Genomic DNA, 144,179 nt, shown 5'->3' with positions numbered 1-144,179 from the left:
TATTTCTGATATCTCAGATTTAAAAAAAAAAAAAACTACTCGAAAGAAGCAAGTAGATCTGAATTATTTTTCCCCAACTTGCGTGCTTTTGTCCAAAAGCACAAATGATTGTTAAGAACCCAGAAGCGCTTCTTGTAAAAGACTGAAAATATATATTCTTAAAGCAAGGATGCATTTGAAGCTTCTTGATTATGATTATAACAAGTTTAAACATAAAAGGAGGGTGTAATACTTTATGTAAAGTGCAAACAATGCAGTTAATTTATAAAGTAAACGTCGATATTCTTATTTTACAAGAAACTCAGGCGACTGCAAGTTGCACGGGAGGCTGAAGTTGAAAGGAACTTTTTTTTTAGTAACATGGACTCCGTGAGTACCGGTATTGCTTTTTCTCTACACATCTTCCCATCTCCTCCCGTGTTTTTAAAGAAATTGTTCCTGGATATATAGCTGTAATTGATTTTATATATAACCATCAGCGGATTTAAATTGTCAATGTTTATGCCCAAAGTGACAGCGCAGTCAGGACAGCCTTCTTTACTGAATCCTCCACTTTCCTTAACCATCTCACCTCCGATACCCTATTATGTTTAGGTGGTGATTTTAATTGTACCTTAGACCCTGTCAGAGATCGGAACAGCCCTGAACCTCACCCATCTCGTGCTCGACCTTTGCCCACTCTCTTGTTACAACATGATCTTGATGATGTTTGGCGACTACAGCATGGGAACGTTGAACAATTTACTTGGTGTCGTTGCCTGTTAAATAACATGTCACTTGCAAGGCTTGACAAATTTTACATTCGTCTCTCTTTAATAAACCTTGTAAGTTTGACTGATATCACTCCCTCTGGCTTTTCTGATCATTTTGTAATTAAAATGCGTCTTTCTTTTCCTAGTCCTCAGGGGAATACTTCTCATTGGTCTTTTAACACCTCTCTTTAAAATGATTCCTTTTTTAAATATTCTTTAAAAAAATATTAGCTTTGAATTCTATAATCACGGAACAATTTCACAAACCTTTGTCAATGGTGGGATTGCATAAAAGCACAAATCCGTGTCTTCTGTCAGCAATATAGGAATAACTTCACTCATGTAAAGCAAGCGAGGATAAGTATTTTAAAGAAAGAAATCCTTAATTCACAAGATAGCACGATTAATATTGACAAGGATGTACGATGCCAGCAGCTTTATGCGAAACAAGCCTGATTGAATTGTTTAATTAAAGAAGATACTCTCGGAGTGCGAACCAGACTTAGGGTTAAATAGTGATCTGTCGACTTCAGAAAGTTGCTGTAAAGACTTTTATAACTTTGAAAAAATTACAAAGTCTAATCATTTGCTGTTCAGCTTACGTTCAAGTGATGGACAAGTTATTGACGACAATGCTCAGTTAATTGTTTTATTCGTGATTTTTACAATAATATTTTTACCACAAGGAAAAGTAATGAACGAGCAATCTCTGATTTTACCCAAAATCTACCACAATTGGAAGAATCACAACAGTGCTCTTTAGAACAATATTTTACTGTAGATGAACTTGTAATAGCTATTAATGACCTCCATTATCATAAAGCACCTGGCTTTGATGGTTTATCTGTTGAAATTTATCAAACATTTTGGGATTTGCTCAGACCAACACTTTTAGATGTTTTTAAGTTTAGTTTATAAGATGGTTTATTACCTCTAAGTTGTTGCCATGCAGTCGTGTGCCTTATCCTGAAGAAAGGAGATCTCCAGACCTTGCAGAATTGGAGGCCTATTTCTCTGCTTTGTGCGGATTACAAAATCTTTTGCAAGGTCCTTGTAAATCGTATAAAGCCTTTTCTTAGCTTTTTAATTCATTTTGATCAATCTTTTTGGATTACAAACCGGTCTATTCATGATAATATTTTTTTTTTTTAACTCGGGACGTGGGATGTCTGTGATCTTCAAAAGCAGAATGCTGGCTTGTTTTTACTTGACCAAGAGAAAGCTTTCAATTATATTGGCCATTAATATGTTTTTCACACCTTAAACACTTTGCTTTTGGGGAAACTTTTATGTCCTATGTCTCATTGTTGTATAATCATGTTTTTAGCATCATTAAAGTTAATTATAGCTGATGAGCACCATTTTTTGTTGGAAGGGGAGTCTGCCAAGGGTGTCCATTATTGGGTATTCTCTACTCTCTCTGGGTTGAATTCGCCCTCATGCTAGTCTATCAGGGTTTCCTGTGATGCCAACTGAAAGGCCAATTGCCATCTCAGCACATGCTGATGATGTGTGTGTTGTGGTGCGTAATAGTGATCATGTCACCATGTTTTTAAATGACTTGGAAAAATTATCTTCGGCTTGCACAACTATAATAAATTGGAGTAAATGTAAAGCTCTATGGATTGGCCATACCCTGGCTGTTGGTTTGCCTATCTTCCCAGAAACTTGCAGTGGGAGAAGGAAGGCATCTGCTATCAAGTTGTGCACATTGGAACTCCAGCTTTTATGGCTAAGAATAATTAAATAGATTAACAAAATTGATAAAAGACAAGAGAAGAGGAGAGGAATATGACGAACCTTGTCATACAGAGGTTGTGCCCTCATGATCAATAATCTGTTGGCTTCCTTGTGGCAACAAAATGATTGCCTTGCACCCTCCTGAAGCACTGTTGCTGACAATCCAGAAACATCTGCTTGATTTTTTCTGGGGTGGCAAACATTGTGTCAAGCCTGAATTCCTTTACATTCAATTGGCAGATGGTGGCCATGTCTTTACGAACACTCGGTTTGTTCAACACTGTGAACACTCGGTTTGTTCAACACTGTGAACGTTTCCCAACTGATAATATGATTGCTGGAAGGGAGAGGCCATATATATATATATATATATATATATATATATATATATATATATATATATATATATATATATATATATATATATATATATATGCCTGGTGTTGGCTTAATGGTTAGGGTGGTGGGCTTAGGAACCGAGTATCCTGAGTTCAAATCCCACTCGGCTGTTGAATTAATACCAGGTGGGGTTGACTCTGCCTGTCATCCTTCCGAGGTCGGCAAAATGAGTGCCAGCATGCTGGTATCCTGTGTCGGAGTGGCGACCCGTCCAGGATTGTACCCAATAGCCAAGGAGACTGCTTCGGCAGCACCAACGCTCTGCACAGAGTATGGTCCCAGTGGATGGATATATATATATATATATATATATATATATATATATATATATATATATATATATATATATATATATATATATATATATATATATATATATACATATATATGGTCCCGATTTCTCAATTGTCACGCACAGTTGTCGTGCGACTGTTGCACGACATTTGCACCATAGTCGCACGAACGTCGTGTGACTGTCGCGTGACAGTTGCATGTGCCCATAAAATCTCAGTATTGTCACCTGAATGTCGCGCGAATGTCGTGCGACATGTATGCGAACTCCAGGCGAAGTTCATCCCAAATTTCGCTGGCAGTTCGTGGGACATTCGTGGGATATTCGTGAGACATACGCAAATGTGTTTTAGTATAAATTCAGTGTGATTACAAGTGAAAATTATTGCTGTTTTATCGCAATTTGGTGTCTCCAACTAGTCGTGAGCTGTCACAGCCCAGTGAGATACCGGCTTTTGAGCCAGCATTCACTATGCGAGACGCGGCTAAAAAAAAAAAACATAGATAAATATATAAATAAAGGTTTTGTCTTCACCAGAAGAAGAAGAAGAAGAAGAAGAAGAAGAAGAAGAAGAAGAAGAACAAAAACGCGGAGCTCTCTTCGAGCCAGCGTTCGCAACACGACGCGGCTAAAAACTTTAAAACACAAACATCTTGAGGAATTATACTTTTCAAAAAGCAGCTTTACAAGTACTTGACACAACATACTGAGTCATAATGACACTGTATGCTTTTTAGTTTTTCATAAGCCTGACATTTTTGTCACTCTTTTCGGTCATGACCTAGTCTGGTTGGTTGGCTCAGACCAGACAGAAGACATCTTAGATTCTGACATATTTGAGGAAGGCAACATTGTTTTCGAGCTTCACTACTGGACCTCAAGTTTTGATCAGTGCAGTTGGCTCTTCAGGAGGAGAAGGCGAGCTGCTTTCCAACAATGTCTTCACCACATTAATCTTTCAAACAGTGACTTCATTTTGCATGGGGTAGTTGGAGGCATGAAAATGCAAACTGATGGATGGAAGGAAGCAGTGTATATATGTTGATATCCAGGATATACACATTATGCAAAGACATGTCCCACATCTTACATGTACTGACAATTTGCACTTTGCTCTATATATCTCACAATGATGTCCACAAGGGTCTTATTGTGTCTGTTAACACCAAATATTTGTTCATATTTATCTACACCACCGAAAGTGAAGGCGGTTGTTTTCACCCTTCTCTCTCTGTCTTTCTGTCTGTCTGTCTTTGTGCAGGATATCTCAAAAAGTTGTAGATAGATTCGAATGATATTTAGGCAATTGTCTTGTTTTAGTTTTTTCGACAAACCTATTTTGATTCTGATGTAGAATGAAAACCTGTTATTGTTGGAGAAGGCTTGTGTCGATCTGTGTCGTTCGCTTGGTAAAACAATGGATTAAATCACCCAAATGTTGATCAAGTTTGCTCACTGCTGTGGGAAGCAAAAAGCTTCCATTTCAGGCATTGACCCTTCAAGCAGAAGGTAGAGATAGAATAGGGACTTGGGATTTTCAGGGTGCTGGAGATAACTCTACTACTCTTAGTTGAAAGACTTTGTGGGATCCTTAACATCCAACAATCAAATAATGCCGGCTTACTGGTCCAAAATTAACATCTTAACGAGTGATGGAAAACTCATTGAGGCTATGCTCTTCCTGAGAGAACAATTCCACTAGTTTGAAATTGGGCCAATAATCGATATCACCCATGACAATTGAAGGGTTTGTGTTGTCCCACTGCAACTTTCTGTGCCAGATCACTCTAATATTGCACTTTGACCCTTGATGAACCAAGTCTCCTCATCTGATCTCCAGTTGTTACACAAACTTCATTATCCAGACGCTTTTTTTTTGAAAATTTGGAGGGTGAATCCTCTTCCTGACATGTGGATATGTAATCAGATGTCTGTCTTTCTGTATGTCTGTCTGTCTGTTTGTCTGTCCATCCTTCCATCTGTTCGTCCATCATGCTATCTCCTCCTCGATGGTTGAGCAGAAAATCACCAAACTTGCGAATTATGATCAGCATATTGAAAGAAGGTGCAAAAGCAGTATTATTTTGGTTCTGCCCCATGGTATGATGAGTTGGGGTCAAAAGGTCAAATACCAAAAAATGCAATTACAGGAACATTTTAAAACATTTTTTTAATGGAACTTTGGATATGCAATCCAATTGGGAGAAACATTAAATATGTGAAAAAACATTTTATGGATTGGACCCCCGATTCCTGCCCCAGGGGGAGGCACTTTTGGTCTAAGGGGTCAAAAAAGAACTTTTTTTTTTGGTCACAACAAAATTTGATATTGGATCATTCCTGGTGGAACGTTTTGTCATCTTTAAACTTTGCATTATATGGGAAGTGTGGAGATTTGCGATGGTGTGCCATCAAATTTTCTCTCGTTGTTAACTTTTAAAATATTGAAAGTGATTCCATTACTGCTTGTTTTCAGGTTCTCCTATCAACAATTGTCCAAGTGCAGTCAAGTCACTGAAACAAAAATATGTTGTGGCATTTAGTTTTCCCCCACAAGTGGTGTTTTCTTTACTCTGGGCTCTTGTAAGTGATCCAAGGGTAAACTACAATACAACGGCCCGTTTGGGAACAATCATTATTGAATGCACTTTGACATCACCCCTTTGGGCTTTTTGTTCCTTGATCTACTTGATTATTTTGGCATTATTGTGCCTTGGTCTTGCTTCAAAGGCTCACAACAAGGATTCATCTTTAAACGAGGGAAAGTTTATAACTTACAACATGCTGTTTCTCTTAATGGTTGTGGTTGCTTTTATTCCAGCATATATGAGCACTCAAGGAAAACATACAATTATAACAGAAACGTTTGCAATCATTGCTGTCGCATTTGCATTTCTTGGCTGCAGTTTTGTCCCAAAATGTTATAAAATATTTCATTCCTAACATGTATGTTTTTCCACCAAGAAAACATTTTTTGCAAATTTTGCACAACGGAGACATTTCCATTGAACAAAATGAAAGCATTGTATTGCATTTTGTTTATCTAGCTAATAAATCAGATTAATCAAATGTCTGTCTGTCAGTTCACGTTTTTTGCAAGGAATGCTGGACTGCCAACCACCAAATTTGGCACACAGCCCAAGTCTGATGTGGGGGTTCTCCTCAGTGTATTTTATCCACCATTGCCCAATCACTCAAATGTGGGTTCAGCCCTTCATTCAAGCTCTCTGTGGATGTATCTCAGATCTTTATCAGTTAAAATCGTAGAAACTGCACTGCTTTCCACACTGAAACAAATGAAATCAAAGTGAAATTTTAAACACAGTGGGTAAAATGATTCATTTTAACAGTTCATATGCACCATGGAAGCACTTACTTAATGCCATTAATGGCTATTTAACAATTTTCGTTTGACACCTTAAATTGTATCAACATTCAGTCCATAATTTGCGATACATTTTCTCCACAACACAAAGCTCAACATTACATCCAATTGTTAATCATCCCTTCTAGTTTGCCTGGTATTTTCACATCATCACAGCCACCATCAACTTGAAGTTTTCTCTGAATATTTAATGAGGCATGCACTAAATAGCTTAGTGTATGTATTCATTTTTCCCTTTAAGTACAAACACAATGTGTTGTACATCACATAAATTTTCCTTTGCCTGTTGTTACATATATATGTACTACTACGGTCCCGTAGGTGCATAAACGATGACTGGATTGGGCCATTATTTCAATTAGATCCGACCAACCGTATCATAAATGGCCATAACTTGGGAAAAGCCTGGGAAACATATTCATGTCTCCAGCGTCAAATGTGACGTCATATCAAATGAAGAAGAATTGTGACGCCCCTCTCTCTCGCCCCCGTCGCTTCCGCTTAGTCTCGCTCCTCCTCTCTCCCCCTCCTCTCTCGCCCCTCTCTCTCGCCCCCACTCTCACATCTCTCACGCCCCCTCCTCTCTCCCCTCTCTTGAATTGTGATGCCCCTCTCTCTCACCCCCTCTTTCCCCCCTCTCTCCCACCCCTCTCTTGCCTCCTCTCTTCCCCCTCTCTTCCCCCTATCTCTCCCCCTCTCTCCCCTCTCTCCCCCTCTCTCACCCCTAGTCTCACCCCTCCTCAGTTCCTCCTCTCTCTCCCCCTCTTTCTCCCCTCTCTCTCTCCCCTCTCTCACCCCTCGTCTCGCCGCTCCTCTCTCCCCCTCCTCTCTCCTCCTCCTCTCTCGCCCCTCTCTCTCGCCCTTCTCCCTCACCCCTCTCTCTCGCCCCCACTCCCACCCCCTCTCTCACACCCCCTCTCACAACTCCTCTCCCATCCCCCTCTCTGGCTCTCTCTCATCCCCACTCCCACCCCCACTCTCCCCTAGTCTCGCCCTTCCTCTCTCCCCCTCCTCTCTCGCCCCTCTCTCTTGCCCCCACTCTCATCCCCCCCTCTCCCGTCCCCCTCTCTCGCAGATATTGGTCGACAGATAAATGGTCGTAACTTGGAAACTGCTCGTCCGATTAATATCAAACCTCGAAAAGGCACATCCGCGGGTCCCCAGCAATATTCCTGGCAAGATTCAATCAGATCGGACCGTCAATCGAGCAAAATTTTTTAATAAATAATAAATAAATAAATAAATAAATAAAAAATCATTGTGACGTCATAGCACCCTGTCCTGTCATTGGTTGACATATAAATGGCCGTAACTCGGGAACCGCTCGTCCGATTAATATCAAACCTCGAAAAGGCACAATGCGGGTCCCCGGCAATATTCCTTGCAAGTTTCAATCCGATCGGACTGGTGAGCGTCCGGTTATTAATAATTTTTGAAAAAATTGGCATGATAAGGTGAGAAGGTGGAACGACACATTCAGCTGCCATATATACACCTTTTTCAACACTGAAAAAGCAGTAAAATGGCCGTAACTTGGGAACCGCTCGTCCGATCGATATCAAATCTCGAAAAGGCACATCCGCGGGCCCCGGCAATATTCCTGGCAAGTTTCAATGAGATCGGACAGGCGGTCTCGAGAAACGGTGGCCGCAGACAGACAGACAAACAGACAGACAGATACACAGAGATTGCTGGAATTATATATAGATATACAGGGGGCTGCAAAAGTAGGTATACTTTTGTATACATATATTATATGTGATATGTTTATTATTGGTATGTTATTATTGATATGCTTATATAATCAATAAAATACATTTTGTTTTTCATTACTGCATTACTTTTACAGTTCCCTGTGTATGTATATATGTATATATATATATATATATATATATATATATATATATATATATATATATATATATATATATATATATATATATATATATATATATATATATATATATATATATAAACATATATATATATAAATATATTGTTACGGCAGTGGAAATTCTCAATACACCATAAATGGTCATTACATCACTTATGATGCTAAGTTTTTGTGCAGATAGTTCCCCACCGTTGTTTAAAGGGATTTTGTGTGATTCATCAGGCTGTGACTCTTTGAGATAGCCGTTTTTCTGTTCTATCGTTATTTTGGACTGTCCGAAGAATTCAAAACGAAGGCCCTGTGAAAGGCCTACAACAGCGCGCGAGTTTTCTCGCCTTTTTTGCGGCGCCGGGGCTGACGAGAGAGGCTGCGAGAGCTCGCTGGCGATTGGTGGATACGGGGTGTGAGGCGGCCGTGAGGAGGAAACGCTCCTTTTCGAGGAGCTTCTTGAAAGGGCTAGAGTAGAGGCGGAGCCAAAAAGGGAATGGAGCGAAGGGGCGGAGCCCCGCGCGATATAGGGCGGACCGCACGCTGGCTCGGCCTCTCTCTCCTCCCTGGATCATCGTGTTGGATTCTTTCTCTGTCTCCGTTGACGTCACTCTCTCCCTTGGTCGCCAAGGTCGATGTCACTCCCTCTGTCGGGGTCGAGTGCTTCTCTCTCTCTCCCTCTCTCCCTCTCTCCCTCTCTCCCTCTCTCCCTCTCTCCCTCTCTCCCTCTCTCCCTCTCTCCCTCTCTCCCTCTCTCCCTCTCTCCCCCCCCCCCCGCGGACAGGAGGCGCAGCAGTGCCGGCTGTCTGGTGGACCTGCGCGTCCGGACGAGGGGTGCCGGAGAGGGTTCGACGGCCGTGTGGGAGGCCGGAACCAGGCGCGACCACGCTGACGTTCGTGGGAGAGAGACTGAACGACCACTAAAGGGAGGTCTTTTCTTTTGTTTGTGGGTGTGTGTTTGGCACCGTGTCTGACAAGTAAACCTGTGTAAGTGACTGTTCATCATCGTAGTCGGTAGTACTACTTTGTTTGTCGCTTGTATATTGCATGATTCCTTGCTTGTGTTGTGTGTGCAATATGTGCTTGCTATAATAAATGTCCTTGTGTGAAATGTATCCCGTTCATCGTCACTTTCCCCATTGAAAGTGCCATCTTGAATCGCGGAATAAATTAGTAGTGGGTTTTAAACACCTGATAAATAATCTGAACCGTCGAGGTCTGCGATAACACCGCTCGGTTATCCTTGTAGCACGGAACGAACTGCTTAAGCGGTTCGTGTCCTAAGCCGACCTGCGGCGTGATGCAACCCCTCGGTAGGTTACCCACGCGGGTATTTAGGTATATCGACATTCGGCGATTCACCCTATTTCGCGCGGGTAGAATGCGGACTGGGTTGTGGTGAGGTTAAACCTCCACCCGTGACTGGCTCATGGCGGTAGTTCCAGGAGGGTCACGACTGAATTGTCTGTCCATTGGACGACATGGCTACCATTAGAGGTACGCAGCCAATCGCACGCCAGGCGGGCCAGAATTCGTATCAAAAAAAAATATATATATATATATATATATATATATATATATATATATATATATATATATATATATATATATATATATATATATATATATATATATATATATACAATGAGAATCCACCAGTCGTTGTTCCGGTTCTTTTTGAATGAATTTCATCTTCTGTACATCAGTCTGATGCGAGCCCAGTATCAGTTCCCTGTTGGGCCACAGCAGTCATAGCTTTAAGGGGTTGGTGATGTGGAAACCCCCCCCCCCCACCCCTGGCAGACGGGCCTCGCCAACTCGCCTATAACCTTCCCAGGGCCTGTCCCGACATTTTTTGTTGCAGAGGTTTCCTCCTATCTTTCACCGTTCAGGAGATTAGCGCATGAAGAGCCAAAGGGGGGTGTTGAGGGGGAAGCACCCCGCCCCCCTGCCAAGCGGCCTCACCACCTAGCCTATAACCTTCCTTCGACAGTGCCAGCACTTTTTGTTTCAGTGGTTTCCTCCTATGTTTCACCGTTAAGGAGATTAGCGCATGCAGACAAACAATCGAACAAACAAACAAACAAAAACTTCATATTACATATTAGATATACATACAAGGCCCGTCTAAAACGTAACGGGACTGAGCCTGCTGTGTGCTCCACTTACAGAACTTGAATGAACGGGATACGTCACAGTCTTTCGCAACACTCCAGCAATATATGTGATTGGTGATGGTTGACTGCGCTCATTGTGTGATTTTTTTTTTTACAGTTCGTGATTTATACGTTGTCTAATCTGAGTCGTCGCGCTATGAGTCGTGAGGAGAGTGCCAATCTGAAGTTTCTTGCCAAGCTTGGCAAAACACCTCCCGAAACCTTCGCAATGCTGCAGCAAGTCTACGGGGAAGAAACGATGTCATGTACACGTGCATTTGTATGGCGCAAGAGGTTCAAAGAGGGACGGGAGGAGGTTTAAGATGATCCACGGTCTCGAAGACCTTCAATGAGCAGAACGGCGGACAACATCGGGCATTTGAAGCAGATGATGTGCACAGATCGTCGACTCACGGTGCGGATGATTGTTGAGGAACTTTCCAACAACAAGGACCCTGTCTGGAGCATCATCACTGAAAATCTCAATGTGCAAGGTGTGCGCAAAGATGGTCCCCAAGCTGTTATCCAAGGACCAGAAACAGTAAAGAGTCACTGTCTGTCAATAAATTATCGAGTGCCTCAAGGACGATCCAGACCTGCTTGGGAGAGTCATTACTGACAATGAATCGTGCATATTTGAATACGATCCCGAGACCAAACGGCAGAGTCATCAGTGAAAAAGTCCGGTATCTCCAAGACAAAAGAAATCAAGGATGTCTAAGTCGAAGGTCAAGGTGATGCTCATCATGTTTTTTGACATCAAGGGCATAGTCCACTTGGAGTTTCTACCACAGGGTCAAACAGTGAATCAATACATGTACAAGGAGATCCTCTGGCGCCTCATGAGATCAGTCCAGGACAAGAGGAGGGATATGTGGGAGAACAACGCCTGGGTGCTCCACCATGACAACCATCCTGCTCACAGTGCCCTGAGCATCCGGCAGTTTCTGGCAGAGAGGAACGTGCCAACTCTGGAGCAACCACCATATTCACCAGACTTGGCCCCTTGTGATTTTTTCCTCTTCCCCAATCTCAAGGGGATGATCAAGGGGACCCAATTTCCTGATGTGGAGGCCATCAAAAGGGCCGTGATGACAGAGCTCCAGAGGATTCCAGAAGAAGCCTTCCGAGGATGCATCAAAGCATGGAAGAAGATTATGGACAAGTTTGTGAGACTGGAGGGAAAGTATTTTGAAGGGGACAAGCTGTGATTTCAATATATTTTTTGGAATAAAATTTCTGTGAATTCAGTCACATTACTTTTTAGACCGACCTCGTATGTATACTGAACAAAAATATAAACGCACCAACCTAAATATCTAAGTCAAGATTGCCATTATGGGAAAATGGTCAAACCGATGATATGTTTGAGCAATGGTTCCTTTGTTTTGCTCAAGACAGATGTTCCCATTGAAATTGACCACTCTGAGTGTGTGGACTCACACGTTGAGTAATCCTTCCCATGAGCACCATGGGGCTTGACAGAGTGATGGTCAATGAGCGTGACCAGGACACAAACACTCCCTATAGCTTGCCCTATAAAAGGCCTCCCCAAAATGTGGACTGGTGCCAAATGTCAACATGCCACAGATGTCACAAATGTTGAGGGAGCGCGCCATTGGCATGCTGAATGCTGGGACGTCAGTACGGGCCGTTGCAGCACACTTCAATGTCCACCACTCCACCATTAGCCGCCTGAGAACGCGCATCAGAGAGACTGGAAGCACCGTGAACCGCCCACATGCCCGGCGACCACGTGTGACCACCGCCGGTCAGGATCGTCACATGAGGCTGCAACATCTCCGGGATAGACTCTGACCGGTCACGAGGACTGCCGATGAAACTGTCGGGCTGCATAACAGGCGCATTTCAGCCCAGACGGTGCGTAACCGCTTGAGGGAGGCCAACCTCCGAGCCCGCCGACCACACCGGGGACTTGACCTCACTGCAGTCCGGCGTCAGACCTGACTGAACTGGGCCAATGTTCACTTGCGCTGGACCCTCGCACGATGGAGGAGAGTGCTGTTCACCGATGAGTCGCGGTTCCAGCTGTATCGGCTGATGGCAGACTCCGCGTCTGGCGTCGGGCTGGGGAGCGCTACACTGACGCCAATGTCCTTCGTCGGGTGTCACACGGTGGTGCCAGTGTTATGGTGTGGGCAGGCATATGCCATGGAGAGCGCACTCGGCTTCATTTCATTGAAGGCAACTGGAACGGGCAGCGGTACAGGGACGAGATACTCAGACCCATCGTCGTGCCGTTTGTGCGCCTTCACCATGTGACGTTTCAGCACGACAATGCTCATCCCCATGTTGCCAGGATCTGCATGGACTTCCTCGGTGAGGAGGACATTGATGTCCTCGACTGGCCTCCATGTCGCCCTTCGAGCACCTTTGGGACGTTCTTGATCGACGCGTACGACAACGTTACGCAGTCCCAGAGAACGTCCGCCAGCTCCGTGTGGCTCTCCAGGAGGAATGGGAAAACATCCCTCAGGCCACCATCGATAATCTGGTGATGTCCATGCGCCGGAGATGCACCGCTCTGCGCGATGCCAACGGTGGACACACCCGCTACTGACTGTGTGAACTCTGACAGTGACACCTCGGTTGTGTCGGCTGTTGTAGTGCAAAGACTGTCTACAGAATTCTCAAGGAACTCTTTGAAATTTAATGCTCAATTGTCATGGATTCTATAACCAAATTGTTGTGAAGATTTAGTATTAATGAGTTCGAGGTAAAATAGTAACAATCGCTTGGTGCGTTTATATTTTTGTTCAGTATATGTATGTATGTATGTATATATATATATATATATATATATATATATATATATATATATATATATATATATATATATATATATATATATATATACACTTATACAGTTGTTAAAATGTGTAGTATATCTGAGTAAAATGTATTTAAAATTATTAAAAGATCTTGGCTGTCCAAAACATGTAATACACCTATCAGACATCAGTTAGAAAATGAATCTGCCAAATTTGTGAGATGTAACAATCAAGCCTGTAAAACGCTTGACAGAACAAATTTTTGAAATTTGCAAATTGATGTTTCCATGGTAACTATTGTTCCTTTAGATTTCGCAAGTATTGTGCCATGAACAATATCTTTCCTGTTTTCTACTTTTGTAATTTACTTTTGAAATTCATCTTGTAACATTTATTTGTGCGTATCTTGGTGATGTAAAAACATGCATCAAAATGCTACAATTTAATCAATGTGAAGAGAGTTATGCAAAAGTGCACTTCCCACAATTACATTCACAATGGGGCCTACAATGGTTAATGGGGCTTACAATGGTATAATGGGGCTTCCAGCAGCATGTTCGATCTGTGCTTGAGTGTCTGTATTTTTTTTCCTCAGACCCGTTCACCCTGACGAATGCCATCTTGTTCAGCATCCAATATCTTCTTCTTCTTTCGGCTGCTCCCGTTCGGGGTCGCCACAGCGGATCATCCGTATGATCCGCATAGTGATTTGGCACATGTTTTACGCCGGATGCCCTTCCTGACGCAACCCTGGTCGCCTCTTACGACACAGGGATATGGTACACCTATTTTAACGGGGGTATACACCATCCCAGTGCACTGGTACTCATTTCGCCGACCTCGGAAGGATGACAGGCTGAGTCAACCCCCTGGTGTATTAATTCAGGGGCCCAACGGGGCTTGAACTCGGGACCTTTTGGATCCTAAGCCGCTGCCCTAACCACTGCGCCAACACCAGGCTATATATCCAATATCCAATATATACTCAGCATCCAATATATACTCTTAAATTCCCTTTATACTTTATATCCAACGATGTGATGTATTTGCCTTCAGCTTACAGTTTCGTCATGAAAGCAAGACCTTGTCTCATCGTGGGTATAAAATAAAATATGTGTGTGATCCCCAAGAGCACGTATTTTTAAAAAAATCGATTTTTTGTTAGAATTATTTAAGATTAATTATTTTCAAATGGATGATCATAAATGATCATTCAGAATGTTGTTTATATTTAATAATATCTAATTGATGGTGATGACACACCATTAACATAATTGCATTTTAAAATATTAAAACAACATTAATTTGGTTGTATTTACATTTGTGTATTCATTTTAAAATATTCCTCAAAGAAGGTTGCACAAATCACCTCAGAGATTATAAATATTATTGTTAGTTGTAGAAGAGGAAAGGGGTTCAGGACGAGCACATCGATGGCGAAACACATGGACGTATTGAAGCAATGGTGCAGTGTTGCTGGGAAAGGAGTTTGTTTTCAATATCGACATGAACTTGTATTCCATTTTATCATTTTGCTATTCATCCGAGCAGCAGGGGCTGAGGAAATAAAATGCAAGGATATGGCAATACCGGATTTGCAGAGTGTTGTGAAGCAGGGAGACGTCATGCTTGCTGGGTTTTTACTTGTTCATTCATCCAAACCAAGTTCTGTCTCCACATTCAGGGAATTACCCCAACAGCCGGATTGCTTCAAGTAAGTTTCTTCTTTTAATTTCTTTCAAAATATCGTGGATTTCTCTGCCAAAGCTAAACGGTTATTAATCTCATTTCAATACCCAATTTTTCCCCATATTTTGTGCATCACAATATTTTGTTCCTCGAGAAGATATTTTATGAAAACTGGCACAATTCCACTTCAGTTAACACTTTTAACCCTCAAAAAGTTGCAGTATTACCTTCATTAATTCATGAGTTGTCAGTATCCTTATATATCATGCCAATAATAATAGAATTGTCAGAGACAAAATAAGACAAACATGGAAAGGCCTTGATATAGTGTATTTTTTTATGAAAAGGCTTCCGTATCAAGTTTTGGAGATTCTGTCTTTTCTTTCATTTGTGTTCACTGCTTTGAACTCAATATATCTCTTATCTTTGATTCGAGATGTATGAGAGGATGATCATGTCTCTGTGCACTCTTCAAAAAAATACAATGAGTGATGTGAAAAAATTGTTCTAATTTTGATTTTACATTTTAACGGCTTTAACTGATTTAACTAATTAAATTTTTGGAAAGTGTTTTGTGTTGTAAGATTTATATGAAAAATCAGCCATCACAATTACTTTATTATTTTTGTTAAGCCTCGGACTTTATTGATCAAACACTGTTCAGCATAGGACAAAGTAGTTTCTTACAAAAGGGGCATTTTGAGCAAATTAATGTCTTTCACCAGTTTCTACCTCAGGACCTTCCGATGGCTTATGGCAATGATATTTGCAATTGTGGAAGTTAACGATGACCCTTTATTGCTTCCAAATGTAACTATTGGTTACATGATTTATGACACCTGTTTTAATGCTCACAAAGCAGTCAAAGCCACAGTAAGTTTCATTGGTTCAGAGATAATACCAAGACAAGAAAATATCTGCAAACCAAGAGCGATAATCGGAAGTGCAAGCTCTTCATTTTCGAGCATCATTGGCCGTTTCCTTGGACCATTCTCTATCCCACAGGTGATAATATCAGGTCCTTCGCTCTGTCACATTGATCTGCAATTGTCAGAAATTATTTCAAGTGACTGTTGTGTTATGAATTGGTTTAGTGTGATGTTAGCACTTGTATTCTTTTGTTTCAAAAAATGAACTAATTGTTTATTATATATAACTGTGATGTAAGTTTAGGTGAGATGTACTTTACAAAGTTGAGTACACTAAAATGGTGACAGAATATAAGATTGCATTTAGATTATATGCTGTGTGGAACAATTGAGAGAGTTTGGAAAAATTCTGGTCATGACTGGATATTGAACTAACTCGGGTGAAGGAAAATATTTGAACAGATTATAGTCAATGAAACACCGAGTAATTACGAGAACTTTGAATTTCAAGTTGCTTTCACAAATGCTCTTCATCTGTATATATGTAATTTGTGAAGCAGAATGACAGGATAGCAGACAAGAACAAGAAAAAGAGCAATCAGAGATTGCAGACCCTCACCAGGACTTGATGTTTGTTGTGTTTGAGAAAGGCTATGCTCCAACCTTTTCCATATTCAGTAAAACGATGGGTGGGATTTGCTGGTGTGTGTGTGTGTGACCTTACTTCTCTAAGTTCCCATGGTTAATCACACCAGAACTCTATAGAGTCACATTAAAGTCATTTACTTACAAATCATATCTGAGCCACCACCTGTCACCATCTCTGAGGTTGGTTTGCAAAAGCCCAAATGTATTCGGATTTAAGGCTGGACACCTATATAATTGGTAAGATGGTGAGCTCCATTCATCAAATATGGTGGCAGATACAAAAAAAAACTGTTACAACATTGGATAGGCGAAGAAGGAGCCATGTGACCACTGAATCGCTAATTATTCAAAAACCGAAATAGTACAAGTACAACCTAAACATCGCTTTAATGGTAGTTTTACTGCTTATCTCATGAGATAATTCTCAAGGGTGAAAGAAGAGTTTGTAGTTTGTTTATCTTTGATGGAAAAAAACATCCAATATTTTCGACCCAAAAGCTTTAGATTAATATGTTCAGTTATGTTGATGTTTCAGTTCAATATTTTGCAACATCATAAATTACAATGTTTGTTTCAAAAATATGTGCTTAATTGTAGTGGTGAAATAGATGCTTGTTAGAACCCAGGAGGAGGAATCGCCTATTCTGTCTGTCTGTTTATATGTCAATCGCCTTCAGGTCACAATTTTAAACTGATCTTCACTAAACATCACCATATGGTGGAGTTATTCATAAGCAAGAAGCCTATTGTTTTTGAGGTCAAAAAGTCAACATAGGCCAAAGGTCAACAACTTTGTCAATTTAAAAAATTCTCAATTTTCATCCGAATGACTTGAAATTTGAAGAGGATTTGTATATGAGGTCAAGGAATACAAATACCAATTGTTGTTGAGGTCAACAAAATCAAAGGTTCAAAAGAGGCCAAAAAATTTTAATTGTCAATTTTCATCTGATTGACCTGATATTTGAAGAGGATTTGCACATTTGGTCATATAATTCAACCACCAATTATTTTTCAGATCAACATGGGTCAACATAGTCCAAAGGTCACAACTTAGGTGGGAATTTCTGAAATCCTCAAATTTCATCCGATTGATGAGAAATTTGAACAGTATTTGCATATCAGGTCATTGAATTCTACTACATATTATTTTAACTCAACATTGGCCAAATTTCTAAAATTGTCAATTTTCATCCTCGACATAATAGTGACCGAAGCTTTTTATAAATTTTAATTTTGGTGATGATCAGAATCAGTATCGGATCCGAGAGTTATTTGAGTGATTCTTCACCATTGAGTGGTCACCTAACAGCTTGTGAAACCAAGGTTGGATGTATCAACCAACACGTCCAGAAACGGTAACGTGTTTGACGATTCCATCTCTGTGGTAAACTTCAGCGCTGGATGGAGAGTGTTGAGCCATGCCTGGAAATTGTCACATGCTGTCCAAGACTCAAACAAAGCAAAAATGTCATCAACATACCAATAGCATACGATGGAGGAATCGACCCCTTGCCAACCAGTAAGTTTCTGCATTTCATGATAGCCCACAAAGACGTTTGCAAGAGATGGGCCAAATGGAGAGCCCACAACTTTCAACGTTGAACATACAACATGATGTATGTTCAAATGGACGGTGTGGCAGTGGGTTGGCCATGGGCCCTATCTCTCAATGGCGAACTATCTCACTTGAAGAATTAAATAATTCTCATATCCATATCCGGATTCGGATCTTCACCAAAATTAAAGAACTTCTTTCATGTCACAGACCCAACGTGTCCACCAAGTTTCATCCAAATCCGTCCACAACTTTGTGAGCTATAGTGCTCTATATTAGTTTAGCCTGATCGCTCAATGGTGAAGAATCACTCAAAAAACTATCAGATACGGATCCTGATTATGATCGTCACCAAAATTTTACAATTTATTCCTTGTAAGACACCCAACATGTCCACCAAGATTCGTCCAAATCCATCCACAATTTTTTCAGATATCGTGCTATAAATAATTTTGCTCCTATCTCTCAATGATTAAGAATCACTTTAAACATTCTAAGAGTCGGATCTGGATCCGCATCTTCACCAAATCTAATCAGTTCATCATCGTCACACACACAAACTTCCCACCAAATTTCATTTGGTTACGTCATTAACTTTTTGAGATATCCTGCACACAAACAGACAGACAAGCAAACAAGAAAAATATGTCATGCAGATCATGAAAATTGGAAAATCAATGAAACAAATTTTACCTCAAAAATAACTGCTGATGGAATTCAATAACCAAATGAGCAACTCATTAAAATTTCAAGTGAATCGAATGAAAATTGACAATTTGAGAAATTCAGCCAAAGTTGACTTTTTGGAGAATGTGGGCCTCCAAAATAATTGTTGGCTGAATTCAGTGACCCAAAATATATATACTCTTCAAATTTCAAGTCATTCGGATGAAAATTTTAGATTTTTCAAATACCAGCTTGGTTGTTGACATTGGGCCGATGTTCACCATTTTGTCCAGGTTGATCTCAAAAATAATTGGCTCAGTGAATTAGTTGATCTGAAGTTTCAATATTCTTCAAATTTTAAGTCAATCAGGTGAAAATTGAGGATTTTAGAAACATCACCTTCATTGTTAACCTTGGGCCTATGAGTATCTTTTGGTCTACATTGCCTGAATAATTGGTTCTTTGAATTCATTGATAAGAAGTATAAATCCTCTTCAAATTTCAAGCTAATCAGATTAAAATTGAGCAATTAAGTAATCTCACCAATGTTGTTGACCTTTGGGCAATGTTGACCCTTTGAACTTTTGACCTCAAAAACAATAGGCTTCTTCCTTCTGACAAACTCTACCATGTGGATAACTTTCGTGAAGATCACTTTAAAATTGTGACTTGCAGGCGACAAACAGACAAACAGACAGATAAACAGACAGAATCAATAAACCAACATACTTTAAAAATCTTAGATTTTGCAAGTAATAATAAGATGTCACACAGAGAACGATACTTGCAAAATCCAAAAATCTAATTTGACATCATAAATAATTGCTTTGTGAATGAAATGACCAAATATGCAACTCCTCTTCAAATTTCAAGTCCATCAGATGAACATTGACAATTTTAGAAATTCGGCGTTGTTTCACCTTTTGGTCCATGTTTGTCTTGAAAATAAGAGGTTAGTTGAATTCTGTGACCTGAAATAGATATCCTCTTCAAATTTCAAGTCAATCGGATGAAAATTGAGGATTTTTGAAATACCAGCTTAGTTGTTGACCTTGGGCCGATGTTAACCTTTTCGTCGAGGCTGACTTCAAAAATAATGGGCTTCATGAATTCATTGAACTGAAATATATATATATATATATATATATATATATATATATATATATATATATATATATATATATATATATATATATATATATATATATATATCCTCTTTAAATTTCAAACCAATCGGAGGAAAATTGAGGATTTTAGAAATCTCACCAAAGTTGTTGACCTTTGGCCTATGTTGAACTTTTCACATTTTGACCTCAAAAACAAGAGACTTCTTCTTTATGACAAACTCCACCATGTGGTGATGTTTCGTGATGATCGTTTTAAAACTGTGACCTGTCGGCAATAAACACACAAGCAAACAGACAGACAAGCCGGTAGGTGACATGGGTGGTCGCTATATAAATGCATACTCGTCCTACAGTTTTTGACGGATCGGGCTGAAAATATTTGACAAAGAGGTTGAGTATAGTGCGCATAAAAGGGTGGAAGCCGATTTTTGATTTTGGGAAAAAAAGTTTTTCAAAATATTGTTTGGATTTTTTCAAAAATTTAAAAGTCCCGTTCCTAGGCAACGGTGGCGTCCATAGCAACGGTGCTCAAAAGCATACAACTACATCCTGGTATGAACCTACCAGTCAAGTTTCATCAAAATTGGTTAAATCCTCTGGCCTCCAGAGCTGTCCAATACATACATACAGACAGACGGAAAACCTGAGAATAACGGTAGTCCAGCGACCACCCAACAGACAAACAGACAGAACGAGAGGGGAAGCACTCAGGAGAGTGCAAAACCTCCGCCGCCAATACTGCTGGGTCACTCAAGTGAACCTTGTATCTTAGGGCCCTGCCACACCTTGACGTTTTAGGCAGCAATGGCAACGTACAAAAATGTATGTAAAACGCTGGCGTACGCTGAAATTTTGATGGTTTTTTTTGAAGTTTTTGGCGTATTCATAACGTGTTGATCGTTGGCATAACATATTAGTAACGGGCACAGAACGTTTCGTTGTGTTATACATAACTTTTACCAACGAATGCTTACCTTGTGGTCGGTTTTCAAAACCAATGACAAACGAGAGTTTAACTTACCCTTTACGTGCTATACGTATCGCCGGCGCACTCGTGGCGTAGCCAGTTAAGAACTTGCAGGACGCTGATTGAAATCAAAACTGCCTGAGAATTTGAAGTGTCAACATTGCAGTCACACCTTGACGATTTTGCCAGCATATGCCATTCTATGAAAAATGTGTTTACAACTCTAGGCACACGTCAGATACGTTAGAGGTAAGTTGTGTATACGTTTAGAGTATGCTGGAAATCATTGAAGTACGCTGGCATATTACCTAGTCTGTTTGGTACGTCGTGAAATTTCAAGCATGCTGAAAATTTTAAGACGTACTCGACGTAAGGCTCACACGTTTCGCATGCGTTGGCATCTGTTCCTAGCACGTTCCACGATCGTTTAAACACGGCGAACACACGTTACTTGTAGGTTACTCATAAGTCGAAGCACGTCAAGGTAATGGCCAACATACTTGAAACCAAATTTCTAATCGATGAGTAACGTGCTTTGAACAAATGAGTAGCGTCAGCTTAGCCTATGCTTAATGTGCTTGGAAACTATGAGTAACGTGTATTGAAACTATGTATAACTGGCCTTGAACCAATGACTGGCGTGCTATGAACATAAGAGTAACGTGCGTTTTCCCTATGAGTAGCATGATTTGAACCTAACTAAAACGTGCTTCTAACCTTTGAGTAACATGATATGAACCTATTTGTAACGTATATAAAACGCACATTGTCGTATGCCGACGAATTAAATTGACGTCTTCCGGACAACCATAGAACTTACTGAAAGTGTTTCTAACTTACTTCTACCATGTACTGGCGTATTGGCAGCATTTCGGGGAATTGGTATATACAAATGGGCTTCACAATAAAAACCCATCATTGTTCCAGACTCCATGGTGAGTAGTTGTGAACACCGGTAGTATCAATAGTAGCAGTACTATTACGAGTAGTAGGTGTACGTGGCAGTAATAATAGTAGTAGTAGTAGTCGTAGTGGTAGTAGCATTGGTATTAGCTGTATGTCTATGTCAGTAGTCGTATGTGAGCATGATGTGGAGGCTGTAGGGGATGATGGATCCTCGTTGCGTCAACCAATAGGAGAATACTTTGCACCATTGTTCGATGTTCTGAAAGGGCTAATTTTTTTCCACATTCCGAAGATTAAATAGTTCTTTGTTTTACTCTTGAAATTATTTTAAAAAAAGACTTTGACAAATGCGTAATGTACTAGTAATGAACACAGAACGCTTCGATAACTTATAGATTAGTTATACCAACGATTGCTTATCGTGTTTTAGGCGTCCACAGACTTTGCCCAACGATAGTCTAGACTCTAGCACATGCATAACGTGGGAGCGCATCGTTTAAGATTACGTGACGTTTGCTATCCATTGACTGCCACTACCTATTTTAATAAACGGCTGTCACTCGCCTATTGTTTTTTTAACGCTGGTGCAAGGCAATTCAAATCGTTTCCATTGAACCAGTTAACTTGCTGTCACTCGCCTATTGTTTTTTGACGCTGGTGCAAGGCAATTCAAATCGTTTCCATTGAACGAGTTAAATCGTTTCCACTGGACTATTGAAATGATTTCATAATAATGCTTGGTTATCCTTGGACCCACTCTTGCTGGCATCTCGTCGAACATCGCTGGAGGCATTCGCAGGAAGTTCTTGAAGGATGCATGGTCCTCGTTCCGGAGTTCCACCATGAGCTGGTCATATATGCCGTAATGGCGTAGCCTCCCGATCCATAGTCTGACCCATTTCCTTCTCCTCCGTTCACGTCTTCTTCTCCCGGCCCTATTGACAGCAACTGGTGCAGTGTCAACTCGATGAGGTCATGTTGATGTTCGAGGACAGGTAGGTATTGTCGTCTCAGCCTTGCCGTATCCTCCACTTCTCGGAATGACATCAACATGTACTCACCACAAAGTCTAAAAAAAGACGGGTTCCTCCTGCGAAGGCCCTTTTTATATACCAATTCCCCAAATCGTTGCGAATATGTCATTCTACATCAGCTGTTTGTTTTAAATGCGTTCAGTAAGTTCTGTGGTCGTCCTGAAGACGTCAAATACGTCTACATACGTATTTGTTCATAGGACATGATCTACAACTAATTCCCAAGCACGTTACTCGTAGATTATAAAAAAGTCACGGGTTCCCTAAACATTACTTTGATGTGTTTCGATGTATGAGAAACTTTCTAGTAGCGCGTTGCGAGCTGTGAACAACGTTCGTGTGGCGTGCTTATAAAATGTTACCTGGAGTTTATGAATAAGTTTCGGGTACGCAAATGTTACCTCAACGTGTTTCCACATATGAGTAACATATAAATAACGTGTGTCAACGATCGCATAACGTGCCTAAACCTTATGGCCAGCGTAGCAGAATGTGTGAGGCAAACGCCAAGGACGTCGTAAAATTTTAAGCATACGAAAAGTTGAGAAAAACCACAAAATTCAACGATTAAAGCCAGCGTACTATGACTTATGGCAGTGTTTTTCAGCGTGCTCTTGATGTATACAAAACATACCCATAACGTATTCGACGTGTGCCAGCGTATTAGGCAAATTTTTCATAAATCGGCATAGATTGGCTAAATCGTCAAGGTGTGTGACAGCCCCTTTATTCATTAAATATGTCAACAGTGCTGGACAGAGTTATAGTTTTCTCCAACATTTTTTTTTTGGGGGGGGGGGGGTAACAATTTTTGGGGGGTTGGAAATCACTTAAAAAATGTAAAACTGGAAAAAAAATTCTTTTTCTCAAACAATTTTTTTTGGGGGGGGGTTGGAAATTACTTAAAATATGTAGAAATGCAAAAAACAATTTTTTTCTCAAAAATTTTTTTTTTGGGGGGAGGGGGTTGGACATCACTTAAAACATGTAGAAATGCAAAAAAAAAAAATTTTTTTCTCTAACAATTTCTTTTGGGGGCGGGATAAAAAACAATTTTTTTTGGGGAGGGTTGGAAATCACTTAAAACATGTAGAAATGCAAAAAAAAAAATTTTTTTTTCTCTAACAATTTTTTTTTTTTGGGGGGGGGTTTAAATTTGTCCAAGTCCAAAATTTAATGGCATGATACTTGGACCATACCTAACCCTCCCACCAAGTTTTGTTGAAATCCGTCGATGAGTTTTTCGGTAATACTGTTCACAAACAAACAAACAAACAAACAGAAAGGGGTGAAAACAGTAACCTCCATCCATCTTCGAAGATGGCAGAGCTAAATAACAACATTGACTGACCAATATTCCTGAAAAATCTTCGATTTTGCAAGTAAAGAAACTAGAAGGGCACTCGGTGGAGCACATAACTCTGCCAGGTAATGCCTGATCCGCGAGAACATCTCGGACCCAATAAATTTTTGAAATATCACGTGAAATATCGTTTTTGGCCCAATCTCTCAATGGTGAAGAATCACTTTAAAAAGTGAATAATCCTTGTGTCCAGATCCAGAATCAGATCTTCACCAAAATTGAATCAATTATTCCTTGTCAAACACCCAACCTGTCGACCAAGTTTCATACAAGTCCTTCCAAAACTTTTTGAGATAACACGCTCTATCTCTCAATGGTGAATAATCACAAAAAATATTCCAGTCGTTGGATCCGGGTCTGGAATTTCACCAAAATCTAATTGGTACGTCCTTGTCACACACCCCACCTGAAGATGAAGCATGATGAGAGACCGTCTTTATTATTATTATTATTATTATTATTATTATTATTATTATTTTTATTATTGCTATTTTTGATAGAGATTGCATAAGATGAGGTGAAGGAAAAGTTGAAGAAAAGATTGTGAAGTGAATGGTGAATTTGGATCTGTAAACACAGAGGGTGGAAACAGATCATGTGGTTATTGGAGAACTACGTGGTTACGGGACGTGAAGACGTCAAGTAAATTTATCTATGATTATTATTTTTATTTTTATTTTAATAAGGATTGCATCATATTTGGGAAAGGAAGGGTTGAAGTAAAATTGTGGAGGTGTATGGTGAATTTGGATCAGTAAATGCAAACAGTGAAACAGATCACGTGGTATTGGGAGAAGCACCTGGCTATGGGAGGTGTTTAGACAAAAGTGAATTTATTTATTTTTATCCTGCCCCCCGGAGGGAGGGAGCGGGATATTGTAATCGTCCGCTTTGTTTGTCTGTTTGTTTGTTTGTCTGTCTGTCTGTTAGCAACTTTACGGCAAAACTAGTTTAGCAAACACTATCAAATTTAATCCACAGGTGGGCAATGAACCTTGGATGACCCTTTTACTTTTGGGTCCAATTGGATTAAAGGTCAAGGTCAAGGTCACAAAAATATCAAAATCGTTTTTTGCTCATAACTTCGTCAAAAATGATCTGATTTACTTCAAACTAAGTTAATAGTGAACCTTATTATATTTGTTACTTATAATCCTACCCATTCCTATAGTGAAAAATGCATATTTGTGAAGATCGGAAGAGTTCGAAGTTTTTGGGGTCATGGTCATCGGTCAAAATTACAAATTTTCCATTATAAATCAAAAAAGGTAAGGAATATGCATGTTTACTACGGAAGACATATATCAAGTCCTTTATTGGCTTTCATTTGACACCATGACCTTTGTCCTTGCGTGGCCTTGAAAGTTCAAAATCTTTTTACTGTTATCACTTCGTTAAAAATGGTTTAATTGACTTTAAACTGACTAAAATATTCCTTATTCTATTACTTATAATCAACATTCAGGTTAAGGATGTATCAAATTTAAATTTGATCCCTAAAATAACTTTATGCCTTAAATGGGCGGGATTTGTTGTGCCTGGCACCACTTGTTCTTATTCGTTTTTTAAAAAAAGATTTCGTAAGATTCGGAAAAGGAAAGGTTGAAGTAAAATTGTGGAGGGGTATTGTGAATTTGGAATGGAAAATGCAGAATGAAGCTGATGCATCAATGAAAAGTAACAGGAAGTGGGAAGAGGTGTATAGTTTCAGGAGGTGTATAGTTAAGAAGGATACAAGGAAAATTATTATTTTTTGATGGTTTTTGAAGATTAGATAAGATTGAAAAATGGAAGGTTGGAGGAAGAAATTGTGAAGGTAATGGTGAGAGTGGGTCAGCTCAAATAGAAGAAAGATGGTGTGCTGGCAATGGAGGAAGAAGACGAAGAAGAAGGATCGGTACTCGTGGGAATGCAGTGAGAAAGGTTGTTGTTTTTGTAATTTAAGACAAGAAACAGAGTGTGTTGTTGGGAGGGATACATGGTGGGCGATGGGGAAAGTGTGGAAAATAGCAATTTATGGTAATAGGGAGAGAATACAAGGAAAATGATCGTCACCGAGAGGGAAGGACGAGTAGGCCTCAAGGAGCCCGATAAGACAAGGTCGATGAAAACTCACAAAATATCACGATTTTTTGAAACAAAACTGAACTAGGAACACAACGTAAACTTGTACCTAAGAAAATAAACAGTTAAAACATGACAAATAATGACTAGAAACTTAACTTTGAGAAAGTCTGCAGAGACTCCGAGAGAACCAGCCATCTCTTCAAACCCATAACCGGAAGTCCCAACGACTTGAGGGTCTTACAGGGTCTCGGGCAGTGGTGTACCAAAGGTATGGCAGGTATGGCACATGCCCTGGGCGCCACTTGAAGGGGGGTGCACCACTGAGCAGGACTCGGTCCCTGTCAAGAATGGAATATTGAAGTTGAAAGACTTCAGAGACAAAATAAACAAATGGCTGATGAGGACTCGAGAAATGCTGTGTTAACAGCTAAGGAGGAACTGGAAAGAGTCATGAAGGGAACACTGGACCGTCTTCACAGAAAAATATATGAAAGGTTAGCTCCTTTGCACGGCACTGTGTTACGGCGCCGACAGTAACGACCAAAAAAAGAAGTGTGAAAATTTGGGCGAATTGTACAGCTCAGATGTTGATGGACAGCAGCTATATGAATAAATTTTGGATTTTAGAATGTTGCTATCAAGTCGGGCCAACATGAAAATATCAAGATCTGAAAAGCTTCTCGAATTTATTGTTCAGTCTGGAGATGAGAGCGCCTTCACCGATCTTCGCATTGCTATTCAATTAATGCTAGCCATCGCAGTTTCCTTCACCAACTGTGAGAGATCATTCAGCAAGTTAAAATGAATACTTTCATATTTGAGAGCCTCCATGGACCATGGGTCAAGACAGACTCTGTGATCTTGCTCTGCTGAGTGTAGAAAGAGAAGAAACTGAAAAAACTGACTTTGAACACATCATCAACCAATTTGCCTCAATTAAATCAAGGAAGGTGGAGTTGTAATTTTCATGTCGTGCCTTAATTTGTTAATTAAAAGATTAACGAGCTTGGATTGTATTTTTGAGCTGATATTATGGTAAAATTATCTAAAAGATGGGTGTCAGATGTTTGGACACGGGCGCTATTTTCCAGAGATACGCCCCTGGTCTCGGGGGTCATGAGTGTCCTCTAGGTCTTAAGGTTCTGAAAGGGTATTCGTGGTCCAAAAGGTCCTCGGGGTATTAAGTGTCTTTGGGGTATTAAGGGTCGGAGGAGTATTTAGGTTCTTCAGCTTACAAAGGTCTTTTGCGTTTTGTGTCATGAAGGATCTTAAGTGTCTTGGGGACTTTGAGGGTATTCAGGGTATTTGAAGGTTTAGGGGTGTTATGAGTTCCTAATGGTCTTTGGGGTCTTGAGGGCCTTGAGGGTCTTAAGATTCTTCAGGATATTATGGGTCTTAGAGAGTCTTAAAGGATCTTAGGCATCTTAAGGTTATTAGAGGTCTTCAGTTGTCTTAGGGGTTGTAAGGGTTTTAGTGTTCTTCGGGGTGTTTCAGTGTCTTTGGGTTCTAAAGAATCTTAACAATATTATGGGTCTTCATGAGTCTAAAGGGTTGGGTCTTAAATGGTCCTCAGGATCTTAAATTCGGTATTGGGGTTATAAAGTGTATAAATGGTCTTAATGGCCTAAAGGTTAATAGCTGCCTAAGGGGTCTAAAGTGTCTTTGTGGTCTTGTGGGTCTTAAAGGGTCATAAAGAATCTTCATGGTCTTAAAGGATCATAAAGGGTCTAAAGAGTTATATGAGTCTTCCATGGTCTTCAGGATCTTGAAGGGCTTTTTGGTTATAAATTGCCTAAAGGGTCAAAGGTGTCTTAAGGGTCTAAATGGGACTTAGAGTGTTAAAGGGTCTTTAGGGTGTAAGATGTCTATTGGTGTTAAGGGTCTTGGGGGTATTAAAGGGTCTTCGATATGTTAAGGATCTAAATGGTTTTATGGGATTAAGGGGTCTTCGGGATGTCAAGGGATCAAAAGATATATGGGAGCCTGGAACATTTACACATGGATGGACACATACACGGCTCTTTTAAGGTAAAGATACTCACGTGGGTTGACAAAGACCACGTCAATGGGGGTTCAATATCCCCCCATGTTTTTTCGAAATTGTGTAGACTTGTGGGGTGCGGCTCGCGACGCTCAACTCACCACATGTCACTGCAGAAGCACATGCTTGTTTTGACTGGTGATAATAAATGTACGTGAGTTGCTGTGTTGTCATGATTTACGCCAATCATAATATCGTACAATCATTTCTTTTGTACAAATTTATTTGTAATATTGTTGATACTATTTATTTGTAATTTATTTGTAATCTGAAAATTTACAAGTGGACCAAAGCCCGAAATGGTCAAGTGTCCGAGCTGTCTAATCTGTCTGAAGGGTGTAAGGGGTCTAATTGGTATTAAGGGACTTAAGGTATGTAAAGGTTTAAAGGGTGAAGTGATTTAAAGTTTTGAAAGGATCTTAAAGGTAAAAGGAGTCTTTGGGGGTCTTGGGATATTGGAGGTCTTCAAGGGTCTTGGTGGTCTTAAGGGGTCTTCAGTGTTGTCAAGGGTCTTATGTGTCTTAAGGGTCTTTAATATCTAAAATGGTATGTGTGGTCTTTGGGTCTTTGGAGTCTACGGAGTCGAAAGGTCCTTCGACATATATACGAGGTGTGTTCAAAAAGTATCCAACTTTAATTTTTTGTGCTTAAACAAATGAAGCTTGGGAGGTGTGGTTTGGTGCACGTATGTCGGCGATCCTAATTCGTATGCGTGAATATTTTCCCACCTGCAGAAGCTGTCAGTCACCGACAGACCGCCGATGAGTGAGGAAGTGTAAGTGAGCGCCGTCGGATTTTCGTTTTTGACAAAATGAAGGAAAAACTTGAACAAAGCGACTGCATCAAATTTTGTGTAAAGCTTGGCGATTCCCAAGTGGAAACGATCTGGAAGATTCAACAGGCCTTCGGGAAGGAAGCAATGGGCACCACACAGATAAAAGAGTGGTACAACTGCTTCAAAGATGGTCGCACATTAGTGGAAAGTGAAACACGTTCTGGTAGGCCCTCAACATCCCGAAATGAGATTGTCATTGACCAAGTGAGGACCCTGCTGATGCAGGATCATCGAAACACGATCAGAGAACTTGCAGACGAGGAGGGCGTCAGCATTGGATCCGTTCATTCCATTGTGACTGAGGATTTGGGCTTAAGGAGAATCTCAGCGAAGTTCGTGCCAAAGCTGCTAATGATCGAGCAGAAGCAACTCCGTTTGGAGATCGCACAGGACATGCTGGAGACTATGAACAGCGATCCCAACTTCTTCAACACAGTGATCACTGGCGATGAGACCACAGTGATCCGTAACTTTGTCAAAAACGAAAATCTGACTGCGCTCACTTACACTTCCTCCCTCATCGGCGGTCTGTCGGCAACTGACAGCTTCTGCAGGCGGGAAAATATTCATGCATACGAATAAGGATCGCCTACATACGTGCACCAAACCATGCCTCCCTAGCTTCATTTGTTTACGCACGAAAAATTAAGGTTGGATACTTTTTGAACACACCTGGTATATATATATATATATATATATATATATATATATATATATATATATATATATATATATATATATATATATATATATATATATATATATATATATATATATATATATATATATATATATATATATATATATATATATATATATATATATATATATATATATATATATATATATATATATATATATATATATATATATATATATATATATATATATATATGTATTTATATATATCTCTTCTTCTTCTTCTTCTTTCGGCTGCTCCCGTTAGGGGTCGCCACAGCAGATCATCCGTATGATCCGCATAGTGATTTGGCACATGTTTTACGCCGGATGCCCTTCCTGATGCAACCCTGGTCGCCTCTTACGACACACAGGGATATGGTACACCTATTTTTAACCGGGGTGTACACCGGCCCAGTATACTGATACTCATTTCGCCGACCTCGGAAGGATGACAGGCTGAGTCAACCCCCGGGTGTATTAATTCAGTGGCTCAACGGGGCTTGAACTCAGGACCTTTTGGATCCCAAGCCGGTGCCCTAACATCTGCGCCAACACACCAGGCATATATATATATATATATATATATATATATATATATATATATATATATATATATATATATATATATATATATATATATATATATATATATTTATATTGAATATTAAATAAATACAAATATCAAGTGAATCGGAGCAAATTTGACGATTAATGTTACCTTGACCTTTGACCTTTTGACTAATTGATCTAAAAACAATAGGCTTCCAGCTTGCTATGACCTCCACCAGGTGGTTAAGTTTCATGGAAATCACAATAAACATGTGACATGTACATGATTGGCATACAAACAGACAGAAAGACAGACAAGCAGACAGAATAACAGACCAGACCAACTAATGTACTTGTGGACCTTTGATTTTGAAAGTAACAAACAGACATAAAAACATGGGTGACTAGAACGGCACTCGGTGGAGCACATACTTCCACCAGGCTGAACAGTTTACATTTTGTTTCCCACTACATCCAGACCTTAAATTAAATCTAATTGGTTTGTTCTTGTCACCTCCCCACCTCATCCACTAAGTTTTGTCATACTCTCTTCACAACTTTTGAAATATCATGCTATACAAGATATCGGTTTTGGCCCCATCTTTAAATGGTGAAGAATCACTTAAAGAAGAACCTCAAGAAGATATTGTTGCGAATTCGCGCCCGCCGGCGTGCGGACGGCCGCTCGACTCGAATGGCGGCCGCCTCGCCGACCGGAAGGGACAATTCAGTCGTGACCCTCTCGGACCAACGCCGGGAGCTAGTCACGGGTGGGGGTTTAACCTCACCACGATCGTGCCAATTGCCCACCCGCGCAGGATAGGGTCACTCGCCAAATTCGATCTACCTAAGTACCTGCGCGAATGGTCGACCGGGCGATTGCACCACACCACAGGCCGACTCCGGACATTAACCACTTAAGCGGTCCATTCCGTGCTACAGTGATAACCGAGCGGTGTTATCGTCCACCTCGACAGTTCCGATAAATAATTATCGGGCGTATTAAGCCCACTACGAACCCTTTACGTGAAGAAGGATGGAGGGTCAATAAAATAAAAGACGAAGCGAAACGCGAAAACAGTTCACACAATGCACATTTATTACGCGACACACGGAAAGCACACATATGCAGCCAAACAGTCAAAATGCACATGTAGCAGTTAAAACAAAAGAAACAATGACGCAGTTACTACTGAACACGCGTACACATGGTAACACTTATACAGTTCTACTTTACAGACGGCGCCAACACACATTTACTCAAAAGCAAAGGAAAGCAGCCACCCTCATAGACAAGGGGGCAGACGGGCCTGTCGGCCAATATGCGCGCGTGACCTGAAGGAGCGGCCAGAACCGCGAGACCGGGTGGGTCCTACCGCGTCCTCGTGACACATTGGTGGACGAGCCGCAGATGTGGCCGCATTGCTGTGCCCCGACTCTGTGCTCCTTGGCGGGTTTCGTTGGCACGACATTTGGAGTGGGGTGGGAACGGGGCCCCCTTTATGCACTATCTCACCGCGGGGGAAAGGGGGAATTGTTGAAGCTCTGGGAGAGGAGAATGGCTGGCTGGCTTGGGTCCCGCGACGAGCGATCTCACACCGCGACCTCGTCGCCGACCGGCGTCCTTCTCGCCTCGGACCCGAGCTCCTTTTCCTCTTCCCGCAACTCTCCTCAGCCGACTGCAGAACCCAACTCGATGCCTTCGCCACCCGACTCCACTCTCTGCCACACCAATGACTCGACTCACTCTGCCCTGCTGACATACACTGCTACTGCCACACTCTGCGGCTGCCACACTCTGCTGCTGCCACACTCTGCCCTCCAACCAAAAACTGACTCTCCCACGATTTGCCTTGTGCTCGCCGTTTAATAGGCCGGCGAGACAAAACAATATGCAAATTTCCGGATCAGGATGACCTCGGGGGTGGAGCCACGCTCGCCCATTGGACGGAGGAAAAGTGGGCGTGAACCTCCCCTGATCCTAGAATTTGCATTTATCGATTTCACACCAACGCGCCTGGAGGCGGTGCCAAGCCGCTCCGTGCTTGCTAATTGGACGGATCAGAAGTGGGCGTGTAGCGTTCCTGATCCGGATTCTCCCTCGGAAAGGCCGCTATTTGCACGCGCGGCTCGGTGCATACCGCTGAACGAGCCCAAGACAGCCTGACGCTCAGTATTCACAGGTGGTGCGGGAATGGCCGTAGAAGGAGAGAGGTGAGGGTGGTGGAGGGTTTATCAGTGGTGGTTTGATGGTTATGGCGGTTGAGACGTGGTTGGTTCAAAATAAAGATAGAACAGAAAAACGGCTATCTCAAAGCGTCGCAGCCCGAATGAATCACATAAATTTCCTCTAAACAACGGGTTTGGGGCTAACTACACATGTACTTAGAGTTATCTCACCTATGGGCCCTGTATGGTGATTTACGAATTTCCACAGCCGTAACAATATTAAAAACCATCGCTTGGAATTGTAACTCAAACTAATTACAATTTGAAGCTGTCATGGTTCGGTGATGATCCTGAAGAGCCCTCGACACAAAACTTTGAGAACAAGAAAACTTCACAAAGATCTGCATTCTCACTTTGATATTTTCAATAAAAAAATTTGTTCATTGTACTTTTTATATTTGAATCTTATTTTCCAGATATTATGTTAAATGTTTTTTTTTATTACTATTTGCTCATATATTGTTTCTGTGGAGATTTTAAACAAAATTTATCGCATAGAAATGGAAATGTCGTTTTACTTTATTTATTCCAGATAAGCTATGCAGCAACATGTAAATGTCTAAGTGACAAGAAGGAATATCCATCTTTTTTTCGCACCATACCGAGTGATGCTTTCCAAGCCACAGCAATGGCTCGCATCGTGTCTCATTTCCATTGGGTTTTTCTGGGAGCATTGCAAGATGATTATGATTATGGAAAACAAGGAATCGCTCAATTTGCAAAGGAAGTGGAAAATAAAGGGCATTGTCTCGACTTTATCGAAACGATTCCAAATGTTGAGGAAGTGGACAAAATTAACCTTCTTGGTGAGGAGACTGTTCTCTATTCATAAAGATGATCACATGTATGATTTATTTTATTGTCATAATTTAATGACACTTGATGAAGAAGTATCTTCATTTTTAGTTTTAAGATTTGCATTCAAACAAAATGGAGTGTTTCTGGAATTCATGTTCGAGAATAATGAGACACCAATGAATATTTCCATTCGTATTTAAATATGTTGTACATAAATATCAGCAACTTCTTCGAACTCTAACTCTGTTTCAATACACAAAAAAAAAACACGCACACATTCACACACACACGTTGAAGAAGTCAGCACACAATCGCCTCGTTACCCCATCTCACTCACCGCTTTGGTCCATTGATGGGGACCCCAAACCCACGACTCTGGTGACAAGGAGAAGGAGAGAAAGGAGGTGCAGTGTTAGGGTGAAGGTTCGGGTTATGGCAAGGACATGGATACATCCTAATCGATACTAATAAAATTGTGTGTGTGTGTGTGTGTGTGTGTGTGTGTGTGTGTGTGTGTGTGTGTGTGTGTGTGTGTGTGTGTGTGTGTGTGTGTGTGTGTGTGTGTGTGTGTGTGTGTGTGAATTACTGTGTCACTGTGTCTCCTCCATAACCCCAAAACCATGAAACCGAGGGGCCCCAATCTTTGCATGCATACTAAAGGAACTCAAACGTAGTGCTGGAATAAAAATTGAGTTTGGGTGAGGTTAAGCATCCCTTTTGACGATAATTTATAGCCTTATTTAATTATCATTTATCAAGGCGTCATCCTTGGTCAGCTCTCAGTCAATTTTCTGGGGCATTAATTTGCCATTTTGTTTGGCCTATTCAAACATGCCTTTATTTGGATACACTATCTACTCTCACGGACTAATTCATGTGTCGACTGGTCATCAAAGTATTATATCTCATTTGAGAATCGGATCTTGTGGGCTAAATAATTGTCGAAATCTAGAGTGAAATCTGAAAATTTTCATAAATTTGTGATTTTTATAATGAAGTGTATTTATTGAACCAAAGCATTGAGCTTAATTTTTTTATCCTGTTTGGACGATTATATTTACCGAGGAGAGAATGAAGGAATGTGCAGAAAGTGTAACGTCATTGAGAACAACATTGTGCTCTGTAACCTACTTTTGCAATCCAATGCGATATAATCCATAGGGGTCATTTTTTTCCTGAATTTACTTATGCAGTTTGTTTTTTCACCATTTTGAGTGATCTGCTTTCATGCAAAAATATTTATATAAATATGCCAATAATCGCTGAAATATATTAATAGTCGGCAGTTGCTGGAAACGAAGAAATATGTAGATAGCACAAACTTTAAGACTGGGGTAGCCAACAAGGTGCCTGCGGGTACTTGGTCACTCGAGGGACCACGTGAGTTGCCCACAGGGCATGTTCTAGAAATAGCACTCATCCACATGGAGCTACGTCTAAAATTTGTATTTAATTGTGCTGCTGTTCTTTTTGAATCAAAAACACTTGCATTATTTTTTATTTTAAAATGACAATATTGAATATAAAATTTAAAAAACAAAAATGTTTCTTGTATAGATGAAATCTGACCCAGTCTGGGTTCAGAGTTAATTTTCCCGCGCAAGTCAAATCTCCATTTTTCTTTTCGCTAAGACAAGCTCGGGAGCAGCTACTATGGGGCGCAAGGTGCGGTTTTCACCCTAAACATGGCAGAAAAGTGAAAGAAAACTTACTATTTTCACAATGATTGGGAGGAAGAATTTTTTTTTTACAACAGTGAAAGAAAAGTGCGTACGTCACATTTGTGGGGCGACTGTGGTGATGGCAAAGCGGTACAATGTGGAGAGACACTTCAGTACGTGTCATAAAAGCTACCATACTAACTACCCACCTGGCAGCGCACTAAGGGCCCAAAAAGCCTGTGAGTTAAAGGCAACTTTGGGCAAGCAGCAGTCCTTTTTCACGAGGCCGGTGAAAAAGTCCCAAAAAACAACGGAAGCTTCATTTAGAGCTGCAATTTTTTTTTAATAAAGAACAAGAAAGCCTTTTCAGATAGAGAGGTCTTGAAATGTGCAATGATGGTTTTTGCAAATACTGTGTTCAAAGACGAGAAGAATGGTTCCGATGCCATCTCCACTCTCCCCGATGTCCAACTGGGTGCAAGTACGATGGTTAGAAGAGTGTCGGATATGTCAGGGAAGTTGACAGAGCAGCTGGACTGGGATCTGGCTAATTGCGGGTGGTTTAGCATCCAGTGTGACGAGTCCGTGGACAGAAGCAGTACACCGCAGCTGATGATGTTTATCCGAATGGTGTTTGACGATTTCTCCACAAAAGAAGAAATCCTGACACTACTGTCCCTGAAGACAACAATGAGGGGAGTTGACATTGAGATCGCGATGAAGAGTTTCTTCGTGGAGAAAAAGGTACCATAAGAAAAGCTGGTGTCGGTGACTACAGACATGGCTCCCGCTATGACGGGTCGACATGCAGGCCTCATTGCACAATGCAAAGGTGACACAGACTTCCCAAAATTTCTAGATTACCACTGCATCATTCACTAGCAGGCATTATGTGCAAAAGTGACCAGCTTTGATCATGTGATGACGCCTGTCGTGAAGATCATAAATGGCATCCGCTCCAAAGCCAAACAACACAGGACATTCAAAGTCCTGTTGGAGGAGCTGTCAGCAGAATATGGTGACCAGTTAGTACACACAGAAATCCGATGGCTCAGGAGAGAATGGTCTTTTGCATCTTTTGTGCTTTTTACTTTTTTTGTATAGCTGGTCGAGGCTCGTATGAGATCTAACACACAATGCACAGCTAAGGGGGCATGAGACAAGAGGGGCGGGAGTGGGAAGAACAAAACAGTGGGGACACAGTGACATGAGGAGATCTGTGGAAGGGAGATTGATGGGGTGGGGAGCATGAGGAATACAATATGGACAACACAGGGACTTTCAGGAAGGAAAACATGGAATTTGAAAGAGGTAGGCTTGGGGTGGATTAACGGGGGTAGAAAAGATCGAGGATTTGGGGGATGATAGTTGGTGGTGAACAGGTGTTTTGAAGGCCTGGAGGGAAGAATAGGATAGAATAGGTGAGGGAGTTTATTCCAAAGGCGGGAAAAAAGAGGAATGAAAGACTGAAGGTGAGCAGTGATTCGTGATTTTGGTAGTTTTACCAGAATCGGGTTATTGGCGGACGCTGAGCACCCTGCAGAAATATGGTGGGGACAAATCGCAGAGAGCAGGGGGGGGCGAGACTGGAGAGGAGACGGTAGAAGACAGAAAGACCACCGACCTGCCTGCGGTGAGAGAGTGAGAGGCCCAAAGACTCAGCCTCATCGCGGGAGATGCCAATGATCCAAAATGCCTTGATTTCCACAGCATGAAGCCAATAAATGTGAGAGGCAGGAGCACCAGTCCAGTGGGGAGAGCAGTACTCCATCAGGCTGCAGCTGAAAGCTTTGAAAGTTACCAGGAGCTCAGATCGGCTGAGGAAGGACTTTGCACGATGGAGGATTCCCAGTCGGCCACTGGCTTTGGAGGCCAGGTTGGAAATGTGGCTCTCCCAGGAAGGATCATGGTAGACCGTGAGACCCAGAATCTTTAAAGAAAGGACTTCTTCCAGAGGATTTTTGAGAAAGTGGATGGGGGAGGGTGTTATAAACGTTGCTTTCGGAGAGACATAGTGAGAGTGTGACGTTTGTCCAGATTGAAAGTCATGTTCCACGTGTTGGACCAGTTTGTGATTTTTCCCAGATCTGCATCGATCAAAGAAGCTGCTGCATGCCGGCCTTAGGATGACAGATGGTACGGCAGAGGGTGGAGTCATCAGCAAAGGGATAAAGAGGACTTTCTAAAGAGTCGGAGAAATCATTGATGAAAAGCAGAAAAAGAGCAGAGACCAGAATGCTTCCTTCAGGAACTCCAGCCTGGACAGAAACAAGGGATTAAATGACTCCATTTTGGCCACACGTTGACTGCGACAGGAGAGGAACTCTGCGATCCATAAGTGGAAATGGCCTTGGATAGGATTGATAGGAAGAGAGTTTGGTGAGCAGGGCAGGTTGCTAAAATGCATCAAAAGCACGCGATATGTCTGGGGATATGGCTCTGATTTCATGTCCGGCATTGAGCACCTCCATCCATTTTTGGGAGAGCAGAAGCAGCATATCCAGGGTAGAGTGACCTTGTCTGAAACCAAATTGATGATCGGAAATCAGTCCATTGGAGAATAGGAATGATTTAATGGCTGAATCAATCATGGATACCATAACCTTGCTCGTGATTTGGAGAAGGCTGATTCGTCTGTAGTTGCAGGGATCTGTTTTTCCACCTTTTTAATGCAGGAATTTTTTTTTAGGTCTTTGAGGTCATGAAGAACCTTGAAGACCCCGAAAGACCCTGAATACCCCAAAGACCAAAAATACCCCATAAAACAAAAAGACACCGAAGACCCAAAAAAACAAATATACCCAAAAGGCCATAAAGAACCAAAAGACACAAAAGAACCGAAGGACCCAAAATACCCGAGAGATCCCGAACAGCCAATGCATCAAAAAGAACCAGAGTATCCAAAAGACCCCAAGGTCCCCAAACACCCAAGAGTTCAACAGGACTTAAAAGACCCCAATGATCCAAATAGCCTTGAGCACCCAAAAGTCTGAGACAACCCAAAAAAACCAGACAACCCAAAATACTCTAAAGACCCATAGGATCCAAAAGACCTCGAGGACCCCGACTACCACAAGGACCCAAAATACCAGGAGGGGCCGAAAGATCCAATGGTCCTATAAGACCCATTGGGACTCACAAGGTCCCATGGAAATTCTGCATAATGTAAAATCGACTTCAGGTCCCCCAACACCCTATCCCGCCTCCGCCCCCCCCACACACACACACAATCCCAAGTCCTTAATCCCTCTTCCTACTCTGTGCCCTCTCTCTCCCCCTCCCCCAACCTAACTCTGTCTTGGGGGATTTCATTGCATCGACTGGACCTGATAGGGATGGTTATGAGACATGTGTTGGTCCCCAAGATTCAGGAAATATGAACCAGAATAGCACTAAGTTCCTTGACTTTGCAAGAAGTCATGGACTTAGGGTGGCTGGTTCATGGTTTCAGCACCCACAAGCTCATCGCTGGACTTGGTATTCCAACACTGGCGGTGTGGCAAAGGAGATTGACCATGTCCTCATTGTTGGTCGATGGAGGATGATCCAGAACTGCAAGGTCTACCGGAGTGCTCAGTTCCTCAACACTGACCACAGGCTTGTTGTAGCAACTCGAAAGCTGCACCTTAAATCCTGGAGAATGGTACCATCCCAGCCTAGGCTGGATGTTGGCAAGCTCAGGGATGAGAGAGTAGCTGAGGAGTTTGCGAACAGGCTGATTGGACACTCGGGGGGTTCTGGGTGCTTTGAGGGGTCCTGAAGAGTTGTGGAGTGCCTTCAAGACCACCGTTCTTGATGTTGCCGGTGGAAGTCTTGGAATTCACCGCAGGGCAAAGAAGAATTTTGTCTCTTAAGGGACACTGGATACCATTGACCAGAGTTGCAGGGCCAGGCTGAATGGCAGAGCTGAGCTGTTCAGGGAGCTGAGGCGTAAAACTGTACGTGCACTGAGGGTAGACAAGGAGGCCTATGTGCGAGGAATCTGTGAGGGGGTAGAGCATCATTGTCGTCCCACTGAAAGGGGAATTCGTGCATTGCGTTCATCCAATTTTATCCCTTGGAGCACTGCAGTTAGAGCAGAGAGTGGTAGGCTCTTGACAGAGGAGTCTGAAGTGAAGGCCCGCTGGGACAGTTACTTTGAGCATTTGTACCAGGCTGATCCCCCAGCTGTCGAGTTGGACGTGTCGAGATCAGGGTCTGCAATCAAGCAATGACTACACCAATGACTACACCAAACACAAAAAGATACATATATTTCCAACTAACTATGGTTCTTTATGAACAAGAATATAATTTTTATAAACAAGTAAGAATTAGCAAACAAGAATATAATTTCTATCAACAACAAGTAAGAATATATTTTTTGCTATATATCGTGTTCTTTATGAACCACCAAAAAGAATATCAGCAAACAAGAATATAATTTTTATAAACAAGTAAGAATATATATATATATATATATATATATATATATATATATATATATATTTTTTTTTGCTATATATCGTGTTCTTTTTGGTGGTTCATAAAGAACACGATATATAGCAAAAAATATATTCTTACTTGTTGTTGATAGAAATTATATTCTTGTTTGCTAATTCTTACTTGTTTATAAAAATTATATTCTTGTTCATAAAGAACCATAGTTAGTTGGAAATATATGTATCTTTTTGTGTGTGAAATAATTTTTGTGTGAGTTGGTTTTGAAAGGTAATTTTTGCTTCCTCATAACCTATATTCAAGTTATAATTGTTGAAATGCATCCACTATTCTATAGAGGGGTGGGGTATTGGTGGGCTGGTCAGGATGGTGGAGGGGGGGCTTTTCTATGAGGCTAGAAAGTGCAGGCGGAGCTTTCAGGACGTTATGGCCCACTTGGAGCTATTCATAAGGGTGGGCCACCTATAGAAAAGACTCCCGTCTACCACCTTACCGCTCCATCAAGATTCCATCTCTAAAAATTATTATAATTGTGGTGTTCCTTTTCCACTATGTTTCTAAGTAACAGAGGGGCAAATGTGGAGCTGTTGAACAGCTCCCAAGATGAAAGCAGCCATTTTAATAGGATTACCTTTTATTTATTTCCAACCGCGATTAAATAATTCCCAATTTAATTTGTGTTGTATGGACTCCTGGACTTGGAGATCACAATCAAGGCTCTATTCGGCACATCTGCCACAAATTTTCCCGTTGACTCGTTTTGGAGTCGTTAAAAAAAAACTCTCAAAGAGGAACACGACCCCCACCTTTACCCTTCAGGCAAGGCGCACACATTCCTCCACTTCACCATGGGGCATCCTTCCCTCTGTGGGTTATCATTCCCTCCCACCTTCCATTTCCACACATCGTTTTCACGAGCAGCCAAGCTTCGTCCGCTGTTCTTTCAGAACTTCGCTTTAAATTTTCAATTATTATCACATCAGAACTAATCTCAATTCCTGTTCTTTTAATGGATATTTTATCGATTTTGAGTTGGCTGCACTGTGACCTTCCCTTCCGCCTGTGTTTTTCGGCCACCTCCTCACCGGGAAGGCAAAAGTCGTGGCCAGCGACCTCGTACCTTCCAGGTTTGGACACAACCTCGACGGATTAAGGAAACCCTCAGATGGGTTACCTGGTATTCTCTCTTGATTTCCTCGCTCCGTGCACTGCAGATGCACGGGTGGGGCAAGGTGTTTTCTCAACTTATTCTTTTAATCTTAACACTTACAAGCTTTCTTTTTTGTTTTTCCAACATTATTTATTTGTCATGCTTCTTCCCTACACATCTTACAAGCTTCAAGTTTGGTTCGGGCTTATTCACAAATGCATATCTTAACGAATCTTATTCTAGGAATGCATATGGGTACTTTTGTATTCATTCATACCATGATGCTAATTGATCACATGACCTAGGTCCATAATTTCCGTTACATCTTTATTTTCCCACTTTCCCTGAATCATTTCTAGAGTATTCTTGGACTGGTCAGTGTTTTGCCTGGGGTGGTCTCGGGTTGGGTTGGGTGTCTTTCACACCTTTCCATGAACCCTCACACTCCCTTGCACACCTTCCACGCCTCAATCTCCCACAGAAATACCTTGTCTCTTGGAGATTTCTCAGATTACCCTCCCAGGGTTTGTACCTTGCAATCTCCCCTTTAGACATTGTTCTCCAGGGATTTCTTAGATGAGCCTGTAAGCATCACCTGCAACCCCCCCTGCGAACACTTAACCCCCCGGGGTACCCTTCTTTTTGATGCGCACAAAGCTCCCTCTTTTCTCGTTCTTTTAAGATAAGTACAGATCACAAAGAGCAGCGAACCTGTATGTCCTGGTGCGAGAAAAAGAGGCAGTTCTTACCTTATCTTTAAGCCGGCCAGCTGCTGTCCTCTTTTTGTCTCACCAAGCAAGAAGTTCCCCTCTTTTGCTCTGTTTTTACCCCTTGCCAACTATGCCAAAATGTCGAGATCAGGGTCTGCAATCAAGCAATGACTACACCAATCGTCATAGAGAAGAGCTTTTAATGCGCATCAAAAGTGTACACAAGAGTAGAAAGGCACAGAATACCTACAGTATACCAGCTCAGTCAAACTCTCGCCTGCAAGCAGTTTGGTTTACTTTATATATACTTTTCCTGCTCATCTGTTTTCATGATTTCCCCAACTTCCATCAGCTTTATATTTCCTTTCTAAGATATCGTTTTCTTTGAAAGTAACAACACCCCAGCAAATATTCTCTCCTGGCCTGACAAAGCAATTATCTTTTCACAAGCAAGAAGATCTGTTATTGATCAGGCAGATCTTTATCACAATATATATATATATATATATATATATATATATATATATATATATATATATATATATATATATATATATATATATATATATAATCGTCTCATTCTACTACAAGATGTTCCCTTTTGAACTATACCAAAACAGTGCTGATTTATGATTGGGCTTCTCCGAGCCCAAGGCTCAAAGAATGTTGTTACAAGGGCCAACAAGAAAGCCAGATGTTCAGCTGCACGACAAAGAGACAGAGACAGAGAGAGAGACAGAGAGACAGAGAGAGAGAGAGAGAGAGAGAGAGAGAGAGAGAGAGAGAGAGAGAGAGAGAGAGAGAGAGAGACAGAGAGAGAGAGAGAGAGACAGACAGAGACAGAGACAGAGACAGAGACAGAGACAGAGACAGAGACAGAGACAGAGACAGAGACAGAGACAGAGAGAGACAGAGATAGAGATAGAGATAGATAGCCGACTTGCTTTGATTACCAACAGTCAAAAATGGTAGCTTACTGAGAGCATCTTAAATGCTTTGGCTTCCTCAATTAAATGCTACATTCAATTTTAAGAAAAGGTAATCCTATTAAAATGGCTGCTTTCATCTTGGGAGCTGTTCAACAGCTCCACAGACGTCAAGGGTGTTACAATCCCTGTTGCTGACCCTCGAATCAACTGTGGTCCACCTTCACTTGTGGAAGCACGGGCTGCGGTGAACCAGTTGAAACGGGGCCAAGCTCCATGGATCTGTGGCATCCATGCTGAACATCTCAAGGCTGGTGGAAATGCTGCACTCGTGTCGTTGCATGCAGTTTAGTGCTCTGCCTGGAACACAGGCATCATCCCAACTGATTGGAAGAGGGGCCTTGTTGTTCCTCTCTGGAAAATGAAGGGTGATCGCCATGACTGCAACAACTACCGAGGGGTGACGCTGCTCTCAGTGCCGGGCAAGGTCTTTGCATGGATAATTATTGATCGGCTTCACCACCATCTGCTTGAGCATCAGCGTCCAGAGCAGTCAGGCTTTACACCAAAGAGGTCAACGATTGACTGTATCCTTGCTATTCGTGTCCTCACCGAACACAGACGAGAGTTTCGGCAGGGGCTGCTTGCAGCCTATGTTGATCTCTCTAAAGTGGTCGATTCAGTGAATCGGGATGTCCTCTGAAGGATTCTTGGTCTTCGTGGGTTACCACCAAAACTGATCGATCTGATGTCTGAACACTACTCTGGTACTGAGAGTGCTGTGAAGTGTGGTGGTACCATCTCTGACTTATTTCCAGTTGTTACTGGAGTTCGTCAGGGGTGTGTACTGGCGCTCACACTTTTCAGCACTTGTATTCACTGGATTTTAGGGAGGATGTCGGAGAGATTAAGCTGCGGTGCATCGTTTGGGAATGACAAGGTCTCAGACCTTGATTTTGCAGATGATGCAGTCATCTTTGCAGAGACTTTAGATATCCTTTTTGGGGGCCCTCGAGGTGCTGAATGAGGAGTCGGAGTCGCTGGGATTACGGGTTTCTTGCGTCAAAACTAAGATCCAGGCTTTCGGTGACATCTTGGATGCTGCTGTCCTGTCTGTGTCTGTTTGTGGTGAGGATGTTGAGGTCGTGGAGAGATTCACTTACCTTGGCAGTGATATTCATGTCTCTGCTGGCTGTGATTCAGAGGTCAACAGACGTTTGGGTCGGGCCTGGGGTGTCATGGATTCACTGGATCATGGGGTGTGGTGCTGCCGGTACCTGTGCGGGAGGGCGAATGTCCGAGTCTTCAGGTCCTTGGTATTTCCAGTCTTGCTCTATGGATGCGAGACTTGGACTCTGACCAGGGATCTGAGACGGAGACTTAATTCCTTTGGTGCCATGTCTCTTCGGAGAATCCTTGGCTATCGCTGGTCGGATTTTGTGTCCAACGAACGGTTGCTGATAGAGACTCGGATGAGATTTGTTACCTGCATAGTCCGTGAGCATCAGTTGAGGCTGTATGAACATGTGGCTCATTTTCCTGACGCTGATCCTGCTCACCAGATTCTCTCAGCGAGGGAGTCTCATGAGTGGAGTAAGCCAATGGGCCGACCACGTGCCTCGTGGTTGCAGCAGGTTGACCATCATCTCAAGGAGATGGGGATGGGCCTGACATCTGCCTGGGGGATGGCCAGACGGTGGCCCCTGGAGTACTGGCTGAAAGTGGACGCAGCGACGCGCTGTTCTGGCACATGCTCCCATACCTGACCTGTTTGAGTACAATGAGAAATATGATGTTTTTGGTGAAAAATGGGGGTGGTTAAAAGTGGTGAAATGAAAGTCGGTTTTTTGGTGAAAATATGGTGACAAAGCTTCGTTGGAAATGTCTCGAAAGTGGGGTCGAAAGTAAGTAAAATGAGGGGAATTGGGAGGATTTGGTATCAGTCAATAATTTCCGATAATTTTTCCCATTCTCTTGCATGCAATGTCCCAGAAATCCCATAACTCCTCCACTGACATGTTCAGAAAGGGTGTGCTCCATTAGCAATCAGCTTGGAGAGCGCTCGCCAAGTGTTTCGCTTGATTTTAAGCACTGAAGCAAGCACTCCAGCAAAAGGGTTAATGAGGAACAGCTGGCTTGACAAGCGATACCAAGCAGATTGGTTAGGGAACACTCCCCCAATGATGGGGTAAATGCTCCAACCAAGTTGTCTCTGCCAAAACTTTGGAAAGGAGTTCAAGATGGGTAAGTTTGGAGACATTTGATCATGAATGTCACCACAACTCGGCCACGACTTAATGGAACTGGATAACAGGTTTTAAAGCACTGATAGGTGTGTGAAGCAGTGACTGTTCGTCGATACTCCACCCATGAGTAAATATGTCAAATTTTTTCCAAATTTCCCTCTGGCGAGTATTGATCTATGCTAGCGAACCTTAGGAATATGTTTATGCATCAAATAAAGGCCACAATTCGGCCATAAGGGTGTCAGCAAAATCACACTTGAAACCATGACCAGGAGAAATCACGTGAGGCCCCAAGATAGGATATAAACAATCCATATGCAGGCCACATATAATCTTATCAATGCTAGAAAAAATGAACAGGCAATGGGATTCATCATTAACGTAGAAATGCTCATGTGCAAAGCAGCTTTGTTAGCGAAAGATTGTTGCTGCCTACCAATAAGCCGAGCAAGTCGAGATTACCACGTCCCCCTCAGATCAATGGATCTGAGCAAATACAGAATGCCTTAAACATGTTAACTCTCCTCTAAACTTCTTCAAGTTTAACAGCGACTGTATAAAATGTAATTTTACATAGGGACCAAATTGAATGAAATATTTGTGGTTGTAATAATTTTTATGTCCAGAAGGTCTGCACCATGAAAGCCATTATAACCTAGTATTCACCTCTACACAAAGATCATGCAAGGTGCAAATCCCCCTTGGGGATGGGGGTAAGTTAAATCGCTACAACCTCCTTCGTGTGACCCTTAATCCCTGCCAAGTTTGGTTAGGAATGGATAAGTAACGACTGAATGTATCATGGTCAAAAAACAGTCAGAGAGACAGACAGACACCAACTTGCGTTTTTTAATAAGATTGTTACCATAAGTTACTGTGCTTAATATTTGTTTTTTCTGTCTGTCTTTGTGTCTGGGATTTTGTTCCTCGTCATCCTGTTTAGTTTGGAATTTTTTTTTTCATGTGGCGATGTTGTGTGCCTGTTAATCCCTCCATTTTTCCACACAGGCAGAATGTGTTAATTTATTATCTCTGCAGGGCAAATTGGTAGCAATCCTGAGTTTAGTAAGTGGCCTGTTGAAATACATGAAGTCGAGGAATTTCATTCAACCACTTCGTTGTTGAGTCATACAAAATTTAAATTCCTCATTGAACTTTGGAGCTGGCCTCCAGTGAGGTCAGCACCCACTTTGCTTGTGAAAACAAACGTTTGCGTGGCTGCCCTCACATGACAACAAAAGGTTCCTCACCAACCTTATAAAATGTGTTTGACATGTGAGGTTTGTTTGAATGTATTGGTCTGTGCTTTTTCTAAAATTATCCAGAAGCACCATTTTCAACTATTGCTGATGCCTGTAAATAGTAACTTTTGCAATATTATACTTTAAATTATTACTGACTCTGTAGCATAATGGTTTGAGGTTCAACTCTGAGTCTTGGTGGTTTAAATCCTTTCTGAGTCACATTAAAACTTTAAGAATGGTACGTGCTGTTTCCTTACTTGATGCTGGGCATTTAAAAAAGGATACAGCATGGACAAGGAACCACAGGATGGCAATCATTGGGCAAGCTTTGATGGGCTTAACGGCCTCTTCCTGATGTGAAGTTCCTTGTCATGTAACTCGTATCATTACTCATGAGGAATTCACTTTCTCTTTAACTGCAGGTGAAATTGTTGAAAGAACTAAAGTGTCAGTGATTGTTGTTTTTAGTTCAGAAAGGATATTCAGTCCATTTGTTGAGGAACTTTGGAAAAGAAACATCACAGGAAAGATATGGATTGCAAGTGAAGATTGGGCAACTTTCCAACAATACACTTCTCAACGACTTGCTCACATTTTTAAAGGGACCATTGGTTTTGCTCTCCGACGTAGTTCAATTCCTGGTTTTTATGAATTTCTTGTCACTCTTCAGCCATTAGTCAAAAATGAACTTGATAAATGTAACAAAGATATCAACAAAAATAGATTTGAAAAACAATGGCAAAGAAGGAAAATAATTATTTTAAATACTGCAAGTGTAACAAAAACTAAATACAAATCTGGATCAATTTTCCCAAATGTTAAAAATGAATTCAACAAAAATCATACAATGGTTACAATGACTCGAAGTTACAAGACATTTTCACGTGATATTGTTTTAGATGGGGAAGATGCAAACAATTTTGAAACAAATGATATGAATGATGGTGTGTTATCCAGTGAAAATAACAAGTCCATTTCCTGGAAAGTAAATCAAACTAAATTTCAAAATGTTTGCTGCAATGTGGAATGTTTGGAAAATGTATTTCTTTTTGAATTCTGGGAAACAATGTTTAACTGCTCCTGGAACATTTCAACAAAACTAAGGACCTGCACTGGCCTTGAAGATCTACGTAATGTTGAGACGCAATTCACTGATGTGTCCCACATGAGAGACACCTACCACACATACATAGCTATATATGCTCTTGCTCATGCCTTACATGATTTGCAACAATGTGTTCCTGGTCAAGGCCCATGGGACAATGCTACTTGTGCTGTTATTACAAGCTTTCAATCATGGCAGGTAACAGGAATATCAATCATTATTCTGAATTCATTTCCATTCTTGCTCGCTGATATTAAGTATCTGTGGCCAAAAAATTTCCAATAACATATCCCGATATTATTCATTTATTTTGAGGTTTACATGTAGCTTGTTCTGTCACATTCTTGGATTTTGTTGTTTTGTTATTGTTGTTTTGTGGTCCCTTGCATGTTGAAAATAATGATCATTATGACAACGGATTGTTATTATATTAAAATATTATTATATTGTTATTCTATTCCCTCTTTAATAATGATTTCTTAAATTTCTTCTTCAATGAAAATTCCAGTTGTTGTACTATTTGAAAAAGGTCATTTTCAAAGTTAACAAAGAAGAAACGTTTTTCTTTGATAAAAATGGAGATCCTCCAGCAGTATATGAGATTTTGAACTGGCAGAAAAACACTGAAGGTGATTTGGATTTCAAAGTTGTTGGTATTTTTGATTCATCTTATCCACAAGAGAACCAGCTTCGTATTGATTCAAGTGAATTTGTGTGGAATGATGGCACACCGAAGGCAAGTGTAAATTTTATTAACATCAAGGAAACAGGTTTCCAGTTTTATAGTCCACCAGCATTTTACGAGGCATTGCCTGGTGCTTTTGTAATCCCGTTAGCATTTTGAATATAAATCAATTATTATTTTTTTACTGTTTTATGTGGGAGTCAAAAAGCACTTCCATACTCCCACTAAGGATTGAGGTTGGGGATTTTTTTTTTTTTTTTTTTTTTTTTTTTTTTTTTTGTATACCTTGGTCGAGGCTCGTATGAGAGCTAACACACAACTCACAGCAAGGAGGCATGAGACAAGAGGGGCGGGAGTGGAAGGGACAAAACAGTGGGGAACAGACACATTAGGTGAACTGTGGAAGGGAGAGGGATGGGGATGGGACGGGGAACATGGCGAAGAGAAGATGGACATTACAGGGACTTTCAGGAAGGAAAGCAGGAGAATTGAAGGAAGTGGGCTTGGGTGGATTATCGGGGGTAGAAAAGATCGAGGATTTGGATGGGGGAAGATAAGAGGTGGTGGTGAACAGCTGTTTTGAAAGCCTGGAGGGAAGAATGGGAAAGAATAGAGTGAGGAAGTTTATTCCAAAGGCGGGAAAAAAAGAGGAATGAAAGAGTGAAGATGAGCAGCGATTCGTGATTTTGGTTGTTTTACCAGAAGGGGTTGTTGGCGGACCTTGAGCGCCCTGTGGAAATGTGGTTGGGACAAATCGCAGAGAGAGCAGGGGGGCAAGGCTGGAGAGGAGTCGGTAGAAGACAGAAAGACCACCGACCAACCTGCGGTGATTGAGTGAGAGGCCCAAAGACTCAGCTTCATTGCGGGAGATGCCAATGATCTTAAAAGCCCTGGTTTCGACAGCGTGAAGCCGAGAAAGGTGGGAGGCAGGAGCACCAGCCCAGAGGGGAGAGCAGTACTCCATCAGGCTACGGACAAAAGCTTTGTAAGTAGTCAGGAGCTCAAGAGGGCCGAGGAAGGACTTTGCACGACGGAGGATTCCCAGTCGGCGACTGGCTTTTGAGGCAAGGTTGGAAATGTGACTTTCCCAGGAAAGGTCATGGCAGATAGTGAGACCCAGAAGCTTGAAAGAAAAGACTTCTTCCAGAGGATTGTTGAGAAAGTGGATGGGGGGTTTTCTAAACGGTCCTTTCGAAGAGACATAGTGAGAGTGTGAGATTTGTGTGGATTGAAAGACATGTTCCACGTGTTGGACCAGTTTGTGATTTTATCCAGATCTGCAGTGAGCGAAGAAGCTGCTGCTTGCCGGTCTGAGGGATGACAGATGGTACGGCAGAGGGTGGAGTCATCGGCAAAGAGAAATAGAGGATTTTCCAGAGAGTCCGAGAGATCATTAATGAAAACCAGAAAAAGAACAGGGCCCAGAACGCTACCTTGAGGAACTCCAGCCTGCACAGGAAGAGGGGATGAAAGAACTCCATTTAGGGCCACACGTTGACTGCGACAGGAGAGGAAGTCTGCGAGCCATGAGTGGAGATGGCCTTGAATACCATGGGAAGAGAGTTTGGTGAGTAGTGCAGGGTGCCAGACTGTGTCAAAAGCACGTGATATGTCCAGGGATACGGCTCGGATTTCCTGTCTGGCATTGAGGACCTCCATCCATTGATGGGAGAGCAGTAGCAGCATATCCAGGGTAGAGTGACCTGGTCTGAAACCAAATTGATGATTGGAAATCAAGCCATTGGAGAAGAGGAAGGATTTCATGTCTGAAGCGATGATGGATTCCATAACCTTGCTGATGATTGGGAGAAGGCTGATTGGTCTGTAGTTACAGGGATCTGTTTTTGCACCTTTTTTATGCAGGGCAGTGATGTTAGCAGATTTCCAAGTAGATGGCAGATGACCTTGGGAAAATGAGAGGGTGAATAGAACAGAGAGAGGGTGAGCAAGAGCAGAAGAGCAGGCTTTGAGGACACGTGGGCTGATGCCGTCTGGACCGGTTGCAGAATCTGACTCGAGGTTTGAAAGCAAGCTCTCCACCTTGTCAGGAGAAAAGGATACAGAGTCCAGGGACAGTTGGGTGCGACTGGGTAAAGTGGGTAGAGATAGTGATGGATTTGGGACACAAGATTTAGCTGCAAACACCGAGTTTAGACATTCAGCTTTATCACGTGTGGATCATTTAATTTCACCTTTCACAATAGCTGCAAATGCTTCGACATTATGAATTAATATATTTATGTATTCATTTTGGACTAAAGCACTCTCAGGCACGCATTGATGAAGCTATGGAAGTTTGACGAAGATCCATTTGGCCATCTCTGAGAAAAATGGCGACACGTCGACAGACAGACAAACAAATTTCTCTCTTCTTGTTTTGATACAATCCTTGAAAGTGACAAAAAGAGGAGTTGACACGAATTGTCCTTTAATAATGTCATATCAGATGGTTTGCCATCACAGAGCTGTGAAACAGAAATATAACACATCCATGAATGGCCAAAACAATTTAATATATTACTGTGTTCACAACTTAGCCTGCTAATGAAAGCACAGGGATCGTTCAAATGAAGCCAAACTTGGCAGTTGTTCACTTGCACATGGAGGCAGAAGGAGGAAATACTTTTCTTTTTAATGAAAATTGTTATTTGAAAAGAAAATAGGGATAAATATGGACACGGCACTGAATAAATAAACGGAACAAACCAAGTGATCGACGGTCAAACAGGGGTGAAAGACACACATGATATGTACAATGAAAATAAGTAACACACTATGGCAGTAAAATACCAGATTCACACAACAAATTGGAGCAGGTGAGGACTTCAGGCAGGCACAAGATCGTGTTGCTGTACCCTAATAGTATGCAGGTGGATATGACACAGAATGAAATTGCGGCTCAGTATTGCGATGAGAAGGGTTCATGATGAGGAGGCCACATGCTGCCAAATCTCTACAATGGTCCTTTCAATGGGGGAGATGAAACTGATGCAATGCAGATGCATACACAACAGTTTTTATCATCTCTTCAGATGGCCCATGGCTAATTCCTATTGGTAACTCCACAGGAGAGGGGCAGTTCTCAACCACAACACCCAGCTCACCCCCATCTGGGATCTCATTGCAGCAGATGAGGCCGCTTATCGCGTGGATTTTCTGATTCCTCAGCAGAACTGTCATACTTGCTCGTGGTGCATGCAGAGCATTCCTAATGTTCCATAAAGTGCATTTATAGCCCCACTTCGGTGCCTTTCTGTGGCCACAAGTCGATGCTCCATTAGTCCATGCCTGTTACATGGGGTGTTACACAATACAAGCATCCTCTCTTCTGGTTTAATGTTTACACTCATGGCTTCCTCAGCGCAAGTTTTTCAATATGACATGCACTTTGATGTTTTTTCTGATACAGGTGTAAATTCACCTGTTAAAGTCACCTAAGCTGTTAAATTCACCTGGTCATACAATTCTGAGCACAATCTATCTTTGGATGCCCCCTCCCATGTAACAATAATATTTCTTTTTAATCTTTATTTTCAATGAATTTTGTGTTTTAAGGTTCCGAGCTCTTTGTGCAGCAATTCCTGCCAACCTGGAACACGAAAGGCTACGCAGATTGGAAAGCCATTATGTTGTCATGATTGCATTGCTTGCCCACAAGTGCAATTCTCTAACGAGACAGGTAAAATAAACTTGGTGATCAATGGAATGTGAAAAAGCCAACATTTAAATTTTCATTTTAATAAGTTAATTAATGATGGCAAATTCGAGGTTATTTGTTTCATTTTGGACTCATTATAGCAGCAGATATTTTGACATTTTGTTGCATTATCTTCTCAATGCATTGCTGTATTTATTGTAGAATTGCATTTTTTTTTTACTTTTGCTTATGTAAATTGTAATATAAAAGCAGCAATTTATTTTCATCGTTTTGTTCTGAGTGCTCTTTTCAGGATCGTTACTGAGCCCTGGACAGATACCAACGTCAATTTGTTTGTTGTAATATTCCCATGGAATGTTATTAAGATATCCTTGAGGTTCTTTTGTATCATTTCCATTGCTGCAATAATTACGGGTACAATTTTTGCACTCTTCAGCTTCCAAGATGTTTTCACTTCTTTTTTGAAGTCTTGGTATTTTCTAATTTTCTTGATTTCTGCGTTATTTAGACCAAAATTGCTGTGTACAGAAACCTCATTTTGAAACGCCCTCTTTTACTTTTTTGTATCTAAGTACTATGTCTGGTAGCAATGATTTATTTTCTTTGTTCATGCTTGATGGGATCATTAGGTCATATGTGAGTATTACTTAATTGTTTTCATTGTTGCTTCTGGTTCATGTTTCCATGAGTTTTCTGGAATGAGGATCTTGAAATTTCTGCAGATATTTCAGTGGATTACTCAACATGCATTGTTGTGCCTTTGTGTGTGCAGCTCCACTGACATGAGTTTTTTTACATCCTGATAGGAGGTGGCTCATACTTTCTTTTTCCACCTTACAGAACCTACACCCGACCGACTGACTCAGTGCTGTCATCTTCTTTAAGCCATTGGTATAGTTTCCTCGGTCTTGGTTTGTTCTCCATCCCAGATGAGCTGACCTTTTCTTAGCCATTCCATTGAACCTTCTTTGTCCATGCCCAATCTGTCCAATTTTTTTTATAGATACATTCTTGCTCTTTTATGGTTTTCCCAGTTGTCAGTGTATCGTTCTTAATATTTAGCATCCTATTTTTCCTTTGTTTTTATCAGTCATTTGGCCTGTTTTGGTTGTGGTTTCACTCTCATGTGTGACATCTTCCATTCACACCTGTCTTCAGAAATTTTTTGCTAGATATGTTAGGAATACATTCTCTGATTTGTTATCTTCATGTTTGCAAACAAATTGAATTCAGCTGTCTGTTGAACATTTCACATACTTAACCACTCCTACTGTTGTCACTCTGTGCACTTGGCTGAGCTCCATCAGGCACAGCCTCCTCCTCTCGGCAGGTACATTCTCAGGATGCACTGACTTTTGTTGAATATTTTGTGGATGGTGAGGAGTTTCCTTGTATTGATATCTAGTTTATTGATTTCTGCTTGTGGCCAGTCTATTATTCTCCAGGTGTACTGGAATACTAATATTGTGAGTTAATTTATGGCTTTGATTTTGTTCCTTGTAGAAAGGTAAGTTTTCAGAATCAGCCTCGTTCTATGCAGGTATTTTTTGTTCATCGTTTTGTACATTTGTTTGTGACATTTGGTGGCCGTTTTCTACTTTGAGGTATTTGTATGATGCTTTTTGTCTAGCTCTTGTATTGTTATTTCAACGTCAATTTTAAGTTGTCCTTTTTTGTTTGTTTACCTTGTACAAATGTGCACTCAGCACACTTCTCCAGGACAAATTCAATTTCAATGTCTTCAGATTACTGTTTCACTAATTTCAGTTATTTTAATTTTTCGTCATTTGTTGCAAAGAGTTTTAGATCATCCACATACAGTAGACGTGTCACCTTCTCTGTCCGATTTGGACATTCTCTTATTTGATATTGGGGTGTATCCATGTCTTCGTTGATTCATGATGTTACTCAGTGGGTCCAGAGTCAGGCAAAGCAAGAGGGGGAATGGCTGTCACCTTGGAAGATCCCACGATATATCTTCACTCCTGGTATTTCAATTTTTACTTCCAAGTGCTGTAATATCAATGTGATATTTCTGAACTCCATTGCTTTCTCAAACAGTCCGATTGTTTTTGGGTTGATCTTGTATACCTGCATACATGTTATCATCCATGAATATGGGACACTATAAAAACCTTTTTATTCAGTCTATCCATGTTGTGGACAATTTGTTTCTTCTCGTTTTACAGTTTTTGAGTGTGGCCTTGTCCAGTAGTAGGTGGTCCATTGTTCCCTAGCATCCTCTCTTACATCCCTTCTGTTCTGCCTCTCAGCCTTGTTGTGTTAGATGGTGGAACACAATTTCTGTGCTTATTTCCTTTGGAATTTTATGTTGTTGGTGGACATGGTCTATATGTTTGAGATAGTTGGTTTTTTCAGATGTTGGCATGAGGAATGTGTTACCTTCTGTGAGACAATCATCCCTTCCTTTTTCTTCTTGGATAGATTTGTTGAATGCTCGAGCATCATGATTGAGGATGTAATCTAGTTGCTTTCACCAGTTTGGAATTCCATCCTGACCAGGGCTTTTAAACTTAGGAATTGTTGCAAGTTTTTCTTTTTTTTTCTTCATCAAATTTAACTGGTGGCTTCATCAAATATGACTGTGTGTGGGTATGTGTATAATTTAATAGGAATGGTCTTGGTTATCCCAATCCCACAGGAGGTAAATTCTGCAGGCTGCAAATCTGTAAGGGAGGGGAAACATGAGATTTGTTGAGACAGAAACTAATTTATCAACAACACAACATTTAAATGAATTGATAATTTGATGCAAATTTGTATGTACACCCACTGATTCCAAGAACATGCTAACTTAATTTTAATACACTGGAGGGGCAACTCGATAACGAACATAAGACACACATCAATAACACTAAACAGCTTGAATGAATACCAAACAAGGAGCTGACACTCGAGGTACCCCACCTTTTTGGTGGTATGAAGAAGAGACCTGTGTAATATGAAAACTAAATATTGAATGGTTTTGGAAATATCACATATTCAAGCCAAGTTACAGAGATGGTTGCCAGGGCAACATGATTCAGCCAATCAAAGCCATGATCTGATAAAGTTGAGATGATGTCATGTGGAACAGATATCTGCAATATGAAAGCTAAATGTTCAACGGTTTTTGAAATATTGCAACCACCATATGAAATATCACATACAGATGGTTTATACCATCTACAAATCCTGGTGTTGGCTTAGTGGTTCGGGTGGTGGCTTGGGATCCTAGGGTCGTGAGTTTAAGCCCCGTTTACCGCTGAATTAACACCAGGTGGTTGACTCAGCCTGTCATCCTTCCAAGGTCGGTGAAATGAGCACCAGTGTAGTGGTAATAGGGAAACTGTGTCAGTGGCAGAGCCGTGCCCCTCACTCATGATGTAACCAGCAGCCAAAAGGGCTGTACACAATGGGAACCATATCACAGGGTAAGCCATAAGCACCAGGAGTAATAACATATTACAGTAATAACAGCAATACATAATAACAGGAGTTATAAAAAATTACACAAATACAACAATTACAATACCTCTTCAGACATTGATTGCATCCGTATGTGATTTCCTCATCTTGTTTGTGTTTCTTCTCTCATGGTTACCATACCACTGCTTCCAGCCTCTCTTCGACTGTAAATTGACTGGTGTCTGCCATCTTGGTTTAATCTACTATTTGTATTACCTGAAAGAAAACGAAAACGGTACAAATACATTGTATTAACAAATCATGGAAAAGCAGTGAAAACCGTGCCCTGGGACTTATGGCTCACCCAGTAGATTCATGAATTACGTGCCGACTCTTTTTCGCCACCTATGCCAATGAACGTAGAGAAAATTTATTTTAAAGGAAAATACATTCATAAGTTACTTACCGGGCGTAGTGGCATGCACATGTAATCCTGCTACTCGGAGGCTTGTTTTGGAGGATTGCTTGAGGACGGATGCTCTGCGCTGTGCCGTGCTATGAGAGGGTGTAGTGCAGCCCAGAATCATGGCGAAACCCAATCCTTATCCCTGTGTCGTAAGAGGTGACCTGGGTTGCACGAGGAAGGGCATCCAGCATAAAACCTGTGCCAAATCAGTCTGTGGATCATAACAGATGATCTGCTGTGGCGACCACTAACGGGAGCAGCCAAAAGAAGAAGAAGAGGAAGATACATTCATAAGTTACCTCATTTTATCACCTCCTATGTGAATGAACATAGAGAAAAAAGAAAAAAAAGTATATCGATTCCTTGGCTACTCTTTTTCGCCACCTATACTATGCAGAACTTCGACATTGGATGAGGCCCGACTTCGAGCGGACGCTGCAAACATCAAAATTCAAAACACCACCCACTGTGTAATTCAAAAGATGCCATAAAGTTCAAAGCATCTCCCGCTGAATAAGTCAAACGTGTAATTCAAAATTTTCTCTCCAAAATACCTCTCATTGCATAACTCAAAGCACCTCACTGACCTGAGAACTGTAGAAGCAAGAATGCTGTACCATGAAACCCTGACATTTGCAGATTCAAAATTCGTGGCCCAAACCTGCTTCTCATGTTTTTTTTATGGGTGCATGAACCATTTCCCGCCCGTCACGCATAAAGCAGCTATGTGCACACATACACCACCTCCATGCATGCATATACCATCCTCTGCCACCATCCCCCACAAACAATGATCACTCTCGCCACCCCTCCTCCATCTACCTACATGGCTACTTATGTGCTGTGTTTCCTTGTTCTCATTCTTTCTTCTCGTCCCGCTGCCTTGACCTGCTGTGATTCCTCATGCTCGTGGACTTTTTGCGCTCATTATTCGATCATGGGCCCGAAGCACAAGAGTAGTGCAGGAGTTGCGTCTGCTCCCAAGAGGCAGAAAAAGAAAGGAGGCTGAACCAGAAAGTGGAGCTACTAGAACAGCTATCAAAAGGTGATAGCTGGACTTCTGTGGGCAGGCATTATGGTGTGAATGAGATGACTGTCTGTTACATTAAAAAAAAACGAGAAGGGGATTCGTGAATGTGTCATGGCTAACACAGTACCCAGCACCAAAGTGATTACGCAGGTCAGGGACGGTCATGTAGAAACAATGGAGAAGACATTGAAATTGTCCTCCTCTCCAGCCCCTCTTGTCTCCTGCCCCCATTGTTGTGCCTTGTGTGTTAGCTCTCATACGAGCCTCGACAATGTATACAAAATAAATATGTGCTTAGATGACAATGCCGAGGAAAACGTGCCTTTAAGTGGACCTCTGTTTCACGAAAAGGCAAAACACAAGAATGATCATCTGCTTGGTATGGGTGGTGCTGCAAACACAAGCAATGCAGGTGTGAGTGCCCCGAGTCCCTTCTCAGCTACCAGGTGATGGTTTGACCACTTCAAGAAGCGTTACGATCTCCACAATGTAAAGCTCACAGGCAAGGGTGCCTCAGCAGACCATGAGGCAGCTGAACCTTTCCCTGCTCAACTCATGCAGCTCAATGAGGAGAACCAGTAGGTATCAGAGCAGTTCTTCAATGCAGATGAAACTAGCCTGTTCTGCAAAAAAAATGCTCACGAGAACTTTTTTCTCGAAGTGAAAAAGGACAGCATTGTGATTCCGTCGTATCGCATCTTGGATGCCACACAGTCTGAACCCAAACTTACTGTTAGGAAATGTTTGACGGACCTCAACATAGTGCACTGCATCAGCGCAATCAAAGACTCGCTGGATGAAGTGAAAGCCTTCACCATTAACACTTCCTAGCAAAACCTATGGCTTCAAGCAGTCAACAACTTCAGAGATTTTGCCGACACCATGGAAGAGAGGCGGAAAATTGCTGGGTTGGCACAGGAGATTGGAGGGGAAGGTCTCTGATATTGAGCCTGAGGAATTGCAGGAGCTCATCACATCACATGGGGAGGAGCTGACTGAGAAGGAGTTGGAGGCCAGCATGAAGGTTTCCCAGGAAATGGAGGAGGAAGACAGTGAAGAGGAAGAAGAGGTGTTAAGGCCAAACATGACCGTCAAGTTCCTGCCTGAGGCGCTGCAGGATAAGAGGGCAGTCGCTGACAGGTTGTAAGATGCCGACCCTATGAGGAAAACCACCTCTTGTTCACGAGGAGTTTGGATGATGTTTCGCTTCCAGACAAATAGCTGCACATAAACCTACATCACTTAGCAAATCAGATGCTGATTCCCCATTTTTTTCGCCCCTGCCCATCCACCTCAACCTTGTCAGCAATCTCATCTGTGTCCCATTCAGAACCCTCACCTGCATCCCCTTCAGTGGAGTTCACTGGATTATAACTCATCATCATCATCATCATCATCATCATCATCATCATCATCATCATCATCATCACACCAAAAGTTACATCGTATCTTGAATAACAGTACCTGCTGCTGTTGTTTTTTTTATTTGTAAGCATTTTTAATGAAAGTGCAATCACGTGCTTTCATAAATTATTTTTTAATTTTTACCTTATGAATCACGAACCATTGGGGAACCTTTCCCCCTTCTTCCCACTTAAACTATCCCCAAACATTTGCGGATTCGACATTCATGGCCTTTTAAAGGAAAGTATCCCTCGTGAGTGTCGGTGTCTAAATTAAATGTAAAGGGTTAGGACTTGTAATACTATCTCTCACCAGGAGCAGAACTACAATAAACACAAATTTACATAGAGGTCTTGCATCCCCCTTTCCCCCAAGAACATGGACAAAGATAAAAACACCCACAGGCACCAATTTGGATCATGCTGATCCGATGTAGCAAGTCTGGATATAATCGGGCCAGAACTGTCAGAGGAGTAGTGACACACACACACACACACACACACACACACACACACACACACACACACACACACACACACACACACACACACACACACACACACACACACACAGAGCAGTCCGTGGATTACAATAAGGATTAACAAATATTAAAGACTCTTTGAAAAGCTTTGACTTTTTATCTTTCCAGAAAGATATTGTGATTGATGATAAAGCCCTGAAGTTCAAAAGTCTTCCTCTTTCAGTGGCTGTTCATGGAAATAGATACTTGGGTTCATTTGACAATTCTTCCAGAGCGACAGTATTGGAAGGTGGTATTTCCCATGGATGTATGACAGGCTCCAAGTGTTCGACCCGTTTCTGATCCTGACCAAGTCAGCAAAGTGTTAAACTACAAGGATGTGCTGTCCTTCAGCAAAATGTCATTGGGGAGAAAGAGTATCACGGATGATATTTATGTTTGAGGAGGAATAATGTGCCAAAGGCACTACACTGAGGCACTCCTCTCGGCAAGTAGGAAAGAGGTGGATTTAGAGAGATTAGAAGGAAAATTTTTCTTCACCATGTACAAGGGAGAGAATGTACTTCACTTGAGAGTAGATATTCACCTTGAGAGTAGAGAATGAGAAGAGAGTGGAGATTTAACTGGGAAGTTCAGACAATTGAAATTGCAGCCATCCTCAATGTCATGTCTGCTGGTAGTTGTTGAACCAATTGTGAAATTGGACTCGTGCTGAGTACAACTACAAGTACTACTAATCAGTATGCCCAGCTACGGAGGACAGCCGTCCCCGTTGGGGTTGACCTTTCTGCACTTTGTTCACTTGGCACAGCAGGAACCTGGGATTAGTTCAGGAACTTTTGGAATTTTTTGGCTATGGTGACGGTGATTACTCACCTACTCTTAGCAAAGGACACTGGGATATTTAATGTCCAGAAACTAATGCCAGCTGATGCGATGCTTGTGTGTTGTCCATTTGAGGGATGGCACAAACATTGAAGAATTACGCTGCCTGTGAAACATTGGGATGACAGTTTATAGCTGGGTCGACATTCAAACACAGGCAAAGCAGCTTCGATGTGTGTTTGTGTTCCACTTGGCTATAATGAAGGAAACCATTTATTTTTCAACAGAATAGGAAACACAATCTGTTGTTCTTGTATCTGACCTGTTCACTTGTTAATTAGCCAGCATACTTTGTGTGGGCTATTCAAAATGGTGGCCCTGTACTCAAGTAAGGTGCTACCACTCGTGCACGACTGTATAAAAAACCACTTCCTACATAGAACCACATTAGATCCTCTCAAACCTCAAGATAAAAACGTTTTATTCTCACTTTTTGACCAGGGCTCTGTTTGAACATTTCTTGAGGATCTTGTATTGAGTTAAAATTATCAGTGAAGTTGTTTCACTTGAAAATGAAAAATCATACTTTTGTTTTAGATTCTCAAGAATGCTTCCAATGCCCCAAATACTTTTGGCCAACTGAACATCGCAACGCTTGTGTACTTATGGCTGAAGAATTTCTACCTTTATATGATCCAGTGACAATCACTCTGTTGGTCCTTTCACTCATTGGGATATTATTGGTGTCTGTGGTTGTAGCGATGATGTACACACAACGCCCTTTGATGAATGATGAAAATTTAAAAGTGAATCTCCTTATCCTTGTGGCATTAGGAGGATCCTTTGGGAGTACTTTGGTTTTTATTGGGAAACCAACAGATAACGTGTGCCGCTTACGGGAAACGTTTCCCTGTGTCATGCTTTCATTGGCCATAACCTGCATGCTGGCTAAATGTACAAGAATTGTAGTTCCTCTTAAAGGTATTGTTTGAATGTTGGTTTTTTATTGAAACTGTATTATATAAAACCAATGTTTTGTTTTTCACAATTTCAGGATTATATTGACAAATGCTGATGATGTACATACAGGATAGGAGATTTTAAAAGAACTAACATCTATACAAACATACAGGGTGTCGTGGCCCAAAAGTACTGCCCCTAGGGTAATGGTAACGTAACTTTTTTTTTACACTTTTACAAATAATTCGGTTAAGAGTTTATTCATCCATTTTTTGCCTCTTTGAGTAACAAATGTAATAATTTTATCAATTGAATGGACAATTGACAATGTGTAATTGAAGGAGATTTTCAAACTGGGCTCTTTGCAATCAGATATTCTGCTTTTTCCTCCTGAATGAGGACCTGAACATGTCGCATGACTAATTCCACTTTTTCTTGTGGAGTGTACACTGTTTTGTTCCACCATTTGTAAAATATGCACTCAGTCATCCAGAAAATATAGGTAAGAGACAAGAGTGGAGCATGCTGCAGAGACAGAATTGACTCTCACTATTGTTTTGGGGATGGTTACATAATTGTGAGTTCAGAGTTCATGTGGGCCTGATGTTAGATTCTGGCATGTTTGAAGAAGGAAACGTTGTTTTCGAGCTTCACTGTCAGACCTCAAGTTCCAATCAGTGGAGTTGGCTCTTCAGGAGGAGAAGGCAAGCTGCTTTCTCGCAATGGCTTCACTCCATTGATCTTTCTAACAGTGACTTGATTTTGCACGGGATGGTTAGAGGCAAGAAAATGCAAACTGATGGAGGAAAGAAAGCAGTGTATATATTTTTATAGACTGGAAATTCACATAGATATGTCCAACATCTTACATGTACTGACATATTGCCTTTCGCTCTGTATATCTCATAATGATGTCAACAAGTGTCTTATTGTATCTGTTTCCACCAAATGTTTGTTCGTATTTGGGAATGAAACAGTATTTTTTGCAATTTGATAATTGTTGCAATGTTTATAGTTATTCATTTATGTTAGCCTGAGTGCAGAATAAGAAAGATCGTATTCAAAGACCAAGCACCTTCACACCTGAACTCACTTTTCAAGGTGGAGGGAGGATTTGGGCGGCCTGGGTGTTTTGGGGATCCTGAAGAGTTGTGGAGTGCCTTCAAGACTCCCATTTTTGATGTTGCTACTGTATGTCATGGAAGCAATCCTCCTGTGAAGAAGAACTTTGGTCAATAGTATCTAGTGTCCCTTTGGAGACAGTGTCACAGGGCCAGGCTTAATGGCATAAATGAGCTGTTCAGTGGGCTGAGGTGCAACTCTGTGCCTGCAGTGAGGGCAGAGAAGGAGGCCCATTTGTGAGAAATCTATGAAGGGGTGCAGCATCACTTGTGATCAAGTGATTCGCCTCCTGCTTACAGGGGAATTTGTGCATTGCATTACTCCATGCCTTTCCTTCTGTGTACTGCAGTTAGAGCAGAAGGTAATGAAATCTTGACAGAGGAGTCTGAAATGAAGGCCCGCTGGGACGTGTTACTTTGAGCGGCTGTACCAGACTGACCCTGCAGCTCTTGATTTGCATATCAGGGGTGTTACTACCCCCATTGCTGACCATCCACTCAACTATAAACCACCTCAGTTTGTGGAAACACAGGCTGCAGTGAGCCAGTTGAAAGGGCGTAAAGCTCCTGGGATCTGTGGCATCCAGAGCAAACTTTTCAAGGCTGGTGGACATGCTGAATCCATGTCGTTACGTGCAGTTTTGTTATCTGTTTGGAGCACAGGCATCCTCCCAACGTAATGGAAGAGGTTCCTTATTTTCATTTTCTGGAAAGGGAAGGGTGATCATCAGGACTGAAACAACCACTGACAAGGTATGGCACTGCTTTCAGTGATGGGCAAGGTCTTTGCTCGGAAAATTATTAGAAGGGTTTGCCACCATCTGTTTGAACACCAGCACCCAGAGCAGTCAGGCTTTACACCAAAGAGGTCAATGATTGACTGTGTCCTTACTCTTTGGGTACTCACCGATTGCGGATGAGAGTTTCAGCAGGGTCTGCTCACAGCCTATGTTGATCTCCACAAAGCATTTGATTCAGTGAATCAGGATGCCCTCTGGAAGATTCGCGGTCTTTATGGGGTGCCACCAAATCTGATAAATTTGATTTCTGAACTATACTCTGGCAGTGAGAGTGCTGTGACATGTGATGTTTCCATCTTCAACTTATTTCCGGTTGATTCTGGAATTCCTCAGGGGTGTGTTTTGGCCCCCACACTTTTCAGTGATTGTGTGGACTGGATTCTGAGGAGGATGTCAAAGAAAATAAACTGCGGTGCATCCTTTGGGATTGTCCGTTTCTCTGACCTTGTTTTCACAGATAATGCAGTTATCTTTGTTGAGATGCTGGATATCCTTATGTCGTGTTTTGATGCACTGAATGAGGAGTCAAAGCTGCTGATGTTCCATGTTTCCAGTGTCAAAATTGAGATCCAGGTTTTCATTGACAACTTAGATGCTGCTATATTGCCTGTATCTGTTTGTGGTGAGCATTTTGAGGTCAAAGATAGATTCATTACCGAAGCAGTGATATTCTTGTCTCCGCATGCTTTGAGTCAGAAGTCGATAGATATGTGGGTTGGTCCTGGGAAGTCATGGATTCACTGGATCATGGGGTGTGGCATTGTCTTTGCCTCTGCAGGAGGACGAAAGTCGGAATCTTTAAGTCCTTGGTTCTTCCAGTCTTGCTCTACAGATGTGAGACTTGGACTCTGACCAAGGATCTGAGATACAGACTTAACTTCTTTGGTACCAGGTGTCTTCAGAGATTCCTTGGCTATTGCTGGTCAGACTTTGTGTCCACCGAGCTTTTGCTGAAAGAGATTCAGATGAGAGTTCTAACCTGAAGAGGCCGTGAGCATCAACTGCAGCTGTATGGACCCAGATTCTCTCAGTGAGGGAGCCTCGTAAGTGGAGAAAGCCAACAGGATGACCGCGTACCTCGTGGTTGCAGCTGCTTGATCTGCAACTTGAGGAGATGTGGATGGGCCAAGCATCTGCCTTGAGATTGGCTAGACGGAGGCCCCTGGAGTACCGGCAGAAAGTGGACACAGTGACGTGCTGCTCCCGCGCATGCTTCCATATCAAACGTGACCTTTTCCAAAAAAGAAATCAGGGCGTGGTATTGTAATAGGTTCAGTCTGTGCCTGTCTCTGTCTGTATTTCCATCCTACTATCTGTCTGCCTGTCATGCCACCTCCTCTTAAACTGTTGAGCAGAAATTCACCAAACTTGGAAGTTATGATCAGAATAAGGAAAGAAGCTGTGAGAGCAGGATTGTTTTGGTCCAGTGCCCTCAGGCCTTGAGGTGGTGTAAAAATTTCAAACACAAAATAAATGCAATTTTGGGCACTTTATAAACATTTTTAATGCAACTTTGTATGTGCAATCAAATTGAGGGACGATTTAAATATGTAACGACTTTTTCAATTTGGCCCTTGGTTCATACCCCATTATGACTCATGGTCATCGTGGTCAACAGGGAAGATTATTTTCACATCAAAAGTTGATATTGGGTCATTCCTGGTGGAATATTTTGCCATCTTTAAACTTTGCTTTATGTGGGAAATGTGGGGATACGTGATTGCCTGCCTTCGACTTTGCTCTCATTGTTCAATGATTTTTTTTTTTTTTGAGCATGATTCCATTGATGATTATTTTCAGGTTCTCCTCTCAACAGTTTTCCAAGTGCAGTCAACTCACTCAAACAAAAATATGTTGTCGCATTTTGTTTTACCCCACAATTGGTGTTTTCTTTAGTTTGGGCTCTTGTCAGTGATCCGAGGGTAAACTACAACACAACGGCCCGTTTGGGAACAATCATTATTGAATGCACTCTGACTTCACCCCTTTGGGCTATTTGTTCTTTGACCTACTTGATTATTTTGGCAATATTGTGCCTTTGTCTTGCTTCAAAGGCTCACAGCAAGGATTCATCTTTAACCGAGGGAAAGTTCATAACTTACAACATGCTGTTTCTCTTTATGGTTGTGGTCGCTTTCATTCCCGCTTACATGAGCACACAAGGAAAACATACAATTATATCAGAAATGTTTGCAATCATTGCTGTGGCATTTGCATTTCTTTGCTGCAGTTTTGTCCCAAAATGTTATAAAATCTACAAAAAATAAAATATTGTGAGACTTTCATTCCTGAGTGTCTACTTTTCCACTAGCAAAACATTTTCTGCAAATTTTGTTCAACGGAGATATATTTATTCAATAAAATGAAAGCATTGTATTGTATTTTGTTTACTGAGCTCTATATAATTATCCATATCTCATGATGTGTATGTATGTTTCATTACTACCATTGGTTGGAGAACTGGCCTGATTCCTCCCACAAATTAGAATCTCCCAACCCTGAAAAAATAATCATGTATTAGCCATTTTCCTGTTCTGTTAGGTCCAATAAATATTCAGATGTTATAGTCACAATCACCATGACTTCCCCATAAGTTTTCTCCTTCATGTGAAAAAGACCAAAGCGATTGTTAAAATCATCATCCAATGCCCATAGTTTGAAACCCATTGGCTCCACGGGCGCTCTGAAGCACACAGTTTTTGTCGGCCTCATGCTTCATCCCTTGCGGCCGATATGGGATTATTCCTTCATGGCCCAGTGGAATTGGAATCTATTCAAGGTGTTTAAAAACAATGTATTGTATATGCATATCAGCAATAGCCATGTTTTGGCATCATTACATACCCCGAGTTCGTTTTTCCCAGGCATCCAAAAATCAAGCCAGCGTTCAGTGCCTATACACCAACCGTGTTTTAAAAAAAATATATATTTCGGAAGCGAACAAGGCTGTGCTTAGACACCGCCTGCGTTATTTCTTTTATTTCAGGAGATAGTAGTCTTTGCTTATACTTATACACCATATGATTGTACATTTCCCTCCAACTCCAGAAGCACATCAAATAAATCATGTCTACCTTTTTGACTCATTCATGTTGAAAATTCTGTTTGGAACTGTTCGCATTTCCCATATGCTTATTACAAATATTTTTCATGATTTTTATGTTCTTCTGAGGTAATGTTCCACAAAAGTCTCAGCTAATATTCTACTATGACATGTGCTCGTTTTTGGTCAAAGCTTTTTGAATCAGGCTTCTGATAAAGACCTCAACTCCGAAAGTTGATGGGATCCGCGAGTTCTAAATTTTTGATTTTTCCAGCAAGTCGGTAGATCGGCTTCGCCTTTATTCAAATTTTCGAGATACTTGTGAAACGAGTTTATTACCAGATAAAATTAGGGATCGAATCCCATTGAAGTTTTATTTCACTTTCACTGAGACCCTTTTACAATCCTTTTTCAATTATGGTGAATTTCTTAAAACTCGAAGATATCGGAAAGGACATTTTGGAAACTGACTGTGCATGTTTGCCTTCCCATTTTTTATACGGTCCTTGTGGACACGTAGTTTCTGGGATTTGATTATTATTAGTAATGGTGAAATTAGGGATCTGATGAAAATGGGAGCTAAATTTAGGGAACCAGTAACTCAACCTTGGAGCTGCATTAGGTCTTCAATTGTGGATTCTTTCACAAGTTTTGTTCACAAAATGTGCACCAAGTTTAAATTATCTGTAATCAGTTTCAATGCATGGTTTAACAGAGTTGTGGAAGTCCTGGATAATAGGATTAAGGTTTTTTTAGTAGTTGGGGCTTGCTTTCACTGGGTCGGTTTAAACCAGTGTTGAACAAGCCAAGCCATGTCTTTGCAAAGACATTCGGGATCAACATGAGAGTTACATAATAGCTCCAGCAGAAAAGGCTGCCAATATTTTTTGCTGTGATTTGGAAAGGTTTTATGTGGAAGTTTTATTAAGCGAAGCATTCATACGGTTACTTTCACTGGTATTGGAAATAGCACATATATTCCTTGTTGTGAGCCACTCCAAGATATTATCTCTGAGCATCAGGGAGTTTCAGTATTAAATGTAAAGAGGTAAATCTTTGGATTCCTTGGCTTTTCTGCAACCCAAAGCTTCATAAATATCCACACAAGGATAGATTTATAGCGGGTGCAGGGAAGTGTTCCACCAAACAGTTATCAGTTGCAGTTGACAAGCTTACAAGGTATTTGGGAACAGTTCAGGAAATATTGTTAAACAATTGAGAAAAAATATGGTATTAACACTTTCTGAAGTATTAATTCTACTTTAGAGTTTTAAGATATGATTAGGTGTCAACATCAAGTCAGTTGAAGTTTTTGAATCCTCAACTTAAAAAAAAAAAAACTTGAATTTAGTACTCGTGAGGGATTCGCTCTTCAAAATAATTGACAAGCTTGTTTTCAACACTTTTAATAAGTTTTTATGTGTCTGGTTTGATAGAGCAATCTTTTCGTAAAATAAATACTCAAGTTTTCATTGTTTTGATAAGCAGAAGTTGAATGATGGTGTTACTTTTATTTTATTTAAAACTTTTGTGTCTTTGTGTGGGATAAAGTTTCAACAGGTTAAGGGTATTCCCATGGGTGGGAATTGCAGTCCCCTACTAGCAGGCATTTTTCTTATTTTTTGTGAATTTTCATTTTGCAGAAACTGATGAAGGAGAAAAAAATTAGGATTAGCCAAAATATTATCTCATACATGTCGTTATATGGATGATATTTGTGTGGTTAACAACAATATTTTTGAGAGACAGCTTCACAAGATTTTTCCAGACAGCCTGATTGTAAACATGAGTGGTAATGATTGCACAGTTGTTGCAGATCTGGATGTGTTGGTTGGAGTTGGAGAGAATGGTTTTTGTACAAGTGTATATCATAAAGTTGATGATTTTAGTTTCCCTGTAGTGCTGTACACCTTTCCAGGTAGCAGTGTACCTATCAAAATTGGTCACAATGTCTTTTCATCTTAGCCACTTAGATTTGCAAGAATCTGTTCAGTAAAGGATGACTTTGTGGAATGTGCTGAGAAGGTTTATTTTTTTTTTTTCCACCAAGTTAAACAGAGGATATTTGCCTGATTGTTTGATCAGGTCTTGTGAGAATGTCTTTGGACTCCATCGTCACCTTTTATTTAAGTTTGGCTGGTTTTCATGTCAAAAAGTTCCGATTGCTCTGCATTTTATATCACAAGAATGAATTATTTTACTGAGATAAATTTTTTTAATTAATATCAATGATAAAACATATGTATATATATATATATATATATATATATATATATATATATATATATATATATATATATATATATATATATATATATATATATATATATATATATATATCCGAGATGTGTTCAAAAAGTATCCAACCTTAATTTTTCGTGCGTAAACAAATGAAGCTTGGGAGGCGGGGTTTGGTGCACGTATGTAGGTGATCCTACTCCATATGCATGAACATATTTCCCGCCTGCAGAAGCTGTCAGTCACCGACAGACTGCCCATGAGTGAGGAAGTGTAAATGAGCGCCGTCAGATTTTCGTTTTTGACAAAATGACAGATCACTGTGGTCTCATCGCCAGTGATCACTGGTGATAGGTCATATATATATATATATATATATATATATATATATATATATATATATATATATATATATATATATATATATATTTTTTTTTTTCCACCAACTTAAACAGAGGATATTTGCTTGATTGTTTGATCAGGTCTTGTGAGAATGTCTTTGGACTCCATCGTCACCTTTGTTGGGTGTCCATTAGACTTTTCTTCTTCATTGCTCACTCACTTTGTGCGAATTGCATGTGACCTCCCAATGTCACCCCCAACCCCTGGCTATAACCCGGGGCAGCCCCCCCCCCACCCCCTGCAACCGCCTTAGTACACCAGTGGGGCTATCTAAAATGGATAATAATGAAATGACTGCCTCGTCATCACTACATGTTGTATCCCATTGCCTGTGAGGAATGCCAGCTTTGCAGAACCGCAAAAATACTTTGTATCCAACTATGTGATATCCCGTAGTTGTATTCAGGTGAGAGGGCCATTATGAAAGAAAGACCTTTTCTTATCATGGGTATAAATTACAATGTAACTGTGTGAAACCCAAGAGCATGCTTTTTAAAATCTATCTTTGGAGAGAACTATTTTTAGAATAATTACATTTAAACGGATTAACCAAAGTGATCATTCAGAATGTTGTTTTTATTTAATTATATTTAATTGATGGTGATGGCACACCATAAACGTAATTACACTAAGAAATATTAAAAATGAAGATTAATTTGGTTGTATTTACATTTGTGGATTTATTTTGAAACATTCCCCAAAGACCGTTGTATAAATCAACTCAGAGTATATAAATATGACTGTTAGTTTCAGAAGAGAAAAGGTGTTCAGTTCCAGAACATCGATGGTGAAACACATGGATGTATTGAAGCAATGGTGCAGTGTTGCTGGGAAAGGATATTGTTTTCAATGTCGACATGAACTTGTATTCCGTTTTATTATTTTGTTATACATCCAAGCAGCAGGGGCTGAGGAAAGAAAATGCAAGGCTATAGCAATACCGGATTTGCCGATTGTTGTGAAGCAAGGAGACATCATGCTTGCTGGGTTTTTCCATGTTTATTCATCCAAACCAAGTTCTGTCTCCACATTCCGGGAATTACCCCAACAGCCGGATTGCTTCAAGTAAGTTTCTCCTTTTCCTATCTTTAAAAATATCATGGATTTCTCTGCCAAAGTTAAACGGTTATTAATGTCATTTTAATACCCAATTTTTTCCAATATTTTGTGCATCACAATATTTTGTTCCTCAGGAAGATATTTTGTGAAAACTGTCACAGCCCCACTAAAGTTAATGCTTTCACCCTTCAAAAAGTTGCAGTATTACCTTCATGAATTCATGAGTTGTTACTATCCTTTTTTTATCATGCCAATAATGATAGAATTGTCAGAGACAAAATAACACAAACATGGAAATGCCTTTATATCGTGTATTTTTTTATGAAAAGGCTTCCTTATCAAGTTTTGGAGATTCTGTCTGTTATTTCATTTATGTTCACTGCTTTCATCTCAATATATCTCTTATCTTTGATACGAGATGTATGAGAGGATGATCAGCTCCCTGTGCACTCTTCAAAAAAATGCAATGAGTGATGTGAAAAAAATTGTTCTAATTTTGATTTTACATTTTAATAGCTTTAACTGATTTAACTAATTAAATATTTTACAGTGTGTTGCAATGTAAGATTTACATGAAAAATCGGCCATCACAATTACTTTATTATTTTTGCTAAGCCTGGGATTTAATTGTCAAACACTGTTTAGCATAGGGCAAAGTTGTTTCTCACAAAAGGGACATTTTGATCAAATGAATGTCTTTCTCCAGTTTCTTCCTCAGGACCTTCCGCTGGCTTATGGCAATGATATTTGCAATTGTGGAAGTTAACGATGACCCTTTATTGCTTCCAAATGTAACTATTGGTTACATGATTTATGACACCTGTTTTAATACTCACAAGGCAGTTAAAGCCACAGTAAGTTTCATTGGTTCAGAGATAATACCAAGACAAGAAAATATCTGCAAACCAAGAACGATAATAGGAAGTGCAAGCTCCTCATTTTCTAGTATCATTGGTCGTTTCCTTGGACCATTCTATATCCCACAGGTGATAATATCACGTCATTTGCTCTGTCGCATTGATCTGCAATTGTCAGAATTTATTTACAAGTGACTGATGTGTGGGTGTTTTGGTTTAGTGTGTTGTTCACACTTGTTTTCTTTTGTTTCAAAAAGGAATGAATTATTTATTACATCTGACTGTGATGTATTAGGTGAGATGTTTTTCTAAAATTTCAGTGGAAAATAGGTGACAAGTTATAATGTTGTATTTGGACTTTGTGTTGGGTGGAACAATTGAGAGAGTTCGGAAAGTTTCCGGTAATTACTGGATATTGAAACAACTCATGTGGATAAGGAATTTTTAAGAGATTCTAGTCTCTGAAACACCGACTCATGATAAGTACTTTGAATTCCAAGGTGCTTCACAAATGTTCTTCATCTGCACACACATGTATTGACTCATTCATTTTTCTTAACTCATTAGTTCACTATTTTTATTTTATTTTACCAATATATCAAATAAAGCAAGCACGTGAACTCTTGTAGCCAATCAGTCACATCCTTCCAGAAAGCCAATCAATGTAGGGAATGCTGGAAGTTCATTACAAACGAGAGATCATCATCACAACATGTTAGAAGCTCGCACACCTTTATTTCTCAGCATTTTTCATCCTTATTCACAATTCACTCGACACGTGAATATTTATTAGTGACTTTTGTTTGACATTACCAAGACGATTGAGCGAAGTGGATTTCGTTTGTTTGGCTAAACAACCACGACGACAAGGAACGAATCCCTTCTGCTTGCTTCCATCGATGCCATTTTAAACTGCACCAGCTCAACAATAATAAATCCTTTCTTCTTCACCAACCTCTGGAGAGACTACGAAGGAGTAATTATCAGCCAAACTTCAATTTCATCACGTCATTGCATTTTATATGTGAGCGAGATTTATTTTGTTCTGGTTTTAGCATCATCATCTTCACCAGCACACCAAAAGGAATAATCACCACACATTTAATGTGTAAAGCAGAATGATAGGAGAGCAGATAAGAATAATGAGGCATCCTTTGCTTTGTTCTCTGCAGTTACATGCTGGTGTCCTTTGTTTATTGCATGGGTTTTATCTTTTAAATATATGCAAGGTTACATTACACCTGCCTATGGGTTGAACATCAATGGATTGAAGAAACTTTGGCAGCAATTTCACATGTTCAAAATGAATCTTTCCAAAATGCAGAATTTGCTCAGTCTGTCTGTCTGTCTGTCTTTTTTGACCGCGATACATTTGGTGGCTACTTAACCAATCACAATCAAACTTGGTTGGAGGAATAAGGGTCATTCGATGGAGGTTGTGGCGATTTAACCTCACCCCATCCCGTGGGTGGTGCAGGGTGAGGGGGGGAGAAGTGGGGGGGGCGTGCATCTTGCTCAAACCCCATGTCGAGGTGTTGAGGTTATCATGGCTTTTATGGGGAACATTTTCCGGACATAATTATTATAACAACCAAAATTTCAGTTAATTCAGCCAACATACAATTCCATTTTTAAATGGTCACCATTAAACTAAAATAAGTTTCTCGGAAACTTGACGTGATTAAGGCATTCTATACTTATATCACGTGCCCCTTAGATGAACGGATCAGAGCCGTCTCGCCTTGCTCAGCCTCGAGGTAGGCGGCAATGATGTTTAGAGAACAAAGCTGCTTACGTGAGTCTTCACATATGAATGATGAAGGGTGAATGGAGGATGTAGCGATTTAACACTGCCCCGCTCCCCAAGGGGGTGTTCTACCTGAGGGAAATCCATGTTTAGATGTACATCTGTGAAAAGATAGCTCACGGTGGCATTCTTCCAGGGGCGCTTCTCATAACAACAAGCTCAAATGAGCAAAGATCCTTGTCCTCTTAATAATGACATCATAAAAACGAATATGACGTCATTGTGATGTATCAGGTTTGCGACAAATTATCTGTGCTAATGCCCGGCTTGATTCCCACAAACAAATTTCAAACAGCTTGTCTAGTTTCGGAGATAATGGAATCGGCGATTTCCATTAGCGGTGATATTATGACGTCAACTTTTTTTTTCTAGGAAGAATTTTTAAAAAATCGGAAATGGTTACTGCCTGTGTGTGCGCTTTCTGCATATACATGGCAAGTTTCACGAAGATCTGATGAAAACTCTGGGTTGTGAAACAAAAAATGGCAAAAAAATAGGAATGACGTCATAAAAATTGATATGACATCATAACGATGTATCATATGTGATGTATCATATGACGTCATAGTGATGTAACATAATGTATCATTCATCTCTGCTTATGCCCTGTTCGATTCACTCAACCAGAATTCAAAAAGCTTGCCGAGTTTCGGCGATAATTTTTTAGGCAATTTCCATTGGCGGAGAAATTTTGACGTCATAACTTTTTTTCTCGGAGGAATTTTCAAAATTGGAGATGGTTACTGTCTGCGCAGGGTATTTTTACATATATACGCCAAGTTTCAGGAAGTTTCGATGAAAACTGTAGGCTGTGAAACAAAAAAGTCCACAAGAAGAAGCAGAAGAACAACAGCCTGAGTAAGACTTAGAGATCCTCCACGAGGATCGAAAAATGACAACAACACAAATGATTGTAATAGCATCGTTTCTGTCGTTCATCGACTCATGTTTGTGTGTGTGTTTGTTTGTTTGTTTGTTCTACTCCTCCTCCTTCAGTTCTGGCCCAAATATATCCATACTTGCTACATAGGATCAGCATGACCCCAATTAATGTGTCGAGGTGTTTTTATATTTGCCAGTGGTCTTGGGGAGGGGATGCAAATTCTCTGTGTAAATGTTTTTCGTGTAGCGCCACCTCCAGCTTGGGGGGGGGGGGGTATTACAAGTCCTCATTTGCAGTGCAGTATTCCTGTCCCCACGTTTTCCAGTACAGTGAGGTGTTTTGATTTACACAGCGGGAGGTGTTTTGAATTTCGATGTTTGCAGTGTCCGCTCTAAGTCTGACCTCTTCCTGCGTCGAAGCTCCGGGTAGCATTGGTGATCAACAACAGAAGGTAATTCATCGATCTCTTTTTTGTGCTCCGATCCATCCCAATGCCATATCCAGTTGATGCATGACATCATTACCGGCATCGTAGGGAGTACTCAGTTTTTACTCAGTTTGTTTCTTACTTGGCGAATCTTTTTTTTGCCAAGTATGTTGGTCTATAGTGTTTGTCTGTTTGTTTGTCACACGATTTTTGGCCAGTTTTCAAGCAATCGTTATGAAATTTTTTTGTGTCGAGGTGACCGGAAGTGTTCACATGACAGTGACCAAGTGATTTGGCTATAAAGAGTGTTTTTGATTTATTGATTTATCAATTAATCGATTATTACTCATTTTTTGATTATTCACTTAATATTGAAACTTACAGATTCGGATGAAAACAGCGTCTGTTTAGATATGTTATTCGGCAATTGATTGATAAATTATCTTTTGATCATTATTAATTGTTTTAATTTTTTCAATTAATTATTTTACACCCTATCACTCCCAATTCCGACTCGATGTGCTGCAAGGTGGAATTGCCGGGTGCCGAAGGTGCCCCAGCGATGTCGCGTGTTGGACGGTGTGTTATTTATTTATTTCGCATGGGGGTGGTGTACTTTGAATTAACTGGTACTAGTTAGTTTTTTTTCTCGATTTGCAAATCGTTCATAAGCATCGGCAGTGAATGAGAGAATCAATATCCTTTATTTGATTTTTTTTGGTTGTTGAAAATCGCTCATTAGTAAAGGCAGTGATCAAGAGGAGGTAAATAATGAATCGACACTTTATTTCTTCTTTTTACTCCATTTGCAGATCGTTCAAGATGAAGTAATTAATTTATATACTGTACATTTGGCTCCACCCCTCCCCTCTATTTATAGATCATTCATCATGCCACTCTAACCTCGCAAGCAAAATATTTCAGCAAGTAGGAGTGCCATGAAAAGATGCAAAGAAGTTATGCTCATTGAGACAAAAGAGCACAGGGCAGCAACATTCACTGACCAAAGACAACGGACTTATAATGCAACGTTGCATAAAAATGACGAGCACAAGCAAAAAGACTCACTTGCTGACCAAAGACAATGGACTCGTGATACAAGGCGACATGACAATGACAAGCAGAGAGCAGAAAGACTTGAGGACAAAAGGCATTAACTAATCACGCAAGACTGCATGAAACGATGAGCACAGTGCAGAAAGACTTGAGGACAAAAGACAATGGCTTCATCATGCAAGACTGCATGGAAATGATGATCACAGTGCAGAAAGACTTGAGGACAAAAGACATTGGATTAATGATGCAAGACTGCATGAAAAGGATGAGTACAGTGCATAAAGACTTGAGGAAAAAAGACAATGGATTCATGATACAAGACTGCATGAAAATGATGAGCACAGTGCAGAAAGTCTTGAGGACAAAAGGCAATGGACTCATGATCTAAGGCCACATGAAAATGACGAGCACAAAACAAAATGAGTCGCTGACAAAAGACAATGAACTTCTGATGCAATGATACATGAAAATTAAGAGCACAGGACAGAAAGACTCACTGACAAAAGACAATAGACTCATGATGCAAGACTTCATGGAAATGATGAGCACAGGGCAGAAAGACTAGCTATCCAAAGACAATGGACTCATGATGAACAGCGATATGAAAATGATGACAAAGGGCAGAAGGACTCACTGACAAAAGGCAATGGACTCATGACACAAGGCGACATGAAATGCTGAGCACAGTGCAGAAAGACGTGAGAACAGTAGGTAATGGACTCACGGTGCAAAGGAAAATGAAAATGATGACAACAGGGCAGAAAGACTCACTGACAAAAGACAATGGATTCATGATTCAAGGCTGCATGAAAATGTTGAGCACAGTGCAGAAAGACTCTAGGACAAATGAAAATGGACTCATGATGCAAGGCTACATGAAAATGTTGATCACAGGGCAGAAAGACTCACTGACCAAAGACAATAGACTCATGATGCAAGGCCACATGAAAATATCGAGCACAAAACAAAAAGAGTCGCTGACAAAAGACAATGGACTCATGATGCAAAGCAGCATGAAAATAATAAGCAGAGAGCAGAAATACTTGAGGACAATAGACAATGGACTCATGACACAAGGCTACATGAAAATGACGAGCACATTGCAGAAAGACGTGAGGACAATAATGAATGTACTCAGGAGGCAAGGGTGAATGAAAATGTTGAGAACATGGCAGTTTAGACTCACTGACAAAAGACAATGGAATCCTGATGCAAGGCTGCATGAAAATGACGAGCACAAAGCGGAAAGACTCACTGACAAAATTCAATGGACTCATGACACAAGGCGACATGAAAATAACGAGCACAAGGCAATGGACTCATGATGCAAGGCTGCATGAAAATGACAAGCAGAGAGCAGAAATATTTGACAAAAGACAACAGACTCGATGTAAGGGTGCATGAAACAGATGAGCAGAGGGCATGTAGAATTGGACAGCAGTGTCATCTACATGAGAGACAAACCATAGCCGCTATCAGATCAAAGACAAAAATGGTTGCTCTAAAAGATGTTGAATACTTCTTGGAAAATTATTTCTCATGCAAAGTCAAACATCATGAACTTCCCAGCCCCGACCATGCAGAAAATGCATGCACATCCTGCAATGCCAATCATTGGAAAGGAAGTGCGACCAGAATTTTGTTGTGAAAAGGGAAAGTTCAATTGTATGCCTTTCCAATTGCCGACCTGAAATGCAGCAGTTACCGTCGTAGCCAAAAATATTGGCACCATTTCACTTTTTTAATTAACTCACAATTTTCTCCTAAAATATGTTGAAATTGACAAAAGTATTTGGTCTCCACAATTCTTCATTTCACTGTTAATATTACAGAAGCATTTTTTTTTTTATTAAGAACTTAATATATCCTTTTAAATCAGAAAAAATAAAACGGCATTGATAAAATTATTGACACTGCAGACTTAACCTTTGGTAGCACAGCCTTTGGGCAAATTAACTGCAGCCAAGCACTTCCTATAGCCATGAATGAGCTTCCTAAACCTCTCGACTGGCAGTTTGTCCCACTCTTCTTGTGCAAACTGCTCCAGTTCTCCCAAATTTGAAGGGTGCCTTCTCCCAACTGCTGTTTTCAGATCTCCCCACAGGTCTTCAATGGGATTTCGATCTGGATTCATTGTTGGCCACGTCAGAACAGCCCAGCGTTTTGTCTTGAACCATTCCTGGGTGCTTTTTGAAGTGTACTTGGGGTCATTGAACTGCTGCAAGACCTATGACCTTAGATGGAGACCAAGCTTTCTGACACTGGGTTGAACAATGCGCTCCAAAATGCCTTGGTAATCACCTGATTTCATAATACCATGCACCCATTCAAGGCACCCAGTGCCCGAGATAGAACAGCAACCCCAAAACATCACTGAACCGCCTCCATGTTTGACTGAAGGGAAGGTGTTCTTTTCTTTGAAGGCTTCATTTTCTTTTCTGTAAACAGAGATGATGTTCTTTCCCAAAAAGCTTTAATTTTGTCCACACGGCATTCTCATAGAAGGATATTGGCTTGCTCAGGTATGTTTTGGCAAACTCCAATCGGGCTTTCTTATGTCTCGCTCTCTCTGCAGTGGGCTTCTCCTGGGTCTCATACCAGAGAATCCCTTTTCATTGAGTTGGTGACGGATGGTGTGAGTTGAAAATTTCGTACCTTATGTCTGAAGGTCAGCTGTAATCTGTTTGGCAGTTGATTGAGCTGCTTTTTCTATCATTCGAAAAATCCTTCGAAACAATCTTCGATCATGTTTTCTCTTGCAGCCAGGTCCAGGAGGTTGGCTACAGTGCAATGGGCCTTAAACTTCCAGATAACATAGCGTACGGTGGACATGAACATTAAGGTCTCTGGAGATGGACTTGTAGCCTTGAGATTATCCAGGCTTGGCTGCATTTATGTGTCTGACCTCCTCCGACAATTCTCTGGGTTTTTTTTCTTTTCTCTATGCTCATTGCTGTATGCACAGTGACAGAAAACAGCAGAATGACTCCTTTTCTCCATTCAAACTGGATGAATGTTTGATTTTTATATTGCAGGCATCTGCAACTAACCATCGGTGATGTCAATTCCAAAGTAAAAGGAGAATCACCTGCTTGAAATCTAATTATTATAAACAACTTCTAAAAGGTGCCAAGAATATTATCTAGGCCATTTCAAGATTTCTGTGTGGAATAAGCTAAGATTTAGAAATTTTTCAGGTTTTTTGTTTTGTTCCACTGTACCCCAAAGAAATATGTATGTATATATTATATATGTATATATAATATATATATATATATATATATATATATATATATATATATATATATATATATATACATATATATGTATATATATATATATATATATATATATATATATATATATATATATATATATATATATATATATATATATATATATATATCAAACTATTTTTTTAATTTCAACAATTTTCTGGAAGAAATGGTACATTATTTGAAAACGTTCAAGGTTGCCAATATTTTTGCCCATGACAGTATATGAAACTGGAGGTTCTGCATTGCTTGACAATTTGAGGGCATACACCAATACCTTTGCTATGGCTTCCACAGGATGTGATGAACCGGTCATGCATGGCTTTCATCCAACTTTCAAAATTTTGGGAAAAGTGCATCATATGATTGGATCACTGAGGCCAGGAAAAGGTGAACAACCAAAATTTACAGAGCTATACTTCCATGACACAAATCATGAGGCAGAAAACCGACTCAGGTATAATCCTTATTTCAACTTGATTTTACTCGTTACACTCCAGACCTTTTTGCACAGGGTCAATCCTTACATAGCCTCCTTAAAGGCTGCACTTGATTTTGCAGTTCAACACTCTGACATGAAAGTTATCAAAAGAGACCATCATATGATTATGCCAGACATAACGACCTCACCACAAGTGAGGTTGCATTTATCATGCCAGGTGAACACACAAATGACTTGGATGCAATCCTACAAACAAAAACACAGGTGACTTCCTAAGAATAAATGCACGGCACCTGAGCCATTGTTATATGTCTTGCTATTTCCTTATGGAACAGATGTACACACAGAAAGAATTGTACATGCCAATTGACGTGGTTATGTATCAGCTGCAGAATGCGATCACCATCACCAACAGATATGCACTACTAAGTCATATATTCTTTTGAAATCTCACAGACTCACACAGCAAGATGCTACTGATGCATTTGCCAAATTATAAGCCCAATAGCTCAGATTAGTAAAGTACCATCAGACTGAAATCCGAGATGAAAAGTACTAGAGATTGTTGGATACAGTTGATTATAATCAAGTGTTGCATGCAGGTACTAATGTGATGTTCCTTCCAGCATCTATGGTTCCCAAAGTTGGTACATTTAGGCTTTTCAAGATGCAATGGCTATAGTGAGGAAGTATTGCAAGCCCGACTATTTCATAACTTTCTCTTGTAACCCGAACTGTCCTGAAATCAAGGCATCTCTCTTTCAAAATTAAAATCCCAGCAATTGGCCAGATATTTGTGCCCGAGTTTTCCAAGTCAAGTTGCAATCACTAATTGATGATTTGACAAAAAAATAACAAATTATTGGCAAAGTTGTGGCCCACAAAGCAATGAAGGAAGACCAGAAGAGTGGCTTTCCCCATTCCCATCTCTTGCTCATCATGTCTGATGATAGCAAGCCTTGGCAACCATTGAACATTGACAAAGTAGTTTCACCGGAAATCACGGTTAGTGCAGCAAATCCTGAGCTGTACACCACAGTAACAAGGCACATGTTTCACATGTGCCCATGTGGTCCAGTCAACCCAACCAGTACGTGCCTGTTGTCCACTGGCCAAGCTGGTAAGACCTGTGATAAGCACTTCCCAAAGGAATTTTGGAAGGACACAGTAATGACAAATGGAATGTACCCAGAATGCAGGAGGAAATCATTGGAGGATGGGTGGCGCACTCACAAGATGAAAGTCAGGGTCCACGCTTCATGCTAGACAACCGGTGGATTGTTCCGTACAACCCATTGAGTATCAACATCATGGGTTAAAATGTGTGTTGAAAATCCCTTTTGACCTGAAAGAGTTCATGGTTTGTAAGCTTCTCCATAATCCAATACTTCTTAAACATGATATAATGAGTCTCGCTTGGCTTTCTTCCTTCAGAAGTAAATTTTTGTGAACGAAGTTTTGCATCGGAGATGTTTTTCTTTATCAGTTTATACAGATGATTTGTAATTATATTAATTAATATATGCCAATTCACCTTTTGAACCTTGAGTTCCTTGGACTTTTGGCTCCCCCACCTTGGGCTCCCTTGAGAACAATCACTGAAAAGTTGAAATTTGTTCTATTTTGGTTTTCTGTCTGTAAAAAAAAATGCTTCTTTAGCCCTGTAATTACAAAAAAATGATATTTTGAATCAAAGAAGGTCTTGCTTTCTTCTTTTTTGAGTTTATCGCCAATACTCTACTTTGTGGTGCCAATCAAAACAGCAGTTATTTCCCAGCTTTCCGATACACAATAATTCTTCACAGTAATTGCCCCAGTGTATTGTCATGTAACGTTTTGGAAAGTCCTTATCCTTTGCCCAAAGATTCCTTTGCTTTGCCCTAAGGTACTTCTTTCTGCACACAACACAACAATTATTGGTAGTCACATGTGGAGCCTTTTCTCCATCATGAAGAGCATCCCACTTCAGTCGTCGCTCATCATGAAACTCTGCTGAGCGTCCATTACCAAATGCTGCTCCAGTAGATTGAACATCTCCTCGAAGTTCCTGCCAGTTTCTCTATAAACAAATGGAAAGTGATTAGTCTCTTGGTTGGTGTAGCATGGGGCTTTAGGAAACCTTTCAGTGTGTATGCACTGTATGCAGCCCACATGATGAATTATATTACCAAGTGTCTTGGCCATTTATACTGGTGGCAGAACTTCTGCAATATATTAATTACTTCATTTTTGTTTGTCCCTCCATATAAGCAGGATAGGCCTTCACTGCTTTTGGGCAAGCAGGAGGAAGCTTTCTTATTTCAGTACCATCATATCGCTGAACATGTTTAGGAGGGGAATTGATGTAAAATATATGGGCCAATTGTCGTGCCACAAACTATAACCACAACAGTCCCATTGAAGAGAATTTTCCTTCTCCTTTTGCATTTCATTGTTTCTCCTAATAAGAGTCTTGGGAAATTACCTTCTGTTGGTCTAAGTAGTTTCACACATCCTTACCCTTGTTTTATGATCAAGCACTCAACCAGGTGAACTGAGGTGCAGAATCTGTCAGTGTACAGGGAATAATTTTGTCCTGAGAATTTTTCAGTCACTAGGACAACCAAGTTCCTTCAAAACTCAAGGTTATCGAAAGCTTCGACATCATCTCTTCTGCCAGTGTAAACCTCAGCATTACAAATATACTCATTTTCTCGATTACATCATGGAAAAGTTTTGATTCCCCAATGGATCGGCTTGTTCTGTATGTATTGTTTGAACGACAGTTTGTTTTTCGTGTTTATCATTCCCTCATCAAGTGAAAGTTCACAATCTGCAGCAAAGTAATGCTTGAATTTCTTAATGAAATAATTTAACACTGGGAGTGTCTTGTATATTATATCAGTCTTGTCAAGCTGAGGATCATCCTCATTTACACAACATAGGAGAGACCAGATTGCAAAGAACCAGTCTCTTCTCATGACCTTTGGAAAATCAGCCATGTAAGTTAGCGTAAATAAATTTGCAAAGAAAAGGGCTAGATCTGAACCCATGGGTATCCCCACTGTCTGTTGGAGTATTTTGTTTCCAAATGTAAATCGACTGTCATTTCGGAGAAATTCAACACTTTCTTTAACTTTATTTTTTAACAAACAACATAAATATTGATTTTCCTTCCTCCAACAGTTTGCTCTTTTTTGAAAGACATTAATGTATACTTTATTATCTCCTGCAAATGCTTTATTTACTGCTCTGTCCAAAGCGGTTACAAACTTGTTATGTGGAATGTTTGTGCATATAGTGGAGGAAAATCATAAATTGATGGAGATTTAGCCTTTCTCTTGTCAATAATGTTGTGGATACTGTCGATTATAGGTTTGGAATTATCAATGATCCAGAATTTTTTAATACCAGAATAAAACCTCACCTTTTAATGGTTGATTTTTAAGCATTTATAATGTAGTTTCATCGCCCCTGTAATACTCTTGACAATGGTTTCAAACATTGAAACAATTACACACACACACACACTTTATGGATGGCATAAAAGCATTCTCACTTTGAGATTTTTGAATAAAATGTTTTTCATTGTACTTTTTATATTTTCATTTTATTTTCCATATGTATAGTTAAATGTTTTTTTAATTATTATTATTTGTTCAAATTTTACTTCAGTTTAGTTTCTCAACAAAATTTCTCGTATAAAAATGTAAATGTCCATTCACTTTATTTATTTCAGATAAGCTACGCATCAACGTGCAAATGTCTGAGTGACAAGAAGGAATATCCATCTTTTCTTCGCACCATACCAAGTGATGCTTTCCAGGCCACGGCAATGGCTCGCATCGTGTCTCATTTCCATTGGGTTTTTCTGGGAGCATTGCAAGATGATTATGAATATGGAAAACAAGGAATCGCTCAATTTGTGAAGGAAGTGGAAAATAAAGGGCATTGTCTCGACTTCATCGAAACGATTCCAAATGTTGAGGAACTGGACAAAATTAATCTTCTTGGTGAGGAGACGGTTCTCTATTAAGAAAGATGATCACAAGTTTGCTTTATGTTTTTGTCATAATTAAAAGACATTTGATTTATACGAAGCTTCAGTTTTTATTTTCAAGAATTGTTAACACACAATTTGCATTCAAAGAAGATGGAGTGTTTCTTCAATTCAAGTTCGAGAATAATTAGACAACAATGGATATTTCCATTCCTATTTAAACATGTAGTTTATAAATATCAGCACCTTTACTAACTTTGTTTCAAAACACACACACATGTGTCAAAGAAGCCCACACATGATCGCCTCATCACTCCATGTTAATCACCGCTTGGGTCCATTGATGGTGACTGAACACACGACCCTCATGAATATGGGAAGGAGAGGAAGGCAGTACAGTGGAGAGAGGCCTGGGAATGTGAGTGGGATGGAGAGGGATATTAAGGAGTGGAGACAAGGCCCACGACAAGGCGAGTGTGGATCAGAGGCCCGCATCCCCCGATCAACGCTCGTAGCTCTCGAGGACTAGGTGGAGCCATGGGCATTGTTGATGGGAGATTCGAGAACGACTTGGCTGGGAATGTGAATGAGATGGAGATTATTATTAAGGAGAGGAAATGAGGCCTTCTTTAAGTTGCTTTTGGCTTAGAGGCCCACGTGCTCCCGAGGTGATGCTCTGCAGCTGCGCGTTTCCCCAGAGGATTCGAGTATTAATGGCTGGGAATGTGAGTGGGATGGAGAGGATGACTAAGGAGAGGAGACAAGGCCCGCCATGAGGCACGTGTCTGATTGAAGGCACACGTGTTTAAGGTAATGCTCCACAGCTATTCGCTTCTCCGGATAATTTGATGATGAGGTGGCTGGGGAGGAAATGCTCGGACAGGCAGGGAATATTGCTTCTCCTGAATATGCAAGAGGCCTGACGGCTAGCAACACAAAAGGAGGCTTCACAATAATTGGTTACATCTTAGATGCGCTGCATGCAGCATCAGATCATTATGCTGAGAAGCGATCGATGAACGAAATTTTGAGTCGCCAGCATGGGTATCCCCGAGCTAAGAAACTGCTGCTGATGTGCCATGGAAGGGTGCAGGAAGGGCCAGGGGAGAGAAAGTCTTCGATAAAGCTGGGAAGCTGAGCAACTGTTGCCTACACATCAGGAAAGGGAGGGAGAATGGCCGGAGACATTGATGGTAAGAGACTTTGATGAACAAAACTTTTGTTGGAAATATCGGAAAATGAAACGATTTATGAGATACAAACTCCTTAGACTCATTATGTGTGGATTCACCATACAGGAAGAATGAGGGTTGCAAATAATGAAGCCAGCATCTCCTGTGTTTAGAAGAAAGACATTATCACAAGGAGGCAGGGATATCCACCAATCAAAGAGGCTGTGGAGGTGCTTTCTGTCTCAAAAACGAAGCTCAGCAAGAGCGACCTAAACAACGAGTGTTGTAGCACATCAGAGAAGGAGAGACACAGGAGCTGGATTCATGAACCAGTAAAAGAAGACCAGATTGGCCACCAGAGCAGGGATGGTGCCATCCCACCGAAACGAAAAAGTTGTGTTAATTGCAAATAAATTCCTAAATATAACAGATAACAATGAAAGCCAGCAGACAAGTAGAAGAAGAGATGAGGAGGATGGGAGCCGAGGGCTTGCCAAGGGGTGGACAGAGCGATGGTGGGAAAGTGGCTGCAATGGCATGGCGAAGAGCCTTACAGTGAAGCCAGGGCTTGGAATGTGGATCTTCACTGGGTACCCAGCAGTGAAGATGAAGTGAGATAAAATTGGAGGAGAGACAGCACCACCCTGATGGTCAGGTGCAACAGACCTGACTTAGTCATTGACTGAGTGAAAGCACCAACACAGTTGAAGCGGATGAAAACACAAACAGCAGATGATAACAGGAAGAATGACTAAGTGAAATAGAGGGGTGGAGAATGGAAGAAAGATGATGAGGAACAGCAAAGATTGGAAGAGCTGGCAAACAAAATAGTGGAGGTGAGATTGACACCACCCACGGAGAAACCACAACTATACAAAAAAGAAAACAACAAATGGACAAAATACCAGTTTGGAGAACCAACAAAGCACACAAAATAATTATACCAAAATCATACAACTTAAAGGTCCCCAACGCCATAAGATTTGCAACGGCACTGTTCATACAAGGAAAAGTAACATGAAAACAATAGCGCAAGAAGACAAAACCAGCCCCGACAGACAGAGAAAGGGCACCACCATGGAACCAGGGGCGAGAGACACAAAGGGAGCAACTGAGAAAGGGAAAGGGACAAATGAAACAATTAATAAGGGGAAATCGAAGTCAAAAGCTAATGACAAGAATCCAAAACTAAAAAAAAAAAACAGAATCAAAATTGGAAATAAAGACCTTGAGGTAAAGTTATCCAAGGGGAGAAGGTCTTGGATGAGTGTCTCACAGAAATATAATAACTGCTTTCTTCATCCCAAAATCTAAAGAAACCCAACTTCCTCACAAGTATACACCAATAACATGTTCACCAGCAACATACAAACTTCTGGCAGGAATCATCACATGATGTACCATCACCTAACACTGGAAGGAGGGCTGGAGGAAGAATACAAGGGATGTAAGAGGGGATTCTAGGGAACAATAGACCACCTAGTACTGAACAAGGTCATACTCACAAACTGTAAAAGGAGAAGAAATAAATTGTCAAAAAGCATGGATAGATTTTTTTAAAGGTTTTTTATAGTGTCCCACATTCATGGATGATAAAATGTTTGCAGGTAAACAAGATAAACCTCCAAACAATCAAACTGATTGTGAAAGCAATGGAGCTCAGGAATAGCACATTGATGTTACAGCAACCGGAAGGAAAAATCTAAATAAAAATCAAAAATAATACAACAAATGATGAAAAATTAACAGAATAACTCAAATTAGTGAAACGGTACTCTGATGATATTGAAATTAAATTTGGCCGAGAGAAGTGCGCCAAGTGCACATTTATTCGAGGTAAACTAACAAAAAGGACAACATAAGTCAACCCAAATACAACATTATAGGAGCTAGACAACAAAGCATCAAACAAATACCTTGGAGTAGAAAAGGGCCCCAGGCAAAAATTCGTTTCCTATAGTAATTCTCTGCAGACTACTGGAGTAGGATCTGTTACCAACTGTAGTATATGAGAGTACAACTCTCATATACTATAGTTCTAACTACCATTTTTGCCTGGGCCATCAAATGTGTCACAAACAAATGCACAAAACAATTAACAAAGATTTTTCACGATGTTTTGGTGGAAAATGCACTGTACTGTTGCTTCGATATTTATGTTTCTTATGTATGCACTTGATTCTTGTGTATTGAGTCGCTGCCTGGATGCAACTGAGGTTGCGGATCTACTGAAGTGGATCCATGACCAAGGTTGTGAATCCTACGTTTGGAGAGTTTCTGGGATGGAAGGATCGAAACCTCAATGAATAATGGTGCCCATCCCATCTGATGATCCATGTGGTCGAGAAAGTGATTGTGTGTGTGTGTGTGTGTGTGTGTGTGTGTGTGTGTGTGTGTGTGTGTGTGTGTGTGTGTGTGTGTGTGTGTGTGTGTGTGTGTGTGTGTGTGTGTGTGTGTGTGATATAATTTTTCGGAATAGTTGTGTGTGCAAAAACGAGATGTGTGTGATGATTGACATTTCTTTTGGTGAGGCTTTTCCTGCTGATTTGTCATAATGTTTTGGTGGAAAATCCACAGAACTGCTTCTTTGATACTTATGTTTCTTATGTTTGAATTTGATTATTGTGTATTGACAAATAGCGGGAGAAGCCTCACCTGCAAGATTGCGTGGACGCAACTGAAATTGTGGCTCTACAGATGTAGGTAATCTACTGTTGTGGATCTATGACCAAGGTTGTGGATCTGCCGTTTGGAGAGGCACTTGGCTAAATGGATCAAAACATTGATGAAGAAAGGAGCCCTGTTGAAAATCCATGGGGTCAGGAAAGTGTTTGTTTGAGTGTGCTTGTTTCGTTTGTGTATTTGGGTGTGTGTGATTGTTTTTTGCGTGTGTGCGATTGTGTGTCTATGTGTGTGTGTGTGTGTGTGTGTGTGTGTATGTGTGTGTGTGTTTGTGTGTGTGCTTTATTTATTTATTTTTTGTTTTTATTTTTATTAATTTATTTTCATTATTCTATTGGAGTGTGTGTGTGTGTGTGTGTGTGTGTGTGTGTGTGTGTGTGTGTGTGTGTGTGTGTGTGTGTGTGTGTGTGTGTGTGTGTGTGTGTGTGTTTGTTTGTTTTTCTGTGTGTGATATAATTGTTCGGAATAGTTGTGTGTGCAAAAACGAGATGTGTGTGATGATTGACATTTCTTTTGGTGAGGCTTATCCCGCTGATTTGTCGTTTTGGTTTGGTGGAAAATCCGCAGAACTGTTTTGTCGATACATATATGTTTCTTATGAATTTATTTTTGTAATGTCAGCCATGGCATTTGATGGTTAGTAAAGATGTACAATGGCATTAATGTTCTGAGCGGATATTGCAGCCGGAGCTTGTAGTGAAGGTTCTGGCCGCAGCTCAGAAAGGATGTAAATGCATTCTTGGAAGCTAAAAGCTTCGGCTCCCTGTGAAGCTAACAACTGCTGCAATGTTATATCGCTATGCAAAGCTCACATCGTGTTGTAAAGCATACACTGCCTTGCGAGGTTCATTTCGAGCCACGAGGCCATCGGTGTGACCAGGTCCATTATACGTTTTATCAACATGCAAGTGTTATCTCGTAAAGGATGATTAAAGATGTCAGTATATATCTCTCTATGGAGCTAATTGTAAGACTTCATGTAGTAAGAAAGATTGGAATGAATTTTTTAAGCATTCTCATGTAAACACATTGCACGTCAAGTACATTCGTGACGTTTGCATAATGTATTTAGATGCCATTTCAGGTCTGTCTCCTTTTCATTTGATTTATTATATTTGGTTTATAGTGTAGCTGAAATGCATTTCTGAAGTATTGTTGACACAAAGCAACATTATTCCTTTACAGTTTCACGGAGCTTTGTGGAGCTTCTTTGGGAATGAATAAACGGCCAAAGGCTTCTTTATTTAACACAACTCCTTGTTTGTATATGTGCGTATTACATCCAACAAATCTGCGACACTACGATTACCAAACCCCAAACGGCAGAAGAGCGTTTGCTGTGGCCTGTTTGCTGTGGCTTGTTTGCTGTGGCTTGTTTGCTGTGGCTTGTTTGCTGTGGCTTGTTTGCTGTGGCTTGTTTGCTGTTGCTTGTTTGCTGTGGCTTGTTTGCTGTGGCTTGCTTGCTGTGGCTTGTTTGCTGTGGCTTGTTTGCTGTGGCTTGTTTGCTGTGGCTTGTTTGCTGTGGCTTGCTTGCTGTGGCTTGTTTGCTGTGGCTTGTTTGCTGTGGCTTGCTTGCTGAGGCTTGCTTGCTGTGGCTTGTTTGCTGTGGCTTGTTTGTTGTGGCTTGTTTGCTGTGGCTTGTTTGATGTGGCTTGCTTGCTATGGCTTGTTTGCTGTGGCTTGCTTGCTGTGGCTTGCTTGCTGTGGCTTGTTTGTTGTGGCTTGTTTGCTGTGGCTTGTTTGCTGTGGCTTGTTTGTTGTGGCTTGTTTGCTGTGGCTTGTTTGCTGTGGCTTGTTTGTTGTGGCTTGTTTGCTGTGGCTTGTTTGCTGTGGCTTGTTTGCTGTGGCTTGCTTGCTGTGGCTTCCTTGCTGTGGCTTGTTTGCTGTGGCTTGCTTGCTGTGGCTTGCTTGCTGTGGCTTGTTTGCTGTGGCTTGTTTGCTGTGGCTTGTTTGCTGTGGCTTGCTTCTTGCTGTGGCTTGCTTGCTATGGCTTGTTTGCTGTGGCTTGCTGTGGCTTGTTTGCTGTGGCTTGTTTGCTGTGGCTTGTTTGCTGTGGCTTGTTTGCTGTGGCTTGTTTGCTGTGGCTTGCTTCTTGCTGTGGCTTGCTTGCTATGGCTTGTTTGCTGTGGCTTGCTGTGGCTTGTTTGCTGTGGCTTGCTTGCTGTGGCTTGCTGTGGCTTGCTGTGGCTTGTTTGCTGTGGCTTGCTGTGGCTTGCTGTGGCTTGCTGTGGCTGTGGCTTGTTTGATGCATTGATGGGTTGAATGACTGCCTTGACACAACTGAGGTTGCGGATCTACCGATGCAGGTAATCTGCTGATGTTGATCTGTGATTAAGGTTGTGGATCCGCCGTTTGGAGAGTTCTGGGCTGAAAGGATCAAAAGCTCAATGAAGAACGGTTACCCAGCTGATGATCCATGTGGTCGAGAAAGTGTTTGTGTGTGTTTTATTTCTTTGGTTTTGTGTTTTTGACTGTTTGTATGAGTGTGTGTTTGTATATATATATATATATATATATATATATATATATATATATATATATATATATATATATATATATATATATATATATATATATATGTTGGTGTCGGTGTCTTTGTTTTTGTTTGTGCATCTGTGTGTGTGTGTGTGTGTATGTGTTTGCATCTTTGTTTTTTGTTTTGGGTGTGTGTTTTTGTTTGAGTGTCTGTATGTGTTTGTGTTTGTTTTTTATTTTTATTTTTATTTTTGTTTGTTTATTTATGTGTGTGTGTGTGTGTGTGTGTGTGTGTGTGTGTGTGTGTGTGTGTGTGTGTGTGTGTGTGTGTGTGTGTGTGTGTGTGTGTGTGTGTGTGTGTGTGTGTGGGTGTGTGTATGTCAGTGTGTCAATGTGTCTTTTACTGAACTCCAAAACGATGAAACTTTGTGGCCTGAAACTTTGCATGCATACTGACAATGAATATTGGTTAATTTAAACTTTGAGTTAATTTAAACACCCCTTTTGAAGATAATTAGCAGCCTTATTCGTGGGGTGGCTTAGCTGATAAATTGTGCACTTTCCCTTAAAAGCATGAAACTTGGCACATGGTTGGAGTACTACAACACAAAGATTTTTAGTCCAGAGGCCACCGGAAATTCCACCCCGTATGGTGGCCATCTTGGATTTCAAAATGGCCTCCAGTGTGGACCTGTTTTGTTGAATATCTCATAACTCGTACAGATATTGAGACAGTTGGACTGCCTATACCTACATTTTACGGCTCTAGGAAGCCAATGGTGACATAAAATGTTTGAAAATTGTGGCTGCCATCTTGAAATCCAAGATAGCCGCAATTGATAAACTATTTTGCTCAATATCTCATTAAGTAGGAAAGATATCAATACAGTATTTATGCTTATACCACATTTGAGCGGTCTAGGAATCCAATGATGACATAAAATGTTTGAAAATTGTGGCTCTCATCTTGAAATCCAAGATGGCTGCCATTGACAAGCTTTTTTGCTCAATATCTCATTAAGTACTAAAGATATCAATACAGTTTTAACTCTTATACCTATGTTTTAGGGGTCTAGGAATCCAATGGTGAGATTGAATATGTGGCAGCTATCTTATAATCCAAGATAGCTACCATCCAAAGGCGAACATATACTATCATCAGTTAGCACAATATGTGAAGGAATGAACGATCAAGAAAACATCACAAGCAGTTGGCAAAAAACCACAGTTACCGTCACTTGACTTTTCTAGTCTCTGTTGCATTCCCCATCACAAGAATAAAGTGACGTGTATGGAAGTGCAAACTTTTTACACCTGCAGCGATTATGCATCCTTTTGTGCATCCACACCGGATAAGTTCATTGCATATCTTTGTGGCTTCCGCTAGTGTTGTCCAAATCTGTTTAAATTGACCGTCGGATGTTTTTCCCAACCCCACTCACTTGGACATGGGAGCTCAGGCTGTGCATGTAATGCCTGGCCCCAGCATAATGCTCCTTGGTGCACTGCACGCCTAACATGCTGCACCATAGCATAGTGTTTAGGCGGATTGATTCCAGAGGTCTGCCTTTCTTTGCAAACAGTTTCTTTCATGCTGTATTGATGTCACTACAGTTACTTGTGCGATCATACATCAAAATGACAAATCTTGCAATAATGCTCTTACAGGACTCAGTTATATCTATCTATTTGTTCATAGTTGACTTCAAATAGTGCATCTCTGAGCTCTGGGAACGACTCCCATACAGCTCATGCAGTTCGCTTTCCACGCCCAGCAAACGCTGACACAGTCACATCCTGTCAGTACATGAAACATGGGGAGGGCCTTAGTCTTCTCAGGGCCGAGAGCAGTGGCTATGTCATGTGCAGGGAGGAATCGCAACCTCTTCCCTGTTCCAAAGGCTAACCATATCTTTACAGAAAGTCTCTGAGTTGCCATAACTGCAAGTACAACAACATCTTTATCAACGGTTCGTATTAGGATCCTGTCATTCCCTCTCTGTGCCACATCAGCTGCATGGAGGAACATGCGGCCATCTTCCTCTCCTTGGCTGCATGGAGCAAGTGATTCTAGATCCATGCGTGGTGGAGCAGTAAGAACCTCTGTTTCCAGTGTGACTACTAACTCTTTGCTCTGGTCTTCAACTGACTTGATTATTTAATTGGACAGGAAACTGAAAAGTTCTGTCTAGTTTTGGTCGACAAAAAAAAATCTGCCATTGTCCAGGAACTGCAACTGAAGTACCCACACGTCAACGAACTCCCCTGCCATGCTTTTATCTGGTCATGCTCTTCAGACTTTCAGGCAGGTAACGGTTCCACACCAGGTCAAGTCGGGTTGCAGATTTGTACTGGGAGAGAACAAATGGGATGAATACCTCTTTGGCATATTCCCCAAAGGTCTTCGCTGTTCCAGGCTTTAGCATTTGAACAATCGCTGCCCCATCAAGTATTACACATGTAACCTCTGGAGCCTGTGTAATTGCCAGTGCAATTTCCTCAAAGCATTGCAAAAGATAATTCTTTGTTCCAGTTCGAAGCTTTCCTGCCTGGGACAGGGATGGAGGGAAAGGCTAATTTTCATGACGGAAATAATGATCAAGGTTTCCCTCACATGTCTGACAAGCAATAATAAGGCGGGAAAACAATTGCGCATCGCTCTTTAATGAGGCTACCTTCTGTTTGTCTTTAGGCTGGGCTTTTCCTGATGAGCTGCCAAAGAATGGCAACTTGTTGCGGGAGAGGACATCATTGAGAGGCTTTTTACGCTCAATGAGCCTTTCTTGCACAAATGATTCCGTATGCGGCTTTCCTGCTTGATTCCTAGTTGGTCCAGCCTTTAGGAATACAGGTTTTATAGATCAGCTAGCTTAAATACAGGGGCAATGGTGGCATCCTCCAAACGGGTTTCCTCACTATATGTCTCAAGTTCTGCAAATGCTATGCTGCAAAGCATGTTATCGAGATTATCGGTGCCTTCTTGCTCCGTTTGGACCATGGATGCATGATAATAGCGAGAGGCGAAGCACTTTGCATGGTATTTTGCTTCAAGAGCAACCATATCTCCACCACTGAGACGTCTCAGCAAGTCATCGTCTTCTCGAAGTGCAGCACACTCTCTAACACGTTTGTCTGTTTTGAAAGTAGAAACCTCATCAAGTTTCTCTTTTCCGGATGACCGCCCACAGAAGAAGCAGAGATCTTGAGAAATTGATGATGCAGAACTTGACCGAGTGTGCTTAGAAACACCAGATGTACCTTCACCTGCATCATCAGCCGCTATATCTTTAGAACGCTTCCTTGCACGTTCCAGTTTTGTATTGTTGTACGCAAGCCTGCACGACCTATGCCAACGTGCATTATGAGTAATGAAAGCTGCGTCGACACCATGACCTTTGTCCAATTTGTCAATGTTTATCGTTCTGGGCAGCAGACTTATTTTATTAAACTCGAGGAGATTATTACCAGCAAATGTTTTGTACCCTGCGAGTGATGCTTCACCTTGTTCACATTTTTGTTGACTGGGAAACTGAACCTTTTCAGTGGTTTTCTGTTGACAAAAATGCAGAGTTCCCACTGAGTAACTCGACCCATTTTCAGCATCTGGCTTAGATGGATCCACAAGTTTGATGTGCTTTGCCATCTCCAGTTGCAGTTGAATGGGCCTATGTAGGGTTGATCACTTGTGCAGTCACCATAACATTGGAAGATGTCCCCGAAATGAGTAGATGCATAACTACTACCAGTTTCATAGTTTAATCAATATTTTAAGCATCAAAAATTTATTTGTCTCTGAAACGTGAGCATAGACCTTTCGAGCAAAATAGCTGTGGATGGCGGGATTTCAAGATGGCAGCCACAATTTTCAAACATTTAATGTCACCATTGCATTCATCGAGCCCTAAAATGTAGTTATAGGCATTTCAACTGTCTCAATATCTGTACTAGTTAAGGAGATATTAAAAAAAATATCTCCACATTGGTGGCTCTTTCTGAAATCCAAGATGGCCACCATATGGGGTGCAATTTCTGGTGGCCCCTGGACTAAAAATCATTGTATGGTGTTACTCTAACCATGTACCAAGTTTCATGCTTTGAAGGGAAAGTGCACAATCGACCTGTTTTTTGGAGCTAATCCACGCCACTATATTTAATTATTCATTAACAACACATCATCCTTTGTCAGTCCCTAAGTCAGTCCTCTGTCAACTTGTTTGGGTCTTAATTCACCATTTTTGGGGGCCTGATCAACAATTCCTCAATTTCAAACAGGCCACAATTGTTTTTTTAAGATAAAGTGCTCAATTTTTTTTTTCACTTTCCTCACTAATATCAAATTCCTCATCTTCATATCTACAAATCACTGGATATATCACAATGCTTATAAATGCCTCGAGACACCAGTTTTCATGCTTTTGTGTCATTTCTGCACATGTTTCCGATCGCTAATCACTTGCCGGGGATAACTGGAGTGCAAATCAATATTGGAATTGCACAAACGAACATTTTTTTTTTATTTTTAGCAGTTACAACTGCTGCTGAGATCAATTGCACATTTTAAATTTTGAAATTCGGTTCAGGTTTAGAGATTCTATAGCTCATTGCATTTCAGCTTTAATGCTTACGAAGGTCCAGAGAGTTGTAGTCGCACATTATGTGATATTCATGACATGTCCAGATGGTGGATATCTCCGGACACGTCTGGACAGCGGTTATGTACAGACGTGTCTGGAAAGTGTTTGCCTCTGGGCATATCTGGATTGTGGTTGCCGCCGGACATGTCCAGGTGTTAGACGTCTCTGGACTATAGTTATCTCCAGACGTGTCCAGAGGGTGGTTATCTCCGCACATAACCAGATGATGTTTATTTCTGGATGGTAGTTATCTCTACATGTGTCTGGACAGTGGTTATGTCCAGATGGAACTTCCCCTCACACTGCCTTACCTTGTCCTCCCCTCATGCTGCTTTACATTACCCTCCCATTATGCTGCCTTCCCCTCCCCTACTCACACTACTATCCCCTCCATGCTGCCTGCCCTTCCCCCACCCTCCTCTCTTACTCTCTCCACACTCCCCCCTCCTTCCTTGCCCCCCCACTCCTCCTCGGTTTGCCTACATCCTCGCTCCTCCACCCCTCTCTCTCCACCCCCGTATTTTTCTCCCACCTCGACCCCCCCTTTCCCCACCAACTTAGTATACCCGTCTTCCGGATAGTTGTCATCTGTGGATGTGTTGGAACAGTGGTTATGTCCAGACGGACACTCCCTTAACACAGCCTTCCCTTTCCCTCCTCCCACGCTGCCTTCCCGTGGGTTCCCTCATACAGCCTTCCCTTGCCCTTCCCTCATGCTGCCTTCTCTTCCCTCAGCCCTCCTCGCTCCCTAAACCCTCCTTTCTCCCTAACCCCACCATGCTCCCTAACCCCTATTCATCACTCCCACACATCTCCCCACTCCCCCTTCCTTCCTCACTCCTCTCTCCTTCCTCGCTCCCCACCCCTCCTCACTCCCCCTTCCTTCCTCGCTCCCCACCCCTTCTCAATCTCCCTCCCTCCTTGTTCCCCCTCCCTCCTCTCCCTCCACTCTACCTCCCATCCTCCTTCCTCACCCACACCTTAATATTCTTGCCAGCAAAGCAACAGGTTGTATTTGCCCATCCTTACTATAATTCACAGACTGGTGTTTGTGTGTTTGTTTGTTTGTCACGCTACTCCCACAGTTCTGGGTCAATTGCATCCAGATTTTATTGAGAGGAACTGCGTGACCCCAATTAATGTGTCGGGGGTGTTTTTCTCTTTGCCACTGGTTTGAGAGGATATGGGAGAGACGCAAATTCTCGATGTAATTGTGTATCGTGTATTGCCACCTCCAGGTTTTCCCTGGTATTCCAAGTCCCCACTATTTACAGTGCAGTAATCCTGTTCCCAACAACAAATATAGAAGACCTTGTCTTGCCCATTTTCCATCCATCAGGATGTGTGAGGAAGGGCTTGGACCGTTGTAGCCCCTTGATTGCTTGGACTCCTGGGTCAGTGATATGTCTCCTGAGCCCAGGGAGGAGAGTTCCCCTGGACCATGATGAGTGAACAACTCAGTGCCAGGTGACCCCACCTCCTGTGCTGATTGGCCTGAGTGGGAATTTGAGTGTTTTGATGCCTGTGTTCTTGCCTTGTGAACATGACCCTTGAACTCTCCTGTCATCTCCTGCCAAGGAGCTCCACGCTTCCACTCTTCACGTGGCACTGACTTTTTGGACTCTGTCTACCCGCACTTGTTGTAGTAACACATACATGTGCGACAGATTGGGGCTTGCACCCCATATTCTTTATCCTCCAACTTGACCAGTTTCTGTTTGTGTGGCTTTTTATGTGTGCCTAATATTTATCTTTCTCTTCTTCATTTAGTTTACTTGAAACACCCACTCCTTACTGGAGTGACTGAGGGTGGGTGGGTGGGGAGGAGGGGGGGAGCGGTGGGAGGTTGCTCAACAAGAGAAATGGGATCATGTATACATGCACAGTATGTGCTGCATTGTATGGAGGAAGTTTGACCCAGCCCAAGTCTCTCACGAACTGCCTGGACAGGCCTGACGTTTGACTAAGGTTAAGGCAGGAATTTGTAATTTGTTCAGTGTGCTGCCGATATTTCACCTACGGACAGCATGGGATCTTTAAAGTCCACCAACTAATGCTGGCAGAAGGGACACCAGTTTAACATCTATCCAAGAAATGGCACAAAACAGTGAATCACCCTGCCTGTGAAACACTGGGATGACAGCTGGGTTGGGATTTAAACCCAGGCTAGATAGCTTAGAGGAGAATATGCATACAGTAGCTCGATGCCTTTCTGCCAGGCCCGTTTTAGTATTATTATAATTATGCCATTATAAGGAGATGGAATTGACCGATTTAATTTGTGGTTAGAATAATTTTGAACGAAAGTATACCTTGGATGACATTGAGGCTTTAGTGAGGATTGGAGGAAGATGTATCAGCAATGTTTGGTATGCTGATAATACCACTCAGTGAAGAGGGAAAGCGAAAAGGCTGTTCTTTATTTCAACCTAAAAAATATTAAAATATTGTCAACTGAGAAGATCCACATGTGTAGAAAGGGTGTATCCCATTACTAATCAGCTTGTAGAATGCTCGCCAAGTAGTTCATTGATTTTAAGCACTTAAGCAAGCACTCAAACAAAAGAGTTGATAAGGAACGGCTGGCTTGGCAAGCAATAGCAAGCTGATTGGTAATGGAACACCCCCCACTCCCCATCCCCAAAAATGGAGTGAAGGCTTCAACCAAACTGGCCCTGCCAGAGCTTTAGAATGCAGTGCAGGGTCGTGATGTTTGGAGACATTTGATAATGAATGTCACCAGAAATCGGCCACGACTTAACAAAACTGGATAACTAGTTTTAATAGCACCAATAGGTGCGTGGAGCAGTGACTGTTCGCCGATACACGACCCATGCTTAAGTACATCAAATTTTCTCCAAATTTCCCTCTGACGAGGATTAAACAATGCTAACAAACCTTAGTAATATGTTTATGCGTCAAATAAAGTCACAATTGGGCCATAAGTATGTCAGTGGCAAAATCACACTAGAAATAATGGCTGGGAGAAATCAAACATGATGCCCTAAGGTAGGTTAAAAACAATCCATATACAGTCCATATGATCATTGCTGGAAAAATTGAATGGCAATGGGATTCATCATTCATGCGTAAAGACCCATGCAAGCAACTTTAGAAGCTAAAGATCGTTGCCGCTTACCTTGGAGCCAAGAAAGTCGAGACTGCCTTCCCTTGCCCCCCCTTCATCTATTGACTGTTTAAAAATGTAATTGTACGTTGGACAGGACTGAAACGTTTGTGGCTTTAATAATTTTTGTCTGAAAGGTGTGCCTCATGAAGGACATGATAACCTATTGTACGCCTTAACACGGAGTTAATGAAAGGTGCAAACCCCCTTGGGGAAGGCGAGAAGTTAAATCGCTACATCCACCATTTTGTGACCCGAAGTCCTCCTGCCAAGTTTGGTTGTGATTGGATAAGTATCCACCGAATGTTTCCCAGTCAAAACACAGTAAGTCAGTGAGTCAGACAGAGAGACAGACACCAAACTCATATTTTAGTAAGATTGTTATCATTAGTTACCGTGCTTAATATATATATATATATATATATATATATATATATATATATATATATATATATATATATATATATATATATATATTGTCTCTGTTTGGGTCTGGGATTTTGTTCCTCATCCTTCTGTGTGCGCTTTTTTTTCATGTGGAGATGGCGTGTGCCTCTTAGTCCTTCCATTTTTCCACTCCAACAGAGTGGGTTAATTTATTATCCCTACAGGGCTAAAAGGGTGGCAATCCTGAGTATAGCAACTGGCATGTTAGAATGCATGAAGTAGATGAATGCCATTCAAACACTCAGGTGTCAAGTTGTACAAAATATAGATTGCTTGTTAATCTTTGGATCTAGGCTCCAATGAGTTCAGTACCTACTTTGCTTGTGAAAAAAAATGTGTCGGTGCTGTCCTCCATGTGACAATAAAAGGTTCCTCGCCAACCTGATAAAACTAGCGATACCCATGCACATGCACGGGATAGCAGTACAACATAGCTGGTAGCAGACGACAGAGCGTACATGGGGAATGACAAAAATACGCATTGTGCAAAATGCAAGTGGTACTATGGAACGCCAAGACTTCCCAAACATTGTCGGCATGTCCGCTAAATGCCACAGCAATTTCCTAGTGATCGTGTGACGGCGAGCCGAGTTTTTAGTGTGCATGCTTGGTTTTATAATAGAGATGTGTTGGCCGAGCTGGTTCAGTTGTCTGACATGCTTGGCTTGTTTGAATGTAGGAGTGTGTTTTTTCAGAAATTAACCAGAAGCACCATTTTCAACTCTTGCTGATGCCTGTAAATAGGAACTATTGCAATATTATACTTTAAATTAATGCTTACTCGTTGGCGTAATTGTTTGAGTTTCAACTCTGAGTCCTGGTTTTTTAAATCCTCCATGAGTCATACGAAAACTTTAAGAATTGGTACGTACTGTGTCCTTGATTGATGCTGGATACTAAAACAGGATACAGCAAGCACAAATAACCCCAAGATGGCAATCATTGTGCAGGCTCAAATGGGCTTCAGTGCCTCCTCTTGTGATGTTCCTTGGCATGTAACTCATATTATTATTCATGAGGAAATTGACTTTCTCTTTAACTGCAGGTGAAATTATTGAAAGAACCAAAGTATCAGTGATTGTTGTTTTCAGTGCAGAAAGAATATTCAGTCCTTTTGTTGAGGAACTTTGGAAAAGTAACATTACAGGAAAGATATGGATTGCAAGTGAAGATTGGGGAACTTTCCAACCATATACATCTCAACGACTTGCTCACATATTTCAAGGGACCATTGGTTTTGCTCTCCGGCGTAGTTCAATTCCTGGTTTTTATGAATTTCTTGTCACTCTCCAGCCATTATTCAAAAATGAACTTGACAAATGTCACAAAGATATCCATCAAAATGGATTTGAAACACAAAGGCATAAAAACAAAACAATTATTTTTAATACTGCAAGTGCAACAAGAAGGAAATGCAAATCTATATCTAGTTTCCCAAATGTTAAACAGGAATTCAACAAAAATCAAACAATGGTTCCTTTGACTCCAAGTAACAGGACATTCTCACATGATATTGCTTTTGACACTGAATGTGATGGGGAAGATACAAATAATTTTGAAACAAATTATATGAATGATGGTGTTTCATCTAGTGAAAATACCAAGTCTATTACTTGGAAAGTAAATCAAACTAAATTTCAAAATGATTGCTGCAATGTGGAATGTTTGGAAAATGTATTTCTTTTTGAATTCTGGGAAACGATGTTCAACTGCTCCTGGAACATTTCAACAAAACTAAGGACCTGCACTGGGCTTGAAGATCTACGTAATGTTGAGACGCAATTCACTGACGTGTCCCACATGAGAGACACCTACCACACATACATAGCTATATATGCTCTTGCTCATGCCTTACATGATTTGCAACAATGTGTTCCTGGTCAAGGCCCATGGGGCAATGCTACCTGTGCTGTAATTACGAGCTTTCAATCATGGCAGGTATCAGGAATACCAAACATTCTTCTGAATTAATTTCCATTCTTTCTCCTTGATTTTAAGCAATTGTGGCTTAAAGAAGTCCCAATAACATATCTCTTCCCAACAACATATATGTTAAAATATTATTACATTGTTATTCTATTCCCTCTTTAATAATGATTTCTTAAATTTCTTCTTCAATGAAAATTCCAGTTGTTGTACTATTTGAAAAAGGTCATTTTCAAAGTTAACGAAGAAGACACATTTTTCTTTGATAAAAATGGAGATCCTCCAGCAGTATATGAGATTGTGAACTGGCAGAAAAACAATGAAGGTGATTTGGATTTCAAAGTTGTTGGTATTTTTGATTCAACTTATCCACAAGAGAACCAGCTTCATATTGATTCAAGTGAATTTGTGTGGAATGATGGCACACGAAAGGCAAGCGTAAATTTTCTAAAAAAGCAAGGAAACTTAAGTTTACAGTTTTATATTCTACCATCAGTTGTACCAGGCATTGCCTAGTGCTGTTGTAATCATGTTAGCATTTTGAATATATATATATATATATATATATATATATATATATATATATATATATGTATATGTGTATATATATATATATATATATATATATATATATATATATATATATATATATATATATATATATATATATATATATATATATATATATATATATATATATATATATATATATATATATATATATATATATATATATATATATGTGTATATATATATATATATATATATATATATATATATATATATATATATATATATATATATATGTATATATATATATATATATATATATATATATATATATATATATATATATATATATATATATATATATATATATATATATATATATATATATATATATATATATATATATATATATATATATATATATATATATATATATATATATATATATATATATATATATATATATATATATATATATATATATATATATATATATATATATATATATATATATATAAATGTATATATATATATATATATATATATATATATATATATATATATATATATATATATATATATGTGTATATATATATATATATATATATATATATATATATATATATATATATATATATATATATATATATATATATGTATATATATATATATATATATATATATATATATATATATATATATATATATATATATATATATATATATATATATATTATAAACAATTTTGTTATAGGAGTCCAAAACACTTCCCTACTCCCACTAAGGAATGAGGTCGGGGATTATTTAATATTGCCATTGACATCACTACAAATGCTTAAGGCCCGGTCACACCTTGACGTTTTAGCCAACGTATGCCGATTTTTGAATTTTTTTTCTAAAACGCTGGCACACGTTGAATACGTTATGGGTAAGTTTTGATAACATTGAGAGCACGCTGAAAAACACTGCCATACGTCGTTGTACGCTGGCTTTAAACGTTGTACTTTTCGGTTTTCCTCAAATTTTTTCATGCTTGAAATTTCACGACATATGCCGGCGTATGACTCACACGTTCCTCTACGCTGGCCACAAGTTGTATGCACGGTCTGCGATCGTTGACAGACGTCAACACATGCTACTTGTAAGTTAATCATAAGTTGAGACACGCCGAGGTAATGTTTAGCGTACCCGAAACTTATTTCTAACCTATGATTAACGTGTTGTTGGCACGTTACGCGATCGTTGCCACACATCGACAGACGTTACTTTTAAGTTACTCATAGGCTGAAAGACATCGGTATAGTGGATCGTCCTTGCGTCAGCGTCCACGGCCACGGCCAGGACACTTATTTGCAGCATTCTTCAAACTTTTCTTCGGCATGACGAGGATGTTCACACTTCGATGTCTAGCTTGGCTTTGATTCAAATTGTCTATCTGCAGCATCTATTTAAAATAGTCGAGTTTGAGCGTTTTAACACGTTCAGAAGAAACGCTTCAAATTTCAAAACCCCAGCGTCAAAAAACAAAGGTGAGTGACAGCAATTTAAATCGTTCATTGTAAACAATGAAAATAGCTGAGTGGTACCGTTTAAAAGTCTTTGAGTGTAAAAAAAATCCAATTGTTGAGCGCAAGCGTCTACTTTCAATAGTGGGGTTTGAGCGATTTAACACGTTCAATAGAAACGATTAAAATTTCCAAGCGCCAGCGTCAAAAAACAAAGGCGAGTGACAGCAATTTAAATCGTTCATTGTAAACAATGAAAATGGCTGAGTGGTACCGTTTAAAAGTCGTTGAGTGTAAAAAAAATCCAATTGTTGAGGCAAGCGTCTACTTTCAATAGTGGAGATGCAGCCATTTAAATCGTTGAGTGGCAGCCTATGAACCTACCCGTGGACACGCGGACGCAAGGACGAACCATCATAACCCACACCCTCCCCCTCACACTCAACTACTACTGCCAACATGAACAAACTACTACTAATACTAATACTAATACTAATACTGATACTAATACTGATACTGATACTGATACTGATACTGTTACTGCTGACATGAACATCGACTCAAAAAGGACTCGAAAACACTGTTGGGTTCCCCTTTTATGAGCAGCATTTTTATATACCAATTCCCAAAACCGCTGGGAACACGTCTTTATATGGCAGTTGTAACCTAGAAACACGTTAATTTTTTTTTTTTTTGTCGACCGGAAGACGTCATTGGAATACATCTACATACGTCGATGTGTGTTGGGACTATGTAAATAATGGGTTCAAAGCACGTCAAACATAAATTAGAAATAAGTTTTGCGTAAAAAAGACATTACCGCGACGTGTTTCGACTTATGAGTAGCTTATAAGTAGCCTTTGTGGACGTGTGTAAGCGTCCACACATCGTGTGTAAAACTTATCCCCATCGCATGCGGAACGTGTGTCATACGCCAAGTACGTCGTAAAATTTTGAACATGTTTAAAATTTCTTGACGTACTCTACTTACTACGACGTATGATAGCATACTTTAGCGTTCTCCTCACGTATACCAAACTTACTCGTACCGTATTTGACGTGCCCCAACGTTTTAGACACATTTTTCTTAGGTCGGCATACGCTGGCAAGATCGCCAAGGTGTGACCGCGATGTTGACACTTCCATTTCTACGGCAGTTATGATTCGAATCGTTGTGCGTCAGCCTTTTAATAGGCTACGTCACGACATCGTCGGCGATGCGTGCAACGCGCTATGCCTAAGTTAGACTATCGTTGGGCATCGGTTGTGTAGGCCGACAACAGCTTTAGCATTCGTTGGTATAAGTTATCTATAACACAACGAAACGTTCTGTGTCCATTACTAATATGTTATGCATACGACCAACTCGTTATGAATACGTCCGAATCTTAAAAAAAAAAACATCAAAAGTTCAACGTCAGCCAGCGTTTTACATACATTTTAATACGTTGCCATCGCTGGCTAAAACGTCTTTTTAAAACGGCTAAAACGTCAAGGTGTGACCGGGCCTTTAGGCACAGATAGAGTGATTAAAGATATCAATAATAATAATAATAATAATAATAATAATAATAATAATAATAATAATAATCCCTAAAATCCAACTTATTTTTTCAAAATGTTCAAGCGTTTCTTTTTTTTAACCAAAAACACTCTTTGGCACTCAGTGGTGAATCTCTGAAAGTTTGTCGAAGATCCATTTGGCCATCTCTTCGAAAATGGCAACAAATCAACCGACAGACAGACAAACATCTCTCTTCTTGTATAGATAGGAGGAGGAGGAGGAGGAGGAGGAGGAGGAGGAGATTGGGACCACACTCTGTGCAGAGCGTTGGTGCTGCTTAAGCAGTCTCCTTGGCTATTGAGCACAATGGGTCGCCACTCCGACACAGTATAGCAGCATGCTGGCACTCATTTTGCTGACCTCGGAGTGTAGATACAATCCTTAAAAGTAACAAAACGAGGAGGTGACACTGAAATCCTTGATTAAAATTATTGAAAGAGGCATGAGCTGGTGTTGCTGCACCACAATGGTATGCAGTTGGGTATGACACACAATGAAATGCATGTCAGTATGGTGATGAGAAGGGGTCATCATGAGGAGGCCACATGCTGTCCTATCTCTAATGCGGTCCTTTCTATGGGGGAGATGAAACTGACGTAATGCAGATGCACAAACAACAGTTCTTATCATCCTTTCAGACTGCCCATGACTGGTCCCGATTGGTCACTCCACAGGAGAGAGGCAGTTCTCGACCACAGCTTCCACATCACCCCCATTTGGGATTTCATTGCAGCACACGAGGCCACTTATCACGTGGTCTTTTGTGATTCCTCAGCTGAACTGTCATACCTACTCGTGGTGCAATCAGAGCATTCATAACGTCGATTAAAGCGCATTTATAGCCCTACTTTGCTGCCTTTCTGTGGCCACAAGACCGAGCTCCATCTGGCCATCCCTTTTAAATGAGGCTTTAAACAATACAAGCATCCCCTATTTTGGTTTAATGTTTACACTCACTACCTCCTCAGCACACGTCTTACAATATAACGTACACTTTGATGGTTTTTCTGATCCAGGTGTAAATCTAAGCGATTAAATTCACCTGGTCCATACTATTCTGAGAATAATCTATCAATGGATGCTCCCTCCCACTTGACAATAATATTTATTTTTAATGTTTGTTACTCTCTGTTGGACTGAGTCTGAAACAGGGGCTTATGGATTTGGTCTCAATTTTCGTATTCGGGCATGCGTGCATCTGCAACCATATCTCGGACATGTATGGACCGATTTTCTTCATACTTGGAAGAAGGACAACACCTGATGTTGTACATATGCACATCATTTTGTTTCAGGATGTGGTCAAAGATCGCCGACTGGCAGCATGGTTATTTGCAAAAAAACACAAATATAACTGTAGTGTCGAACACATCCTCAACCATTTCTCAAACATGCATTTACTGATGTTGTTCAATCTTGGCACATGGATAACACTGAACAACAAATTTCAAAAATTTTTTTTTTACTGGAGATGTGTAAAGTGATTTAGACTAATTTGGGTACGCTGATTTCAAAAATCATAACCGTTTTGCTGTATCACGTCAGGATTTTCAGGAACAGAAATATTCCCATTGCCTAGAAGTCAGGATTTCAATGAAATTTACATATGTCTTTAACATGTCTATTTCGTACAATTGTTGTTAACTTGTGTTATATTTCTTTCTTTCAGATAAAGATGAGTAGGCGTTCCTGTACCAATCATCCTGACAACTTCTGTTATGTCTGTGGTCGGTATACCAAAAAAGATCAACAGCGAAGTATATCTACAGCAGTGAAAATGAAGGCCGCCTACTTTCACTACTTCGGGTGTAAGGTGGGGGACCAAGAACAGAGCTGGGCACCACACATCTGCTGCACAAGCTGTCACACAACCTTGACTCAGTGGTTGGTGGGCAAGCGCGCGAGCATGCCATTTGCGGTGCCCATGATATGGCGTGAGCCGCAGAATCATCATGATGATTGTTATTTCTGCTGCACAAGCATCGCCGGCTTCAACAAGAAGAATAAAGGTCACATAAAGTACGCTGACTGCGTCTCTGCTCGTAAACCTGTGCCTCATGATGACGAGAACCCCGTTCCAACACCTCCAGCTGATCAGAACATAGCTGTAAGCAGTGGTGAAGAGGATGGTGATGATGAACCTTTTGAACCCGACACTCAAGAATCACACCTTCTGAACCAGGGAGACTTAAATGATCTTGTAAGAGATCTCTCGCTGTCAAAGGCGAAGGCAGAGCTGCTTGGATCAAGGCTGCAGCAGTGGAATCTACTTGAACCTAACACCAAGATATCCTTGTTCAGAGCACGTCACAGAGACATGGCTGAGTTATTTGAGATGGAAGACACGATGACATTCTGCAGTGACATCAACGGTCTGTTGAAAGAACTTGGGTGTGATCACGATCCTGCAGACTGGCGCCTCTTCATCGACTCGGGGAAGAACAGCTTGAAGGCTGTTTTGCTCCACAATGGCAACAAGAAACCATCAGTCCCACTGGCTCACGCGTTCGGCATGACAGAGACCTATGAGACTATGCGGCAGCTGCTTGATTCCATCAAGTACAATGACTTCAACTGGCACATCTGCGGAGACTTGAAAGTGGTGGCGCTGTTGTTAGGGCTGCAGTCAGGCTACACGAAATACATGTGCTTCCTTTGTCTTTGGGATAGCAGAGACGACAAGAATCACTGGACGAAGAAAGATTGGGAAGAGCGAAAAGATCATGTACCTGGTCGACACAACGTGAAGCATGTCGCCCTTGTCGACCCAGCCAAGGTTTTCCTTCCACCACTCCACATAAAGCTCGGCTTGATGAAAAGTTTTGTACGGGCAATGGATCTGAATGGGCGTGGGTTTTTACCTCAAGGAAAAGTTTGGCAACACCTTGTCGGAGGCCAAGATCACGGCTGGTGTCTTTGTTGGACCGCAAATCCGACAGATTATGAAGGACGAAACTTTTCCGACAACTCTAAACCCCAAAGAGCTGGTAGTGTGGAGGAGCTTCAAAGCTGTGACGGACAACTTCTTGGGGAACGAGCGCGCGGACAACTATGAAGAAATAGTGCAGCAGCTGCTGGAGTCCTTCAGGAAACTTGGCTTCAGGATGTCCCTGAAAATCCATTTCCTACACCAGCACCTGAACTTCTTCCCTGACAACTTGGGAGCAGTCTCGGACGAGCACGGCGAGCGATTCCACCAAGAGATTTCACTCATGGAGACGCGTTACCAAGGGCGGCACAACCCGAACATGATGGGCGATTTCTGCTGGTTCCTGCATCGTGAAACTGACACAGAGCAGCACAAACGCAAAGCCAAATGCCTAAAGCATTTTTAATTACATTCTAGTGGAGTTTTTCTGTAATTTCTATAATTTTGAAGCATTCATGATGAAATAAATGAATAAATGAATTTTTGTAAATTTCATTTAAATCCTGACTTCTAGGCAATGGGAATATTTCTGTTACTGAAAATCCTGACGTGATACAGCAAAACGGTTATGATTTTTGAAATCAGCGTACCCAAATTAGTCTAAATCACTTTACACATCTCCAGTAAAAAAAATGTTGTTGTTCAGTGTAATGAATGATAGCTTACATATGCACGTCATTTTATTTGAAGTTCAAATGCAATATGGCCGACTGGTGACCATTTTGTGACTTAAACATGTCTCCAACCATTTATCTGATATGCCTGGTCCCAGTTTATTCATACTTCACAAAAGCACAGTCGACAATTGCATGCACTTGCACCTAACTTTATTTTGTGATCTGATCAAAGATGGCCAACTGGAAGACGTGGCCATTTTACTTGTCTATAAATATTTCCTGGCCTATTATCTCTGCAAGGCAAAATTACTTAAACAACAGGGGCTATGACCTTTTATTTCTTTTTTACTTGTTTTCAATGAATTTTGTGTTTTTCAGGTTCCGAGCTCTTTGTGCAGCAATTCCTGCCAACCTGGAACACGGAAGGCTACCCAGATTGGAAAGGCATTATGTTGTCATGATTGCATTGCTTGCCCACAAGTGCAATTCTCCAATGAGACAGGTAAAAGAAAAAGAATGATCAAAATAATTTTAAAAAGCCAATATTTAAATTTTACTTTTCAAAATGTATGTAATGATAGCATATTAAGGTGTTTGTTCCATTTTGCACTAATTACTGCAACAAATGTTTGGACATTTTGTTACTTTATCTTCTCACTGCCTTGCTGCGTTTCTTGTAGAATTGCATTTTTTTAACTTTAGCTCATGTGAATTGTAATATAAAAGCAGTAATTTATTTTTATTGAGCCATGTGGAAATGTGTGTAACAGAACTGCATTATTCCCATTGGTTTCTTTCTGTGAGATCTGCATTGCGTTTCAGCATATCAAGGGCAAGTGTGTGTGTGTGTGTGTGTGTGTGTGTGTGTGTGTGTGTGTGTGTGTGTGTGTGTGTGTGTGTGTGTGTGTGTGTTTTTGTGTGTCGTGTGTCGTGTGTGAGTGTGTGTGTGTGTGTGTGTGTGTGTGTGTGTGTGTGTGTGTGTGTGTGTGTGTGTGTGTGTGTGTGTGGGGGTGTGTGTGCGCACTTGCATGTTTGTGCATATCGTTTGTTACCTCGATAGGGTTTCAGAAGGTGTAGAGGAGTCCTCCTGTGGAAGTAAAATATTTAATCTCATCTTGTGAAATGTGCTAAACAAAAATGTTTGGACAAATATGGTGATAGAAAGCTCTGTGGATCACATGACTATTGCAAAGCATTGGTGTTTCTGCATTGATCATGCTGAAACATTTTCATTTTTGGATAAGTAGTCAGTAAACAAATTATTTACCCATTTCTCTTTATTTGTTTTCAACTGCTTTAAAAAAAATATGGAAGTATGGATTCTGTTTTAAAGTAATGGCTAATGTCACTTTGTCACCATATAAGGAATGGTTCGCCAGGAAATATTGTCCACATAAGTGAATTAACAGACTTGAGATAAGGATTTAAAAAGCCTGTAGCTTAAAACATACTTAATAGGTCTCTCACAATGACAAAGTTAGAACTCATTACATTTGCAGATTGGACTGCCTGTGAGTTTCTTTATTACAATGTCTGCCTGACTTTGCTGCTCCTGTTTCCCAACACTGGATGGAGGTGCTCAATGCCAGACATGAGATCAAAGCCATCTCCCGAGACATGTCGTGTGCCTTCGGGATGGTCTGGCACCCTGCCCGATCACCAGACTCTCTTCCTATGGTATCCAAGGCAAACTGCACTCATGGCTCACAGACTTCCTCTCCTGTCACAGTCAATGTGTGGCCCATAATGGAATTCTCCCATCCCCTCTTCCTGTCCAGGCTGGAGTTCCTCACGGCAGCATTCTGGACCCTGTGCTTTTTCTAGTTTTCATCAAGGATCTCTCTGACTCCCTGGAAAATCCTCTTTATCTTTTTGCTGATGACTCCACTGCAAAGGGGGGAGACATCAGCAAAGTCACCATCTGTCATCCCTCAAATTGGCAAGCAGCAGCCTCTTCACTCTCTGCAGATCTTGTTAAAATCAAAAGCTGTTGTCATTCCAAAAGGACTGTCTGGAATCCCCCTCCCATCTACTTTCTCAACAATCCTCTTGTTGTCCCTTCATTCAAGCTTTTGGGCCTCACTATCTGCCATGATCTTTCCTGGGAAAGCCACATTTCCAAGCTTGCCTCCAAAGCAAGTCGCTGTCTGGGCATCCTCTGTCGTACAAAGTCCTTCCTTGGCACACCTGAGCTCCTGACCATGTACATTGCTTTCAACTGCAGCCTGATGGAGTACTGCTCTTCCATCTGGACTGCTGCTCCTGCCTCTCACCTTTCTCATCTTTACACTATAAAACCAAGGCATTTAGGATCATTGGTATCTCCCGAGATGAAGCTGTCTTTGGGCCTCTCACTATCCCTCCGCAGGCAGGTGTTTGGACTTTTTGTCTTCCACTGTCTCCTCTCCGGCCTCGCTCCCTCTTCTCAGTATGAAATCTACCCCCCCCCACCCCCTATTTCTGCAGGGAGCTCAAGGTCCGCCAGCATCCCACTTCTGGTAAAACTACCAAAATCAAGAATCACTGCTCACCTTCATTCTTTCATTTTGAAATTTCCCACCTTTGGAACAACTCCTACACTCTCTTCAATCCCACTCTTCCTTCCAGGTCTTCCAAACAGCTGTTCAACACCATCTCTTATCTCTCCTCATCCAAAACCATGATATTTTCGACTCTTGTTAATCCACCCAAAACACACCGCCTTAAAATTCCCTGCTTTCCTTCCTAAAAGTCCCTGAAATGTCCATCTTTTTGACCCGATGTACCCTAACCCATCCCTCTGCCTTCCACAGATCTCCTACTATCTCTGTTCCCCACTGTTTTGTGCTTCCCTATCCCACCCCTCTTGTCTCCTGCTCTTCTTTTTAGGGGAGCGGTTGTATGAATGCAAACACTACCTCCTGACACACGTGAACAATCTCTCGCCAGCCATGCATGAAGCAACTCTATGTGCGTAGAAACCACCTTCAGCCACGCATGAACCTTCCCTCGCCAGCCACACATAGAGCAGCTCTACATGTGTATAAACAACCTCCAGCCATACATAAACTATCTTTCACCACCTACATGCATAAAGCAGCTTAAAAACCATCTCATACAAACAATGATCACAGTACCCACAATCTCCTCCATTTACCCACAACCCCCTGCATGGCTACTTATGTGCAACATGTCCTAGGTCTCATTCTTTCTTCTCGACCCGCTGCCTTTACCTGCTCTGATTGCTCGTACTTGTGGACTTTTTGCTCTCAATCATGGCTTTTTGCTCAATCATGGGTCCGAAGCACAAGAGATGCATCTGCTCCAAAGAGGCAGAAAACGTCATGAGCCTGAGCAAGAAATTGGAGCTCCTCGACCAGCTGTCAAGAGATGATAGTGCAGCCTCTATGGCCAGGCATGATGTTATTATTGAATGAACTGTCCATTACATTAAAAAAAAATGAGAAGGAGATTCGTGAATGTGTCTCGCTAACGCAGTGCCCAGCACCAAAGTGATTACCCTGTTCAGGGATGAATGCGCAGAAACAATGGTGAGACATTGAAATTGTGATTCGAGGACAAAGTCCAGAAAAAACTTGCCTTTAAGTGGATCACTGATTCATGAAAAAGCAAAGTACATGCACGATCATCTGGTTGCTCTGGGTGGTGCCGCAAACATGAGTTATTCGGGTAAGATCAAAGCTATACATGATGCCTGTATGAGTGATGCAGGTAAGAGTGGCCCCAGTCACTTCCCAGCTACCAGAGGATGGTTTGACCACTTCAAGATCTGATACAGCCTCCACAATGTGAATCTCACAAGTGAGGGTGCCTCAGCGGCTCACGAGGCAGCTGAAACTTTCCCTGCTCAACTCAAGCAACTCATTTAGGGGAACAGGTTATGCACCAGAGTACTTCTTCAATGCAGATGAGACCGTCCTCTTCTGGAAAATAATGGCCACGCGAACTTTCATCTTGAAGTGAGAGAGTACAGCATCACGATTCAAGTCTGCAAAAAAATGGGAATTTCTTCTCCTCTGCGCCAATGCCAAAATGTACTGCATCATCAAACCGATCATCCTGTACCCTTCCCTACACACACCTGCTCCAAAGAGCAAAAATAAGTACACTCATTCTTATTTTGGGGGGACCAACAGAGAGGCATGGGTAACAGCTGCCATCTTAATGTATTGCTTCTACAAGTGTTTCGTCCCTCAAGTGGAGAGGGACCTGGTAGTAATAAACCGCTCCTTCAAGGTCCTCATGCTGTTGAACAATGCTCTTGGATACCCCGAGTTGCTGAAGATGGCCCATCTCAATGTCCAGCTCATCATTATGCAAGGCAACACCACCTCCCTGTTCAAACCACTCGACAAAGAGGTAATTTTGACTTTCAAAACATATTACACCCGCTGCACCTTCCAATGCATCTTGGATGCTCTGGAACTTACCATCGGGAAATATTGGAAAGACAAACATAGCACACTGCATCAGCACAATCAAAGACTCACTGGACAAAGTGAAAGCCTCCACCATCAATGCTTGCTGTCAAAAACCTATGGCCACAGGAAGCCAACAACTTCAGAGGTTTTCCCGACACCATGGAAGAGAGGCAGAAAATCGCTGCTTTGGCACGGGAGATAGAGGGGAAGTTCTCACCGATATTGAGCCTTGGAATTGGAGGAGCTGATCACCTTGAATGTGGATGAGCTGACTGAGGAGGAGATGGAGGAGCAGGGCAGTGAAAAGGAGGAAGAGGTCATGAGGCCCATCCTGACCATCAAGTTCCTGGTTGAGATGCTACAGGCCAAAAGGGAAGTCGCTGACAGGTTCCAAGATGCTGGCCGAGTGAAGGAGCGGTAACTCAAGTTAAAGAGGAGGTTGGAGGATGTTTTGCTCCCATACAAGGAGCCACACATGAACCTGCAGCAATTTACAAAACAGCTGTCGATTACCCATTTTTTTGCACCTGCCACATCCATTGAAACATTTTCAGCAATCTCACCTGCATCCTCTTCAGTGCACGACTCATCAGCTCCCTCACCTGTGTCCTCATTAAAGGAGTTTACTAGATTCTAACTCATCATCATCATCATCATCATCATAATCATCATTGTCAGGGGTGGGAGTGGAGGTGGTACATGCACCTTTGGTGTTTCCTTCCCTTTAGTGTACGTATGTTGTCCTTGGTGCCAAACCCAGCGCGTTCTCTATCGACTCCAATCCAAGGTTATGAATGATCGTACCAGTCGGCTCCCACTCAAATTGATCTTTGTCAGTTGGTGTCTATGACTTCGGAGTAGCATTACAATGACCACTTCAACAGCAGACGTTTTTGAAACTTGTATTTCAAATAAACAGATACAAAGTCAAATGAAGTGGTTCACCATTACATGCAATGTCAAACTCCAATTATCGTATTAGATTGTTTCTCTCGCCCAGTGTCCAAGTCCTGCCAGCACAACTCATGCATGTTCATCTCGTCCTTCGGGGCTGTCAAACCTTCAATTCCCGTTGCGATGTTCACTCTCAAATGGTGGCCCATCCAGGATTATTTCAAGAGCTCAAAGGAATTACTGTATTTCCTGATACACAATCCTGATGAGTTTCCATCAACCTGATTATAATTGGCTCCACAAGTTAACAACCGCTCTGGACATTAACACCTCGTTCACGCGTCAGAGTTAAATCGAGCACGGGGAGAATCAAAACGCAGTTCTTGTCACATGTCACCCATTTCTATACATCTCCCTTTGGCAGGTTTATATGGTATCACAGAACAATCCCGTGCTTTCCAGCAAATGCGATTCCAGTCCATACTGGAAGTTTCTTCTGAGAATGTTCCAGCATCTACACAAATATCACCTGGCAGTTTACAATATAATACTCGGCTACAGTCAAAATTAGCTCATTGCATCAAGTTACCGATATAAATACTGTATATTACAATTTACTGAACCATGCTAAACAAAACTTATAACATATAACCGTCAATTTTAATTGTTCATTTAGAGGCATTTACTGAAACATACAACATCTAGCTTTTAACTGACAAATAAGCCCCACCTTTAGAAAAACATGATTGCAAATACATTTTTTTACAACAGTCAGTTACAATTAGAGGGTGTTAAAAAAAACCCAAAATAAACAATCACAGTCGACTCATACATTCAGCTCACACTTTCTTGGATCCCTTAACGGCTTGAATTCAGAAGTACCTCCTTGGGCTGCCAAAATCATATCCAAGGCTATCCTATTTTCCATGGTCTCTGTGTGCAGGGCTGCCACCTCAGCATTGACTTTCTCAAAGCCATCAGCAGTTTCATTCCCCAATTCATCCAAAGAGGCTGCCATTTCAGAAAGCTCTCTCCTTGCTTTCCATGTCCCATATCAGGGAAAAATTGTCATTGCTGTGACTTCCCCTTCCGAAATGCTCCTCTTACATCATATAATACCTTTCAACAGCAGGCTAGTGATTAGACGTAAATGTGGCACCACATACCCCAAGTAACAGGATCCAGTCCAATGAAGTGGCAACCAGGGATAGGCTATAAACCCTCATATAAAATATGTGTCGTTTGTCGCTACTTTACCAAACTTTCCATTATCGGCATTCCGGTCATCTGCCATGTCGTTTACCTCAATTGATGAATCACAGGTAGATTTGCATGCATAAAATTTGCTGCTCGAATTCATCCAAGTTAAGCAAAGGAACCCAGCACATTTGTACACAATCCTGAAGTATGTGGATTTCTTCTCGAAGCTGTAAGGAGTGTCACACCCTCCCACAAATCTCGTACATGACTCATTGCTTGTTCTATTCAAGGCATAGTTCTGCTACCATCTTGTTCCGCAATAATCAATTTCTTCAAATGGGATCACCGCCAATGGCAATCCTGTTCTTGAAGAGTGCATGAGATGGGCAGATACCCAATACTTCGCCTTATATGCCTTCATTGCATAATTGTGCACCAGGGTCAGAAAGGTTTTCATACCATACATGCCTTTCTCAAGTTATTGGTCCCGATGCTTATCTCCTTATTCCCTTCTTACTCTGTCATGACCTATTCCTTGTTTCCCCTGCTCCGAACCGACTGAACATTCTGCTCTCCCTGGCATTCCAATATTACTCTCACTGTCTGTTATCACAATAATGCACATGCTGATTAGAAGCACTGCTTCACATTTCATAAACCCTTGGTAACACTTCTCCAACCTGTGGCATTCTTTTATTCTCCTTATGACTTCCTGTATGATCTTTTGCAATGAGATGCGTGAGTCCATGATGGCTTACCTTAACACTTAACAGCTGTTTGGGTAACTCATAGTACCTGCTGAGGTCTGGTGCAACGTGCCGTCAGTGCGTTCTTCCATTCAAACACCTTGATGTACACCCAGTCGCCAGGCTGGATGTCGTGGTGCTCCTCAGCAGCTCATTCCATTAGCGCTTGTTTAACCTGTGAGTGGAATTCCTTGATAACCTTTGTTAGAGCAACACAAAAATTAATCATTGTGTCATCCATCATGTGTAATGGAGTTGTTACTGGCACTTGTATCAGTCTCCCCATCAGTATTTCATGTGGGGATCGTCTGCCAGACCTGTTTACCATTGCCTCATTGACATCAGTGCCAGCGGAATAGCCTCCGACCATTTCAAACCTGTTTCATCACAAATTTTAGCAAGTTTATTCTTAAGTATGCCATTCTGATGCTACACTTCACCTGCACACGCAGTATGGCATGGACAGTGAAAATGTTGTTTTATTTGCAAAGCTTTGCAGAGTTCCTTATTAATATCCAATGTGATGAGCTCTTTCCGGTTGTTTAAACACATTACCAACATTGTGGTGTTGACAATACACACAGCTTCTACAAAAAATTTCTGTCACAGCCATAAACCTCAGAGCATGCCATATACAAAGCACCTCCATCTGCATCCCCTGTTTTCTCATTTGGCCAATTCCGTGAGCCAAACGACCAAGCCTTGGCACAAATGCCTTTGGTGCAACTATTTTACCTTCTTTTTGAAACCAGAGTTGTTTCCACATTATAGTGGCATCCTGTTTTCTCCCACTTGGTTCTTTCGCTTGCCTCATTTTCCTACTGTGGTGCTGCATTGTCATCAGGAGTCGGTGCTCATTCTTCCCTTTCCTCTTTTGAGGGTGTTTTTACCCTTTAAAACCATATACATCGGTTTTGCATGTGCTCGGCATTACATTTGCAGATGAAATGCTTCTAATAGCATTACAGGTGTGCAGAAATAAAACAGCCAATGTTTGGAGCAGAATAGAGATGAGGAAAGTGATAGATTGCACAAGCTGCATGACTGGGCAGACATGGGCCCATCGTTATGTTATGTACACTGTTACAAATGTTAAAAAACCCAGTTGTCTATTCACGAGTGTAAATGCTTGGCCAACCAATGCTGGAATTCTTATCAATGGACCTGACTTCAACAAGCACCTCCACAAAGTTGAAGGAACTCTAACGTGAAACCCACAAGTTCAAACAGTGCTATTTAAGATACTGTGGTAAAAGTTCCTTTTAAACAAACTCATTAAAACACACATGATCGACTTCAAATGTTCCACAAGACCTCGGATCGCCGGTCTATGTCTCCCTCTGCTCTCCTTCCCTCACACAATCGGCATTATCATCCAACACCTTGCGATTCCAACAAAATTGTCCTAAAAACCTGCTCTTATGCTCTTGCTCACCCTCTCTCTCTCTTCTATTCACCGTCTCATTTGCTCAAGGTCATCTGCCAACTGCTTGGAAATCAGCAAACATCACTGCCCTGCATAAAAACGGTGCAACAACAGATCCCTGCAACCACAGACCAATCAACCTTCTCCCAATCATCAGCAAGGTTATGGAATCCATCATCGCTTCGGACATTAAATCCTTCCTGTTCTCCAATGGCTTGATTTCCGATCATCAATTTGCTTTCACACAAGGTCACTCTACTCTGGACATGCTGCTTCTGCTCTCCCAACAATGGATGGAAACCCTCAATGCCAGACAGGAAATCCGAGCCGTATCCCTGAATATATCACGTGCTTTTGACACAGTTTGGCATCCTGCCCTACTCACCAAACTCTGTTCCTATGGAGAGATATGGGTGAACAAAGGTGATCTGAGTGATCATGCCTTCACATGATTCCCTTCACAAAAGCAAAGGGTAGCCTTTCCAGGTCAGATGGCAGTTGAACATGTCAGGGTGATGCTGACGTGTCATCCAACATACGGTGGTCTCCTGTGGTTAACCTAACACGGTCCCTTCAGGTGGGTGCCTGGAATATCATATCGCTAAACCACATCAAAGGCCATCTCCACTCATGGCTCGCAGACTTCCTCTCCAGTCACAGTCAACGTTCTTTCATCAATGTGGCCCGAAATGGAGTTCTTTCATCCCCTCTTCCTGTCCAGGCTGGAGTTCCTCAAGGTAGCGTTCTGGGCCCTGTTCTTTTTCTGGTTTTCATCAACGATCTCTTCGACTCTCTGGAAAATCCTCTATACTCTTTGCTGATGATTCCATCCTCTGCTTTACCATCGGTCATCCCTCAGACCGGCAAGCAGCAGCTTCTTCGCTCACCAGATCTGGATAAAATCACAAACTGGTCCAATACGTGGAACATGTCTTTCAATCCGGACAAATCTCACACTCTCATTATGTCTCTCCGAAGGGAACCGTTGGAAACCCCCCCCCTCCCCATCCACTTTCTCAGCAATCTTCTGGAAGAACTCCTTTCTTTCAAGCTTCTGGGTCTCACTATCTGCCATGACCTTTCCTGGGAAAGCCACATTTCAAACCTCGCCTGCAAAGCCAGTTGCCGACTGGGAATCCTCCATCATGCAAATTCCTCCCTCGGCCCACCTGAGATCCTGAACACTTACAAAGCTTTTGTCTGCAGCCTGATGGAGTACTGCTCTTCCCTCTGGGCTGGTGCTCCTGCCTCTCACCTTTCTCAGCTTCACGCTGTGGAAACCAAGGCTTTTCGGATCATTGGCATCTCGCGCAATGAGGCTGAGCATTTGGGCCTCTAACTTTCTCACCGCAGGCTGGTCGTTGGTCTTTCTGTCTTCTACCGTCTCCTCTCCAGCCTCGCCCCCCTGCTCTCTCTGCGATTTGTCCCCACCACATTTCCGCAGGGCGCTCAAGGTCCGCCAACAACCCCCTTCTGGTAAAAATACCAAAATCACGAATCACTGCTCACCTTCACTCTTTGATTCCTCTTTTTTCCCACCTTTGGAATAAACTCCTTCACTTTATTCATTCCCATTCTTCCCCCCAAGCCTTCAAAACAGCTGTTCACCACCTTTTCTACCCCCGATAATCCACCGAAGCCCACCTCCTTCAAATTCGCTGCTTTCCTTCCTGAAAGTCCTGTAATGTCCATCTTCTATTCCCCATGTTCCCCATCCCATCCCTCTACCTTCCACAGATCTCCTAATGTTCTCCACTGTTTTGTTCTTCCCACTCTCGCCCCTCTTGTCTCATGCCCCTTGCTGTGCGTTGTGTGTTTGTTCTCTCACGAGCCTCGAAAAGGTATACAAAAAAAAAAAAAACGCTTCACGGAGCCTGCATACAATTAATTTTCACATCATGCCCATGATAGCTCACCTACTCTTTCCAAAGGACATCAAGAGATCTTTAACATTCAAAAACTAATGCTAGCAGATGGGGCATCCAATCAACGTCAATCTGACGGACAGAACATACATTTATGCTTCGCCTGCTTGCCTCTATAACAGCATGAACAGCGATGTCCATTTATATATAATGTATGTAATTTTTGAATGCTCACATCACACCATCACCTCCGCTACTGAAGGTGGACAAAAGGCCTGAGACGATTTCATCATGGTCGAACTCACCCCTTCCTTTATCACACAGTTACATGGCTGGTCAGCCGAACCACTGCATGTGCATCAGTGCACCAACCAAAGCCCATCTGAACAAAACCTTCCCCAAATGTGAAAGGAACCAGGTTTGATTCAGGACTCATGTCCTTTTGAAGCCCTGCACCAAAAACTCATGAGACACACATATGGTCTGCTGCCAAATCCCCGACCACACTCTGCTTGCACACCCATTCGCAAACCTCTCCCTGGCAGCAACATCCTCCACCTCCTTTCCCGTTTATTATACTTATTTCCAATTGCATGACATTTATATTACCTCTCTATCCAGTCCTGAAATATTCTTTGCCGTTTCAGCTCTTATCAAACGAAGCAAATACATATTTTCTCCCTCGATTGCGATTTATTTTAAAGGACCCCTTTCTTGACCAATTAACCACAAAGAGTGGATGTTTTAAAATGCACTGGCCTGAACACAAAACCTCCCATACAACAATAACACCAGCAGCTCCACAATCATCAACCACATGGCCTGCCAACCAACATGGCGGTCAAGCAAAATAATCCCACATTCAAACGTGTCATGGTAACCATGGTGACGAGATACCTCGACTCATGGTTCAAAAAGTCGTCATGCACATGGCTGGAATTCATCGGCTCCACACCCCCAGAGCTTTTCCACAACGAGCGATTTATATCTCCCAATGTCACCACCCATCCCAACCACCTGCACAAATTCCCCTCCTGACCAAACTACTGGAGGAGTGTTGCATATCTCTTGGCCATCATGAATGAAACCAATTTTTCAACAGAATGTGACGTGTAATCTTTCGTTTTTGTGCCTGACCAGCTCATTTGTTAATCAGCCAGCATACTTTGTGTTACCCACTATTCCCACTATGGTGGCAGGTCAGGGCTATTCAAATGGTGGCCTTGTACTCAGGTGCTGCCACTCGTGCACAACTGTTAAAAAAAACAACGCTTTCCATGTAGGACCCCAATAGATCCTCACAAATCTCATGTTAAAAGCCTTTCATTCTCACTTTTGACCAGGACTCTGTTTGAACATTTCTTGAGGATCTTATAGTAAGTTAAAATTATCAGTGAACATCTCATTTGAAAATGAAACCACATGCTTTTGTTTTAGATTCTCAAGAATGCTTCCAATGCCCCAAATACTTTTGGCCAACTAAACATCAGGACGGTTGTGTACTTATGGCTGAAGAATTTCTGCCTTTATATGATCCGGTGACAATCACTCTGTTGGTCCTTTCACTCATTGGAATGATGTTGGTGTCTGTGGTTGTAGCTATGATGTACACACAACGTGAACTCCCTTTGATGGATGATGAAAATTTTGAAGTGAATCTCCTTCTCCTTATGGCATTAGGAGGATGCTTTGCCAGTGCTTTGGTTTTTATTGGGAAACCAACAGATAACGTTTGCAGATTACGGGAAACGTTTCCCTGTATCATGCTTTCATTGGCCATAACCTGCATGCTCGCTAAATGTGCAAGAATTGTCTTTGTTTTTAAAGGTATTGTTTTGAATGTTGTTTTTTATTGAAACTGAAATCAATGTTTTTGGAAAACTTATCACAATTTCAGGATTATATTGAAAAATGCTGATGATATGCATGCAGAAAAGGAGATTTTAAAATGAACAAGCATCGGTAAAACAAATATACAGTGTGTGGTGGCAAAAAAAAGTCCTGCGCATTGGGAAACAGTTATGTAAAAAATAGGACCACTGGAACTGCAGCTTATCTGGGCTCTGGTCTGATGCTGTAACCCAAATTTGTGAGAATTCTGACTGATGAGTTTGGTGAGGAAGATGTTTGAAGGAATTTACACGACTTTCCAAATATTTTACCAAGTCTGCCATTTTGCCACATTTATTTTCAAGTAATTGGCATGACCTCCACAATTTAACATCACGACCCTTTCCTAATATTGCAACCCAAATTTGGTAGCATTCTGACTGTTGGATCTGCAGAAGAAGATTTTGAAATAAATTAATGTGATTTTCTCAAAAGTTGAGAAATATATTTTGACACACTTGTGGTCACGCGATCCACATGAATTCCACCATATAATTCACATCTTTACTCTACCATAATGTTGTTACCCAAATTTGTTAGCATTTTGACTGGTGCGTCTCGAGAGGAAGATTTTGTAAGGAATTTACATGACCGCCATTTTGACACACTTCTGATCTCGTGATCAGCATGGCCTCCACAAATTAACATCAGAACCCTATCCTAACGTTGTAACCCAAATTTGGGAGCATTCTCACTGCTGGTTCTGGAGAAGAAGATTTTGTAAGGAATTTGCAGGACCGCCATTTTGACACACTTCCGTTCATGTGATTGGCATGGCCTACGCAATTTAACATCAGGTCCCTATCCTAATGTTGTCTCCCAAATTTGGTAGCATTCTATCTGGTAGGTCTGGAGAAGAAGACTTTTGAAGGAATTTTCACGATTTTCCCTAAAATTGACTTATTCGGCCATTTTGACAGACTTCCGTTCATGGGATTGGCACAACTTCAGCAATTCGACATCCATACCCTGGCCTAATATTGTCCCAAATTTGGTAGCATTCTGATTGGTGGATCAGGAGAAGAAGATTTTGGAAGAAATTTGCAGGACTGCCATTTTGACATGCTTCTGGTCATGTGATTCACATGGCCTCTGCAATTTAATATCAAGACTATGCCTTAATGTTGTAACCCAAATTTGGTAGCATTCTGATTGGTGGGTCTGGTGAAGAAGATTTTTAAAGGAATTTACACTATTTTCCCAAAAATTGACCTCGTCAGCCATTTTGACACGTTTCCGGTCATGTGATTGGCATGTCTTTTGCAATGTAACATCTCTGCCCTGGCTTAATGTTGTAACCCACATTTGGTTGGATTCTGACTGGTGGGTACAGAGAAGAAGATTTTGGAAGGAATTTGCAGGACTAACATTTTGACATGCTTCTGGTCATGTGATTCACATGGCCTCTGCAATTTAATATCACGACTATGCCTTAATGTTGTAACCCAAATTTGGTAGCATTTTGAGTGGTGGGTCTGGTGAAGAAGATTTTTAAAGGAATTTACACTATTTTCCCAAAAATTGACCTCATTGGCCATTTTGACACGTTTCCGGTCACGAGATTGGCATGTCTTTTGCAATGTAACATCTCTGCCCTGGCATAATGTTGTAACCCAAATTTGGTTGCATTATGACTGGTGGGTACGGAGAAGAAGATTTTGGAAGGAATTTGCATGACTAACATTTTGACATCTTCTGGTTATGTGATTGGCATGGCCTCTGCAACAAAATATCAAGACTATGCCCTAATGTTGTAACCCAAATTTGGTAGCATTCTGAGTGGTGGGTCTGGCGAAGAAGATTTTTGAAGGAATTTACACTATTTCCCCAAAAATTGACCTCATCGGAAATTTTAACACGTTTCCTGTCATGTGATTGGCATGTCTTTTGCAATGTAACATCTCTGCTGTGGCTGAATGTTGTCACCCAAATTTGGTAGCATTCTGACTGGTGGGTCCGGAGAAGAAGATTTTTGAAGACACTTTCTATGTCGTCCATTTTGACACACTCAAAGTCAAATGAGTGGAAATTTTATTGTCAGGTCAGGCGAGATTAGATCTGTGACTTGCTAAAGGTACCATTTAAATATGTCCTAACCTGTTCCTTGGTCAAGTTGTCGGTGACGAAAACGTTTCCCCCACCAGGTTTCCTGGTGAAAATGGTGTTTGATATGGACACCCAGCAGGATTAAAAAACAACACCTGTCAAAGGGTGGAGGAGCACCATGTGAGCGAAGGACCATCCATATCTCGTGCCGAGCTGTGCCTGTGGATCTCCTCCTGCAGATGGGTTACTTTTTTCAGCAGGTTGGTGGTAGGATTTGCTCTCTGGCCACTGTAAAACCACACACTCTTCAAAACACAAAAACGCAAGTAAATCTGAAAACCCATTCTGTGGGAGTACCTCCTGTGTTGCTGCCTTCCGCAGGGCATTTTAGCAGATGATGGGATTGGGGCAAATCCTTCGGGAGCCTCAATTTTTAATGACAGGAGGAAAACCACTGGGTAGCCTTCCCGGGTCAGATGGCAGTTGTACGTGTTCGGGTGATGCTGACGTGTCATCCAACATACGGTGAACTCCTTTGGTTAACCTGAGACGGTCTCTTCAGGTGGGTGCCTGGAATATCCTCTCGCTAAGAGAGGATGATCACCTGTCTCTGTTGTGATCTGAGATTAAGCATTTTGACATCGGTATTGTAACACTCTCTGAGGTTCAGAGACCGGATTGCGGCGAGTTCAAGGCTGGTGATTACACCTACTATTGTTCTGGTCACTCTGATGGTTACCATGCCGAAGGAGTTGCCCTGGCTGTGTTGAATATGCTCACACCAATGACAACTGAGGTAACACCAATCAAAGAGTGAATTATGAGACAAAGGATTTGTCACTCCTTGGGTGTCATTTCCCTGATATCTGTATACTCTCCAACTGAGTCGAGTCATCTCACAGTGAATGATGCATTATATGCCATGCTGGAGTTTAGTGGTTCATCTTTGCCCCAGATGAGATACTCTTCTGGTCTTGGAGAATTTTAATGCATCAACTGGAACTGATGGGTATAGTTATGAGACATGTGTTGGTCCCCATGGGTCTGGAACTGTGAACCAGAATAGCTCTAAGTTTCTTAATTTTGCAAGAAGTCATGGACTTAGTGTGGCTGGTTCATGGTTTCCCTGCCCACAAGCTCATCGCTGGAATTGGTATTCCAATGCTGGCAGTGTGACGAAGGAGATTGACCATGTGTGTGATTGACCAGCGTGATTCAGTAAACACGCTGAGTGGGGAGTTTTTTTTGGGGGGGGGGTCTGGATGCTTTTGGGAATCCTGAAGAGTTATAGAGTGCCTCAACAACGCCTGTCTTGGATGTCTTGGAACTCACTCTCGGGCAAATAAGAATTTTGTCTCTCAAGACACACTGAATAGCATTGACCAGAGTCGCAGGTCCAGGCTTAATGGCAGAGCTGAGCTGTTCACGGAGTTGAGGCATAAAATGGTATGTGCACAGAGGGTGGACAAGGAGGCCTGTGTGCGAGGAATCCATGAGGGGGTGGAGCATCACCTGTGGTCAAGTGATTCTCATCCTGCTTACAGGGGAATCCACGCATTGTGTTCCTCCAAGCCCATCACTCAGTGTTCTGCAGTTAGAGGGAAGGGTGGAGGGCTCTTGAGAGAGTAATCTGAAGTGAAGGCATACTGGGCCAGTTACTTTGAACAGCTGTATCATACTGATCCAACAGCTGTGGAGTTGGATGTCAGGGGTGTTACTCTCCCTACTGCTGATGCTCCAATCAACTGGAAACCACATTCATTTGTGGAAAAAGTCTGGATAAACTCGTTGAAATGGCATAAATCTCCTGGGTTCTTTGGCATCCATGCTGAACTTCTCAAGGCTGTTAGAAATTCTGCACTCATGTCATTGCATGCAGTTCTGTGCTCCGCCTGGAACACAGGTATTGTCCCACCTGTCTGGAAGAGGGGCCTTGTTTTCTCTTTCTGGAAAGGGAAGGATGATTGGCAACAACTCCCGAGAGGTGACCCTGCTCTCAGTTCCGGGCAAGGTCTTTGTTCAGATCATTCTTCATAGGGTCACCCACTATCTGCTTGAGTACCAGCGCCCAGAGCTGTCACGTTTTACACCAAATAGGTCAATGATTAACTGTATCCTTGCCCTTCAGGTCCTCACTGATCGCAGATGGGAGTTTCAGCACGGGCTGCTCAAAGCCCCTGTTGATCTCCACAAAGCATTGATTCAATGAATCGCGATGACCCTGGGAAGAGACTACGTCTTCATGTGGTGTCACCAAAACTGATCAATTTCTGCTACTGAGAGTAATTTCTGGTACTGAGATAAAGTAATTTCTATATCCTGGTATTGAGAGTGCTGTGAGGTGTGGTGATACCATCTCCAAATTATTCCCAGTTGATACTGTAGTTCCTCAGGGCTGAGTATTGCCCCCCCCCCACCCACCACCCCCATATATTTCAGTTCTTGTATGGACTGATTCTGATTCTGGGGAGGATGTTGGAGAGATCAATCTGCAGTGTATCCTTTGAGAATATCAAAATCTCTGACCTTGATTTCGCAGATAATGCTGTCATCTTTGTGAAGACATTGGATACCCTTATAAGGGCCCTCGGTGTGCGGAATGAGGAGTCGGAGCTGCCAGGATTGCACTTTCCTATGTCACATCTAAGATCCAGGCCTTCATTGACATATTTGTTGATGCTATATTTTCTGTACCTGTTTGTGGTGTGGATGTTGAGGTCACAGAGACATTCACTTTCCTTTGTAGTGATATTCATGTCTCCACCTGTTTTGATCCAGAGGTAGATAGACATCTGGGTCAGGCTTGGGGAGTCATGAATTCACTCGATCAAGGGTTGTAGCACTGTCGGTATCTATGCAGCATGAAGAAAGCAGATATTTTTAGTGAGTCTTGAACCTTGAGCCTTCCATTCATGCTCTACAGATATGAGACTTCAACTCTGACCAAGTCTCACATCAGTGAGCATTTGATTCTGTGAAATACAACCAAATTGTGGGACACATGAGATACAGAACGACCTTTGAAATTTGACCCATGGTTCATACCCCATCAGGACTTACAGTCATCATGATCAAAATGGAAGATTTTTTTTCACATCAAAATTTGGTATTGGGTCATTCCTGGTGGAATAATTTGCAATCTTTCAACTTTGCTCTATGTGGTTAGCATGGAGATTTGTTATGGTCTGCCTTCGAATTCACTCTTGTTTTTCAATCTTAAAATATTGATAATGATTCTATTGATGATTATTTTCAGGTTCTTCTCTCAACTGTTGTCGAAGTTCAGTAATGAGATTGACACAAAAATATGTTGTGGCATTTTGTTTTATCCCACAATTGGTGTTTTCTTTACTCTGGGCTCTTGTGGGTGATCCAAGGGCAAACTACAATACAACGGCTCATTTGGGAACAATCATTATTGAATGCATTTTGACTTCACCCCTTTGGGCTTTTTGTTCTTTGGCCTACCTGGTTCTTTTGACAACATTATGCCTTGTTCTTGCTTCAAAAGCTCACAAAAATGATTCTTCTTTGAACGAGGGAAAGTATATTATTTACAACATGCTGTTTTTCTTTATGGTTGTGATTGCTTTCATTCCCGCTTATATAAGTACACAAGGAAAACATACAATTATATCAGAAATGTTTGCAATCATTGCTCTCGCATTTGCATTTCTTGGCTGCAGTTTTGTCCCAAAATGTTACAAAATCTACAAAAATAAATTATCATGAGACATTTATTCCTGACGTATATGTTTTTCGACCAACAAAACATTTTCTGCAAATTTTGTTCTGCGGAGACATTTCTAGTCGATAAAATGAAAGCATTTTATTGGATTTTCTTTATCTATCTATATATTCAGTAATTAGCCAAACCTTAAAATATGTACAGATGTTTCATTCCAGCATTTAGGTGGACAGCTGGCAATAATTTTGCCAACTATATTACTTTATCTTTTGCCGAATATATTACCTTATCTTTTGCCGAATATATTACGTTATCTTTTGCCGAATATATTACTTTAACTTCTGTTAAATATATTACTTTAAATTTTTTCTATTATATTACCTTAACTTTTATCAAATATATTACCTCCACATTTATCAAATATATTTAACTTTTGCAAAGTCTATTACTGCAATTTAACTTTGGCCAAATATATTACTGTATTTTAACATTTGCCAAATAGATTACATGAACTTTTGCCAAATATATGACTTTAAATTTTTGTTAAATATATTACTTCAACTTTTTTCAAATATATTACTTTATCTTTTGCCAAATCCAGTACTTTAACTTTTTCTTAATATATTACTTTATCTTTTGCCAAATATATTACTTTAACTTTTGTTCAATATATAACTTTAATTTTTTTCTATTATATTACCTTACATTTTGCCAAATATATGACGTTATCTTTTGCCAAATATATTACTTTAATTTTTGATAAATATATTGCTTTAATGTTTGTCAAATATATTTCTTTCACTTTTGTCAAATATATTATTTTAACTTTTGCCAAATATATTACTTTATCTTTTGCCAAATATATTGCTTTAACCTTTGCCAAATATATTACTTTAATTTTTGTTAAATATATGACTTTAACTTTTGTCAAATATTTGACTAACTTTTGTCATATTTTTACTTTAAATTTGTCAATATATTCCTTTAATTTTTGCATGCCTGGTGTTGGCGCAGTGGTTAGGGCAGCGGCTTGGGATCCAAAAGGTCCTGAGTTCAAGCCCCGTTCGGCCACTGAATTAATACACCAGGGGGTTGACTCAGCCTGTCATCCTTCCGAGGTCGGCGAAGTGAGTACCAGTGTACTGGGCCGGTGTATACCCCGGTTAAAATAGGTGTACCATATCCCTGTGTCGTAAGAGGCGACCAGGGTTGCGTCAGGAAGGGCATCCGGCGTAAAACATGTGCCAAATCACTATGCGGATCATACGGATGATCCGCTGTGGCGACCCTTAACGGGAGCAGCCGAAGGAAGAAGAAGAAGAAGATTCCTTTAATTTTTGCCTAATATATACTTTTTTAACTTTTGTCAAATATATTACGTTCACTTTTGCCAAATATATTACTTTAACTTTAGCCAAATATATTGCTGTAATTTTTGTTCAATATAATTATTTATCTCGTGAAATATATGACGAACTTTTACCAAATATATACCTTTTAACTTTTTCAAAATATATTGCTTTATCTTTTGCCAAATATGTTACTTTAATTTTTGTTCGAAATATATTACTATCATTTTTGTCAAATATGTTACTTTATCATTTGCCATATATATTACTTTAACTTTTGCCAAATATTTTACTTTAATTTTTGTTAAATCTATTTCTTTATCTCTTGTCAAATATATGACTAACTTTTGGCAAATATTTACTTTTTTATTTTTCTCAAATATATTACTTCCACTTTTGTCAAATATATATGACTTTAACTTTTGCAAAATATGTTACTTTGTCTTTTGCCAAATATATTACTTTAACTTGTGCCAAATATATTACTGTACTTTAACTTTTGTCAAATTTGATACTGTAATTTAACTTTTGCCAAATATATTACTGTATTTTAATTTTTGCCAAATATGTAACTGTGCTTTAACTTTTGCCAAATTTATTACTGTACTTTAACTTTTGCCAAATATAATCTTTTTAAACTTTTGTGAAATAGATTACGTTATATTTTGCCAAATATCATACTTTGATTTTTGTTTGATATATTACTTTAATTTTTGTCAAATATGTTACTTTATCTTTTGGCAAATATAATACTTTAAATTTTGCCAAATATATTACTTTAATTTTTGCCAAATATATTGCTTTAATTTTTCTTAAATATATTAGTTTAACTTTTGCTAAATATATACTTTTTTAACCTTTCTCAAATATATTACTTAATCTTTTGCCAAATATAGTACTTTAATTTTTGTTTGATATATATTACTTTAATTTTTGTCAAATATGTTACTTTATGTTTTGCCAAATATATAACTTTAACTTTTGCAAAATCTTTTCTTCTTCTTCTTTCGGCTGCTCCCGTTAGGGGACGCCACAGCGGATCATCCGTATGATCTGCATAGTGATTTGGCACATGTTTTACGCTGGATGCCCTTCCTGACGCAACCCTGGTTGCCTCTTATGACACAGCGATATGGTACACCTATTTTAACCGGGGTATACACCGGCCCAGTATACTGGTACTCATTTCGCCGACCTCGGAAGGATGACAGGCTGAGTCAACCCCCTGGTGTATTAATTCAGTGGCCCAATGGGGCTTTTCTATTGAAAAGAGCTTGAACTCAGGACCTTTTGGATCCCAAGCCGCTGCCCTAACCACTGCGCCAACACCAGGCCAACACCAACACCAACACACCACCAGGCAACACCAACACTACCACTTTGAGTAGCATTGTGCTATATCATGCAAAGTCCTTCCATTGGCACACCGGAACTTCTAACCACTTGCAAAGCTTTCATTTAGTAATATGTATAAGAGAAGATCGATCATACATATGTTGAGTTCATATGTAAGTACAAAATCAAATAACAGAAAATGTGTATTCTGTGAGTATGTTTCTCCCTTACCACTAATCATCCCTGTCTCCAAACAATCCCGTCTGTTGCTTTTTAACTTTAACTTACCGCATCACGAAGATCACGGTAAGATGCCCACCTGAGCACTTCCAGTGTCTTCACTCGCAACAATAGAGACCGCTCTTGAAAATAACATTTTGAGTGCATTGTGCCTCCGGATTTATTATAACACCATGTTCATGCTCCCCCACCTGTAATGCTCCCATCATCCCATCAGTTGCAAGGAAATTATTTGGGCTTAACTACTGATGTTATTTACACGAATTTTATGTATTTATTTTATTTTACCTGCATTTCCATGTCATAAAAAATAACTGTGTTTCAGTGATCTGCCTCTGGGCCAGCAATATATTTTTGATTCTGACTTAGATTAAACTTTCAAGGGAACTCTCAAGGGAACATTCTGTTGAGAAATATCTTAACCTACCATATTTGCATGATAAATACTGTCAAATGCCACCAAAAAAGACTCCTGCAGAGTGCAGAAACAAATCAGATGCAAAGAGAATGTTTGACGGAGAATGCCCAGTAGGCGAATGGCTTTGGAGGCTAGCTTGGAAATGTGGCTTTCCAAAGAAAGATCATGGCAGATAGTGAGGCCCAGAAACTTCAATGAAAGGTCTTCTTCAAGAGGATTGCTGTGAAAGTAGATGGGTGGGTGTTCCAGACAGTCCTTTCAGAGACATAGTGAGAGTCTTGCCATTGATTATTTGAGGAGTTTATTATTAAATACTTGCATCTTTAAATAATAAATCGTTCCTGGACCAAAGTTGCCATTGATTGATTTAGAGTTACCGAATGGCACTGGAAACACCCCCCACCCCCAATTTCACTCCCCTTCACCAGTAGCACTCATTAACACCCGGATATGCATTTCACATGTATTGGACATTTTACGAATTTCATCATAAACACAATATGAGGACTTTGTGGGCTTTCGGGGAGACGATTTCCTGGTACCTTAAATAAAAATAAAAATATATATATATATATATATATATATATATATATATATATATATATATATATATATATATATATATATATATATATATATATATATATACAGGTGTAGGACAAAAAAATGGAAACACCTGGGTAATTGAGGGACACAAAGCAATTACTTCCACACAGGTGTTACCCATGTGTTAAGTAAATTTGCTTTGGAATTGTATATATACAGGTGTGTGTAAAATGTATGAAACAACTGTCATTATAGAGATTACAATTAAACTTGCAAAAAAAAAAAATTTCCTCTTTTTGTACCTCGTTGGTAATGGACTGCAACTTGGCCCCTGTGGTTATGTCAGGTGCTGTATGTTACAATAGTGTACTGTATAACTCGCATATGAGCATATCCCACAGTTCGAATTTTCGGAACTTTTTTTTAATGTATAACCCATGGGTGACTTGTACGAAAATACGGCAGTCCGAAATTATATAAATCTCAAGGTGATAAAGATGTCTGTTTGGGGGATGTTTTAGGACTTAACCCTTCCAAAGGCCCAGTCACGTCCTGACGTTTTAGCCAGCAATGGCAACGTATTAAAATGTATGTAAAACGCTGGCTAACGTTGAACTTTTGATGTTTTTTTTTTAAAGATTCGGACGTACTCATAACGAGTTGGTCGTATGCATAACATATAAGTAACGGACAAAGAACGTTTCGTTGTGTTATAGCTAACTTACACCAACGAATGCTGGCACTATTGTCGGCCTTCCCAACCTATGCCCAACGATAGTCTAACTTATGCATAGCGCGCTGCACGCATCGCCGACGATGACGTGACGCAGCTTATTAAAAGGCTGCCGCACAACGATTCAATTCATAACCGCTGCAGAAATGGAAGTGTCAACATCGCAGTTGACACTTGGCGATCTTGGCGATCTTGCCAGCGTATGCCGACCTCTGAAAAATGCGTCCAAAACGCTGGTGTACGTCGAATACGGTATGGGTAAGTTTGGTATGCGTGAATAAAACGGTAAAGTACGCTATCTTACTTCGTATTAAGTGGAGTACGTCTTGTAATTATAAACGTGTGAAACATTTTACGACGTACTTGCTGTATGACACACGTTTTGCATGCAATGGGAATAACTTGTACGCACGATATGCAAACGTTGGCACACGTCGACAAAAGTTACTTGTAAGGTGCTCATAAGTCGAAACACTCAAGTTAATGGTTAGAGTCAGTGTTCCAGACTCCCTGTTTTTTTTTTTGTTTTGTTTTTTGTTTTCTTCAGTATGACGGTGATGTCGACACTTCGATTTCTAGTACGGTTATAATTTAAATCGTTGAGCGGCAGCATTTTAATTATATTATATTATAACCGCACTAGAAATCGAAGTGTCGACATCACCGTCATACCGAAGAGGAAGAAAAAAAAACCCAGGGAGTCTGGAACACTGACGCTAACCATTACCTTGACGTGTTTCGACTTATGAGAACCTTACAATTAACGTGTGTCGATGTGTGTCAACGATCACGTAACGTGGCTACAACACGTTACTCATAGGTTAGAAATAAGTTTCGGGTACGCTAAACATTACCTCGACGTGTTTCGACTTATGAGTAACTTACAAGTAACGTGTGTCGACGTGCGTCAACGATCGCGTAACGTGGCTACAACTTATGGCCAGCGTTATGCAGAACGTGTGAGTCATACGCCAGCATACATCGTAAAATTTCAAGCATGGAAAAATTTGAGGACAACCACAAAGTACAACATTTAAAGCCAGCGTACGAAGATGTATGGCAGTGTTTTTCAGCGTGCTCTCAATGTTATCAAAACTTACCCATAACGTATTCGACGTGTCCCACCGTTTTAGAATTTTTTTCATGAGTCGGCATACGCTGTCTGAATCGTCAAGGTGTGACAGCGCCTTTAACGAAGGTGAAAGTGGTTGTTTTCACCCCTTTGTGTCTGTTTGTCTGTCTATGTGCAGGATATCTCAAAAAGTTTTGAATGGATCTCGATGAAATTTGGTGGGCATGTTTGGTGTCTGACCAGGACAAAGTGATTAGATTTTGATGAAAATCCAGATCCACTTCCGTCTACTCGAATTTTTAAAGTGATTCTTCACCATTGAGAAATAGGGCCAACAATTCTATATGGCACAATATCTCAAAAAGTTGTGGACGGATTCGGATGCAACTGGGTGGAAAGGTTGGGTGTGCTACCACAACAAATTGTTTCAATGTTGGTGAAGATCTGAATCCGGATCTGGATCTGATTATTTTTTAAGTGCTTCCACACCATTGAGAGATAGGGACAAAAACGATATATAGCACGATATCTTAAAAAGTTGTGGACAGATTCTGATGATATTTGGTGGACATGTTGGATTTGTGACAAGGAAGAAATGCTTCTATTTTGGTGAAGTTCCAAATCCGGATCATGAGCTGATAATTTTTTAAGTGATTGTTCAACATTGAAATATAGGGCTCAAAGTCGAAAACTTGCACGATGTTTCAAAAATGTATTGGGCAAGATATGTTATCGTGGATCAGGCATGACATGAAGGCTTGCGCTCTCCCGAGTGCCCTTCTAGTTTTGGGAAGAGACATCCACACCAAAATCCCTCACCTTCCAACTCAGATCAACGATTCTGTATTCCGAAATGCTCTGGAATAAGATTTGCTATCCAATAAAATGTGGATGCCAATCGGCACATGTCTACACATGACATACATGTACGTGTTGCAGTTCTTCCACAACACCCAAAAGAGAATAAGCTGACTACCACCTATGATGTCAATTCAGGCCAAATTAGATCTGTGACTTCCTACAGATACCATGTAAACCTGCACTAACCTGTTTCATGGTTGGGTTGTCGGTGACTGAACCGTCTCCCCTTCCAATTTTCCGGGTTTGGACGGTGTTTGGATATGGACACCCAGCAGGATTAAAAGGAAAACCTGTCAAAAGGTGGAGGATCTCCTTGTGAGCCAACGGCCATCCATATCTCGTGTCCAACTGTGTCTGCGGATGTCCTCCTGCATTTGAGTTACTTTTTTTTCAGGAGGTTGGTGGCAGGATTTGTACTCCAGTACATGAAAAACAAATGTTCAAGCATGAACACATCAGTTCTGCATGACGGTCGTCTCCAGAATTCACAATTAAATGGAAAAATCTGTAATTTATTGCTGCATAAGGTATTGAGGTAGATGTTGATGAGGGCATCTGGACGGCTGTGGTCTGGTGCATTTAAAGCACAAAAGAGAAGCTCAGCAGCGATTTGTTAGTCAATAAATGGATGATGAGAGGATGTCAAGGCAGACACAAAATTGTCTCCAAACATTTTCATCACCAATAATAGCTCCTACGGCAAGGATAATGTCCCCCGTAAGAACCACTAAAATAATAATAATATAAATAGAAAGTGCGCAATCAGCAAATAAATTATGACACAGTCCATTCAGAGTGGTAAAACTGCTGAGCAGGCCTGCTTAAACCCTTTCTCTCTCAACAATGCTGTAAGCTCTCTTCTCTCACTTCCTATGCCTCGGGTGGAAACGAGAAAAGGTTGGAGGAAAAGCCACAAAGGTAGGAGGGTCGAGTTGGGGGGAAGGGGAGAGAAATGAGCGAAGAAGGAACGACACAACTGTGAACAATGAGCGAGAGAGAGAGAGAGAGAGAGAGAGAGAGAGAGAGAGAGAGAGAGAGAGAGAGAGAGAGAGAGAGAGAGAGAGAGAGAGAGAGATAGAGATAGAGATAGAGATAGAGATAGAGATAGAGATAGAGATAGAGATAGTGAGAGAGTGAGAGAGAGAGAGAGAGAGAGAGAGAGAGAGAGAGACAGAGAGAGAGAGACAGAGAGAGAGAGAGAGAGAGAGAGACAAAGAGAGAGAGAGAGAGAGAGAGAGAGAGAGAGAGAGAGAGAGAGAGAGAGATAGAGATAGAGATAGAGATATAGAGATAGAGATAGAGATAGAGATAGAGATAGAGATAGAGATAGAGATAGAGATAGAGATAGAGATAGAGATAGAGATAGAGATACTTGACTTTTATTCCAAAAATTGTTTGCCTCAAATGCAGAGGCTCACACAATTTTACATCATAAACAAACAACAAAAAGTTTAGACAGAGGGTATAAAGTAACAAACTAGTAAGTGAATTTTTACTGACCCTCAAATACTTTCCAGAAGGCATTGTATATGCATTATTTGGTCTCAAACACCTGCACCTGAGAGCAACACCAGAAGTCCAGTTTAATTATTGAAAGACAAAGGACTTTAAACACTTCTAAGCTATCTGTTGTATACAAATCATTGCACATTTTTGATTTTCTTGTCTTATATATAGCAAGCTTAGCTTGTGAAAGGAAAAAAATGAATTAGAATTGCTGTTGGGGAGTTGAAGGGCATACTCGAGCCAAAAATAAAGGGTGGAAAATCAAAATGACTCGAGAGACGTGCCAAAAGCATCTTCAGGAAAACAAATAACGGGGTAAAACGGTTACAGCGTATGTACGCGTGAGGTCGTGTTTCGGTTTGTCCACAGAAGGGACATTGCTCACTTTTTGTTTGTGAGAACCGGTGAATTAAAGAATTTGTTGGCAATACCCAATGTACGATTCTCCATTGGAGATCTCCAACCAGTTTTGGTACAGGCGGTCTATAGTACCAATTCCAAATAGGATAAAGGGGAGGGGTTTTTGGTAAGACTGTGAACCATCAACAGGATACGGGGGAGGACAAAGAAGGAAGAAGGACTTTTAGGCATTGTACGTTCAGGGTTTTTCGGTTATTCCCAGCAAAGGATCGAGAATGGCCAAAGCCAATAGGTTCTAGACTAGTGAAGCCAGATAGATAAAGGTTTGGGAAAGGTGTGTAAAAGTCATAGGCGGGTATGGGTTTTTTTTTTCCAAACTTTTTGTGAGGCACAGTTGGTATGTAGTACTGATTTCAGCACGCTGTCTACTTTGCGACATGATCTAATGCCAACCTCTGTCGCAAGAGCAGTGGCACTTAGCCACCTATCATTGGTGACATTCTTCAAGTGGCACACTTTCGTTATTGCATTGTTTATGAACTGCTGAATGAAAGCATTTTCTCCTTCATTGCCTTCAAATAAACTATTGTGAAACAGTGGCTCGTTGAAGAACATGGGTTCAGTGTAGGTCGAGGGGTCACGACGGCAGCCGAAAGCTTGCCATGCATTGAGTAGGCTTCCGTGAAAAGCAGGTAACCCAGATAAATCTATATTGGTTGCGTCCATCAAGAACAACTCTTGTGCTAAGTTAAATTTTCCAGCTTGTCGGATGATGCAACTGGTGAGTTGTTTCCAGACCAAACAGGGTTCATACAAGAAGCGCCATGCTGTTCGCAGCTGGAAAGCCATGATGCGGAACTTGACATTCACAAGTCCTTGGTCACCTTCAGCCACTGGTAGGTTCAGGATTTCCGGTCGCAGCCAATGCTTTACAGACCATAAGAAACGAGTGATGCATTTCTGTATATTGTCCACGATGTCTGCAGGTGGATGTAGGGAAAGAACCTTGCACCATAACATTGAGGTGACCAGACTGTTGATGACTAATACCCTGCCTTTGTAGGACAGTTGTCAGAGTAAACTCTTCCATTTCAGTAAAATTAGTTCCATGCGTGCCAACAAACCTTCCCAGTTATATCTCGCAAAATCTCCCGGACCATGAAACACTCCCAAGAACTTGATGCCATCATTTTTCCAAGAAATATTGCCAGGGAGACCAGGAGGGAGAGGGAAAGGGGGGGTCGATAAGGGATAGGTAGAGGGTTGTAGCCACAGTTCTTCTGTTTTAGCCCAATTTATTCTGGCTGATGTTGCTTTACAAAAGAGATCCAAGGTACTCATCATCTTAACAATGTCTTCTGCATGATTTATGCAGACACAGATGTCATCTGCATAGGCGATGCTTTTTAAGGGATTGGTTCCCATAGTGACACCAGATAAGGATTTACGAAGGGTGTTTAAGAAGGGTTCAAGAGAAAGAGTATACTATATTCCTGAAAGAGGGCAGCCCTGCCTTACCCCTCTCCCAACCCCAAATGGGGGCACAAGTTCATTGTTTATTTTTAACAAGGCCATTATGCTGGAATAATTTAACTGTATATGTAATAGAAAGAGGGGGCCAAAACCAAAAGATTTTGAAACTTCAAAAAGGTATGTGTGAGAAACAGTCAAATGCTTTCTCCTGGTCCAAGAAGACCAGGCCACAACTTCCACGATCTATCTCACAAACATCAATTACATCTCGAATAACAGAGATACTATCCTGGATATTACGCCCGGGGACACAGTAGGTTTGGTCCATGTGTATAATATCCTTTAGCCAAGGTGAAATACGTAAGGCCAAAGCTTTTGAGAGGATTTTATAGTCTGTACACAGCAGGGACACTGCCCACTGTGAGAGGAGCAAGGGATTCCCTTTTTTAGGAATCAAAGTAAGTTCATCTCTTCTGCAACTTAGTTGGAGTTCATTCTTCTCCAGGCTCTCTTGGAAGACCAGAAGCAATTCAGGTCCAATCAGGTCCCAGAATTTTTTGAAGAACTTCGCTGATAGACCATCCAGCCCAGGTGATTTCCCTCCATTCAGGACCTTAAAGGCAGCAGAAAGTTCCTCGAGTGTGAGTGGTGATTCTAAATCCAACTTTTAATTGGGGGGATAGAACACTGACACCATCCGCCAATTGAGAATCCAGTTCAAAATCAACTTCTTTTTCCAGGTAAAGTTTAGAAAAGAAGTTTTGTGTCATTCTTAATTTCTACCAGGTTAGTAGTGACCGAGTTATCAGGACGTTTTAAAGCAGTGATTAAGGAATGAGGCGATTTTGATTCAAAATCAAAAAAAAAAAAAAACCGGGTTGGGTTATCTCAGAGATGAAGGTGTTGAAAGCGTAATCTCGTTAATGCTCCTTGGGTATGGTTGGTGATTATACTATTGAGAAGAGAATTTTTCTCATGCAGTCTTAGTTTTTGTTGGGGGGCAGGGTGGGTTTTTAGGTTGCTTTGAATTTGTAGAATTTCTTTCTCCAGTTCCGCTTTTATTCTGCGTTCTACTTGTGTATTTGAAGAGCAGAAATGTTCACAGAAATTTTGAATTTGGACCTTTGTGTTGTCCCACCATAACCGCTGGTCTTTAAATTGGGGCTGAGCACCTACTAAATTGGACCATACACTTTGAAAATAACTATTAAAAGAGGGGTTGTCTAATATGGGAATATTAAGTTTCCAAAAAGAGTGGCGATTTGAAGACGACCCGATTCGGTAGCACATGGTGATCAGGTGAACGTCCGAGAAACCAGATGGAGAAATTATCGTGGTTGGTGAGAGGTTAATAAGGGGTGAGTTTATGTAAAATCTATCCAGCCGGGCAAGGGCCACCTGATTGTTGGCAACTTTACTCCAAAAAACTGATGGGTGTTTGGATTTTGTATCCACCATATGTCTTTAAGACTAAATTCTCTTATTATGTCAGATAGCAGTCAAGCTGATCCGGGGTGAGGTTCTGCACCATTCTGATCACATGCAGGCTGAAGGGTGCAATTTAAATCACCTCCCATTACGATACACTTTTGCAAATCTAATTTCCTCATGTAAAGTCGTAACCTTTTGAAGAAGCTTCGGCGGTCTGTGCCCTTTGAAGGAGCATAGAATTTATTGAAGTAAATTCGATGTTATTGTCAGCAAAATCCAGGGAAGCAAGGTAACCTGGGATTATTTCGTGAAATGAAAGTTGTAGTGGGCAGAAGTGCAGACTAAGCAGAAAGGCAACTCCTGCTGTGCCAGAGTTGGAATCACTAAAATGGCCGGTCTATTTCATCATTCTATTCCAAACACTGTGCGATGCTGGAGTGGAGTGGGTTTCTTGTAAAAAGGCTACATCTAATTTCCGTTGTTTAATGAGGTTGACTACTTGGAGCATCCTCGACTGGCTTGCTCCACCATTTATGTTTAGGCTGCCAAAGATCGCCATGGTGATGAAGAGGTGGCAAGCAAAGAAGTGCACGCAGGTCATCATTTCATTTCCATTTTAGCTTTAACAATGTGCTTTTTAAGCCTACTGCACTGTGGCTCGGTGAAATGGAAATCATTAGGTCGACGAATGATATTTTTTGCTGTTTCAATAAAACCATGTAAGTCAGAAAAATATTCCTTTATATCTACATGTCTTTTCCTAAAAGTATGATTTAGGAATTTAAGGATTTGCAATGGTGAGACATGAGGAGTACTGTTTGTTGGGAATTCTTCCATGTTTTCTGGTTCTCCTTCTGACATATCAGAAGCACTATCTGGAAATTTTTCAATTTCTAATTCACAAACCGTGTTTATACTCTGTATTATACAGGCATCAGGTTGTTCTGTTTTCGATGTGCAGGGGAGAGGTGAGGGAGGCTCTGATTCCACCATGAGTAATGTAGAAGGTGGGGAGGGGGAAATGGAGTGAGGGGAGAGGGGGAGGGTAGTAGTATCAGCATCTGCCTCATATTTTTCAGGATGCGGTTTTTCAGAGCTTTGTCACAACACTCAGGTATGACTTCAGGGGTATTCGATGGAGCAGTTTCCACCATTGAGGAGTCGTTGGTGGTTAACTCGTGGCACGATTGGGGAGTTCTGGAAACAGTTTTTAATTCTTTTTCGGTAAGATCATTACGTGGTTCAATTTCCTCATCAGAAGTAGGGATCTTGACTGTGGTTTTAATCATTTTCTCTGGGAGTACATCCCCTTCACCTTGATCTACCAACAGGGGGTCCATGTCATCATTTTAGAGTGACTCATACCGATTTTCCATTGACACTGTGTCACATAAGCCCAGAGTTGTTTCACTCACAGCCAAAACCACTTTTTCCCCTTTATGTGGGTTAAGTTTGTTTTTATCCGTTTTTCTTTTCCTTGATAAGGGAATAGTTGTAAACCCATCCCAAACACTTGAGGTACTGTCCTCTGTGTCCTTCAGGTCTGATATTCCGTTCTCTGAGACTGCAACAGGGACGCAGGTGCTAACAGGTGGGGCCGTTTTAGACGGAGCAATAGTATCCTCGGCTCTTGGGAAGGCAGTTTTCGGGCAGAAACGTTTCAAATGGCCGAAACCATTGCAGTTGCAACATTTCAGTGTTTCCGTCGACGTGTACACCTGGTACTCGTGTCCATCTATACAAAATTTAAACACCACATAAAGCACTTTATCGACGTTAGATGAGGGAAGCACAATGTACGCCTGTCGCCTGAAAGACATCACATGTCGAGCCTGCTCGTTCTGGCATCGCAAAGGTAACATTGTAATCTGAGAGACTACGGTCCCGAATCGAGATAATTCTTTTACCAGTGTTTCATTCCGGATGGATGGTGCGACATTACTAAGTACATTTTTTGTATTAGTTGTGGCGAGAGGAGAGGCAAAGATGAAATAAACATTTTCAGTTGTTAATCCAGTCGAGACGATGTCATGTACTAATTGACCGTCCAATAAAAAAACGGCTACTCGTTTATTCATGCAAGAAGCTGCGCGGACTTTTTCAGACCCAACCATATTACAAATGGCAGAAACAATGTCAACAACACTGATCTCGTGAGGAGGAACAAACACGACGCCATTTTTCCTCGTCAAGGCCTTATAGGCCGCATAGCGGGAATGTGTCGACATTCTTTGATTTCAAAGATGGGAAGGGGAGGGTGAGGGAGGGAATGAGGGGAAAGGTCATATAACCGCTCTGATGTGTATTTTGCCGAAACAAAACAAACACACCCATAATATAGGTAAACAGGAACACACTCGATAACGAAGCAGGCCACTGGTGTATGTGCGTGTGTGTGCGTGTGTGTGCGTGTGTGTGCGTGTGTGTGCGTGTGTGTGTGTGTGTGTATGTGTATATATATATATATATATATATATATATATATATATATATATATATATATATATATATATATATATATATATATATATATATATATATATATATATATATATTTATATATATATATATATATATGTATATAGATATAGATATTTATATATATATATATATATATATATATATATATATATATATATATATATGTATATATATATTTATATATATATATATATATATATATATATATATATATATATATATATATATATATATATATATATATATATATATATATTTATATATATATATATATATATATATATATATATATATATATATATATATATATATATATATATATATATATATATATAAATATATATATATATATATATATATATATATATATATATATATATATATGTATTTATATATGTATATATATATATATATATATATATATATATATATATATATATATATATATATATATATATATATATATATATATATTTATATATATATATATATTTATATATATATATATATATATATATATATATATATATATATATATATATATATATATATATATATATATATATATATATATATATATATTTATATATATATATATACATATATGTTTTTATATATATATATATATATATATATATATATATATATATATATATATATATGTAGGGTGAATATACTGGTTCTCGCTCACTTTTCCCCATGTAAATGAATGGGGGATTTTCAGCGATTCTCTTTTTTTTTCCCCTAAAAATAAACCCCCTTTTTATCCGTTTTTCCCTGCTGTGCAGGGGTTTGGCTTTTTGTGAGGCAATGTTTTATGGTCGGATGCCCTACCTGGACGCCTCTTACAACACAGGGATATGGTACACCTATTCTAACCGGGGCATACACCAGGACCAGTATACTGGTACTCATTTCGCCGACCTCGGAAGGATGACAGGCTGAGTCAACCCCCTGGTGTTAATTCAGCAGCTGAGCAGGATTCGAACTCGGGACACTGGGATCCCAAGCCGCCACCCCACCCTAACCACTAGGCCAACACCAGGCTTTGTATGTATATATATATATATATATATATATATATATATATATATATATATATATATATATATATATATATATATATATATATATATATATATATATATATATATATATATATATATATATATATATATATATATAACCAGGCTATCCCAAGGTATATTAATTTGTCTCCCCTTTTAACCTGGAGGTTGATCAGCTCACTCATTGAACCTATAAAGATTTGTTCATTCTCAAATTCCTTCAATAGTTTAATTTTCTTTGCACAATAATCCCCATCTAAAATATTGACAAACAAAACATTTGAATCTTTATATTTTTTAAGATACCCCTTTTGTGCCATTACGAAATGAGAAACTTCTCTTAATGCTCTTGTTTGTCCACCTCCTGAGCCACATATCATTTTGAGATTATAGTAAATTGTTTTTTCATTGTTCAATTGATAACCATCAAAGTTTTCAGTCCATTCAAGGATATTCATTTTTTTCTTTACATCCTCTAACTTACTAGTTTTTAAATTGATTTGCTTATTTGTTTTATTTACCTTTGTTTTAGTTATTTTTTCAATAAGACTTAGTTGATATTTTTCACATTCATTATGTTTTCCATTTATATACCAAGACTGAGATTTTCTCCACTCTTTAGTTTGATTAATACTTGGTTTAACCATTTATATATTGCAAAAAAACGCGGCGGTAGCCCTTAAAAAACCCTAACCCATCTTCCCATCGTTAAAACACAATCTATTCTATTCACTCTATCATACAATATCCATATGGAACACAATCTATTCCATTATATAAAATAAATCTCTTATCATCAAAGGCTGCTAATGTCTTTTTATTTACTTCTTCACTATATATGTTATGATTATAACTTCTTATTGTATTCATTTTCCTATATTCTTCTTTCTTATTCATCAAACAATTATAGTAATTTCTAAAAGTTATTGATTTCTTTGTTACATATTTCTTCATTCCCTTTAACCTCTTATCAATCTGATCACCATACTTATAAGCATATGCCTTTGCTCTCAATCCAATAAACTCACTCATTACTTTTCCACCCAACTCATCCTTCAACTTACCAATAACCTTTTCATTCTTTTTGGAAAATAACTCACTCTTCTTGCTGAAATTACTTGTATCATATACTCCAATATTTTTCTTCATATCTTCATAAACATCATCAGTTTTTATATCTAGGATAAAACTATCAGTGTCCATATACAACAATGAAACATTTTCACCATACTCTTTCTTTAAGTCATGAAACAAATAATCATACATCAATATCTTTGATAAATCAAGAACTGCTGTTCCAATATAAATTGGTTTATCCATTATAATACTTTCCTTTTTCATATGAATTGCAGAAAAGTTCTCTGAAAAAACCTCTTCTCTCTCAAAACTTGGTTTATTTATCAATCTCGAAGATTCTTTCCAAGATGTTGCGAATCTAATGTTTTGCCTGTTTCTAACATTTTCCATAGTCTTTCCAAATACAGCATTATTCATTAATTTATAAAAGTCCCCTTCAAATTTTACTTTTGTATTTGCTCTCATATCTGTATTGAATTGAATATACTTTTTCACCCAAGGACTTTGTTTAAATTTTAAAACTCTATGAATTTTAGCTACTCTCAATCCTTCTCTCAAAAACTGTTTTAAGCTTCTCTGATGCAAAACATATCCCTCTTTATCATAGAATGTTGTTAATAACTTTTCTGTTGATTTACCTTTAATATTAAAACTTTTATGATAATCACTTAACCATTCTTTCTTTGGGGTTTCTTTCTCACATGCAAAAGGAAGATCTTTATGCTTATTATGAAGATCACTCGGGTACCTCAAATTAACTTCAAAATAATAACCTTCTTCTTCGTCATTCAATTCCTCTTGAGAAGAAATAACAATATTCATCAAAGCCTTTTCATAATCCTTTTCTTCCACCCACTCTAATTTACCATAAGGCAGAGATTGAGACATTGCCCATCCATACAAATTATTAGCATCAAAATACATCAAATAATTACTGTCTTTTTCAATATCATAATTTGGAAGATATTTATTATTTGCTTTAGCATATCTTTTTGAACATACTTGTGATATTCCACCTCTCTTGGACTTCTCAATCATCAAAAGCATATCAACATCACTGATTAAATCTATATCTTGTTTTGTCATTTTCAACATTGCACTCCAAGCTAAACCAGGAGCTGTGAAATAGTGGGCAGGGTCTAATCCATAACAATTTTTATTATGACAGAGTGATCTAAAAGCTTCAAACATATCAGCTAACAATAAAACATCTGTTTTTAGATATAAATCGTGATATTCTCCAAGGTTCTTTATCTTAAATAATTTCCATATTTCTTGTGCGTGTTTATATTCCTTATCACTTATCTCTTCTTCATAAAGGTTATTGTAGAAACTTTCTTTTGATGGAAGTTGTGTTTCTTTAAATCTCATAAATGAATCCATATAATCATAAGGATAAATTCCCTTACTTGTAAGAATTTTCTCTTTACTTTGAATTTCATTCCTTGTTTGAATTTCCTCTCTCGTAAGAATTTCTTTTTCAATCAGAATTTCATCTTTAATCAGAATTTCCTCTTTAGTTAGAATTTCTTTCATTGTTCGAATTTTCTTTATAATTAGAATTTCATCTTCAGTTAGAATTTCTTCATTCATTAGAGTTTCCTCTTTACTTTGAATTCTCTCTTTAATCTGAATTTCCTCTTTAGTTAGAATTTCCTCTTTTGGAAAGAATGAATTAAGATTTGGAAAAGAGTCCGTGGAGCTTAGATTTGATGCGAGGTAGGCTAGTGGTGTTCCCATAAACTTGTAAGAATCAAGAAACCGAATACGAGTTATAGGTTTTGTGAATATCATTTTTGAAAATGAAATATACTTTGGACTTGTGTTTGTTTTGGCAGAAATATTCCCTGGTGTTTTTGAAAGTTCATTTATAAATAGATGTGTATCATAGTTGGCGCTGTTGTGAAGAAAGACTGGAATAAAAGAAGGTAATTTATAATTAAGATTACAACAGGAATGAGCGGGACCTCTATATTTACCAGTAAGATGACAATGATCCCTAACTTTAGACTCCTTAATTTCCCCCTCACAAATATGACAGATATTGTTCTTTCTAAATTCTAATTTTTCTTCTTTGGTTAATTTCATCGGTTCATTTGTTTCTTTCATTAATTTAGTGAGTCTTATACAATCCTTTTCTAATCGTTTTACAAACTCTTGTGAAGCTTTTTTTCCACGATAATGTTCAAGTTTGTTGTACTTTTCTCCAACAGATGATTTGATATAATAACAGAAACCACAAGGAATATGTTTTTGATATTTATTTGTATATGATTCTTTTGGATTAGGAGAAGCAGTATTAATCTTTTTAAGGATACACTCAAAATCAGTGTATATCACAAATGGGTGCATGATAGATTTATTATAATCTTCAAAAGAAATCTTTTCACCAGGTTTAGGCATTGTAATTACAGCTGATTTATGATTACTACAATATTTTGAATGTTGTTCTAATCGTTCTTTTGTATGAAATGAATTAAGACATCGCTTACAATGATATATTTTGTTTGCTGTTCTGAATACCTGAGAAGAGATTAATCTTGATAAATTATTGATGTATGTGTAATGTGAATTCTTTCCAACACTAAAATATAAAAGATCAATGTGTGTTTCTTCATTTTTATAGTTGTTTGAAATTTTTAATATTTGAACTTTGTTTGTATCCGTTAATCCATATACATTAATAGAAAGATTATTCTTTTTCTCAAATTGAGGAATATTTGTTTATGGCATTGTGAATTTAAAATCTTTAATGTCCAAGGTATTCTCATATTTCATATATTGTTTTACTCTTTCTGAATTACATTTTGGTGGATGTAAGTGAGCAAGAACAGACCAGAGAAAACATTTATTATCATTGTTCTTAATATTAACAACTGCCTTCTTTAGTTTTATTTCTTTTGGTAATTCAATATAAGAAGAAGCTTTAAGAGGGTTTGATTTTAGAATGTGTATATCTAAAAAGATGATTTTTTTAATATTGAATCCACTTCCTACCACTGTATTATCAACATCCTCCTCTTGTCTTGATAGTTCTTCATAAACCCCACTATTCAAAAAATCTTGAAATGATGTTATAAAATGAAGATCTGTTCTCATATAAGGAGTTTGTTCTTCATCTTGTCTTTTCATATTCATTTTCACTCCCATATAAAACTTTAAAGTTTTTATTTCTTTTAATGTCTTTTTAATAAATTTTTCAACATCGGGTTTCACCATTTCAATTGATTCAGCTATTGATGATGGACCGGGTTCTCCAAATTGCAAAATCCTTATTTTTATATGCCCTTTAAATGCCCCATCAGTGTTTTCAATATAATAGTCTCCCTTTACTTTAAACTCATTTTTCTTGTGTTTTTGTGATTGAAGATGTTTGTTATAACTACTCTTCAAAACATCCTTTGAACAGATATCACAATGTTTTCTTTCCAACTCAAGAGGAGATATTTTATGAAACAGATTAAATGTGTGTTTGTTGGTTCGGAGGTGTTTTCTATAATGTTTATATTCGTGATTACAAACATCGCAGTATGTTGTATTCACCATATTTATATAATAAATCTTTGCTTAAACTAAAATTTTCTTGATGAAAATTTCGTTTGTTTTACAGGTGAATCTGTGCTTAAAACCATTTTATCCTCCAACTTTTTCACTTAATAAATACGATGTTTCAAGACACAAAAGACAAGTTTCAATCAATCTCTTCATTTGTTAAAGATACTGAGAAATATGTCAAGGATGTAAAATTGAACAAAGATAAATATAACAACTATTGGATAAAAACTATGATGGTAAATAATATGAGTTCTTCAATTTCCTTTAGTGGAAGGGCTTTTAGTATACCTGGTAGAACATCAATAAAAGTATCTCTAACAAAAGTTTCTCCTCTCCTTCTAGTAATATATTCAAAACTAGAAAAAGCAATGAAACAAGAAAAAGTATCAAAAAACAAAAACCTTATGGATGAAGCTTTAGAAAGAAAAGATAAGACCATCTGTAATATGCAAGGAGAAATTTGTATTTTTTTTCAACAACCCTAAAGATGTAAATCCTGATGAAATAAAGGATGTTAATATATCAGGTGAAATGACATTTCGTTCAATAGTAATTAACGATCATTTTAAAATTACCTTTAATATAAAAAATGTTGTCGTTGAATGTGATAATGTAAAAAAGTATATCGATATCGATGGTAATATACAACTGAAAGTAGAGATGAATTTCAGTTTAAGTAAAGTTTTACTTTATAAATATGCTAGACTTTCCTGATTCTCCATATGACAAATTTGAGAATTGTCCTGCGTGTGAAAGACGGGGATTAAACACAGAGTCAAAAGCCTATAAACAATGTATATTCTGTGATTATCTTCTAATTAATGATAATAAAAAATATAAAACGGAAAATAATTCTTTTAGATTTACACCAAAAATGAATTACTTAACAAGATTGATTAGAGAAATGAATGTAAAGTATGAGGGTGATAACACACCTTTCCTTACAAGGGAAGAAACTGAACGTTTAAGAGAAATGTTCAAAGGATTGTTGTTGTATATTATTCATGGATGTAATTTTCAGGGAAATATCAACACAAGATATTGTATAAATAAAATAATGGATTATCTTGAAATTAAACCTGAACTTAGGATAAAATATAGAGTTTCTAAAAAAGCCAATAATAAATTAAATAACCTGTTTTTCAAATATATAAATGAATGATTTTTTACCTATTTGGGAAAATAAGATAAAATTTAACAACCATAAAAATCTCCCAAATTCATTAAGATGTCTCATAATTGGTTCAAGTGGATGTGGAAAAACCTGCTTACTTTTAAAAATGCTCCTCACTCCCAACTTTTTAGATTATGATAATTTAATAATTTTCACAAAGTCGAGTTTTCAACCAGAGTATCAACTACTCTCACAAGGTTTTAATGCTGGTCTTCAAAAAGAAGATATAATCGGTTTATTTAAATGCCAAAAAAATCTAAATGATTATTACATTGAAGATATAATTCAACTATTTTGTGATACACAGAGATGTAAAAAGAAATCAAATCCTATAACTTGTATTCTTAGTGATAACACTGAACAACAAAATTTTTTTACTGGAGATGTGTAAAGTGATTTAGACTAATTTGGGTACGCTGATTTCAAAAATCATAACCGTTTTGCTGTATCACGTCAGGATTTTCAGTAACAGAAATATTCCCATTGCCTAGAAGTCAGGATTTCAATGAAATTTACAAAAATTC

At 40.2% G+C, this 144,179-nt stretch overlaps 2 protein-coding genes and 1 long non-coding RNA gene across 3 annotated transcripts in view; all 3 read left to right on the top strand.

Moving 5' to 3' along the window:
- The window catches only part of LOC147035802 (extracellular calcium-sensing receptor-like), a 42,853-nt gene extending 36,655 nt beyond the window's left edge, over nt 1–6,198 (top strand). The window contains exon 5 of the mRNA XM_085847525.1: nt 5,660–6,198. Coding sequence (XP_085703651.1) covers nt 5,660–6,126 — 467 coding nt within the window. The 3' untranslated portion in view covers nt 6,127–6,198. The remainder of the gene's footprint in view (nt 1–5,659) is intronic.
- Nucleotides 6,199–26,107: 19,909 nt separating this feature from the next.
- Nucleotides 26,108–98,192, top strand: LOC147035801 (extracellular calcium-sensing receptor-like). The gene is made up of 7 exons (XM_085869581.1): nt 26,108–26,148; nt 51,148–51,271; nt 68,331–68,493; nt 69,194–69,473; nt 80,953–81,226; nt 96,796–97,688; nt 97,881–98,192. Exons 3-7 carry the CDS (start codon nt 68,405–68,407, stop codon nt 98,190–98,192), a joined length of 1,848 nt encoding a protein of 615 aa, XP_085725707.1. The 5' UTR covers nt 26,108–26,148; nt 51,148–51,271; nt 68,331–68,404.
- Nucleotides 98,193–105,092: 6,900 nt separating this feature from the next.
- LOC147035800 (uncharacterized) lies at nt 105,093–123,019 on the top strand. Its single transcript, XR_015049603.1, has 3 exons — nt 105,093–105,303; nt 116,791–117,180; nt 122,546–123,019. It is a non-coding gene; the product is annotated as an uncharacterized LOC147035800 (long non-coding RNA).
- Nucleotides 123,020–144,179: the final 21,160 nt, after the last annotated feature.

The sequence above is a fragment of the Eptatretus burgeri genome, chromosome 1 (genome assembly GCF_056783735.1).
Source record: "Eptatretus burgeri isolate ZD-2024b chromosome 1, Ebu_testis_v1, whole genome shotgun sequence".
NCBI classification, from domain to species: Eukaryota; Metazoa; Chordata; class Myxini; order Myxiniformes; family Myxinidae; genus Eptatretus; species Eptatretus burgeri.
The sequence above is the reverse complement of the archived record's forward strand: the minus strand, read 5'-3'. Positions and strand labels throughout refer to the sequence as shown.

Coding starts and splice junctions, on each gene's coding strand:
- LOC147035801 (XM_085869581.1), top strand. CDS start 68,405: ATGCTTGCTGGGTTTTTCCATGTTTATTCATCCAAACCAAGTTCTGTC. Junction 68,494..69,193: donor CAACAGCCGGATTGCTTCAA/GTAAGTTTCTCC, acceptor GTCTTTCTCCAG/TTTCTTCCTCAGGACCTTCC. Junction 69,474..80,952: donor GACCATTCTATATCCCACAG/GTGATAATATCA, acceptor TATTTATTTCAG/ATAAGCTACGCATCAACGTG.